The sequence below is a fragment of the Podarcis vaucheri genome, assembly GCF_965113315.1.
Source record: "Podarcis vaucheri genome assembly, chromosome: W".
Lineage (NCBI taxonomy): Eukaryota > Metazoa > Chordata > Lepidosauria > Squamata > Lacertidae > Podarcis > Podarcis vaucheri.
The window spans coordinates 697390-841568 of NC_138757.1; the positions used below are offsets into that span (position 1 = coordinate 697390).

At 47.8% G+C, this 144179-nt stretch overlaps 1 protein-coding gene across 1 annotated transcript; it reads left to right on the forward strand.

The window, feature by feature from the left end:
- Positions 1 to 18898: 18898 nt before the first annotated feature.
- On the forward strand, positions 18899 to 79252 carry LOC309523387 (putative helicase senataxin; the record flags this gene model as incomplete). The annotated part of the gene is made up of 6 exons (XM_082207161.1): positions 18899 to 19074; positions 51117 to 51321; positions 54250 to 54359; positions 70429 to 70648; positions 71539 to 71658; positions 79230 to 79252. Exons 2-6 carry the CDS (start codon positions 51168 to 51170, stop codon positions 79250 to 79252), a joined length of 627 nt encoding a protein of 208 aa, XP_082063287.1. The 5' UTR covers positions 18899 to 19074; positions 51117 to 51167.
- Between the last annotated feature and the right edge of the window lie 64927 nt (positions 79253 to 144179).

Here is a 144179-nt window from a genome sequence, read left to right on the forward strand (position 1 = left end):
TCCTGGGTTTCAGGTTTGGGTTATCTGGGCTGTCACATAACGTACCTCCCACTACTGACGATGTCCTGCAGTACCTGTCCCATCTGGATGATCTCGGACGTGCTACAAAAACTTTAAAGATTCACGTAGCAGCCATCAGCTTCTTTTCAAAGGCGACTTTTGTGCAAGACCCATGTAGCGATTTTTTGATCCGTAAAGCCATTGAGGGTTGGGGCAGGTTGCAACCGCCTAGGGCTGTTGGCCGTAAGCCGATCTCTTACGGTTTGCTATCCCAGATACGCGTAAAACTCAGGGCAATTTGCTGGTTGAAGTTTGAGGCACGGCTCTTCTCCGCAGCATACGCTATAGCCTTTTTTGGTGTGCTCAGAGTTGGTGAGGTGGTGTGTGAAGTTAGTGCGCGGGGTTTAACTCGCGGCCTCCTGTGCGAGGACGTGCAGCTGTCCGAGTCTTCTGTGTCAGTACTCGTACGTCAGTCCAAGACTGATCAGGCTGGCAAGGGTGTCCTGCTCAAGCTCACGGCGTCGGCGCAGCAGGGCCCTTGTCCGGTAAAGGACACTAGGCGGTATCTCTGCCTTAGACCAGCCGTCCCGGGACCGTTACTGATACACGAGGATGGGTCGCCCCTGTTGAGGTACCAATTCACCAGAGTTTTGCGCAAGGCTATTGAGGCTTGTGGCCTATCCTCCCAGGAGTACGCTGCGCATTCGTTTAGGATTGGTGCTGCTACCACGGCCGCGCACCTGGGGCTGCCGGCAGAAAGGATAAAAGAGTTGGGCCGGTGGAAATCCAATGTTTAAAAGTCTTATATCTGCTAGTTTGTGCCTACCCCTAATAATAATAATAATAATAATAATAATAATAATAATAATAATTTATTATTTATACCCCGCCCATCTGGCTGGGCCTCCCCAGCCACTCTGGGCGGCTTCCATAAAAACCAAAAATACAATAAAATATCACACGTTAAAAACTTCCCTGAACAGGGCTGCCTTAAGATGTCTCCTGAATGTCAGGTAGTTGTTTATCGCCTTGACATCTGCTGGAAGGGTGTTCCACAGGGCGGGCGCCACTACCGAGAAGGCCCTCTGCCTGGTTCCCTGTAGCTTTGCTTCTCGCAATGAGGGAACCGCCAGAAGGCCCTCGGCGCTGGACCTCAGCGTCCGGGCAGAATGATGGGGGTGGAGACGCTCCTTCAGGTATACTGGACCGAGGCCGTTTAGGGCTTTAAAGGTCAGCACCAACACTTTGAATTGTGCTCGGAAACGTACTGGGAGCCAATGCAGGTCTTTCAAGACCGGTGTTATATGGTCTCGGCGGCCGCTCCCAGTCACCAGTCTAGCTGCCGCATTCTGGATTAGTTGTAGTTTCCAAGTCACCTTCAAAGGTAGCCCCACGTAGAGTGCATTGCAGTAGTCCAAGCGGGAGATAACCAGAGCATGCACCACTCTGGCGAGACAGTCCGCAGGCAGATAGGGTCTCAGCCTACGTACCAGATGGAGCTGGTAAACAGCTGCCCTGGACACAGATTTGACCTGTGCCTCCATGGACAGCTGTGAGTCCAAAATGACTCCCAGGCTGCGCACCTGGTCCTTCAGGGGCACAGTTACCCCATTCAGGACCAGGGAATCCTCCACACCTGCCCGCCTCCTGTCCCCCAAAAACAGTACTTCTGTCTTGTCAGGATTCAACCTCAGTCTGTTAGCCGCCATCCATCCTCCAACCGCCTCCAGACACTCACACAGGACCTTCACCGCCTTCACTGGTTCTGATTTAAAAGAGAGGTAGAGCTGGGTATCATCCGCATACTGATGAACACCCAGCCCAAACCTCCTGATGATCTCTCCCAGCGGCCGCATGTAGATGTTGAAAAGCATGGGGGAGAGGACAGAACCCTGAGGCACCCCACAAGTGAGAGCCCAGGGGTCTGAACACTCATCCCCCACCACCACTTTCTGAACACGGCCCAGGAGGAAGGAGCGGAACCACTGTATAACAGTGCCCCCAGCTCCCAGCCCCCCAAGACGGTCCAGAAGGATGCTATGGTCGATGGTATCGAACGCCGCTGAGAGATCCAGCAGAACTAGGAAACAGCTCTCGCCTTTGTCCCTAGCCCGCCGGAGATCATCAACCAGTGCGACCAAGGCAGTTTCAGTCCCATGATGAGGCCTGAATCCCGACTGAAAGGGATCCAAATGGTCCGCTTCTTCCAGGCGTGCCTGGAGTTGTTCGGCAACCGCTCGCTCAATCACCTTGCCCAGGAATGGAAGATTTGAGACTGGGCGATAGTTGACCATCGTGGCCGCATCTAAAGATGGTTTTTTAAGAAGCGGTTTAATACCCTTCCTTTTGTTTCTATCTTTACCCCCAGCTATGCCCGGAAGAAGTGTGTGGATTTGTGGCCACAGCATAGTTCATTGGGCCCGCGTACGAGCGGTGAGATGCGGCCTGGCACCCAATCTCGGTCTGCCACGTAGTGTTCGAGTTTCCTGGTTTTCAAGAAGAGGCATGCGTTGGGAAGAACTGATGCCATTGCTGTGGGAGAAAGTAGCCAAGCTCGGCCCTCCCGACATCCTGGTGATTCATTTGGGGGAGAATGACCACGTCAACAAAAGGAGTGTGGACTTGTTGTCGAGCATAAAAAGAGACTTGAATGCATTCGCAGCCTTGTGTCCCAAAACAACGGTGTTCTGGTCCTCCTTCCTGAAAAGAACTGTGTGGCGCGGTGCGCAAAGCTGTATGGCCATTGAAAGAACCAGGAAACTCGTAAATCGGGCGGTAGCACGTTGGGTGCGCTTTATGGATGGCCGAGTGATTTATCATGACCGTATCCGGATTAGCGATCAAGCTTTATACTGGAATGACGGTGTCCACCTATCGGATCTGGGGAATGACTTTTGGTTAGCTAGTGTCATCAAAAGCATCTGGGATTGGTAGCAGCTTTGAGGGTATTGGCGGCGAGCCTTTGGCTCGGGTGGCGGTTAGGCATTGGAATAATGTGTTGCGGTGTGTGGAAGTGCTAGGTGTGGCCATCGCCTATGCCTTCAATTTTTAGGGGTATTCCGTTAAAGGAATCTGGGGGTCGTGTATTCCGTCCGATGCCTGCTTGGCGGGAGGCCTTGGCACGACCCTCGGTGACAGCAGGGGTGAGCCTATAGTTGGATTAGCATCAACAGGCTCCACCTACTGGTGAATGACCCACTTGTTTCGATCCAATGCCTAAGCCAATACCTTTTCAATTGCTGTAACCAATAAAGTTGTGGCCTTTTCTAGCCCATTAACCTTATATCACGTGTCCTTGTGTCTTTATTTCACTTCGCCTGGGTCGGGTCCTCGAACCACAACTTGTAGGTCCTTTTAGTTAGTTCTTATTTTTAATCCCATGGCCGTAGTCTTGTTTTCCAAATCGCAAATTCACAGGCAACTAAAGTTCCAGTTATCAAGCAGCTGAAGCTTTGATTAACAAATCTTATTTGGAGAACCCTCCCATTTCTTCTTTTTTCTTTTTACAGGGACGCGGGTGGCACTGTGGGTAAAACCTCAGTGCCTAGGACTTGCCGATCGTATGGTCGGCGGTTCGAATCCCCGCGGCGGGGTGAGCTCCCGTCTTTCGGTCCCAGCTCCTGCCCACCTAGCAGTTCGAAAGCACCCCTAAAAAGTGCAAATAGATAAATAGGTACCGCTATATAGCGGGAAGGTAAACGGCGTTTCTGTGTGCTCTGCTGGTGCTGGCTCGCCAGCTGCAGCTTTGTCACGCTGGCCACGTGACCCGGAAGTGTCTCCGGACAGCGCTGGCCCCCGGCATCCTAATTGAGATGGGCACACAACCCTAGAGTTGGACACGACTGGCCTGTACGGTACCTTTACCCATTTCTTTTTGGGGTACTTTAGAGTACTTGGGAAGCTGTTCCAGGCTCTTTTCTACTTTTATTTTGGAGGTTGCCCCCCAAATGTGCAAGAGTTCCCTGCAGGCTTCCTGTCTTTACTTCCCCCTTTCTTCTTTAGCTCTTCCAAAATTTTTTATAAAGTTGCTTAAACCTCCAGCTGTGTAGATTTTCACTTATATCTCACTGGGTAACTGGATACAGTTAAAGTTGCAAGCCATTAGAATGTAACCATCCTTCCAGTCAAAGTTAGCTGTAGCAATTCTCCACAGACGACACTCAGCACACCGACATTTTCCTCTGCAGCAGCCGGAACTGAAGTCTGTTTTCATATAATTTAGTTTATTGGATTTTTTACTTTGGTTTATTTTTGTTTAGTTAGAAATTATAAGAAAAGAGTACAGTGGTGCCCCGCAAGACGAATGCCTCGCAAGACGGAAAACTCACTAGACGAAAGAGTTTTCCGTTTTGGAGGTGCTTCGCAAAACGAATCTCCTATGGGCTTGCTTTGCAAGGCGAAAATGTCTTGCAAGTTCCTGTGTGGTTTTTTTCCTTCCCCCCCTTTTTCTAAGCCGCTAAGCCGCTTATCTGCTTATCCGCTAAGCCGATAAGCCGCTAAAAGCCGCTAAAAGCCGCTAAAAGCCGCTAATAGCGCTAATCCGCTAATCCGTCAATGGGCTTGCTTCGCAAGACGAAAAAACCGCTAGACGAAGAGACTCACAGAACGGATTCTTTTCCTTTTGCGAGACACCACTGTATGTACAAATACAAGGTTAAATCAATATTTAATGGTATAACTATTTAAGGCTGTACATGTACCTAAGATCGTGTATGGATGTAAATTAATTAAAAAAAGAGAGAGATCGGCCCTTGGGGAGGATTGCGGCACCAGCAAACTATTAAAATACAATAGTATTTCAGATAGTAAAACCTTCCCTAAACAGGGCTGCCTTCAGATGTCTTCTAAAAGTCTGGTAGTTGTTTTTCTCTTTGACATCTGCTGGGAGGGCGTTTCACAGGGCGGGCGCCACTACCGAGAAGGCCCTCTGCCTGGTTCCCTGTAACTTGGCTTCTTGCAGTGAGGGAACCACCAGAAGGCCCTCTGGGCTGGACCTCAGTGTCCGGGCAGAACAATGGCTTTGACAGGGGCGCCAGTCATATCAGCCGAAAAATCCCCCAGACCTGTTTGAAATCCCACTGGATCCATCAGCCTCCGAGGGCGGACCTTCCTAATAGATCCCCCTCTGCGGAGGGGGAAAGGTGCTGACATCCTAAATCTCATCAGGAAGTGATCTGACCACGACAAGGGACTGATGTCAATGTCCCCCACCTTCAAATCACCCTCTTCCTGTCCAGTCCAGAAAACAAGGTCCAGAGTGTGGCCTGCCTTGTGTGTTGGGCCGGTGACATGTTGGAACAGCCCCATGGTTGTCATGGCAGCCATTAAGTCCTGAGCCGCCCCAGAGCCAGCTGTCTCAACATGGATGTTGAAGTCTCCCAGAACCAGTAGTCTAGGAGTCCCCAACACTGCCTCCAAGACCAACTCTGTCATCTCAGGCAGGGAGACTGCTGGGCAGTGAGGCGGGTGGTAAACTAGCAGAATCCCTAATCTGTCCTGATTGCCCAACGCCAGGAACAAACACTCTAGGCCCCCCCCCAAAAAAAAAACTGGACAGAGAGCCTGGAGATAGAGAATCTCTATGTTATTGTTGTTTAGTCGTTCAGTCGTGTCCGACTCTTCGTGACCCCATGGACCAGAGCACACCAGGCACTCCTGGGAAAACCATGGCTTTAACTATACGGACCTTTGTTGGCAAGGTGATGTCTCTGCTTTTTAAGATGCTGTCTAGGTTTGCCATCGCCTTTCTCCCAAGGAGCAGGCGTCTTTTAATTTCGTGACTGCTGTCACCATCTGCAGTGATCATGGAGCCCAAGAAAGTGAAATCTCTCACTGCCTCCATTTCTTCCCCTTCTATTTGCCAGGAGGTGATGGGACCAGTGGCCATGATCTTCGTTTTTTTGATGTTGAGCTTCAGACCATATTTTGTGCTCTCCTCTTTCACCCTCATTAAAAGGTTCTTTAATTTCTCCTCACTTCTGCCATCAAGGTTGTGTCATCTGCATATCTGAGGTTGTTGAAAAAAACCCCACAATTTAAAAGGCTATCGAAACAGTTTAAAAACAGTTTTTTTAAAAAAAGAGGTCCTCTCTGCTGAGCAGCAGTCCTCATGGGCCTGTCAGGCCCCGCTCTAGGCCAGGTGGAGAGAGGCAGGAATGGGGCCCTCAGGCACTCAGCAGAGGAGTCCTCTAGTTGAAACCCAGATATCGCCCAGCCCTACTATTGCATATCTCTGTCCAGGTGCTAAGTACTTTTATGCTGCTTTACAAATGTGTCCACCACCTAGTTGATTTGTGCAGTATATTTGCCTGTAAAATAAATATAAAGAAAGTAGTGGGGGTTATTGGGAATGTTTGATGTTTTATTGTGTTCTTTATCTGCAGGAAGCTGCCTAGAGTGGCTGGGGAAACCGAGTCAGATGGGCAGAGTACAAATAATAAAATTATGATTACTATTATTTGGTTACAAAGAACAGGAAGTAAGTGACACAGGGTGGCGTCACTAGAAAGTTATCTGTGATTAAGCCAAGAGTAAATGCAAACATGGGAAAAGTGAGACCCACTAAAAACCACAGGCGGGAGAAGCCTGTGGACGTGGGATTCGGCTGGCACCTTTTGCGCCTCCCCTACTCGCGGGGAAACCCGGTTTCGGGGATCCGGAGCGACATGGGGTGAGCGGCGCGGTGCTTTGAATCGACTGCTTCTTTCACGGAGTGAAGCCGCATTGCTGTTGCCGGAGAGCGCTGACTTTTTCCTGTGGACAATTGGACTTTAAACTTTGGACTTTAAATCTGGGACGCAAGCAAAGCGGTAATGAGAGGGTTTCTGATACAACAGAATACGATTAAGAAAAAACTCTGGAATGGAAAAAAGGATAAGATATTAGAGAAGATAAGAGATGGAGAGAAAAAATTGAGATCTAAACCAAAATCAAAAGAGATTCTAAGAGAAATTAAATTCCACCAGTCACAATATACGAAATTGATAAACCAAGAAGTGGAATGGAAAATCAAACAAATGAAACAAAGATCTTTTGAATCAGCGAACAAATGTGGAAAACTGCTAGCATGGCAGTTGAAAAAAAGACAAAAATTAAACTATGTTACCAATCTAGAGGTGGAAGGGAAAAATATTCAGAAACCAGGTGAAATTAGAAAGTGTTTCCAGAAATATTTTTAAAAATTGTATACGCAAGGGCCCGAGGAAGTGTCTGAGATGGATCAGTTTTTAAAAGCTAACGGCCTACCAGAACTATCTCAGGAGAAGAGATCAATCTTGAACTACAAAATAACACAACAGGAAATTGAGGATGCCATTCAGAACATGCAGTTGGGCAAATCTCCAGGCCCAGATGGACTTACCTCCAAGTATTATAGGACGTTAAAAGACTATTTGATACAACCACTAATGGAGGTTTGCAACCAGATTATGGAGGGAGGAAGGGCACCGGAAACGTGGAAAGAAGCTTTCATCACACTGATACCTAAAGTGGAAACTGAAAAGACCCAACTTAAGAACTACCGTCCCATCTCACTCCTAAATGTGGATTACAAAATATTTGCAGACATTTTGGCAAGTAGACTTAAAAAGGTACTAAATGAAGTAATTCACAAGGACCAAGCAGGCTTTCTCCCAGGCAGGCACTTGTTTGACAACACTAGGAATATTATTGATATTCTGGAACTTTTGCAAACAAATATTAACACTAAAGCAGTGTTAATCTTTATTGATGCAGAGAAGGCCTTTGACAACATTTCTTGGAAGTTTATGAAGAAAAACTTGGAAGGGATGGGAGTGGGACGGGGGTTTGAAAATGGTATAGAAGCAATTTATTCAGAACAAAAAGCTAAGTTGATAGTGAACAATGTGGTGACAGAAGAGTTTCGTATTGAAAAAGGAACACGGCAGGGGTGCCCCCTTACCCCCCTATTATTTATCTCAGTCCTGGAGGTGCTGCTGAATATGATTAGGAAGGACCGGCAGGTACAAGGAATACGGGTCGGAGCGAAACAATACAAGCTGAAAGCTTTTGCAGATGACTTGGTTTTAACATTACAGGAGCCAGAATCTAGCACAAAAAGAGTTTTAGAATTGATTCAAGAATTTGGTCGGGTGGCGGGATTTAAGTTGAATAAACAAAAAACTAAGGTATTGGGAAAGAATTTGACATCTTTAGAAACAGATGGGTTTCAGAGGGAAACAGAATTAAATGTGGTTAAAAAAGTGAAATACCTGGGGGTCAACTTGTCTTCCAAAAATTTGAACTTATTTAAAGATAACTATGAAAAATGTTGGTTAGAAGTTAAAAAAGACCTAGAAACTTGGTCAAGACTGAAACTTTCCTTGTTGCGCCGAATCGCAGCTATAAAGATGAACGTATTGCCAAAGATGTTGTTTTTGTTTCAAACCTTGCAGATCGTGGACAGAGTGGAATGTTTTGGAAAGTGGCAGAGGGATATTTCAAAGTTTGTTTGGCAGGGCAAAAAGCCCCGAATAAAGTTTAAAATACTAACTGATGCAAAAGAAAGAGGGGGGTTTGCCCTGCCAGACTTAAGGTTATATTATGAAGCTGCAGCCTTCTGCTGGATGAAAGATTGGATTCTGCTAGAGAACACTGATGTCCTAGATCTGGAAGGTTTTAATAATTCGTTAGGATGGCATGCGTATTTGTGGTATGACAAGGTAAAAACACATAAAATGTTCAAAAACCATATTGTCAGAAAAGCAATATTTATGGTCTGGACAAAATACAAAGACTTACTAGAAAGCAAGACCCCGAGGTGGTTATCACCAGTGGAGGCCAAGGTCCGGAAAAAACCCAATATGGAGGCCGGTTGGCCAAAATATTGGGAAATAATAGAAAATATCGGAGATAATTGGAGGTTGCAGAGCTATGAAAAACTAAAGGATAAGGTGCAAGATTGGTTTCATTATGCCCAAATTAATGAGGTTTTTAAGTTGGATAAAAAAACAGGATTCCAGGTGGAAAAATCGAAACTAGAGACAGAGCTGTTAGAACCAAAGACCAAGGTATTATCGAGAATGTATAACTTGCTGCTTAAATGGAACACTCAGGATGAGACAGTTAAATCAGCCATGATAAAATGGGCTCAGGACATTGGGTACAATATTATGTTTGAAGACTGGGAAAGGTTATGGACCACCGGTATGAAGTTTACGGCATGTAATGCCTTGAAAGAAAACATTATGAAAATGATATACAGGTGGTACATGACCCCAGTCAAGCTTGCTAAGATATACCATTTGTCTGATAATAAATGTTGGAAATGCAAGGAGGCTGAAGGGACATTTTTTCACCTTTGGTGGACTTGTCCAAAAGTGAAGGCCTTCTGGGAAATGATCTACAATGAGTTAAAAAAGGTGTTTAAGTACACCTTCCCTAAGAAACCGGAGGCCTTTCTCTTGGGCATTGTCGGCCAAAAGGTGTTAAAGAAGGATAGAACGTTTTTTATGTATGCAACTACAGCAGCAAGAATTCTTATCGCCAAATATTGGAAGACTCAAGATTTGCCCACACTGGAAGAGTGGCAAACGCAATTGATGGACTATATGGAGTTGGCCGAGATGACTGCCAGGATCCGAGATTTGGGAGAAGAAGCAATGGAGGAGGACTGGAAAAAATTTAAAGATTATTTGCAAAAATTTTATAAGTTATATGAATTATAAGATTTCGCATGATTTGGAAAGGTTAGCTCCAGCAATGAAAGTGGAATATATATGAAATTAGACAATATTAATGAAAGGATCAATGTTTAAATGTTTAAAAAGGATAACATATTTGTTTACAGAGCAAATGTAATAAGTAATTTAAACTTAAAATGCAATTGAAAGTACAAAAGAAACACATGAAACAAGGTTATAATTTGCTGATAAATTTATTATCAAGATTGCACTGTGAGGGAGATGTGGGGAAGTTCGATGGAAGATCGAAACAAGCTTTTGAAGTAATCTGTCTTTTTTCTTTTCTTTTCTTGTTTTCTTTGTTTTCTTGTATTGAATATCTTTATCTGAAAAAAATGTAATAAAAATATTTATTAAAAAAAAATAAACTTTAAACAACTATCCGTGAGTAGAACGGAAAATTGGATCTTTAAACATCTTAATTTGGCACCGAAACGGGAAGGTTTCAAACAGGAAGTCCGCCTTCCTCTTTTGTAAATAGATTGAAGCAAAGACGTTGCAAGCTAAAGTCTTGGAAAGCCTTTTGTAAAGGATTAAATCTCCATCGGTTAAAATTACTAAACCCCCCTTGGAAGCAGGAGAAGGGGGGGGGGATTTTAGATCGTCTAAGCCTGCAGGAGAGAGAGTGAAGAAAGATAAATTACCACCGTTTTGAACCTGGGAACGGGCTGCCAGTAAGATAGACGTTTTGGGAAAGTTCATTGACTGTGAATAAAACGTATGTTGACAGATAGTTAAATAAGAGAAATACATTGTTTCCATTGTTTCCTTTTGCACTTAAAAAGGAGCAAAAGTAACTGAAAATCGAAACTAACTTTGTTGCTGGATCTGCGTTTAAAAGGACGGATAGAAATTGTTTCCTCTAGAGGGAGCTTTGGAAACTGTTGTAGGAGTGGAGCTGGGGAATTTTCCAGCTGCAGAGATTAAAGACCGTGAGAATCAGAGATTGACCTTGGACAAGAGTGTCGACAGAAGAAGCCTTAGTGATTGCATTTTGCAAGACAAGTGCTTTATTGGAACAGCTTCATGAGAAGATGGATGTGATGACTATTAAAATTGATAATTTGGGACAAAAAATGACTGATTTGGGACAAAAAGTGAATACCTATACAGAAACTACTCAGGAATCGATTCAGGAATCTACTTTGACACGGCAAGTTGTGGAGAAGACGAGGGAGAAAGCTGTTGTTAAATCTCAAGTAACACAAGTGGAGAGAGCCCCAGCCTTACAGAGGCAATTTGATGAATATAAGCTGTTGCCTTTTATGATTGAATTCAGAGAAAGCCAGATTTGGAGGGGTGGAGTCCCGCTTGGATTGAAGAAGGAAAGTTGGATAGATCCCCTTATGCAGGGATGTTCTGGCTTTTGGGATTTGGATTTGGGTCAGGGGGAGATTGGAGTTGTGGGGGCCTTTACCTTCGGAGGGATTTTGAAACACGCTCTGAAATATCTCTTGGACTTTAGTTCTGACTATGGAGAATGGGCTGACCTGTCAAGAAGGAATAAAGACATTGTTAGGTTGGAGTTTCCCCGAGATCTACTCCTCAGCGCCAAAGGAAGGAAATCAAGAACAAGATCAGCAGAAGATAAAGTTAAGTGCATGTATAAATATGAAGAAGATCTGCAGAAGGGACATGGAAAAGAGTTAAGAGCCTCGGACAGAAGATCACCAGGTTGATGGACCATATGGAATTGATAGAAAGGACTGACAGAATCCGAGACCAGGGAGAAGAGACGGTGGAAGAAGATTGGAGAAAAGTTTAAAATTTATTTAGAGAAATATTGTAAAATTAATGAGTGTTAGAAAAATGTTGGAATGAAATTACATGGCTTTAGTAGAAACGTTATAAGGAGTTAAGTATAAATAAGTTTTAGGGTTTTAATGGTAAGATAAGGTTAAAATAAATTAAGACAATTAAATGACAGAAAACAGTGAAAGATGGAAAGGATTTGCTGAAATAATTAATAACTAGAACACAAAAAGGGAGGTGTGAGGAGGTCGATGAAACAAGTTAATGAAGGACAAAGATATGGAAATATTGGATGTGTTTTTAATTGTTTTTGCTTTTGTTTTGATGTATTGTGACTTGTGTTTTTTTATGTATTTTTACTTTTTCTCTTTCTCTCTCTCTTTTTTTTACTTCTTTCGGTAATCCTTAAACTTTTAATAAATATTATTTTTTAAAAAAGTGAAAGTGAAAATTTCACTAGCCTTTATCTGCTTTAATGTGTATTTGAGGTAAATATTTACATTTTATTAGAGAGAAATATTGAATTGTCTTAAAACAAGCCTATCCAAGAAGCAGAGAACAGTTTGCGTATTAAGGATCCATAGCTGTCAGGGAACTGCCATCGGAGGGACAGGTGGTGGAAGGGCTCACGGAGGTTGGGAGAGACCCAGCAGCTGAAGCAGGAACCAGCAGGGGGAGAGGTGGGTCTCTGAGGGAAAGCGAGCAAGAGGGAGGGCTCAGGGAAACAGTGGGGAGGTTTCTGGACCTCCCATAGGGAGACCCACTCCTCGCCGGAAACTGTCACGCCGCGAGTCCAGAAGACGTGTTTCCGTTAAGGAGCTTTTATGTTGGAAGCGATTCCGAAAGCAACCACTGTCGGAATCTACCAGTGACTAGAGGAGCCATGTCTGAGGGGCTCCGTCACAGACAGAGGTTTGTGGACTTGAGCAAACTCTGAGGGACTACGATTTTACGCACAAGCAGCTCATCATCCCTTCACAGCATTCCGACAGTCCTTGTAAGCAGCTTGTGCAGGAGAAGGCATCATGAGCGACCCAGCCGGAACCGGAGAAGCAGGAGCTGGAGCGGGTCCAAGCCTGGAGGAAAGGTACCGGGTGTTGGAGGTCCAGCTAGCACTGCAGACGGCGAGGCTTGAGGAGAGGAGGGCTCAGGATGCAGACAAAAAGGGGAAAGCCACCCAGCTCGCCAGAAAGGTACCAGGATTGGTGCAGAAGTTTGGGGGGGAGCCCAAGGACTATCATGCCTTTCGGATAGAGATGCAATATGCCCTCAATCTGCAGTTTGATGATTTCCCTGACGAGGAATCGCGAGTGGCTTTCGTGATTGGGCATCTTGAAAAGGGGGCGAGGGACTGGGTTAGGCCCCTGATGGCAGCGAATAATGACATCCTAAAGGACACGAGGAAGTTCTTTCGCGCCATGGATCTGATGTTTTCCAGCGATATTGAGCAGGGAGTGGTGCGCAGACAGCTAATGGCTTGCAAACAGGGGAGCCGATCTGTCCGTGAGTACTGGACTGAGTTCACCATGCTGGTTCACAGATTGGGGTGGGACTTATCGGCGGAACCCATTCAAATGCTATTTGAAGAAGGGCTTGCTTCGGCTGTGAAAGACAAACTTTCCCAGGGTCCCAGGGCGGATTCTATGGACCAGCTGACCAAATCTGTGCTGACCATAGGAGCGCGCTAGGAGGCGAGAGCCTTGGAGAGGCGGGAAGGGAAGGGGGAACGTTGGAGGGAGTTCCGCATTCCAGACATTCCAGAGCCAACTTTCCCGCCGGCAGAGCCGATGGAAATCGGAACAGCGCGCGCGCGCGCAGTTTCAAAGCCCAGTAAGGGGGGAAAGAAGGAGGGAAAAGGCGCCCGGAAATGCTATCTCTGCCAACAGCCAGGTCACTTTGCCAGAGTCTGCCCCCAGAGGAAGGAATGGCAAGGGATGGTGGGAGCTGTTTAGGGAAGAGAGGAAGAAATACAGGAGCAAGTAAAAGCCAACGCCTGGCTGCCACCGTCGGGGCACAGCAGCCAGGCCAAAGAGCAGTGAAAGTGCCCACGGCAGAACCTCCGAAACCCGCCCTAGTGATAGAAGTGTCGCTAGAGCTGCCAAACGGACACCCTCTAAAGATAAAAGCGCTGTTGGACTCAGGCAGCTCCTGCAATTTCATGAGCAAGGAGTTTGCAGCTGAACACCAGATACAGACCATCCCTTTAAGCAACCCCCTGCAGGTGACCACGATCGATGGCAGGGAGCTGTTGGGAGGAGAAGTCAGCTTGCAGACCGTCCCAATGATAATGAAGGTGGCAAGGCACACCGAACTGATAGCGTTTAATGTGGCCACCTTGGGAGGTGCTCCCATTATTTTGGGGATGAGCTGGCTAGCGTTACATGATCCGCTGGTGGGCTGGCATCAGAGAGTGGTTTCCTTTGGTTCAGCACATTGCTTAGAACACTGCAAAGAGGGAAAGGGTTCAGCAGGGGCCCAAGCCACCCTAGCAGGGACTGAAGTAACGGAGAAAGTGAAGGTACCACGACAATACGCAGATCTCAGCGACGTTTTCAGCGAAAGGGAAGCTGACCAACTACCCCCGCATAGACCCTTTGACTGTCAAATCAATTTACTCCCTGGGGCACAGCTCCCAGTAGGCAAGTTGTATGCCATGTCAGACAGGGAGATGTTACAACTAAGGGAGTTCATTGACAAGAACCTGAAGAGGGGTTTCATCCGAGAGTCCAGAGCGGTGGGAGGCAGCCCAGTGTTTTTTGTGGATAAAAAAACCACGGACAAGCCGAGGCTGGTGTGTGACTTCAGGGCGTTAAATGCAGTGTCAGAACCAGTGGCCTTCCCTATGCCCAGAATTGACGACATTTTGACAAGGGTGCGGAAGGGAAAGATTTTTACAAAGCTGGACCTAAGGGGGGCGTACAACCTGATATGTATAAGGAAGGGGGATGAATGGAAAACCACCATGTTCACCCCTTTGGGGGCATTTGAATATTTAGTTATGCCCTTCGGCCTACAAGCAGGTTCTGCGTGCTTTCAATCGTTTATGAACCACGTACTGGGGCCTTTGCTTTACAAGAATTGTGTGGCCTTCCTAGATGACGTGTTGGTGTATTCTGAGAATGAGGAGCAGCATTTGAGAGACGTCAGAGAGGTGTTGAGCAGGCTGCAAGCCAACCAGCTGTGGGTGAAACTGGAGAAGTGTCAGTTTCATACCAAGGAGGTGGAATTCCTGGGGTATTGCCTGTCAGACAAGGGATTGGCCATGGATCCCGGCAAGGTCCAGGCAGTGCTGGAATGGAAAACACCCAAAACAAAGAAGGATGTGCAGAGGTTCCTAGGGTTTGGGAACTTCTATCGTAAGTTCATCCAAAACTTTGCCCACCTGACGGCGCCCATTACGGACTGTCTCAGCAGTAAGAAGAAATTCGTTTGGACTGAGGAGGCAGAGCGAGCTTTTGAGGAACTAAAAAGGGCCTTCGCCTCGGAAGAACAACTCCTGCATGTGGATTTACAAAAACCGATGAGAGTAGAAACTGACGCATCAGACAGAGCAATCGGGGCGGTGCTTCTGCAGCCAGGGAAGGAGGAGTCAGAGTGGAGACCGTGTGCCTTTTTTTCGCGAAAGCTGAACAAATCCGAGAGGAACTACACGGTGTATGACCGAGAACTACTCACCATTCATGAGGCTTTCCGGAGATGGAGGCACCTGCTAATTGGCGCACAACATAAGGTGCAAGTGTGCACTGACCACAAGAACCTAGAGTATTGGAGAACGGCACGAGTGCTCAACCAACGGCAAGTGAGATGGGCCCAGGAGTTCTCCAAATTTAACTTTGAGATTTGTTACGTGCCAGGCCCAGAGAACATTAGGGCGGACGCTCTCTCACGCAAACCTGAATATTTGGAGGGGGAGGGAGCACCCGAAGAGAGACATGTCATTCCAGAGGACCGCTGGGTGTGTGGGGCGGCATTGGTGGGGCAAAGAGAACTGGTAGAGGGAACGGAGAATGATGAATACGCCCAGGACAAACTCAGGGGTCTCAGGAGGGAGGGAGACAAACCCGGAGGTTTTGAGGAGAGAAACGGGTCGTTGTATTACAAGGGAGCGCTGTATATACCTGAAGGAGAGTTGAGGGGGAAGGTACTCAAGCAGCTGCACGATAGCCCCACAGCGGGGCATTTTGGGCAACACAAAACCATGTGGCTGGTTACCAGGGGATTTTGGTGGCCCAAGGTCAGGGAAGATGTGCGGGAGTATGTGAGAGGGTGTGACCAATGCCAGCGAGCCAAAGGGGAAAGGCGGGCGCCGGCAGGGTTATTAGAACCGCTACCCACACCTGAAAGACCATGGGGAGCAGTGTCAATAGATTTCATGACTGATCTGCCAAAGTCCAGAGGGAAAACAGCCATCATGGTTGTGGTAGACCTGTTAACCAAAATGGGCCACTTTATAGCCTGCTCACATGCTGTCACGGCAGAAGAAACAGCGAAATTGTTTGTAGAAAATGTGTTTAGGTTGCATGGCGCCCCCTTGAGGGTGGTTGCAGACCGAGGGAAACAATTTACTTCCAGGTTCTGGAGGAAGCTCATGAGCTTACTGCATGTAGAGGTCAATTTTTCGACTGCCCGGCATCCTGAAACCAACGGGCAGGCGGAAAGAGCCAATGGCATCCTCCAGCAATATCTGAGGTGTTATGTCAATGACAGAGAGAATGATTGGGTGGAGAAGCTGGCGTTGGCGGAATTTGCCTACAACAATGCGGAGAACGTGTCCACAGGGATGAGCCCCTTTTTGGCTAATTACGGGTGCCATCCCAGGGCTTTCCCAGGGGGGGAAGGGGAGAGATGGAGCGTCCCTGCTGCCGAACAGTTCGTAGAAGAAATGGAAGCGATCCATCGTCAGCTCCAACTCAACTTAGACAGGGCCAAGGAGGAGTATAAGAGGCAGGCAGACAAAAACACAAGGGAAGGTGAAACCATTAGGGTGGGGGACCAGGTGTGGCTGTCAACCCAAGGGTTACCATTCAAAGGGGGTTGTAAGAAGTTAAGACCCAAAAGATTGGGCCCATTTGAAGTCACGCAACAGGTCAACCCAGTGGCTTTCAGACTCCGGTTACCGAACCACATGAAGCTGCACCCAGTTTTCCACAGGTCGTTGCTGTCACCGTATAAAGGGGACAGAGAAGGGAGGTTCACACGGGGACCAGCAATGGAGGAAAGGGAACACAGCAACCATGTGGCGGAGATCCTTGATTCCAGGTGGAAGGGAGATAAAGTGGAGTATTTGGTAATGTGGGAAGGGGAACCGGAGTCAGAAAACACCTGGGTCATGGCAGAGGATGTCAATGACGAGGTCTTAATAGAAACTTTTCATCAGAGGTTCCCACGTAAACCTCAGCCTGTAGCAAGGTTCCGGAGGGAATACTTTGCAACCACAGATGAGGAAGAGGAGTTGGAGGGGTTCACAGATTCCGAGGAGGAGGAGGATTCAGCGACCCGGAACGGCAACCGATGGAGGGAAATGTTCGAGACGTCTGAAGATGAAGAGGATTCTTTTCGGGGTTTTACATCCTCACCGCCCAGAGGAGAGGGAACGGGAGGGGGTGAAGGGGGCCCTGGAGGGGAGGTGGATGTCAGGGAACTGCCATCGGAGGGACAGGTGGTGGAAGGGCTCAGGGAGGAAGGAAGAGACCCAGCAGCTGAAGCAGGAACCAGCAGGGGGAGAGGTGGGTCTCTGAGGGAAAGCGAGCAAGAGGGAGGACTCAGGGAAACATCCAGCGAGAACAGTGGGGAGGTTTCTGGACCTCCCATAGGGAGACCCACTCCTCGCCGGAAACTGTCACGCCGCGAGTCCAGAAGACGTGTTTCCGTTAAGGAGCTTTTATGTTGGAAGCGATTCCGAAAGCAACCACTGTCGGAATCTACCAGTGACTAGAGGAGCCATGTCTGAGGGGCTCCGTCACAGACAGAGGTTTGTGGACTTGAACAAACTCTGAGGGACTACGATTTTACGCACAAGCAGCTCATCATCCTTTCACAATAGCTAAAGCTGAAGTTTGCGCATCCCATTTCTTGTGATCTTGTGGAATTTATTTATCACTTCAAATTTCTAAACTGCTTCTCCTCTCCAAAAGGAAACCGGGAAGCTAACAACCATCAAACTGCTACATGTAAAAACCTGGAAGACATCAACTGAACTACAGGAAGCTATAGCTGTTAATGCATTCACTCTAAAACTTCCCTAAACTGCATTTCAAAGGCCTTGAGAAATAATAATAAAAAGTGTTAACAATCTTCCTGGGTGCAACTATAGTATGAGACTGCCCAATTTCCCCTGGGAACATAGGAGGGTTGTGCATATATTATCTTCAAGCATTGGCAGATTCCTTGTTCATTTTCTCGGTAGTGGTACCCGCCCTGTGGAACGCCCTCCCACAAGATGTTAACGGAAAAAACAACTACCAGACTTTTAGAAGACATCTGAAGGCAGCCCTCTTTAGGGAAGCTTTTGATGTTTAACAGACCACTGTCTTTTAATACTTTGTTGGAAGCCGCCCAGAGTGGCTGGGGAAACCCAGCCAGATGGGCGGGGTATAAATAATAAATAATAATAATAATAATAATAATAATAATAATAATAATAATAATAATAATTATTATTATTATTATTATTATTGCAACTGCTTTGGATTACAACCATTTTGGATTACAACCACGTCAAACCCGGAACCTGTTTTGGTTTACAACCAGACCTCCAGAACGGATTATGGTTGTAAACCAAGGTACCACTGTATTGGTAGCTCTTGTATGTACAAGTATGGGTTTGTGTATGGGAGCTTCTCCCTGAGATAACTTGGGAAGGGCTGTAGCTCAGTGGTGGACCATCTACTTTGAATTTAAACAGTCCCAGAGTCAGTTCTCAGTATCTCCAGGTAGGGCTGGGTGTTGTCCTCTGTAGGAAACCCTGGAGAGCTGGTGCCAGTCAGTGCAGACAATATTGTGTTAGATGGAACACAACGGTCCAACAGGAGGCAATGATGGCCACCAAATCAGATGGCTTTAAAAGAGGTTTGGGCAAATTCAAGGAGCATAATGCCGTCAATGACTACTAGCTATGACAGCTATGCTCTGCCTCCATGGTTGGAGGCAATAATACTTCTGAATGCCAGTTTCTGGAAACAGCAGGAGGGGAGAGTGCAGTTGTGCTTGGGTGTTGCTTGTCAGTCTCCCACAGGCATCTGGTTGGCAACTGAGAACAGGGTGCTGGACTAGATGGGTGATTGGCCTGATATGTCAGGCTCATCTGTGTTCTTTTGTGTGGCTCGATATAAAGCAGCTTTCTATGTTGTTGAACTTTACTCAGAACATTTCTGTGTTCGTGTTTTCAAATAATTACAAATAATTATTTCTCTTTCTCTTTTTTATTTTTGTGTTTATCTGCAGAATGGGTGCATGTCGTTGGTGCACCTCTGATGATTCAGTCGTCAACCTGCTAAAAAGTTATGCTTCCTCTACATTGCCTGCAAATGAATTTGCTTCAGCCAATAATGATCTCTGTTACTGCATAGAGTGTGTGGATGAGTACCATAAAGCAAAGGATGAGTTGCCATCCTTCCATGAGGTAATTTGCTTTGATTGATAGCCCACTATATCCTGGCTGTGTTGGGGCTGGCTGATGACAGAGACAGTCATAGCAGATTTGGGCAGGCAGAAGGCCAGTAGTTATTTGATAGCTTCAGGGGTGGGTAGCTTGATTCAGCTGGTGGTAGAGGTTGCTCACCTGAAGTCGCAGTGATGTCATCAGGTGTCTCATTCCCCCCTCCCCTATGTGATGTGCAGCACTTTGAAGCAGCAGCAGCAACAAAATATTGGGGGTGCCAAACAAATCTCTTCCTTACCTTCCTCCCGCCTGCTGAAATCTGCTTTGGGCTGTAAAGTGGGTGGTAGCCACCCTGGTGTATGATCCTAAGAACTGGCTTAAAATAAGATCTCCAATTAAAAAAAGACAGCCCACATGACTGCCCCCTGGAGAGCTGATGGTCAAGCAGAGCAGGCAATACTTGGATAAATGGGCCAGTGATACAAAGCTGGTTTATATGTAAGAAATAGGGGGAACTTCCGGAGGTGGCGCGAAACAGCAATGGCGGTCCTCTTCGGTCTCTGAAGAGGGGCTCCGCGGAAAAGGGACGTCCGCTGCGGCACAGCGACGACCCATCAAGAAAAACCACGGGTAGAGTGAGCCCGTGGCCGTGGGACTCGGCGGGCACCAGGAGCGACCCCAGAAGCTGGGAAGGAGCCTCGTAAGAGGTTCCGGAACGTGAAAGGGGAAGCGGTGCTGTGAGTTCATCGCTCTTTCTGCGGAAGCGAAGCCGCGCGGCTGCTGCTGATGAGCGCTGTCCTTTCTTCCTGGAACATTTGGCTACAGAACTTAACACTTGTGAGTAAGGATTTACAAGTACCCATTTGAGTTTAAATTTTAAAAGAAAATTCGGCTGAAAACGGGAGGTGAAAACAGGAAGTCCGCCTTCCGACTTTGCTAAGATCAAAGCAAAAGACCTTTGCAAGCTGAGAGCGCTGTGAAAAGGATGTTAAAAGGAAGCTGTTAGAACTGTGCAAATTGGAACTTATTTATTTGAAAGGGGAGAAAGATTAGGAGGCTGGGAAGTGACTGATTTGAACGGAAACTTTTCCTCTTCTTTACTAACTGGATTACAAAATAACCAAATGCTGGGGCTGCCAGGACAATAGGAACTGTCAAACTGCAGAAATTGTAACTAAAAGTGGACTTGCTACTGTTAAGCATGATTGGATATAAATAAGAAAGAAACTGTTTCTTGCACCTATTATTGAAACTTTGTTGGCACTTTGGGAAAGCTTTTCAAGCATAAAGGGACACTGAAGGTACCTCTTTAATTTCTTCATTTTGGGCTTCTGCTTAAGGGTGGAAAATTTTATTTTCTCACTGATCTACAGGGAAGCTCCCTCTAGTGGATCTAGGACTAACTAATCTCTGGGAACTGCTTTTTATTTGGACTATCTTCTCGGTATTTGTTTTCTTTTTCCTGGACTATTTTCCCATGGGACTTACAATTTGACCTTGACGCATAGACAGCTGTGGAATGAGTGGCACAAGGAAAAGGGCAGCTAAAACAAAAGCAGAACAGTTACTGCTACAAACAACATTGCCTGTACAGCCTGTACAGTCACGCAGATCATCTGTCCCTACGGTTTTAACACTGAAAGAAGGACAAGGTGCTCAACCAGCTCAAGAGCCAGCTTTAAAAGATATGGCTTCAGGAGGGGTTGACCCAGTTTCTCAGAAAATTTTGGACCAGCTTGCTGCTTTAAACACGAAGTTTGACCAAGTTACAACTACTATCAACAAGCTGACTGACCAAGTTTCCCAAAACACACAAGTAATTGGGAACCTCCAAACAACAACTCTAGAAAATCGGAAACTGGCTGAACAAGCAAATCAGAAAGCAGAGGAGGCCAATAAGAAGGTAGAGGAAGTAAGAAGGGAAGTAAGGCCACTTTGCAGGCAAATCAGTGAACAGCAGGCCTATCTGTCTATGGTGGAATTGAAAAATCGGGAAAATAATCTTAGGTTACGCTCAATTCCAGAACTTGAACAAGACAATTTGATTGGCTTTCTGACATCAGAATTATCAAAGTTCTGGGCTATAGAAGAAGATAAGGACTTTAAAATTGTCACCGCTTTCAGATTGGGAAGAGTGGTGAGGAAGGACAGAGCTAGAGATTGCCTGATCATTTTGAGATCTAGGCAAGAAAGTGACAAAATACTTGGCCTACACTTCAAAAAAGCACTGGTGATTCAAGGTAAAAAAGCAGAAATCTACAGAGACATCCCGAAACAACTACTGGACTTAAGAACTATATATAAGGATCTAGCAGGACTACTTAGAAACAACACAATCCCTTATAGGTGGGAATTCCCTCAAGGACTATCTTTTACCATCAAAGGGAAAAAGATAAAAATCAGAACAGCAGAAGACCAAACAAAATTTTTGAACGACTACGGAGAGGACCTTCGGAAGGGAGTAGCAGGAGCCGGGCCAGCACCTCTACCTGAACCAACACCTGTTCTACCATCGGGTTTGGACGAAGAAGACACACCTCAAGAGGACTCTTAAATTGATCCAGGATGTCTCTGCAACTTCTAAGCTGGAATATAAATGGCGGGAACTCTCCGGAAAAGAGAAGGAGGATCTTTCACATATTGAAAAAAGAAAAATTGGACATTATCTGTTTGCAGGAAACTCATGTGACTAGGCTCCACCGGAAAGTATTAATCAACAAAAGACTAGGCCAAGAATTTATTTCATCAGATAAAGTTAAGAAAAGAGGTGTTGTGATTTATGCAAAGGAGAACCTGTCACCGAAATTTTTATTTAAAGATGAGCAAGGAAGAATTTTGGCAATTGAGATACAAACACAAGGAGAAAAGTTTTTGATAGTAGGAATTTATGCACCAAATGAAGGGAAGTCAGAATTTTACAAGAAGTTGCATGAGATATTGCTGGATTATTTGGACTATTCTAACATCTTCTTGATGGGAGATATGAATGGGGTGGTCTCTACTTATATGGACAAGTCGCAAAACCAAAATCTAACCAAAGATGGCAGGCTACCTAAGACCTTTTTTGAACTGACTGACAGTATGGATTTGATTGACATCTGGAGGACAAAGAAGCCCCTAGGTAACGAAGGAACATTCTTTTCTGAAGCTCATTTGTCATGGACAAGAATAGACCAAATTTGGACATCTAGAGGACTGGCACCTAAGACTGTTAAAGTGGAAATCTGCCCAAAAACCTGCTCCGACCATAACGCTTTGAAAGTGGAATTGAGACTTACTTCAGCCGGTTCCTTCAGATGGAGAATGAATGACACTCTGCTAAGAGACCAAGAGATTGTTAAAAAGGCCCAAAAAACTTTAAAAGACTATTTTGAAATAAATTTGAACACTTCGGTGGAAAAGAGAATAATCTGGGACGCAAGTAAAGCTGTAATGAGAGGGTTTCTGATACAACAGAATACGATCAAGAAAAAACTCTGGAATGGAAAAAAGGATAAGATATTAGAGAAGATAAGAGATGGAGAGGAATAATTGAGATTAAAACCAAAATCTAAAGAGATTCTCAGAGAAATTAAGTTCTATCAAGCACAATATGCGAAATTAATAAATCAAGAAGTGGAATGGAAAATCAAACAAATGAAACAAAGATCTTTTGAATCGGCGAATAAATGTGGAAAACTGCTAGCATGGCAGTTGAAAAGGAGACAAAAATTGAACTTTGTTACCAATCTGGAAGTTGAGGGGAAAAATATACAGAAACCGGAAGAAATAAGAAAGTGTTTCCAGAAATATTTCAAAAAACTTTACACGCAAGGGCCTCAGGAAGTGACTGAGATAGACCAGTTTCTAAAAGCCAATGGATTACCAAAACTATCTCAAGAAAAGAGGACAATCTTAAATTATCGAATAACACAACAGGAAATTGAGAGTGCCATCCAGAATATGCAACTTGGTAAATCTCCAGGCCCAGATGGACTTACCTCCAAGTATTATAAGACTTTAAAAGACTAATTGACACAGCCACTAATGGAGGTTTGCAACCAGATTATGGAGGGGAAGAAGACAACGGAAACGTGGAAAGAAGCTTTCATCACTTTGATTCCTAAATTGGAAGCTGAAAAGACTCAATTAAAGAACTACCGTCCCATCTCACTCCTAAATGTGGATTATAAAATCTTTGCAGACATTTTGGCTAGCAGGCTTAAAAGAGTGCTAAATGAAGTAATTCACAAGGACCAGGCAGGCTTTCTCCCAGGCAGACATTTGTTTGATAACACTAGGAACATCATTGACATTTTGGAACTTTTGCAAACAAACATCAATACAAAAGCAGTGTTAATTTTTATTGACGCGGAGAAAGCCTTTGACAATATTTCCTGGAAGTTTATGAAGAAAAATTTGGAAGGGATGGGAGTGGGACAGGGGTTCGAAAATGGTATAGAAGCAATCTACTCAGAACAAAAAGCTAAATTGATAGTGAACAATGTGGTGACAGATGAGTTTAAAATTGAAAAAGGAACACGACAGGGGTGTCCCTTATCCCCTCTTTTATTTATTTCAGTCCTGGAGGTGCTTTTGAACATGATAAGGGAGGACCGGTTGATAAAAGGAATACATGTCGGAGAGAAACAATATAAACTGAAAGCTTTTGCAGATGACTTGGTTTTAACATTACAGGAGCCAGAATCTAGCACAAAATGAGTTTTAGAATTGATCCAAGAGTTTGGTCGGGTGGCGGGATTCAAGCTGAATAAGCAAAAAACCAAGGTTCTGGTTAAAAACTTGACACCTTTAGAAACAGATGAGTTTCAGAAGGAAACAGAATTAACTGTGGCTAAAAAAGTGAAATACCTGGGGATTAATTTGTCTTCCAGAAATTTGAATTTGTTTAAGGACAATTATGAAAAATGTTGGTTAGAAGTTAAAAAGGACTTAGAAATTTGGTCAAGACTGAAACTTTCCTTGTTGGGTAGAATTGCAGCAGTAAAAATGAATGTATTGCCAAAGATGCTGTTTTTGTTTCAAGCCCTTCAGATTGTGGACAGAGCTGAATGTTTTGGTAAATGGCAGAAGGATATTTCGAAGTTTGTTTGGCAGGGCAAAAAGCCCCGAATAAAATTTAAAATACTAACTGATGCAAAAGAAAGAGGGGGGTTTGCCCTGCCAGACTTAAGGTTATACTATGAAGCTGCAGCCTTCTGCTGGATGAAAGATTGGTTGTTACTAGAAAACACCGATGTCCTAGATCTAGAAGGGTTTGACAATGCTTTTGGGTGGCATGCATATTTGTGGTACGACAAGGTTAAGATCCATAAAACATTCAAAAACCATATTGTCAGAAAAGCAATATTTATGGTCTGGATAAAATACAAAGACTTATTAGAAAGTAAGACCCCGAGGTGGCTATCACCAGTGGAGGCCAAGGCCCGAAAAAAACCCAATATGGAGACCGCTTGGTTGAAATATGGGGAAATGTTAGAAAAAATAGGCGATAATTGGAGGCTACAGAGCTATGAAAAAGTAAAGCATAAGGTGCAAGACTGGTTTCATTATGCTCAAATTCAAGAGATTTTTAAGTTGGATAAAAAAACAGGATTCCAGGTGGAAAAATCGAAACTAGAGACAGAACTGTTAGAACCAAAGACAAAGGTACTTTCGAGAATGTATAACTTGCTGCTTAAATGGAACACTCAGGATGAGACAGTTAAATCCGCCATGATAAAATGGGCTCAAGACATTGGGTACAGCATTATGTTTGAAGACTGGGAAAGGTTATGGATCACCGGTATGAAATTCACGGCATGTAGTGCCCTGAAAGAAAATATTTTGAAAATGATATACAGGTGGTACATGACCCCAGTCAAACTTGCTAAAATATACCATTTGTCTGATAATAAATGTTGGAAATGTAAGGAGGCAGAAGGGACATTCTTTCACCTCTGGTGGACCTGTCCAAGGGTGAAGGCTTTCTGGGAAATGATTTACAATGAGTTAAAAAAGGTATTTAAGTATACCTTTCCCAAGAAACCAGAGGCCTTCCTTTTGGGCATTGTCGGCCAGAATGTGCCAAAGAAGGATAGAACCTTTTTTTTTGTATGCAACAACAGCAGCAAGAATACTTATCGCAAAGCACTGGAAGACACAAGATTTGCCCACACTGGAAGAGTGGCATATGCAATTGATGGACTATATGGAATTGGACGAAATGACTGGCAGAATCCGGGATTTGGGAGAAGAGACAACGGAGGAGAACTGGAAAAAATTCAAGGACTATCTACAAAAACATTATAAGTTATATGATTGTCAATAATTTGCATGAATTGAAAAATTAAGCTCTAGCAATAAGATTTTGTTTATTGGAAATTAAGATATGATTAGGAGAGGACTAAAGTTTAAAATAATATTGTGTTTAGTTTAAAGTAAAAGTAAATTGATAATAAGTATTTTGAACCCCAAAGTGAACTATTTGAAAGTATTAATAACACACGAAACAAGAGATTAATTTGCTAACATTTTATTGTTAAGAAAGCAGGGTGAGGAAGACGTGGGGAAGTCCAGTAGGTCATGGAAAAACGTAATTGAAAGTTAGATTTCATTTGTTTTTTCTTTTCTTCTTTTTCTTTTGTTGTTTGATATGATATCTGAAAAAAGCAATAAAAATATATTTAAAAAAAAATTATATATGTAAGAAATAGGACCTGTAAAGGTGCCCTTAGGAATGTAAGCACTGCGCAGTTCCAGCTCACTTAGAATAATAATAATAATTTATTATTTATACCCCGCCCATCTGGCTGAGTTTCCCCAGCCACTCGGGGCAGCTCCCAATCGGATATTAAAAACACAATACAGCATTAAACATTAAAAACTTCCCTAAACAGGGCTGCCTTCAGATGTCTTTTCCTTGACCTCTGAAGGGAGGGCGTTCCACAGGGCAGTCACCTCTACTGAGAAGGCCCTCTGCCTGGTTCCCTGTAACCTCACTTCTCACAGTGAGGGAACCGCCAGAAGGCCCTTGGCGTTGGATCTCAGTGTCCGGGCTGGAAACCCAGCCAGATGGGCGGGGTATAAATAATAAATTATTGTTATTATTATTATCGCCCAGTCCTTCCCGGCTAGCTTTTATAAGCCAGGATGGGCAAGGATCCAGGAGACAGGTGGTTGGTTTCACTTGTCCAAGCAGCCTGTCCACATCCTCGGAGGTAACAGATTGGAATTGATCCCATATAACATGACTAGACAGGACTCCAGCACTCTCCCGCCCTGGCCCTGCTCCCACGGTGGAGTCTACCTCCTTCCGAATCTGAGCGACTTTATCTGCAAAAAACTTAGCAAAAGCATTGCAAGAGACCTTGGGGTCCCTACCAGGCCCCGGTGACGAAGGTGGTTTCAATAGATTGCCAACCACCTGAAAGAGTCTCCTGCTGCTGTTTTCTGCAGATGCAATAGAGGCAGTGAAGAAGGTCCTTTTCGCTGTCGCCACTTGGTAGGCTTGACGTTGAGCTCTAACCTGTGTCCGATCCGATTCAGAATGAGTTTTCCGCCACCGGCGCTCTAGCCATCTCAACGATTGTTTCACTGCCCTCAGATCCGGGGAAAACCACAGGGCTGTCTGGGCTCGATGCAATCGGAGAGGGCGCTGTGGAGCCAGGCAGTCGATAGCCCTGGTTAACTCCGCATTCCAACGGGTCACCAGGGAATCAGCTGAAAGGCCATCAACATGGGATAAAACATCCCCTACCACTCACTGGAAGCCATTTGGCTCCATTAAGTGGTGGGAGCGGACCATCCCAATCGGTCCCACCTCCCTGCAGAGGGGAAGGGTCGTGGAGAAGTCCAGTTGCACCAGGAAGTGATCTGACCATTGGCACAGAATAAAAGTGTGGTGTAGCTTTTTCTGGGGGTGATGCACTTGCTCACTTAAACTTAATGGAGGGGAAACACAGGGATTTGGACCAGGGAACAGCAATGTGAAAGGAGGGCAGGGATCTGTGAGTGGACAGAAATCTGTTAATGTTAATACATAACATAGCATACATTTAATATTGTTTCAGTTGTGTGTCACAAGCACATTAGCTATATAGCTTGCTGGGTTCTAGCCAACAATGTTTTCCAGGTAGACCCATTGAAATATATATCTGCCTAAATTAGTCATGCCCATTAATCTAAATCGGACTTCAGTTCAAAGAACACTAGATACTGCATTTTTTTAAAGTTGCACTCATAAGCTGGCTGCAGCAATTATGAAAGTAAATTTTCTGCATTTAACTCACTTTGTAAATAAGTGTTTCCTTGTGTGAAAAATAAAATTGCCTGCAAGTCCTTTTCTTCCCCTTGCAACCCTAATGTTTCTCTGTCTCTGTCTGTCTGTTTGTCTGTCTCTCTCTTCCTCTCTCCCTCTCCTTAAAAAGAAACGCCTGAGTTCCTCTTTGCTCTGAAAACAGAGCTCAAATTAACTGTTGCTGTTTAGACTTTCAAGTGGGAGCAGCTGCTTAGTTTTGTTTTGTCCCAGTCACCCTTGGTGTAACTCAAAATCTGAATTGCACGAAGCATGATCTAACTAATTAAGTCTGCTATACACAAAGCTATTACCAGCTGCAAACTTTGGAGGAGTTTTTTCACCATGCCCAGCTTTTTCCTCTCCTCTGTCTCATTCTTCTGGCATACACATTTTAATACTTATCTAACCCTGAAAAAGAGTTCCGGGGAGTGCCAAGACTTGCTGACTACATTCTGACATTTCAGCTTCTTCTAACAACAAGACTAAACTAATGAATATAAGAAGAGCCTGATGAATCAAGCCAAAGGGGGCCCACCTAGTCCAACATCCTGTTCTCACAGTTAGTTGTGTGAAACCCATCAGCAGGGCCCGAGCACAAGAGCCCCCTACCAGTGGCGGAGCGGAGAGCAGGCGGGGGTGGGGCTGGCATGCGCCACCCGCAGCAGTGTGGTACGCCCAGTGCAGGCGGGGGGGCAGGTGCGATGGCACCCTGCCGGGATCGCGCTGCCGGGGGCAGGGCACTCCCCCCACACTCCTCTTCCTCCACCAGTGCCCCCTACCCTCCTGTAGTTTCCAGCAACTGGTATTCAGAAGCATTACTTCCTCCCAACTGTGGAGACAGATCATAGTCATCATGGCCAGGAGCCATTGATAGCCTTCTCCATGAATTTATCTAATCCTTCTTTTAAAGTCATCCAGGTTGGTGGCAACCACTGCCTCCTGTGAGAGCAAGTTCAATAGTTTAACTATGTGCTGGATGAAGAAGACCTTTCTTTTATTTGTCCTAAATCTTCAAGCATTCAGCTTCATTGGAAGTCCATGAATTCTAGTGTTATCAGAGAGGTAGGAAAACTTTTTTCCATGTCATGCAAACATTTATAAACTCCTACCATGTCACCCCTTACTCGCCTTTTCTTTAAACCAAGAAGTCCCAAACATTGCAACCTTTCTTCACAGGGGAGTCACTCTATTCTTTTCATCATTTTGGTGAAGGTTTCCAAACTTTACAATATCCTTTTTGAGGTGAAGCAACCAGAGCTGTGCACAGTACAGTGGTACCTTGGTTTAAGGTAAAGGTAAAGGTACCCCTGCCCGAACGGGCCAGTCTTGACAGACTCTGGGGTTTGTGCGCCCATCTCACATCTATTGGCCGGGGGCCAGCGCTGTCCGCAGACACTTCCGGGTCACGTGGCCAGCGTGACAAAGCTGCTCTGGCGAGCCAGAGCCGCACACGGTACCTTGGTTTAAGAACAGCTTAATTTATGAACAGCTTGATTAAGAACGCTGCAAACCCAGAAGTAGGTGTTTTGGTTTGTGAACTTTGCTTTGGAAGCAGAACATGTTCCGCTTCCTGTTGAGTGTAAATTGAGTCCCCTGCTGCTATGGGAAAGCACGCCTTGGTTTAAGAACGGACTTCCGGAACGGATTAAGTTCGTAAACCAGGGTACCACTGTATTCGGAATGTGGTTGCTCCATAGATTTGTATTGGTGTGCTTGGAATTTTTTTTCTCTTAATGGACTAACACTTAATGGACTGTGATTGAATTACAAGATGGCCAGGGATATGTTTGTGTGGCTGCTGAATAGACTCCATGTAAGTAAAGTACACAGCACCATTTGCCAGTGCTGAGCTCCATTCTGTCTTGACCCTTCCATTTGCAGCATTTTTGTGTTGGCACAGCTTTTAAATTTCATTTCTTATTTAAAAATGTCTTCTCTGCCTTTGAAATTGTTACAAAGGAAGCTGTCTTGTAGATAATTAGACCACTGGTCAATATAGCTTAGTATTGAGAGTCTCTCCCAGCCCTGCCTGGAGATGCCTGGGATTGAACCTGGGACCTTATGCATGCAAATCAGGTGCTCTGAGCTGCAGCCCTTCTCCTTACAGCCCCTGCTGGGAATCTGAGGTGAGAGACCCACATAGCCCATAGTTGCCCCCAGTTCCAGTCACCACCACACAGAGGCAGCTGAAAGTCCAAAAAGTTTACTGGTGCAGACGATATTACAGTTCTGGACAGTGCTATATACATACAGCTTGTAGGCTTTCCGGATACTATTGATGTCTGGCAACTTTAACCTGTTGCAGGATCTTAGCCAGACCCAGTTGAATATAGCAGAGCATATAGGTGGTATAGAGGTGAATTCTAAATACATTACTTCTAAATACATTACTTCTGGTAAATCAGCCACCATAGCCATTAGAGGGCCATGAAAATTTGTGTCCCAGGCTTTTTAGACTCATCTAAAAAGCCTTCATGGATCACTGCCTTGCCGTGGCGAAGGGGCTTGAATAACTCAGAGAAGCTATGAGCTATGCCGTGCAAGGCCACCCAAGATGGACAGGTCATAGTGGAGAGGTTTGACCAAACGTGATCCACCTGGAGCAGGAACCGGCAAGCCACTCCAGTATCCCTGCCAAGAAAACTTCATGGACAAAGACAACAGGCACATAAAAGTTATGATGCTGGAAGATGAGCCCCTCAGGTCGGAAGGCGTCCAAGGAAGAGGAATGCTACTGAGGAAGAGCGGAGGACAAGTACAAGTAGATTCAGAGCTGATGAAGCGGCTGGGCCAAAGCCGAAAGGACGCTCAGTTGCGGATATGCCTGGAAGCGAAAGGAAAGTCCAATGCTGTAAAGAAAAGTATTGCATAGGAACCTGGAACGTAAGAACCATGAACCTGGGTAAGTTGGATGTGGTCAAAATGAGATGGCAAGAATAAATAGTGACATCCTGGGCATCAGTGAACTAAAATGGACGGGAATGGGCAAATTCAGTTCGGATGACCATCATATCTACTACTGTGGGCAAGAATCCCGTAAAAGAAATGGAGTGGCCCTCATAGTCAACAAAAGAGTGGCGAAAGCTGTACTGGGATGCAATCTCAAAAATGATAGAATGATCTCGATACGAATCCAAAGCAGACCTTTTAACATCACAGTAATCCAAGTTTATGCACCAACTACTGGTGCTGAAGAAACTGAAATTGAGCAATTCTATGAAGACTTACAACACCTTATAGAAGTGACACCAAAGAAGGATGTTCTTCTCATTATAGGGGATTGGAATGCTAAAGTAGGGAATCAAGAGATAAAAGGAACAACTGGCAAGTTTGGCCTTGGAGATCAAAACGAAGCAGGGCAAAGGCTAATAGAGTTCTGTCAAGAGAACAAGCTGGTCATCACAAACACGCTTTTCCAACAACACAAGAGACGACTCTACACGTGGACATCACCAGATGGGCAGCATCGAAATCAGATTGATTATATTCTCTGCAGCCAAAGATGGAGAAGCTCTATACAGTCAGCAAAAACAAGACCTGGAGCTGACTGTGGCTCAGATCATCAGCTTCTTATAGCAAAATTCAAGCTTAAACTGAAGAAAGTAGGAAAAACCACTGGGCGGGTAAGATGCAATCTAAATCAAATCCCTTAAGAATACACAGTGGAAGTGAGGAACAGGTTTAAGGATTTAGATTTGGTGGACAGAGTGCCTGAAGAACTATGGATGGAGGCTCGTAACATTATACAGAAGGCAGCAACGAAAACCATCCCAATGAAAAGGAAATGCAAGAAAGCAAAGTGGCTGTCCAACAAGGCCTTACAAATAGCGGGGGAGAGAAGGCAAGCAAAATGCGAGGGAGATAGTGAAAGATACAGGAAATTGAATGCAGATTTCAAAAAAAATAACAAGGAGAGACAAGAACGCCTTCTTAAACGAGCAATGCAAAGAAATAGAGGGAAACGACAGAATGGGAAGAACCAGAGAGCTGTTCAAGAAAATTGGAGATATGAAAGGAACATTTTGTACAAAGATTACCATAATAAAAGACAAAAGTGGAAAGGACCTAACAGAAGCAGAAGACATCAAGAAGAGGTGGCAAGAATACACAGAGGAATTATACCAGAAAGATATGGATGTCTTGTACACCCCAGGTAGTGTGGTTGCTGACCTTGAGCCAGACAGCCTATGGCAAGTTCTTAAAGAACTGGGAGTGCCTCATCTGTCTCCTGAGAAATCTCTATGTGGGACAAGAAGCTACAGTTAGAACTGGATATGGAACAACTGATTGGTTCAAAATTGGGAAAGGAGTACGACAAGGCTGTGCATGGTCTCCCTGCTCATTTAACTTATATCCAGAATTCATCATGCGAAAGGCTGGGCTGGATGAGATTGCCGGAAGAAATATAGAATCATAGAATGTTTGCTCCATTTGGTCTATGACATTTGGATGATCATCTTCATCAGTTGATAGACTCCTATCTTCAGGGGCACTGTCTCCCTCCCCCACATTAGTCAGTTTAAAGCCCTCCTCATGAGGTTTCTGATATTTTTGGCAAAAACATTCTTCCCAACCGTTGTGAGGTGCAGCCCATCGCTTGCCAGAAGTCCATCTTCAAGAAACTGCAGTTCGTGATCTAAGAATCCAAACCGTTCCTGTTTACACCATTTGTGAAGCCAGCTGTTCACTTCCACTATTTTCCCCTCTCTCCCTGGGCCACGTCGTTCAACTGGGAGGACAGATGAGATGACAATTTGTGCATTTAATTGCTTCAATTTCCTGCCGAGAGCCTCGTAGTCTCTTTTGATCTTCTGGAGGCTATTGCTTGCAGTGTCATTGGTTCCCACATGAACCAAGAGGAAGGGGTATTTGTCAGTGGGTTTTATGATTCCTTGCAGTCGTTCAGTTACATCTTGGATCTTAGCCCCGGGGAGACAGCACACTTCCCGAGACATCTTGTCAGGCCCACAGATCACTGCTTCTGTTCCCCTCAGTAGGGAATCCCCTATCACCACTACACGCCTCCTCTTAGGTTTGGTCGGGGTTCTTCCGTGAGCTGTCCGTTCCAAGGTCGCCTGCACATTCCCTGAGGACTGACTTTGCTGCTCGTATTCATATACCTGATCGACTGTAATGAGGGAGAGATCCTCAAATGGAGTCTGCTCTTCGTCTTCCATGCTAGGGGAGAGGACCTCAAAGCGATTGTGTATTTCTAAACAATCAGAGCGAACCCTGGGCCTCCTACTTCTTTGAGTTTCTCCATATATCTGGCTCCTGTGTTGGTGAACTAGCCTCCTTCTCAGTGGTGTCCCCTGTCTCCTCCTTGGTGGAGACGGTGTTCTCTGTTGCTTCCAAGAAGAGCTCCAGCTCTCTAATTCTTTGGAGCGTAGCTACACGTTCCTCCAGTTGCTGGACTTTGTCTTTTAAGAGGGCAATCAACATGCAATTGCTGCAGGTAAAGCTGCCTGCAACCTTTGGCAAGATGGCAAACATTGCGCAGGAACCGCAGGCGACTGCAGCTGTTCCCTCCCCCTCCATCTTGAGAACGTGTCGTTGGGGGTGGCTACAGCGGTCCTCCATCATAAAAAGCGTGAAGACAGGACAAATAACTCCCCCCACAAAAAAACCTAGGTCTCCTCCAACAAACGTTTGAGACTAGCTCCCCTAAATCTAAAAGATGGATCAAACTACCCTGCAAGCTCTGATAAGCTCCTCCAACAGCTAATCACCTGCCTCAACAGAAATCCTGCCCCCTCTGACCTTTGCACAGGGAGAACAGCTAATCAGCCACAAAGAAACACACACACACACACACACGAAAACCCTTTTTGCTCCTTCTTCAACTGCTGCCCTGCAAGCTCAACTGCTGCCCTCAACAACCTCAGATATCAGGTTACGTACGCTTCAGGTTATTGACTCCGCTAACCCAGAAATAGTGCTTCAGGTTAAGAAGAAGAAGAAGAAGAGTTTGGATTTGATATCCCGCCTTTCACTCCCCTTCAGGAGTCTCAAAGCGGCTAACATTCTCGGACTTCCGGAGGCGGTGCGAAACGGCAATGGCGGTCCTCCTCAGTCTCTGAAGAGGGGCTCCGCGGAAAAGGGTCGTGCGCTGCGGCACAGCGACGACCCATCCAGAAAAACCACGGGTAGAGTGAGCCCGTGGCCGTGGGACTCGGCGGGCACCAGGAGCGACCCCAGAAACGGTGAAGGGGCCCCGGAACGTGGAAGGGGAAGCGGTGCTGTGAGTTCATCGCTCTTTCCGCGGAAGCGAAGCCGCGCGGCTGCTGCTGATGAGCGCTGTCCTTTCTTTCTGAAACATCAGGCTCCAAAACTACATACTCGTGAGTAAGGACTACAAGAATCTTTTTGGGACTAAAACTTTTAAATTCGGCTAAAAACGGGAGACGAGAAACAGGAAGTCCGTCTTCCGACTCTGCTTAAAGATCAAAGCAAAGACCTGACAAGCGAGAAGCGCTTTGAAAGGGAGTTTAAAAAGAAGTTGTTTTTCTTTGTACAAAGCTTGAACTGGCTATCTAGAAGGGCAAAGGATTAGTTTGGTGTAAATTGACTGGATCTGAACCGAAATCTCTCCTCTATTGAGGGGATTATAAAAGCTTAAAATCCGAATCGCTGGGCTGTCAGGATACAAAGAACTGTCAAACTGCAGAAATTGTATCAGATGGAACTGCTACTGTTGAGCGCTGGTGGATACAAGTAAGAAACTGTTACTTGCATCTCTATTGTAACTTTGTTTATTTTGGGGAAACTCTGCAACTTAGAATCATAGAATCATAGAATCGTAGAAACATAGAGTTGGAAGAGACCACAAGGGCCATCGAGTCCAACCCCCTGCCAAGCAGGAAACACCATCAGAGCACTCCTGACATATGGTTGTCAAGCCTCTGCTTAAAGACCTCCAAAGTAGGAGACTCCACCACACTCCTTGGCAGCAAATTCCACTGTCGAACAGCTCTTACTGTCAGGAAGTTCTTCCTAATGTTTAGGTGGAATCTTCTTTCTTGTAGTTTGGATCCATTTCTCCGTGTCCGCTTCTCCGGAGCAGCAGAAAACAACCTTTCTCCCTCCTCTATGTGACATCCTTTTATATATTTGAACATGGCTATCATATCACCCCTTAACCTCCTCTTCTCCAGGCTAAACATGCCCAGCTCCCTTAGCCGTTCCTCATAAGGCATCGTTTCCAGGCCTTTGACCATTTTGGTTGCCCTCCTCTGGACACGTTCCAGTTTGTCAGTGTCCTTCTTGAATTGTGGTGCCCAGAACTGGACACAGTACTCCAGGTGTGGTCTGACCAGAGCAGAATACAGTGGCACTATTACTTCCCTTGATCTAGATGCTATACTCCTATTGATGCAGCCCAGAATTGCATTGGCTTTTTTAGCTGCCGCGTCACACTGTTGGCTCATGTCAAGTTTGTGGTCTTTAAAGAGACCACAACTCTTTAAACTTTAAAGAGACAATGAAGGCTTCTCTGTGACTTTTTCTTTCGGACTGCTGGATTAATGGCGGAAAAAGTTCCTTCCTTCCTTTGAATTACAGGGAAGCTCCCTCTAGTGGATTTGGGACTAATAAGTCTCTGGGAACTGTATTTTATTTGGATTATCTCCTTGGTGGTTGTTTATATTTTGGACTGTCTTTCCCATGGGATCTACAATTTGACCTTGACACATAGACAGCTGTGGAATGAGTGGCACAGGGAAAACAAGGGCCGCGAAGACGAAAGCAAAACAAACTGTACAGCAATTGTTACAGTCAACGTTAACTGTTCAGCCACGTAGATCATCTGTCCCTACTGTTTTAGCATTGCAAGAAAGAGAAACTGCTCAGCCAGCCCAAGAGCCAACTTCAGAGGATATGGCTTCAGGAGGGACTGACCCAATTTCTAAACAAATTTTGGAACAGTTGGCAGCTTTAAATACAAAATTTGATCAAGTTACAACTACTATTAATAAACTGACTGATCAGGTTTCCCAAAATACACAAGTAATTGGGAACCTTCAAACAACAATTTCAGAAAATCGTAAATTGGCTGAGCAAGCGAACCAAAAAGCAGAACAAGCTAACAAGAAGGCCGAGGAAGTACAAAAGGAAGTAAGGCCACTATGCAGGCAAATTAATGAACAGCAGGCCTATCTGTCTATGGTGGAATTGAAAAATCGGGAAAATAATCTTAGATTGAGAGCAATTCCAGAACTTGGACAAGAAGATTTGATTGGTTATTTGACATCAGAAATATCAAAGTTCTGGGGTATAGAAGAAGATAAGGACTTTAAAATTGTCACCGCTTTCAGATTGGGAAGATTGGTGAGGAAGGACAGATCTAGAGATTGCCTGATCATTCTGAGATCCAGGCAAGAAAGAGATAAAATCCTAGGCTTACATTTTAAAAAATCACTGGTGATTCAGGATAAGAAAGCAGAAATCTACAGAGACATCCCGAAACAACTTTTGGATTTAAGAGCTACATATACAGATCTAGCAAGACTATTGAGAAACAACGCAATTCCCTATAGGTGGGAGTTCCCCCAAGGACTATCTTTTAACTTTAAAGGAAAGAAGGTTAAAGTTAGAACAGCAGAGGACCAACAAAAGTTTTTACACGACTACGGAGAGGACCTTCAGAAGGGAATAGCAGGAGTTTGGCCGCCACCTCCGCCTGATCCAACACCTGTGCCAGCTCCGGACGAAAAAGAAGACACATCCCTACAAGACTTATAGATTGAACCAGGATGTCTCTGCAGCTCCTTAGTTGGAACATAAATGGCGGGAATTCCCCGGAAAAAAGAAGAAGGATCTTTCATATATTGTAAAAAGAACAATTGGAGATTATCTGTTTGCAGGAAACACATGTGACTAGGCTCCACAGGAAAGTGTTAATTAATAAAAGATTAGGCCAAGAATTCATCTCATCAGACAAAGTCAAGAAAAGAGGCGTAGTGATCTATGCAAAGGAGAACTTGTCACCGAAATTTTTATTTAAAGATGAACAAGGAAGAATTTTGGCAATTGAGGTACAAACACAAGGAGAAAAAATTTTAATAGTTGGAATTTATGCACCAAATGAGGGGAAATCGGAATTTTACAGGAAGCTGCATGAGACAATGCTGGACTATCTGGACTATACTAACATTATTATGATGGGAGATATGAATGGGGTGGTCTCTACTTACATGGACAAGTCACAGAACCAAAATTTAACCAAGGATGGCAGACTACCTAAGACTTTCTTTGAACTAACTGACAATATGGATTTGATTGACATTTGGAGGACAAAGAACCCCTTAGGCAAAGAGGGAACATTCTTTTCTGAGGCCCATCTGTCATGGACACGAATCGACCAAATATGGACAACTAGAGGGCTGGCTCCGAAGACCAGAAAAGTGGAAATCTGCCCAAAAACCTGCTCCGACCACAACGCTATGAAAGTGGAATTGAGACTTACTCCAACCGGTTCCTTCAGATGGAGAATGAATGACGCCCTATTGAGAGACCAGGAGATTGTAAAGAAGGCCCAAAAAACTTTAAAAGACTACTTTGAAATCAACCTGAATACTGCGGTGGAAAAGAGAACAATCTGGGACGCAAGCAAAGCGGTAATGAGAGGGTTTCTGATACAACAGAATACGATCAAGAAAAAACTCTGGAATGGAAAAAGGGATAAGATATTAGAGAAGATAAGAGACGGTGAGAAAAATTTGAGACTAAAACCAAAATCTAAAGAGATTCTAAGAGAAATTAAGTTCTATCAAGCACAGTATGCGAAATTGATAAATCAAGAAGTGGAATGGAAAATTAAACAAATGAAACAAAGATCATTTGAATCGGCGAATAAATGTGGGAAACTGCTAGCATGGCAGTTGAAAAAAAGACAAAAATTGAACTTTGTTACCAATCTAGAGGTAGAAGGGAGAAACATTCAGAAACCAGACGAAATTAGAAAGTGTTTCCAGAGATATTTCAAAACTCTTTATACGCAAGGGCCTCAGGAAGCGACTGAGATAGACCAATTTTTAAAAGCTAACGGACTACCAAAACTATCTCAGGAAAAGACAACAATTTTGAATTGTAGAATAACTCAACAGGAAATCGAGGGTGCCATTCAGAATATGCAACTTGGCAAATCTCCAGGCCCAGATGGACTTACCTCCAAGTACTATAAGGTATTAAAAGACTATTTGATACAACCATTAATGGAGGTTTGCAACCAGATTATGGAGGGGAAGAAGACACCGGAAACGTGGAAAGAAGCTTTCATCACTTTGATACCCAAATCGGAAACTGAAAATACTCAACTTAAGAACTACCGTCCCATCTCACTCCTAAATGTGGATTACAAAATTTTTGCAGATATTTTGGCAAGTAGACTTAAAAAAGTGTTAAATGAAGTAATTCACAAAGACCAGGCAGGCTTTCTCCCAGGTAGACATTTGTTTGATAATACCAGGAACATTATTGATATTTTGGAACTTTTGCAAACTAACATTAATACTAAAGCAGTGTTAATTTTCATTGATGCGGAGAAGGCCTTTGACAATATCTCTTGGAAGTTTATGAAGAAAAATTTGGAAGGGATGGGAGTGGGACGGGGGTTTGAAAATGGTATAGAAGCAATTTACTCAGAGCAAAAAGCTAAACTGATAGTGAACAATGTGGTGACAGAAGAGTTTAAAATGGAAAAAGGAACACGACAGGGGTGCCCCCTATCCCCTCTTTTATTTATTTCAGTCCTGGAGGTGCTTTTGAACATGATTAGGGAGGACCGGTTGGTACGAGGAATACAGGTCGGAGTGAAACAATATAAACTGAAAGCCTTTGCAGATGATTTGGTTGTAACATTACAGGAGCCAGAATCTAGTACAAAAAGAGTTTTAGAACTGATTCATGAGTTTGGTTGGGTAGCGGGATTTAAGTTGAACAAGCAAAAAACCAAGGTTTTGGGGAAAAACTTGACACCTTCAGAAATAGATGGGTTTCAGAAGGAGACAGAACTAAGTGTGGTAAAAAAAGTGAAATACCTTGGGGTTCACTTGTCTGCTAAAAATTTGAACTTATTTAGAGACAATTATGAAAAATGTTGGTCGGAAATTTAAAAAGATTTGGAAATTTGGTCAAGATTGAAACTTTCCTTGTTGGGTCGAATTGCAGCTATAAAAATGAATGTATTGCCGAAAATGTTATTTTTATTTCAGGCCCTACAGATTGTGGACAGAGTGGAATGTTTTGGTAAGTGGCAGAAGGATATATCTAAGTTTGTTTGGCAGGGCAAAAAGCCCCGGATAAAGTTTAAAATTTTAACTGATGCGAAAGAAAGAGAGGGGTTTGCCCTGCCAGACTTGAGATTATATTATGAAGCAGCGGCCTTCTGCTGGATGAAGGATTGGTTACTCCTTGAGAACACTGATGTCCTAGATCTGGAAGGGTTTGACAATGCTTTTGGTTGGCATGCATATTTGTGGTACGACAAGGCAAAGGTTCATAAAATGTTCAAAAACCATATTGTCAGAAAAGCAATATTTATGGTCTGGACAAAATATAAAGACTTATTAGAAGGTAAGACTCCGAGGTGGCTATCACCAGCAGAGGCCAAGGCCTGGAAAAAACCCAATATGGAGGTTGGTTGGCTGAAATATGAGGAAATTATAGAAAAAATTGGAGAAAATTGGAGATTGCAGAGTTATAAAAAACTAAAGACTAGGGTGCAAAACTGGTTCCATTATGCTCAAATACAAGAGGTTTTTAAGTTGGACAAAAAAATAGGCTTCCAGGTGGAAAAATCGAAATTAGAGACAGAATTGTTAGAACCAAAGACTAAGGTACTTTCGAGAATGTATAACTTGCTGCTTAAATGGAACACTCAGGATGAGACAGTCAAATCAGCAATGATAAAATGGGCTCAAGACATTGGGTACAACATTATGTTTGAAGACTGGGAAAGGTTATGGACCACTGGTATGAAATTTACGGCATGTAATGCCTTGAAAGAGAATATTATGAAAATGATATACAGGTGGTACATGACCCCAGTCAAGCTTGCTAAGATATATCATTTGTCTGACAATAAATGTTGGAAATGTAAGGAGGCTGAAGGGACATTCTTTCACCTCTGGTGGACTTGCCCAAAAGTGAAGGTCTTCTGGGAAATGATTTATAATGAGTTAAAAAAGGTGTTTAAGTACACCTTCCCCAAGAAACCAGAGGCCTTTCTCCTGGGCATTGTTGACCAGAAGGTGTCAAAGAAGGACAGAACTTTTTTTATGTATGCAACAACAGCAGCAAGAATACTTATTGCAAAATATTGGAAGACACAAGATTTGCCCACACTGGAAGAGTGGCAGACGCAGTTGATGGACTATATGGAATTGGCGGAAATGACTGGCAGAATCCGGGACTTGGGAGAAGAAACAATGGAAGAGGACTGGAAAAAATTTAAAGACTATTTACAAAAATATTATAAGTTATATGAATGTTAAAAGTTCTGTACGATCTGAAGATTTTGCTTCAGCAATAAGATTCGGTATATGGGAAATTAAGTTACAAATATGAAAGGACTAATGTTTAAAGTAATATTATACTTATTTTAAAGTAAAGTAATTAGATAATAAGTATCTTAAACATAAAATATAACCACTTGAAAGTACAAAGGAATGCATGAAACAAGGAAATAATTTGCTGACATCTTTATTGTAAAGAATGCAGGGTGTGGGAGATGTGGGGAAGTCCAGTTGGTTATGAGAAAACATTCAGGAAAGATGGTTTTTTCTGTTTTTTCTTTTTTCTTTTCTTTTCCTTCTCTCTTATTGTTATTTCTTTATATTGACTGTACACTTGTATCTGAAAAAGCAATAAAAATTTTTTTAAAAAAACAAAAAAAACACAAAGCGGTTAACATTCTCCTTTCCCTTCCTCCCCCACAACAAACACTCTGTGAGGTGAGTGGGGCTGAGAGACTTCACAGAAGTGTGACTGGCCCAAGGTCACCCAGCAGGTTAAGAACTTTGCTTCAGGATGAGAACAGAAATTGTGCTTCGGCAGTGCGGCAGCAGCAGGAGGCCCCATTAGCTAAAGTGGTGCTTCAGGTTAAGACCAGTTTCAGGTTAAGAACGGACCTCTGGAACGAATTAAGTACTTAACCCGAGGTACCACTATACAGGGCTGAGATGCTTCCTTTCTCCCAACAGCTTCACGGGCCCAGAGTGTTCCTGATAAGCATCACCAGTCTCCTCCTCAAAATACCCAAACAGAGAGACAGTCTTTAGACAGTCAGGGATTTGAGGTTAGAGTAGGAAAAGGTTTTTGGTTGCTGCACTTCTGCATTGTTACTTGATTTAAGTTTTGGCCCAGTATTTAGTTCTAGTTTTTCTGGTATACTGCTGCATTATTTCCTCTTTCTAGTCCCAGCTTTTGCCTTCTCTTTGAGAGAAGATAGAATTTAATGATTTCAAACACCCATCCCTTCATTATTTTGTTGCTCAGTCTAACTTTTGAGCTGCCATCCTGTGTTGGGGATTGGCTTAGGAACAGTTGTATTTCATTTTTTTTCAGTCTCTCTTTTCTCATTACAGAAGTCAGGTTAATTTTGTTTTTTGATTTCATTTTGTTTCCTTTGTTCTCTGGTGATGCTCAGACAAAACTATTTTCACTTTTAAAGCTATTTTTTACTCTAATGTATTAACTGGATTAATTTTCCCTGGGCTTCCTTTGCTGGATTGATTTAAACTTCTGCTTTGAATAGTTAGCTGTTTTTCTTTTTCTCCCTTTGGAAACCTAATATACTTTTAGGGGGGTGGTGGAGGAGGAAGGCCAGGAGCAGAATTGTCTCAGCAATAACTAATTTTGCCTGCTCTAATCAATGCATGTCACCATATGCTTTAATACAGTTTTATTTCACATTTAATTCACAGGCTAATTATTGTACTCTTCTTTTCTGTGAAGATGCTGTTCCTTAATTTTTCTTACCCCTAAATTTCATTGGGCTGTAGCCAATGTTAGTCCCACTCAGAGTAAACCCATTGAACTTTATGAACATGACTGGTGTACATTAATTTAAATGTGTCTACTCTGAGTAGAGTGAAGTCAAGTGGGCCTTAGAAAGCACTGCAAATAACAAGGCCAGTGGAAGTGATGGTATTCCAGCTGAACTATTTAAAATTTTAAATGATGATGCTGTTAGGGTGCTACACTCAATATGCCAGCAAGTTTGGAAAACTCATCAGTGACCAGAGGATTGGAGAAGATCAGTCTACATCTGAATCCCAAAGAAGGGCAGTGCCAAAGAATAATAATAATAATAATAATATAATAATAATTTTTTATTTATACCCCGCCCATCTGGCTGAGGTTCCCCAGCCACTCTGGGCGGCTCCCAATCAGTGTTAAAAACAGTACAGCGTTACATATTAAAAACTTCCCTGAACAGGGCTGCCTTAAGATGTCTTCTGAATGTCAGGTAATTATTTATCTCTTTGACATCTGATGGGAGGCCGTTCCACAGGGCGGGCGCCAGTACCGAGAAGGCCCTCTGTCTGGTTCCCTGTAGCCTCACTTCTCGCAATGAGGGAACCGCCAGAAGGCCCTCGGCGCTGGATCTCAGTGTCCGGGCTGAACAATGGGGGTGGAGACGCTCCTTCAGGTATACTGGGCCGAGGCCATTTAGGGCTTTAAAGGTCAGCACCAACACTTTGAATTGTGCTCGGAAACGTACTGGGAGCCAATGCAGATCTTTCAGAACCGGTGTTATGTGGTCCCGGCGGCCACTCCCAGTCACCAGCCTAGCTGCCGCATTCTGGATTAATTGCAGTTTCCGGGTCACCTTCAAAGGTAGCCCCACGTAGAGCGCGTTGCAGTAGTCCAAGCGGGAGATAACTAGAGCATGCACCACTCTGGCGAGACAGTTCGCGGGCAGGTAGGGTCTTAGCCTGCGTACCAGGTGGAGCTGGTAGACAGCTGCCCTGGACACAGAGTTAACCTGCGCCTCCATGGACAGCTGTGAGTCCAAAATGACTCCCAGGCTGCGCACCTGGTCCTTCAGGGGCACAGTTACCCCATTCAAGACCAGGGAATCCCCCACACCAACCCTCTCCCTGTCCCCCAAAAACAGTACTTCTGTCTTGTCAGGATTCAACCTCAATCTGTTAGCCGCCATCCATCCTCCAACCGCCTCCAGGCACTCACACAGGACCTTCACCGCCTTCACTGGCTCTGATTTAAAGGAGAGGTAGAGCTGGGTGTCATCTGCATACTGATGAACACCCAGTCCAAACCCCCTGATGATCTCTCCCAGCGGCTTCATATAGATATAAAAAAGCATGGGGGAGAGGACAGAACCCTGAGGCACCCCACAAGTGAGAGCCCAGGGGTCTGAACACTCACCCCCCCCACCACTTTCTGGACACGGCCCAGGAGGAAGGAGCGGAACCACTGTATGACAGTGCCCCCAGCTCCCAGCCCCTCAAGACGGCCCAGAAGGATGTTATGGTCGATAGTGTCAAAGGCCGCTGAGAGATCCAGCAGAACTAGGAAACAGCTCTCACCTTTGTCCCTAGCCCGCCGGAGATCATCAACCAGCGCGACCAAGGCAGTTTCAGTCCCATGGTGAGGCCTGAATCCCGATTGGAAGGGATCCAAATGGTCCGTTTCCTCCAGGCGTGCTCCAAAGAATGCTCCAACTACCGCACAATTGCACTCATTTCACACGCTAGCAAGGTTATGCTTAAAAATCTACAAGGAAGGCTCAAGCAGTATGTGGACCAAGAACTCCCAGAAGTGCAAGCTGGATTTCGAAGGGGCAGAGGAACCAGAGACCAAATTGCAAACATGCGCTGGATTATGGAGAAAGCTAGAGAGTTCCAGAAAGACATCTACTTCTGCTTCATTGACTATGCAAAAGCCTTTGACTGTGTCAACCACAGCAAACTATGGCAAGTTCTTAAAGAAATGGGAGTGCCTGATCACCTCATCTGTCTCCTGCGAAATCTCTATGTGGGACAAGAAGCTACAGTTAGAACTGGATATGGAACAACTGATTGGTTCAAAATTGGGAAAGGAGTACGACAAGGCTGTATATTGTCTCCCTGCTTATTTAACTTATATGCAGAATTCATGCGAAAGGCTGGGCTGGATGAGATTGCCGGAAGAAATATCAACAACCTCAGATATGCAGATGACACAACCTTGATGGCAGAAAGTGAGGAGGAATTAAAGAACCTTTTATTGAGGGTAAAAGAGGAGAGCGCAAAATATGGTCTGAAACTCAACATCAAAAAACGAAGATCATGGCCACTGGTCCCATCACCTCCTGGCAAATAGAAGGGGAAGAAATGGAGGCAGTGAGAGATTTTACTTTCTTGGGCTCCATCACTGCAGATGGTGACAGCAGCCACAAAATTAAAAGACGCCTGGATACAACCTACCGTAATTTTCGCTCCAAAACACACACTTTTTTGCTGCTAGAAAGTAAAGGAAAATGCCTGTGCGTGTTACGGAGCAAATGCACGGATCGGAGCCATGGCTGCCGTCAGTCAAGCAAAGCGGGAGCCGCTTACACGCTCTACGAGGCTCTCACTTTGCTTGCTTTAAAGCGACCTGGAGCAGGGGAGGAGGGAGGGAAGGAGAGCCATGGCAGCAAAGCCGGCAGCAGCCGCTTACACGGGAGGAGGGACAGACGCTAAGCAAAAGTCCGCGCGCTCTCTAAACAGAGCAATGAGGCTGCAGAGGGACTGCAGGAAAGATAAAATTTAAGCAACCAGCAGCAAAATAAAACCAACCTTGAGCTCTGAGCCAGCGCAGTGAAAACCAGGAAGTAAAAAAAAAGGCTGGGGAGGGCATGAGGGAGAGGGGAAAACTTCGTCTCAGCTGATCGGCTGGGACGGAGCAGCTTGTTTTCAGGCAGGATAGATTTGAGCATTGTCTGGGTCCTAGTGCCCCTACCGCTTTTTTGTGCTCCATTCTATTGCTGCTGGTGGCTGCTTATTGTTCAGGCTGCAAGGAGGAGCGCTTTTACACAGCTAATGGCGAATCCCCTGCAATCCAAGTCCTCCTCACTTGCTCAAATCTATTCTGCCTCAAAACAAGGAGCGGAAGGAAAAGGCTGCAAACTGTTAAATGGAAAAAACCCCAGGCACAGGGCAAATACCTTAAGTATACCTTTAAAGCAACAGTGCTCTTTCCCTCCCTCCTCCCCACTCAGCTCCCCAAAAAGCTCCTTCTCCACACCCCCCATGCGTGCTCCTTGTCCCTTGAGTTCTTTTCCTTCCCTGCCCACTTAAAACGTGGTTACAAAGCACGGATCCACATGGATCCTCAGGATTTTTGCACTGGGTCACCCCAAATTCACCATCAGATCACATAGCATTTCCATGGCTACAGCCTGCACCAAAAAACACACACGCACCCACTGTTTCATGGGGCCGCAATGGCGCAAAAACGTGGTTACAAAGCATGGATCCACATGGATCCTCAGGATTTTTGCATTGGGCTACCCCAAACTCACTGTCAGATCACATGTCTGTGGCCACAGCATGAACCATAAAAATCATACATCCACTGTTTCGTTTAGAATATTTTTTCCTTGTTTTCCTCCTCTAAAAACTATGTGCGTGTTATGGTCAGATGCGTGTTATAGAGCGAAAAATGCGGTAATTATGCATAATGTACTTTTGCTTTCTTTTATCCTATATAATTCCTTGTGAGTTATACTTCTATAGCCAAGAAGCTTGAATGCAGTCAATTTTTATCTGTTGTGGTGTCTTTATATATATATATATAAAATAAATGATTCTGATTTATTCCTTCTTAAAACTGATGTGTTCTCTCTGGTTGTTGCCACTTGACCATTTAAGGCTTTTAAACAGAGATCTTCCTCAGTCTGCATCTCTATTGGAATAGCTTTTAGATCTTTTAATTATTTTATCACTTGTGTGTTTGGTGCCCTGGGTTCCTTTTGGGAGGAAGAGGGGGATATAAATTTAAAAAATAATAATCTACAGATTCATAGAATCATAGAATCATAGAATCATAGAGTTGGAAGAGACCACAAGGGCCATCGAGTCCAACCCCCTGCCAAGCAGGAAACACCATCAGAGCACTCCTGACATATGGTTGTCAAGCCTCTGCTTAAAGACCTCCAAAGTAGGAGACTCCACCACACTCCTTGGCAGCAAATTCCACTGTCGAACAGCTCTTACTGTCAGGAAGTTCTTCCTAATGTTTAGGTGGAATCTTCTTTCTTGTAGTTTGGATCCATTGCTCCGTGTCCGCTTCTCTGGAGCAGCAGAAAACAACCTTTCTCCCTCCTCTATGTGACATCCTTTTATATATTTGAACATGGCTATCATATCACCCCTTAACCTCCTCTTCTCCAGGCTAAACATGCCCAGCTCCCTTAGCCGTTCCTCATAAGGCATCGTTTCCAGGCCTTTGACCATTTTGGTTGCCCTCCTCTGGACACGTTCCAGTTTGTCAGTGTCCTTCTTGAATTGTGGTGCCCAGAACTGGACACAGTACTCCAGGTGTGGTCTGACCAGAGCAGAATACAGTGGCACTATTACTTCCCTTGATCTAGATGCTATACTCCTATTGATGCAGCCCAGAATTGCATTGGCTTTTTTAGCTGCCGCGTCACACTGTTGGCTCATGTCAAGTTTGTGGTCAACCAAGACTCCTAGATCCTTTTCACATGTACTGCTCTCAAGCCAGGTGTCCCCCATCTTGTATTTGTGCCTCTCATTTTTTTTGCCCAAGTGCAATACTTTACATTTCTCCCTGTTAAAATTCATCTTGTTTGTTTTTGCCCAGTTCTCTAATCTGTCAAGGTCGTTTTGAAGTGTGATCCTGTCCTCTGGGGTGTTAGCCACCCCTCCCAGTTTGGTGTCATCTGCAAATTTGATCAGGATGCCCTTGAGTCCATCATCCAAGTCGTTGATAAAGATGTTGAATAAGACCGGGCCCAAGACAGAACCCTGTGGCACCCCACTAGTCACTCTTCTCCAGGATGAAGAGGAACCATTGATGAGCACCCTTTGGGTTCGGTCAGTCAGCCAGTTACAAATCCACTGAGTGGTAGCATAGTCAAGACCGCATTTTACCAGCTTCTTTACAAGAATATCATGGGGCACCTTGTCAAATGCCTTGCTGAAATCAAGGTAGGCTACATCCACTGCGTTCCCTTCATCTACCAGGCTTGTAATTCTGTCAAAAAACGAGATCAGGTTAGTCTGACATGACTTATTTTTCAGAAATCCATGCTGACTATTGGTGATCACAGCATTCCTTTCTAGGTGCTCACAGACTGTTTGCTTAATGATCTGCTCCAGAATCTTCCCTGCTATTGATGTCAGACTGACTGGGCGGTAATTATTTGGGTCCTCTCTTTTCCCCTTTTTGAAAATAGGGACAACATTTGCCCTCCTCCAGTCTGCCGGGACTTCGCCTGTTCTCCAGGAATTCTCAAAGATGACTGCCAGTGGTTCTGAGATCACATCTGCCAGTTCTTTTAATACTCTTGGATGCAGTTCATCTGGCCCTGGAGACTTGAATACATCTAAACTAGCCAAATATTCTTGTACTATCTCCTTAGTTATTCTGGGCTGTGTTTCCTTTGCTGAATCATTTGCTCCAAATTCTTCAGGTCGGGCATTGTTTTCTTTATCGGAGAAGACTGAGGCAAAGAAGGCATTGAGTAGTTCAGCCCTTTCTGTGTCCCCTGTTTGCATTTCACCATCTTCTCCTCTGAGTGACCCCACAGTTTCTTTGTTCTTCCTTTTGCTACGAACATACCCATAAAAGCCTTTTTTGTTGCTTTTAACCTCTCTAGCAAGCCTGAGTTCATTCTGTGCTTTAGCTTTTCTGACTTTGTGTCTACATGTGCTGGCTATTTGTTTGAATTCCTCTTTGGTGGTTTCCCCCCTTTTCCATTTTTTGTACACATCCTTTTTTAATCTTAATTCAGTTAAAAGTTCTTTAGATAGCCACCCTGGCTTCTTTAGGCACCTTCCATGTTTCCGTCTCATTGGTATTGCCTGACGTTGTGCTTTTAGTATCTCCCTCTTAACAAACTCCCAGCCATCATGAACTCCCTTTCCTTTTAGTATTGTTGTCCATGGGATCTCACCCAGCACTTCCCTAAGTTTTATGAAGTCGGCTTTCTTAAAGTCAAGAAATTGAGTCCTAGTATGCTTGGCTGCTCCTTTCCGCTGTATAGTAAACTTCAGAAGAGCATGATCACTCGCGCCTAATGATCCTTCCACTTCTACCCCACTAACCAGGTCATCAACATTGGTTAGGACCAGATCTAAAATGGCTGTTCCTCTTGTTGCTTCTCCCACTTTCTGGACAATGAAGTTGTCTGCAAGGCCAGTGAGGAATCTGTTTGACCTTATGCTCTTGGCTGAGTTTGACGTCCAACAAATATCTGGGTAATTGAAGTCCCCCATTACTACTACCTCCCTTCCTTTTGCATGCTTGGCCATCTGTTCCAGGAAGGCATCATCTATGTCCTCCGTTTGGCTTGGGGATCTATAGTAAACTCCCACAATGAGGTCTCTGTTATTCTTCTCTCCCTTAATTTTGACCCAAATGCTCTCACTTTGGCTTTGAGGATCTAAATCTTGGATCTCTTCACAGGTATACACATCCCTGACATATAACGCCACTCCTCCTCCTTTCTTGTCTGGTCTGTTTCTCTGAAATAGATTGTATCCCCCCATTATTACATTCCAATCGTGGGACTTATCCCACCAGGTTTCAGTGATGCCTATTATGTCATATTTAGTTTGCTGTACCAAGAGCTCAAGCTCATCTTGTTTATTTCCCATGCTTTGCGCATTAGTGTACAGACATTGAAGTCCATTAATCATTCCCCCGTGTCTCTTATTTAAGGATTTTTTCCTCCCACCACTAGGTCCGTGTGCTGTTTTCTCCATTTGGTCTATGACATTTGGATGATCATCTTCATTAATTGATAGGCTCCTACCTTCAGGAGCACTGTCTCCCTCCCCCACATTAGTCAGTTTAAAGCCCTCCTGATGAGGTTTCTGAGATTTTTGGCAAAAACATTTCTCCCAACCGTTGTGAGGTGCAGCCCATCACTTGCCAGAAGTCCATCTTCAAGAAACTGCAGTCCGTGATCTAAGAATCCAAACCGTTCCTGTTTACACCATTTGCGAAGCCAGCTGTTCACTTCCACTATTTTCCCCTCTCTCCCTGGGCCACGTCGTTCAACTGGGAGGACAGATGAGATGACAATTTGTGCATTTAGTTGCTTCAATTTCCTGCCGAGAGCCTCGTAGTCTCTTTTGATCTTCTGGAGGCTATTGCTTGCAGTGTCGTTGGTTCCCACATGAACCAAGAGGAAGGGGTATTTGTCAGTGGGTTTTATGATTCCTTGCAGTCGTTCAGTTACATCTTGGATCTTAGCCCCGGGGAGACAGCACACTTCCCGAGACATCTTGTCAGGCCCACAGATCACTGCTTCTGTTCCCCTCAGTAGGGAATCCCCTATCACCACTACACGCCTCCTCTTGGGTTTGGTCGGGGTTCTTCCGTGAGCTGTCCGTTCCAAGGTCGCCTGCACATTCCCTGAGGACTGACTTTGCTGCTCGTCTTCATATACCTGATCGACTGTAATGAGGGAGAGATCCTCAAATGGAGTCTGCTCTTCGTCTTCCATGCTAGGGGAGAGGACCTCAAAGCGATTGTGTATTTCTAAGCAATCAGAGCGAACCCTGGGCCTCCTACGTCTTTGAGTCACGTTTCTCCATATATCTGGCTCCTGTGTTGGTGAACTAGACTCCTTCTCAGGGGAGTCCCCTGTCTCCTCCTTGGTGGAGACGGTGTGCTCTGTTGCTTCCAAGAAGAGCTCCAGCTCTCTAATTCTTTGGAGCGTAGCTACACGTTCCTCCAGTTGCTGGACTTTGTCTTTTAAGAGGGCAATCAACATGCAATTGCTGCAGGTAAAGCTGCCTGCAACCTTTGGCAAGATGGCAAACATTGCGCAGGAATCGCAGGCGACTGCAGCTGTTCCCTCCCCTTCCATCTTGAGATCGTGTCGTTGGGGTTGGCTACAGAGGTCCTCCATCATAAAAAGCTTGAAGACAGGACAAATAACTTCCCCCACACAAAAAAACACCTAGATCTCTCCCAACAAACGTTTGAGACTAGCTCCCCTAAATCTAAAAGATGGATCTAACTGCGCGCGTCGCTAGGCGCGCGCCGCTGCCCTGCAAACTCTGATAAGCTCCTCCCACAGCTAATCCCCTGCCTCAACAGAAACCCTGCCCCCTCTGACCTTTACACAGGGAAAACAGCTAATCAGCCACAAAGAAACACACACACACAAGAAAACCCTTTTTGCTCCTTCTTCAACTGCTGCCCTGCAAACTCTGATAAGCTCCTCCCACAGCTAATCCCCTGCCTCAACAGAAACCCTGCCCCCTCTGACCTTTACACAGGGAAAACAGCTAATCAGCCACAAAGAAACACACACACACAAGAAAACCCTTTTTGCTCCTTCTTCAACTGCTGCCCTGCAAACTCTGATAAGCTCCTCCCACAGCTAATCCCCTGCCTCAACAGAAACCCTGCCCCCTCTGACCTTTACACAGGGAAAACAGCTAATCAGCCACAAAGAAACACACACACACAAGAAAACCCTTTTTGCTCCTTCTTCAACTGATGCCCTGCAAACTCTGATAAGCTCCTCCCACAGCTAATCCCCTGCCTCAACAGAAACCCTGCCCCCTCTGACCTTTACACAGGGAAAACAGCTAATCAGCCTCAAAGAAACACACAGACACAAGAAAAACCCTTTTTGCTCCTTCTTCAACTGATGCCCTACAAACTCTGATAAGCTCCTCCCACAGCTAATCCCCTGCCTCAACAGAAACCCTGCCCCCTCTGACCTTTACACAGGGAAAACAGCTAATCAGCCTCAAAGAAACACACAGACACAAGAAAACCCTTTTTGCTCCTTCTTCAACTGATGCCCTACAAACTCTGATAAGCTCCTCCCACAGCTAATCCCCTGACTCAACAGAAACCCTGCCCCCTCTGACCTTTACACAGGGAAAACAGCTAATCAGCCAGAAAGAAACACACACACACAAGAAAACCCTTTTTGCTCCTTCTTCAACTGCTGCCCTGCAAACTCTGATAAGCTCCTCCCACAGCTAATCCCCTGCCTCAACAGAAACCCTGCCCCCTCTGACCTTTACACAGGGAAAACAGCTAATCAGCCACAAAGAAACACACACACACAAGAAAACCCTTTTTGCTCCTTCTTCAACTGATGCCCTGCAAACTCTGATAAGCTCCTCCCACAGCTAGCAGGGCAGCAGTTGAAGAAGGAGCAAAAAGGGTTTTTCTGCCTCAACAGAAACCCTGCCCCCTCTGACCTTTACACAGGGAAAACAGCTAATCAGCCACAAAGAAACACACACACACACACACACACAAGAAAACCCTTTTTGCTCCTTCTTCAACTGATGCCCTGCAAACTCTGATAAGCTCCTCCCACAGCTAATCCCCTGCCTCAACAGAAACCCTGCCCCCTCTGACCTTTACACAGGGAAAACAGCTAATCAGCCACAAAGAAACACACAGACACAAGAAAACCCTTTTTGCTCCTTCTTCAACTGATGCCCTGCAAACTCTGTTGTTTTCAGAGTTGTTTTCAGATTCTGTTGTTTTCAGCTGGTGTCTTCTTAGGACAGCAGAGTCAGTTGCTCTCTCTGTTCTAGAATTTTATAAGGTTCCCCCCCCCCAATTGCAGATCCTGTGCAAGCTTGAAATCACTCGCCTTATTACCCACTTTGAGAAATCAATGCAGGAGGAAGATGACAGTGACCTCTTCATTGTAGACAAAGATGGGGAAACGCAACTGTGCCATTATACGGATTCCAACTTTGAGGAGAACCTCAGAGTGCCATTGTTGGAAATGCTGAAGTACCCCTACCTGTTACTTCATGAACGTCTCAGTGAGTATCTGGTGGCACCTGAACATGATCCAGTTCTCCCCCTGCATTAGTAGTTCAATAAAAGCAGCTATGGAAAGTCTTCTCAGAATACAGCTGGAGGTGATATGTTGACTGGGATTTGTTTTTTTGTTTTACTATCCCCCCCCCAAAAAAAAACCTATTACAAAAGGAGTATTATTTTTATTTATAGAATATATGTTCTGCTGCTCATCTAGGGTTGTCACCTTTGGTTGGGCAAAATATGGGACTGGGGAGGGGGGCTAAAATTACTTTACCTGATGCAGAATGAAATGACTTCAAAGCAATCAATCAATGTTATTACGGCAAACAGGCAGCATACTAAACCAGAATTTCTGCATAATTCTCTACATAAGCAATAAAAATGATAAATATGGGGTTTAACAATCAATATACTAATTGAATGTACTTAAAAAGTGTGTTTAGAGGAATAAAATACCATAAAAGTTTAAAAGAATAGGAGTTTTAACTAAGAACTGTAGCGGTTTATAACATTTTATGCAGCTGTGTAATCTTTTGCTTTCTTTGACTTATGGCTGTTGCATAAAATCTAGTTACATTTCCAATGCTGGTCATACTCATAGGGAAGACCCAATGAAATTTATAGATCTAAGTTAGCAATGCACATTAATTTCAATGACTCATATCCTCCACACATGCTGAATTTCTGCCTGTCAGATGAATGGTAAATGTAGAACCCCAGCCAAAGAAAGAAAGAGAGCAACAAATTCTGTTTCTCTTCCTAACGGAGCTTTGCCTCCAACGTCCCTTTCTATATAGCTGCCAATGCCAATTCATTCACACACACACACACACACACACACACACACACACACACACATGCCTCATAGTCAGACAAGTTCATCCAACCACTAGGGTTACATCTTTTCTTGTCACATATTTGTTAAAAAGCTTTCATGTGTTATCTATAGGCATTCATAGAATCATAGAAATGTAGACCTGGAAGGGACCCCACTGTTCTTCCTCAGCTAGCAAAATGTACAGTGGTACCTCGGGTTAAGAACTTAATTCGTTCCGGAGGTCTGTTCTTAACCTGAAACTGTTCTTAACCTGAAGCACTACTTTAGCTACTTTACTGCCGCTGCGCCGCCGGCATGCGATTTCTGTTCTTATCCTGAAGTAAAGTTCTTAACCCGAGGTACTAATAATATTATAATAATAACTTATTATTTATACCCCGCCCATCTGGATGAGTTTCCCCAGCCACTCTGGGCAGCTTCCAATCAAGTGTTAAAAACAATACAGCATTAAATATTAAAAACTTCCCTAAACAAGGCTGCCTTCAGATGTCTTTTTTAAAGAGAAGATAGCTGCTTATTTCCTTCACATCTGAAGGGAAGGCGTTCCACAGGGCGGGCGCCAGTACCGAAAAGGCCCTCTATTTGGTTCCCTGTAACCTCACTTCTCGCAATGAGGGAACCACCAGAAGGCCCTCGGCGCTGGATCTCAGTGTCCGGGCTGAACGATGGGGGTGGAGACGCTCCTTCAGGTATACTGGACCAAGGCCGTTTAGGGCTTTAAAGGTCAGCAACAACTCTTTGAATTGTGCTCGGAAACGTACTGGGAGCCAATGCAGATCTCTCAAGACCGGTGTTATGTGGTCCCGGCGGCCACTCCCAGTCACCAGTCTAGCTGCCGCATTCTGGATTAATTGCAGTTTCCGGGTCACCTTCAAAGGTAGCCCCACGTAGAGCGCATTGCAGTAGTCCAAGCGGGAGATAAGCAGAGCATGCACCACTCTGGCGAGACAGTCTGTGGGCAGGGAGGGTCTCAGCCTGCGTACCAGGTGGAGCTGGTAGACAGCTGCCATGCATACAGAATTGACCTGTGCCTCCATCGACAGCTGTGAGGACTCCAAAATGACTCCCAGGCTGCGCATCTGGTCCTTCAGGGGCACAGTTACCCCATTCAGGACCAGGGAGTCCTCCACAATAGCCCGCCCCGTTCCCCAAAAACAGTACTTCTGTCTTGTCAGGATTCAACCTCAATTCATTAGCCACCATCCATCCTCCAACCGCCTCCAGGCACTCACACAGGACCTTCACCGCCTTCACTGGTTCTGATTTAAAAGAGAGGTAGAGCTCGGTATCAGTAGAGCTGGGCACTATTTCTGGGTTAGCGGAGTCTGTAACCTGAAGCTTCTGTAACCCGAGGTACCACTGTATTGGGCAAACCAAGTCCTGCCTATTTAAACAGACAGGAATAGCTTCCCTAAGCAGGTCACCATTTGGAGTTTCACCATTTGTCTAGAGGAAAGTAACTCAGTTATAGCGATTCTGCCAGTCTCTGCTTCCTCTTCCTCCATTTGTAATCTAAGGGGTAGCAAGGTTGGTCTGCAATACAGGGGTATAAGAAGTGCTGGAAAAAATGATGACTTTTAAAAAATCCCACAACCAGTTCTAACAATTGTAGGCGACATGTGCCATCATAAAATATGCATTTAGTTCTGTGTGTGAGAAGGGTGGGGGGAAGCATCTTTCAAAAACAATTAATTGGCAGGATTAATAGAGGACACCAGGATTAACAGAAGACATCAGTGATCACTTGTATTCACACAGACCAGAGCTGCTGCTTTTGGGACAAAACACTAATAATAAAAAGGTAGTGGATCAAAACAAAGAAAGCCCCCTTCCCCAAATGCCTGACCATGTGATTCATTTTGCAAACAAAACAAAGCGAAGCTAAACACACTCCTTTCTGAACTTCATGAAAAGGCGAGTCAGGTATCTCCCTTAAGACGCTTTATAGGATAAAACCATCTGCATAGTGACTGTTCCTGTTCTATGATTCTTTGAGGATGACTTTCATCTTATGCAGGGATCATTTGCCTTCATATTATGGTGGTTCCAACAGCCCTAACATTTGGCGTTCTCTTTTTTAAATTGTTAGGTGAGCTGTGTGTGGAGGCTCTTTGTAAAATGGAGGAAATCAACTGCTCCTACCAGGTGGCTGGGAAACACCCTGGGATCTATCTGCTCATGGTACATCCTAATGAAGTGGTGAGCTGCTTTAATTTCCTTTTTCCGGTTATTCTTTTCTTCCTTTTCAGTTTTGCTACGTAGGATTAAGCTGTCCTAAACAGATGACAGATGAAATAGATCCTCCTTGACACAGTGCACAGTTAAACTATGGAACTTGCTCCCACACAGTGGCATGTGGTCAATGGACATGGGGGACTAGGCTAGTCCCCTAAATCAGAGGTTTTCAACATGTGTGCCTTCATAGTCTGAAGCAGGTTTCTGAACACTCATCCCCCAACACCACTTTCTGGACACGGGCCAGGAGGAAGGAGCAGAACCACTGTATAACAGTGCCCCCAGCTCCCAGCCCCTCTAGACGGCCCAGAAGGATGTCTTGGTTGATGGTATCAAAGTTTGCCCTGCGCCTTTGGGGGAAGCAGCCAGCGCCTGCGCGCCCAGCCTGAACCCATCCCAGGGTGGTAGATTACTGCCAGTTTTTTATATTGGATCGTAGATCACAGCCTACTTGAAGATAGACATGCCTGCCCTAGGATAACCAAACTAGGTGTCTCCAGGAGAACATCTGCTACGACTTGAAGCAGCTTGGGCAGGGAATCCTTGGTGCAGTGGGGAAGTTGGTACACCAAAAGAAATCCTGTACTGCCCCTATTGCCCAACTTCCAGAACATGCACTCAGTAAACTGGGTCTTCCCAATAGGACGCCCGGTGTACGCTAATGACTTCCTAAAAATCACTGCAACCCCCCCTCCCCACCCATATGACCTGGGTGGCTGTGGGTAAGAGAAACCTGGTGGACAAGCAGCGGCAAGGACAGGCCCATCTGCTTCATCCAACCAAGTCAGGTTACACATGCCAGGTCAAGTCCTCCATACTGGAGTAGATAGATGGGCCTGTTAGAACACGCTTCCTGCAAAAGGATGGTTGCTTCAAGATTGCATTACTACAATGCACTCTGTGTGTGACATTCCTTGTGCTTGATCCAGAAGCTGCAGTTAGTGCAGAATGGTGCATCATGGTTGCTGACAGGAATGAGACCGTGTCAGCATATAACACCTATGCTCACATACCTGCACTGGTTGCCCATTTGGTATATAAAACACTGAACAGCTTGCAACCAGTTTACTTGAGAGATGGCCTTACCCCATATATGCCCATTTGACTGCTTCAGTCTGCAGAACTGACACCGATACAGGTGTCACATAATACTCGTTCTGCCGTTGAAGGAAATCAATCTTTTAGCATAGCAGCACCTACACTTTGGGGCTCCCTGCCTACTAGAATCCTAGAGTGGGAAGAGACCACAAGGGCCATCGAGTCCAACCCCCTGCCAAGCAGGAAACACCATCAGAGCACTCCTGACATATGGTTGTCAAGCCTCTGCTTAAAGACCTCCAAAGGAGGAGACTCCACCACACTCAAATCAAGACGTCGTCCAGGAAGGCCACAGTTCTTGTAAAGCAGAGACCCCAACACATGGTGCATGAAACCTTGAAAACAGGCGGAGCCTGATTGTAATCCAAAAGGCATAACTAAATATTCAAAGGCCCCTAGGGGGGTGAACATGGTGGTCTTCCATTCATCCCCCTCCCTCATCCTGATCAGGTTGTAAGCCCCCCTGAGGTCTAGTTTGGTAAAAATCTTTCCCTTCCTCACCCTCGTCAAAATGTCGTCAATTCTGGGCATTGGGAAAGTCACTGGTTCCGACACCGAATTTACGGCCCTAAAGTCCACTACAAGCCTGGGTTTGTCTGTGTCTTTTTTGTCCACAAAAAACACTGGACTGCCCCCCACTGCTTTCGACTCTCTTATGAATCCTCTCTTTAGGTTTTTGTTAATAAACTCCCGTAACTCCTTCATCTCCCTGTCCGACATGGCATACAGCTTACCCACCGGCAGCTGTGCACCCGGGAGCAAGTTGATTTGGCAGTCAAAGGGCCTGTGGGGTGGTAGCCTATCTGCCTCCTTCTCACTGAAGACCTCCTTCAGATCAGCATATTGTGGCGGCACCTCCCCCTTCCGTCCCACTGCCATTCCTGCCACTCGGGCGACACTCATCCTTGGTGTGTCCCCTCCTAGGCAGTGCTCCAGGCAGTAGGCTGACCCAAAGCTGACTGTCCTCTGATACCACGCCACCACAGGATCATGTTGTGCTAGCCAGCTCATTCCTAATATTATTGGGGGCCCCGCTAGTGAGGCAACGTGAAAGGCGATCGTCTCTGAGTGCCTAGACACCCTCATTCTCATTGGTGGGGTCTGGTGGGTCACTTCCCCTCCAATAAGCTCCCTCCCATCAATGGTGGTTACTTGCAAGGGAAGCGGGTGCAGAATGCTGCAGCGAGACTCCTTACGAGGTCTTCGCTGCGAGATCACATTCACCCGGTGCTACACCAGCTGCACTGGCTCCCGGTGGAGTACAGGATCAGATTTAAGGTGCTGGTTTTAACCTTTAAAGCCCTATACGGCCTAGGACCCTCGTACCTACGGGACCGCCTCTCCTGGTATGCCCCACAGAGAAACTTACGGTCTTGAAATAAAAACATCTTCAAGGTCCCAGGCCACAGAGAAGTTAGGCTGGCCTCAACTAGAGCCAGGGCTTTTTCGGCTGTGGCTCCGATCTGGTGGAACACTCTGTCACAAGAGACCAGGGCCCTGCGGGACTTGACATCTTTCCGCAGGGCCTGCAAGACAGAGCTGTTCCACCAGGCCTTTGGCCAGGGCACAGCCTGACTCCCTCCCTCGGCAATCTTCGCGGAGCTCTGGCCCAATGGTTGCCAGTGGCCTGAATTAATTAATTTTACAATGAATGATTTTAGAGTGTTGTTTATGTTATACTTTTATACTGTTTTATTGTTGTTAGCCGCCCTGAGCCCGGCTTCGGCTGGGGAGGGCAGGATATAAATAAAATTTATTATTATTATTATTATTAAAATCCGAAGGTAGCAAGTGAAGCTGGTGCTCTAATGCAAAGTCCTTGCTGAAGAAATTGCAGGAGCTCCCTGAGTCCAGCATCGCCTGAACCTTGACTGGGTGCCCATTCGGGAGTTCTAGCACCACCTCAATGGCTATCGCTGCCCTTGGGGAATCTGGTTTGGGCACTTTTACTGGTTGCTGGCCTGGCTGCTGTGCCCGCTGATTGGCAGCCAAGCGTTCCCGTTTCCCTGTTCCTGTGTCTGTTGCTCTTCCTCCTCACCTCCCACGGCCCCCACCATTCCTTGCCAGGCCTTTCTCTGCGGGCAGACTCTGGCAAAATGTCCTGGCCGCTGGCAGAGGAAACATTTCTTGGTCGTTTTAACGTCCTTTCCCTTCCTCTTGCGCCCTTCGCTGGAGTTTGAAACCTCCTGGGCGCGCGCGCCACCTATTTCCATTGGCTCCTCCTGCGGGGAAAGCTGCCTTGGTATTTCAGGAATGCGGTAGTCATGGCAACGCTGCTCTCTCCTTTCCCGCCTCTCCTGCGCCCATGCTTCCTGCCGTACACCAATCGCAAGTGCTGCTTTGGTCAGCTGGTCCATGGACTGTGGGCGGGGTGCGCGCGAAAGCTCATCCTTGACTGTTGGTGACAACCCCTCCTCAAACAACATTTGTATGGGTTCAGAGTCCAGCTGCCACCCGAGACGGTGAACTATCATTGCAAAACGTGACCAGTACTCTCTAACTGACTGGTCTCCCTGTTGGGAAACTGCCAGGGAGATATTGTCCATCATGGCCCCAAGCTGGCTGTCGGACGTCCATCGATCTCCCGTAGACAGGCAGATCCAGCAGTTAGCGACACGAAGCCGTTCTGGAAATAGATTGCCACATTCCAGGCTTGTGCACAATGTTTATCAGCAGAAACACAGCAGAAAGCTTGCACCGCAGAAGAGCATATTTAGCATATTTACAGACTTTATTTAGCGTAGAACAGAACAAAGAAAAACATGACCGTTCTTTGTCAGCGTCTCTGTCCCGACTGAAATCGAAAGGAATAGCAAACATAAACATCCTGTGAACAGGACATGCGCAGACTCTGTTACTTACAAAGCCTGCTCCCTTTTAAGGTGGAACGGAAATATCCTAACATCCTCCCCCTTTCCGTGTAACCTGTAGTACCTGTGGTTCAACCCAATTGCAACTTTTGTACATAAACCTTAAGTTGTTCTCTGTTAACAACCTTAGACAACAGATCAGCAGGAATTTCATTTCCTGCCATGTAGGACACCTGAATCAGTCCTTTCTGAATACACTCTCTTGCACGATGTAGCTTAATCTGCAAGTACTTGGTTCTTTGCTTGCAACTCTCTGAGTTCAGCAAAGCCAAACACGATCTATTGTCTTGATTCACTTGTACAGGACATTTCACAGACACCCTGATGTCCTTAAACAGTTGCATCAACCATTCACAATCCATGAGTGAAAATGACAGAGCATTGAGTTCTGCTTCACAGGAACTTAGGCTCACTGTTGTTTGCTTCTTGCACAACCAGTCAAACAGGCAGTGGTTGTACATGTAGCATACTCCAGAAGTGCTTGTACCATCCGTGGTGTCACTTCCAAAACTTGCATCAGCAAAGATTTCAAGACCTCCAGTCTTCTGACTGGTGAACCTCAGCCTGTAGTGCATAGTCCCTTTCAAATAGCGGGCTATGCGCTTCAGAGCTTTCCAATCCTGAATCGTAGGATTGTTGGCATGTCTGCTAAGCAGATTACAGCTTACAGCAATGCCAGGTCTTGAACATCTGGCAATGAAATTCAGCTTGCCTAGAATGCATCTGTACAGCGTTGTGTCAGAAAACGCTTCAGCAGTACTGTCTACCTGGTAACCTGTCACCATCGGTGTGTCTGCTGGGTTTGCATCAACCAAATTCAACCTGGTTAATACATCAGCAATTTTCTGTGTTTGGTGTACCAGAAAATTACCTGCTTGGTCCTTCTCCACCTGCAGAGAAAGATAGTTGGATACCTCACCAAGATCCTTCATGTCAAAGTGCTCCTTCAGTTGAGCTAGGGTGCTTTGGTAAAAAGCCTGATTCTTCCAAAACATCAGAAGATCATCAACAAAACATAAACAATACAGTTTGTTTTGCCCCTCCTCCTTGACAAACACACATGGATCAGCTTTGCCCTGGTGAAAACCTAGAGAAAGCAATGTCTCAGTGAGTTTTGTGTTCCAACACCTGGCACTCTGCTTAAGACCATATAAGGATTTCCGCAGTTTACAGACCATTCCCTTCTGTATCTCCATCCCATCAGGTGGAAGCATGAACAGCTCCTCGTTCAAAATCCCGTACAAAAAAGCTGTATTAATGTCATGATGGGTAACACGCAGTTTCTCCTCCGCAGCAATCTTGAGCATCAGCCGAATGCTCTCATATTTGACTGTGGGTGAGTAGGTCTCGTGGTAATCCTGTCCTGGTACCTGTGAAAAACCTCTGGCAACCAATCTGGCTTTGTGTCTGACTACCTTGCCATTCTGGTCTGTCTTGGCCTTGAAGACCCATTTGCTGCCAACCAGTCTCATTCCTGGGACTACCGGTACCAGTTCCCAAGTTTGGTTCCTGTTCAAGGAATCAACTTCAGCCTTCATGGCATTAAGCCAAGGCTCAGCATCTTTAGAGGTTAACTCCTGAACCTCTTTGAAGCTTGAAGGTTCCCACACCTTCTCTGAGCTACTAAGAACAGCAGTTGCTGTCTTAGCAAACTCATCAGCATACCTCTTTGGAGGTCTGCCTTTGGTCGCCCTTTCAGACCTACGTACTAGACGCAAGTCTTCTGGACTCATCTCCTCTTTCTTAGGAGAAAAATGACCAATGGTGAACAGTGGTTCTTCCAGTTCATTGTCAGACGCATCAGATGGTCTGACTGAGGCCTTTGCGCTCTGGTAGTCTGCTGTGTCATCACTGTCACTGACACCAGCAGCAGCACTGCCCACTGAACTGGAATCCGAACTCTGATCATCATCATCATCATCATCATCCTCATCATCTTCAGCAGCTTCCTCAGCTTTAGCTGCTTGCTTGACATCACCTTCATCCTCCTCTGGGTAACTCTGGAAAATTCCCACATTTTCCCCCCACTTAGGATTGTACTCAACACTCCTTGTGAACTTTATGGATTTAGAGTCAGTCATCCATACCCTGTATGCACCTTTTTCGTACCCCATGAACAAACCATGTGCCCCACGCTTCCCAAGCTTGTGGGTTTGTGGGGAGTGTACCCACATGTCAGAACCAAAAATTCTCATGTGCTTGATGTTGGGCTTCTTGCCAAACATCCTCTCATAGGGGGTACAGCCAATGGGTGATGACAATCTGCGGTTAAAGGAATAAACCAAATTCCCCAGAGCTTCCCCCCAAAACTTACCAGGGAGATTGGCATCATGCAACAAGGTTTTTATTCCTTGCAGCAATGTCTGATTTGCTCTCTCCGCAAGCCCATTCATCCATGGCGATCTGGGCGTTGACATGTCATGCTGGATTCCCTTCTCAGTCAGGAAAGCTTCAAACTGCTGAGAAGTAAACTCCCTGCCCCGATCGGTAAACAAACAGGAAATACGTTTACCGTGCACATTCTCCAACCAAGCACAGAATGCCTTAAACTTCGGAAACGCTTGCGATTTCTGTTCGAGCAAAAACACATGAATGAACCTGGAAAAAGAATCAATCAGAATCATGAAGTACCTTGCTCCTCCTAAAGAGGGCGCTAGTGGCCCAACCAGGTCCGCATGCACTAGCTGGTAGGGTTTGGAAGCCTGCCTGCTAGACTCCTTGCCTTTTGGAGCAACCTTCACCTTGTTCTCTGCACAAGATACACATTTCATTTGAAATTTACAGGGTTTGATGTTCAAACCTTCAACCACCTCTGGCATCTTGGCCAGTGCCTTCCAAGAGAGGTGACCAAACCTTCGATGCGCATCATGAATGCAACCTGCATGAAGAACTTTGTTAGTTTGTGCAACACAACAAGAATCAGCTTTAGACACAACAGGAGTGTCATCATAAGTTATATGGAACAAACCATCCATAAACTTTGCATGCAAATAGTCCTCTTTGCCTTTACTGATGACACAGACGCTCCTCTTGAAGGAAATCTGAAAACCACGCCCAGTAAGCTGTGGGACGCTAAGCAAGTTGCTTGCAGCTCCTGGAACAAAAAGTACATTACTGATGGTAGTGTGCAGACTTGCAAGTTTCACTGTCCCTTCTCCTGCAATTTGCAACGTCCTTCCATCAGCCAGGTGGATCTCACCTTCCTGAGGCTTGAAGGAGATAAAGAGATGGCGGTCCTTCGTGATGTGGCGGGTGGCACCTGAATCGACAATAAACCTGCCTTTGGCTGTTGGAGCAGTCTTTACAGCAAGCAAACCCTTGTTTTCCACTGGCGTGGGCTTTTGCAGCTTGCCCCCCTGCTGCTCCTGGCCAGCAGACATGCCTTTAGCCTTTGGTGAAGCTGTGCCAGCAAACATAGCCTTGTTTTCCACTGGCGTGGGCTTTTGCAGCTTGCCCCCCTGCTTCTGGTCAGCAGACGTGCCTTTAGCCTTTGGTGAAGCTGTGCCAGCAAACAACGCTTTGTTTTTCCCTGGCGCAGGCTCTTCACCCTCCCTCTGCTTCGGGCCATCTGCAGACGCCTGCCTGTGTTTACCTTTGCCTTTCCGGCCTCTGCAAAGGCGATGACCTTGGTTCTCACGAGAAACAGAGCTCTCAGCTGCTGACTCCTTGGCTCCCCCTGGAGGCTGGTATGCTGCCTGGGATGACGTGACGGTCAGCTCCCCCTGCAGCTTGCAACCGGTGCCCTCAGCATCCCTGCATTCACTCGCATTCTGGGAAACAGCTAGAACCTCCGATGCAGTCAAACTCTGGGCTGGGATTATTGGCTTGTGAGCTTTCATCAAAGCATTCCACATTCCACGTGCAGTGGTGTTGCCAGCCAGCATCTTAATTTCCTCAAGAGATACGGATAAGACTATTATGTCTATCGCCTTCGAATCATCGGCTTTCCATCTCTCTGTCAGAGGAACTGGGGGGGCCTCACTCACGGTATGCCACACCCGAAACTGACGCAGCAAAGATTCACACCACTTTGCCCAGGTTTCATAATTCTGCCCATCCAACTTCGGGCACACAGGGGCCTCAGAAGCTTCAAAAGCGTGGAAAAACTCCATTCCAGCTTTTTGCTTGAGCTGTGAGCCTTTTATGCCTTCAAAGACTCCTTATCTTGGCAGCCCATTAATCACGAACTCTCTGGCTCGGCTCCCAGGGCCATTAATCTGCCGGAGTTCCAAAGGCTCCTTGCAAGGTAAACAGAAAAGCGTCCCTTTCTTTCGCTTTTCCCACAACATACCTCTCTGACGCAGTCTGTTGCAGCTTTTACTCTCCTGTAGGTGCTGTGAATCTGGGCCCGAAACCTTGTTGTTGGGAAACTGCCAGGGAGATATTGTCCATCATGGCCCCAAGCTGGCTGTCGGACGTCCATCGATCTCCCGTAGACAGGCAGATCCAGCAGTTAGCGACACGAAGCCGTTCTGGAAATAGATTGCCACATTCCAGGCTTGTGCACAATGTTTATCAGCAGAAACACAGCAGAAAGCTTGCACCGCAGAAGAGCATATTTAGCATATTTACAGACTTTATTTAGCGTAGAACAGAACAAAGAAAAACATGACCGTTCTTTGTCAGCGTCTCTGTCCCGACTGAAATCGAAAGGAATAGCAAACATAAACATCCTGTGAACAGGACATGCGCAGACTCTGTTACTTACAAAGCCTGCTCCCTTTTAAGGTGGAACGGAAATATCCTACATGCTTACAGTTCATCAGTTCCCGTTTTGTCACACTTTGTTGCACATCACTGGAAAACATTGCGTCCATTGCCTGGAAAAATTTCCCCAGGTCCTGCATGGCAGCATTTTGCGTCGCCATAAGGGGCCTGATCCACTGTCTAGCCCCATCCTGCAGGTGCCCCACAATATAGGCAACCCGCGATGCGTCATCTTCAAAATCGCTCTGTTGCAGTTTCAAGGCATATTCTATTTCTGTTCTAAACGCCCCATAATCCTGAGGTCTCCCCCCAAACTTATGCACCAGTCCCGGTACCTTCCTTGCTATGGGGGTGGGCCTCTCCTGGGCATCCTGAGACCGTCGTTCGTCCAGCCTCGCTATCAAGAGGGCTATGTGCTGTTCCAAGTCGCGGTTTCTCTCCTCCAGCGATTGTCCTCCAGCAGCCCCCTCAGTGGCTCTGACTTCTCCCGTCTTACTCATGATGCCGCCTACTTGTTGCGCACGAGCAACTTTCGGTGACAGACAGACTGCTGTAATGGTTTGGAGTTACTCGTGCGTAAACTGTCCCCTTTTGGAGCTTGGCTGCCTGGGTTAAACCGTCCTGACTGCACAGCCCATCTCAGTGTGGCTGCCTCAGTCGCTCGCAGAGTCTGTCTGTGGGCGTTTCTTAAACCGTTGCCAGCATAAGAGTTGTTTGACTCCCAATCGTCTCCGCCTCTCATTGCGCGGGAGTCTCCTGCGCAAGGAGGGCGTGGGTAGTGGAGGACCAGGGCTCTCCTCACTGACTTCCAAGGAAGAATCCCGGAGCCCTTCCACCTCTTCTCCCATTTGCTCTCCTGGCTCCTTGGTGTTACGCTGATTTCCTTCCCCCTCCATCAAGCTGCGTCTCCCCCTAGTGCTTGTTCCTTCCCCTGCAGAATCAGAGAGCCTCTCCTTCGCCTGTTGCTCTGATGTCAGTTTCCTGACAGTCAAGGAGTAGGTTCACGCCTGCAAAAGCTGTCAGTGTGCCAAGCGGCCTCAAGAAGCCCTGGTGGGGCTACTGCAACCCCTGCCTACACCGCAGGGGCCCTGGGAGACCATAGCCATGGACTTCATTACTGAACTGCCGTCCTCGTGACAGCAGACTGTGATCTGGGTGGTGGTGGACCTGTTTACCAAGATGGCACATTTTGTGTCTTGCAAGGGGCTTCCAACAGCCTAAGAGACAGCCCAGTTCTTCGTAGATCATGTCTTCAAGCTGCACAGTCTGCCACAGCGAATTGTGTCTGAAAGAGGAACCCAATTCACCTCCCAGTTCTGTAAGAAGCTCATGCAACTTCTGGACATGGAACTGTGCCTCTCTTCAGCTCATCATCCGGAGACCAACAGAGAGGCAGAGAGAACCAGCAACACACTGCAGCAGTACCTGTGTTGGTACGTCAGTTACCAGCAGGATGACTGGGTGGCCTTGCTCCTCTTGGCCGAGTTTGCATATAAAGAAGTCTGACCCATCTTCTTTAACTTTCCATATGCTGGTGGAATCCCACCACTCCAAATGGTTGGCTCGCATTGAAAGCAGAATCAGAACATGTGGCCTATCACTCGAGTCGCTGCTTATGCTCCCATAATTGCAAGCATTCCAGACAATCAAGTGCAGAATCCTAGAGATTGAATTCCAAGCCCTTAGCAGTACAGCCAATAAAACCTGTTCCCCATTGGGGTTGGGAATTCTACCCTCATTTGGCCAGGGCCCTCCATATTTACATTACCTTTATGCTCCCCACCTAAGCAGAGCTATTTCCCTCTCAAGATTTCACATCTTGCCATCTAGTAAGATGTTAGATTCTTGAAAATCCCTTATTCTGAAAGGTACTGCCCTTGTGGCACAAAACAGGCTGTATCTATCACACACGTTTTGTTTCATTGCCCAGTTTATGCAAAAATAAATGATTAGTATTGAGAGTTTGCAGGGCATCAGTTGAAGAAGGAGCAAAAAGGGTTTTCTTTTGTGTGTGTGTGTTTCTTTGTGGCTCATTAGCTGTTTTCCCTGTGTAAAGCTCAGAGGGGGCAGGGTTTCTGTTGAGGCAGGGGATTAGCTGTGGGAGGAGCTTATCAGAGTTTGCAGGGCAGCGGCGCGCGCCTAGCGACGCGCGCAGTTAGATCCATCTTTTAGATTTAGGGGAGCTAGTCTCAAACGTTTGTGGGGGGAGATCTAGGTGTTTTTTTGTGTGGGGGAAGTTATTTGTCCTGTCTTCAAGCTTTTTATGATGGAGGACCTCTGTAGCCAACCCCAACGACACGATCTCAAGATGGAAGGGGAGGGAACAGCTGCAGTCGCCTGCGATTCCTGCGCAATGTTTGCCATCTTGCCAAAGGTTGCAGGCAGCTTTACCTGCAGCAATTGCATGTTGATTGCTCTCTTAAAAGACAAAGTCCAGCAACTGGAGGAACGTGTAGCTACGCTCCAAAGAATTAGAGAGCTGGAGCTCTTCTTGGAAGCAACAGAGCACACCGTCTCCACCAAGGAGGAGACAGGGGACTCCCCTGAGAAGGAGTCTAGTTCACCAACACAGGAGCCAGATATATGGAGAAACGTGACTCAAAGAAGTAGGAGGCCCAGGGTTCGCTCTGATTGCTTAGAAATACACAATCGCTTTGAGGTCCTCTCCCCTAGCATGGAAGACGAAGAGCAGACTCCATTTGAGGATCTCTCCCTCATTACAGTCGATCAGGTATATGAAGACGAGCAGCAAAGTCAGTCCTCAGGGAATGTGCAGGCGACCTTGGAACGGACAGCTCACGGAAGAACCCCGACCAAACCCAAGAGGAGGCGTGTAGTGGTGATAGGGGATTCCCTACTGAGGGGAACAGAAGCAGTGATCTGTGGGCCTGACAAGATGTCTCGGGAAGTGTGCTGTCTCCCCGGGGCTAAGATCCAAGATGTAACTGAACGACTGCAAGGAATCATAAAACCCACTGACAAATACCCCTTCCTCTTGGTTCATGTGGGAACCAATGACACTGCAAGCAATAGCCTCCAGAAGATCAAAAGAGACTACGAGGCTCTCGGCAGGAAATTGAAGCAACTAAATGCACAAATTGTCATCTCATCTGTCCTCCCAGTTGAACGACGTGGCCCAGGGAGAGAGGGGAAAATAGTGGAAGTGAACAGCTGGCTTCGCAAATGGTGTAAACAGGAACGGTTTGGATTCTTAGATCACGGACTGCAGTTTCTTGAAGATGGACTTCTGGCAAGTGATGGGCTGCACCTCACAACGGTTGGGAGAAATGTTTTTGCCAAAAATCTCAGAAACCTCATCAGGAGGGCTTTAAACTGATTAATGTGGGGGAGGGAGACAGTGCTCCTGAAGGTAGGAGCCTATCAATTAATGAAGATGATCATCCAAATGTCATAGACCAAATGGAGAAAACAGCACACGGACCTAGTGGTGGGAGGAAAAAATCCTTAAATAAGAGACACGGGGGAATGATTAATGGACTTCAATGTCTGTACACTAATGCGCAAAGCATGGGAAATAAACAAGATGAGCTTGAGCTCTTGGTACAGCAAACTAAATATGACATAATAGGCATCACTGAAACCTGGTGGGATAAGTCCCACGATTGGAATGTAATAATGGGGGGATACAATCTATTTCAGAGAAACAGACCAGACAAGAAAGGAGGAGGAGTGGCGTTATATGTCAGGGATGTGTATACCTGTGAAGAGATCCAAGATTTAGATCCTCAAAGCCAAAGTGAGAGCATTTGGGTCAAAATTAAGGGAGAGAAGAATAACAGAGACCTCATTGTGGGAGTTTACTATAGATCCCCAAGCCAAACGGAGGACATAGATGATGCCTTCCTGGAACAGATGGCCAAGCATGCAAAAGGAAGGGAGGTAGTAGTAATGGGGGACTTCAATTACCCAGATATTTGTTGGACGTCAAACTCAGCCAAGAGCATAAGGTCAAACAGATTCCTCACTGGCCTTGCAGACAACTTCATTGTCCAGAAAGTGGGAGAAGCAACAAGAGGAACAGCCATTTTAGATCTGGTCCTAACCAATGTTGATGACCTGGTTAGTGGGGTAGAAGTGGAAGGATCATTAGGCGCGAGTGATCATGCTCTTCTGAAGTTTACTATACAGCGGAAAGGAGCAGCCAAGCATACTAGGACTCAATTTCTTGACTTTAAGAAAGCCGACTTCATAAAACTTAGGGAAGTGCTGGGTGAGATCCCATGGACAACAATACTAAAAGGAAAGGGAGTTCATGATGGCTGGGAGTTTGTTAAGAGGGAGATACTAAAAGCACAACGTCAGGCAATACCAATGAGACGGAAACATGGAAGGTGCCTAAAGAAGCCAGGGTGGCTATCTAAAGAACTTTTAACTGAATTAAGATTAAAAAAGGATGTGTACAAAAAATGGAAAAGGGGGGAAACCACCAAAGAGGAATTCAAACAAATAGCCAGCACATGTAGACACAAAGTCAGAAAAGCTAAAGCACAGAATGAACTCAGGCTTGCTAGAGAGGTTAAAAGCAACAAAAAAGGCTTTTATGGGTATGTTCGTAGCAAAAGGAAGAACAAAGAAACTGTGGGGTCACTCAGAGGAGAAGATGGTGAAATGCAAACAGGGGACACAGAAAGGGCTGAACTACTCAATGCCTTCTTTGCCTCAGTCTTCTCCGATAAAGAAAACAATGCCCGACCTGAAGAATTTGGAGCAAATGATTCAGCAAAGGAAACACAGCCCAGAATAACTAAGGAGATAGTACAAGAATATTTGGCTAGTTTAGATGTATTCAAGTCTCCAGGGCCAGATGAACTGCATCCAAGAGTATTAAAAGAACTGGCAGATGTGATCTCAGAACCACTGGCAGTCATCTTTGAGAATTCCTGGAGAACAGGCGAAGTCCCGGCAGACTGGAGGAGGGCAAATGTTGTCCCTATTTTCAAAAAGGGGAAAAGAGAGGACCCAAATAATTACCGCCCAGTCAGTCTGACATCAATAGCAGGGAAGATTCTGGAGCAGATCATTAAGCAAACAGTCTGTGAGCACCTAGAAAGGAATGCTGTGATCACCAATAGTCAGCATGGATTTCTGAAAAATAAGTCATGTCAGACTAACCTGATCTCGTTTTTTGACAGAATTACAAGCCTGGTAGATGAAGGGAACGCAGTGGATGTAGCCTACCTTGATTTCAGCAAGGCATTTGACAAGGTGCCCCATGATATTCTTGTAAAGAAGCTGGTAAAATGCGGTCTTGACTATGCTACCACTCAGTGGATTTGTAACTGGCTGACTGACCGAACCCAAAGGGTGCTCATCAATGGTTCCTCTTCATCCTGGAGAAGAGTGACTAGTGGGGTGCCACAGGGTTCTGTCTTGGGCCCGGTCTTATTCAACATCTTTATCAACGACTTGGATGATGGACTCAAGGGCATCCTGATCAAATTTGCAGATGACACCAAACTGGGAGGGGTGGCTAACACCCCAGAGGACAGGATCACACTTCAAAACGACCTTGACAGATTAGAGAACTGGGCAAAAACAAACAAGATGAATTTTAACAGGGAGAAATGTAAAGTATTGCACTTGGGCAAAAAAAATGAGAGGCACAAATACAAGATGGGGGACACCTGGCTTGAGAGCAGTACATGTGAAAAGGATCTAGGAGTCTTGGTTGACCACAAACTTGACATGAGCCAACAGTGTGACGCGGCAGCTAAAAAAGCCAATGCAATTCTGGGCTGCATCAATAGGAGTATAGCATCTAGATCAAGGGAAGTAATAGTGCCACTGTATTCTGCTCTGGTCAGACCACACCTGGAGTACTGTGTCCAGTTCTGGGCACCACAATTCAAGAAGGACACTGACAAACTGGAACGTGTCCAGAGGAGGGCAACCAAAATGGTCAAAGGCCTGGAAACGATGCCTTATGAGGAACGGCTAAGGGAGCTGGGCATGTTTAGCCTGGAGAAGAGGAGGGTAAGGGGTGATATGATAGCCATGTTCAAATATATAAAAGGATGTCACATAGAGGAGGGAGAAAGGTTGTTTTCTGCTGCTCCGGAGAAGCGGACACGGAGCAATGGATCCAAACTACAAGAAAGAAGATTCCACCTAAACATTAGGAAGAACTTCCTGACAGTAAGAGCTGTTCGACAGTGGAATTTGCTGCCCAGGAGTGTGGTGGAGTCTCCTCCTTTGGAGGTCTTTAAGCAGAGGCTTGACAACCATATGTCAGGAGTGCTCTGATGGTGTTTCCTGCTTGGCAGGGGGTTGGACTCGATGGCCCTTGTGGTCTCTTCCAACTCTATGATTCTATGATTCTATGATTCTATTTGGCCCCCTTATTGAAGGAGGGGATCTTTCAGGGTGACCTATCTGTTGAATAACTGTAGGAATGACTTGGAGAATGCGGCAAGATTTTGGAGTGACGCCATGAAATTACGTCACCATAGGTCCTAAGAGCCACCTTTGTATCTCACAACGTCTGGACAGTTTTATCCTAAAGTGCCTCCTACTATGTTTTGTTACCTGTGTTGTTTTCCAATCCATGTATACGACATACTCTTACTATGCCAATAAAGGAGATTGATTGAGAACTAACTTATGCTTAAGAGTACACCCATTGAAGTTAACAAACCTAAGTTGATCGTGCCTGTCAGGGGACTGCCATCAAAAGGGGGGAGGGAGGCAGGAACGATAGGGAAACAGACATGCAGCTTCCGCCGCCTAGTTTTCGCAAGGAAAAGAGGAGGAGATTGGGAGTGTCCAGCTTCTTATGATGGGGGGGGGGCGCGGAAGAACCCACTCTTGGAATCTGCTACTGACTGAGGCAGACATGAACTTTGGACTTCTGCACTGTACATAGTTTGCACCAAATAAAACCTATAAAAAGGCAGGTCGGAGTCCTGGCTGTTTACTCGTGAGCAACCATGCGCATCCTTGACAGCGCCCATCAATTTCAGTGGGCCTGCTCTGCATAGGACTGACACAGGATACAACCCAAAGTAACATCCAAACTGTTCTACATTGTTATTAACACAGTTCTATTTTTAGTAATTCTGCCCAGAATCTTTTTTTAAAAAGGTTGTTGTTAAAAGGTGGTCTCTTGTCCCTCAGTTTCTAGGGTGGTTGGGAAGTGAGGAGGCTAGGAAGTTCACAACCTTCAAATAAGCATTTCTAGAAATAGATATCTAGGCTGTCTGGTTTGGAATTTGAACCTTTATCTTACGCTTTATAATAGTTGCTTTTCATGCCAACTTGCTTCCTGCCCCAATTTGTCTTAACAATTACTGTTGTGATTCCTTACTGTAGTAATTCCTAGTGTCCCCCCAAACCCACAGATTCGTCAGTGGGCCATCCTGAAAGCCAGGAGCCTGGGGAAGGTGGACAGGGACGACTATTACAACATCCAGGAAGTGTTGACGTGCTTGTTCAGAGTCATAGAGCTGGACCACTTTGAAAACTCTGATACTTATAACCTTGCAATAGTTGAGAAGGGGAATCTTATCTTGTTGCCTCGCCATCTGTATGATACCACCAGTTACGAAAACTACTGGCTAGGTGAGTAGAAGCAAGCTGAGATGTTAGGCTTGAACCATTCTATAGAGAGTGGTAGCATTGTAGTACAGCAGAGATGGCTAAACCTTTTTGTCTTTTGGCGCATGGGCAACATTGGCTCATAACAAAACCTCTGAGGGCTTCATGCCAGCACTGTGTGTGCCCCCAAAATGGGCATGGGGTGAGCCTGGGTACAACCACCCCACACTCAGTCTGTGTGTCTTCCCCTCCAGTGCATGCATGCATGCATGCGCGCGCGCGCACACACACACACACACACACACACACACACACGCACACGGAAAGCTACCTTACACTGAATTTGACCATTGGTCCATATAGCTAAAAGCTTACTAACCTGTGGTCTTAGCTGTTGCTGGAATATGTTTCTCATAATCTTGGACTATTAGCTTGCCAGTTGGGGCTGATGGGAATCGTAGTCTAATAGAATTTAGAGGGCTGCAGGCTTGCGCCCTGAGGCTCCTTTTCTCCTGTTCCTTGTAGAATGAAAACTTTCCTTCCTTTACCTGTATCAGACATTTTTTGTGGCATTTAACTGTTGCATATATCATTTTTAAAAATTACACCATCTCAACTATGTTTGTGCAACCTGTTCAAAGAAATGTGTAGTGAAAAACAGGGGAAGCTAACATGATGCCCTCCAGATGTTGTTGGACTCCCAACTCCCATCAGCCCTAGTCAATATGGTCTGCTGCCAGGGATGATGGGAGTTGTATTCCCAAGCTCTAGAGGGCTCCAGAGATTAAAAGTTTGAGTGGCATGCTAGCAGGTGCAATTACAAAAGTAGGTTTTGTTTTGGTTGTGGATTAAGATCGGGAGTTAAGCCAACACCCAGTGATAGCTTCTGAACTTTCTCATTTTCATTGTTGTAGGTATCTGTATGTTGTTGATGGTGCTGGAAGAACAAGCCATGGATTTGTTGTTGTTTGGCCCAGACAAGCAGATTGACTTCATGCCATGCATAATGAAGGCCATGAAGAAACCAACGGAGGGTAAGTAACTAATAATCATTTTTTTTATATATAAATTTTTTTAATTAGTTTTACAAAGTTTTTTAAACAAACACACACATAAAAAGACATACAAACACGTATAGTTTCATAACCATTTTTCGTAAACTTCTTTTCTCGAACTTCCCCATACCTCCCCTTTCTGCATCCCAATGTTCATAATTTTTTAACAACTTCCAAATATTTCTTTCCAACCTCTGTCATGTTAATCTTTTCTTTAGTCTAATCTTATATTGCTGTAACCCCTTCTTTCTGAAAACCTCAACATTCTAGCATTCATCAAGTTTATAATAGTCCTTAAGATATATTTTAAATTTCTTCCATTCTTCTTCCGTCGTCTCTTTTCCCTGATCACGGATTCTGCCAGTCATCTCAGCCAATGTCATGTAGTCCATCACTTTGATCTGCCATTCTTCCAGGGTGGGTAAATCTTGTGTCTTCCAATACTTTGCGATGAGTATTCTCGCTGCTGTTGTGGCGTACATAAAGAAAATTCTATCTTTCTTTGACACCAATTGGCCGACAATGCCCAGGAGAAAGGCCTCTGGTTTCTTAGGAAAAGTACATTTAAGTACCTTTTTCATTTCATTATATATCATTTCCCAGAAAGCCTTAATCTTCAGGCATGTCCACCAAAGATGGTAGAAAGTGCCTTCAGTTTCTTTACATTTCCAACACTTGTTATCAGGCAAATGGTAAATTTTTGCTAGCTTGACTGGGGTCATGTACCACCTATAGACCATTTTCATAATATTTTCCTTTAAGGCATTACATGCCGTAAATTTTATTCCGGTGTTCCACAACCATTCCCAGTCAGCAAACATAATGTTATGACCAACATCCTGTGCCCACTTAATCATAGCTGATTTAACTGTTTCATCTTGTGTGTTCCATTTCAGCAGCAAATTATACATTCTTGACAAATTCTTAGTATTGGGTTCTAATAGTTCAGTCTCTAATTTTGATTTTTCCACCTGGAAGCCAATTTTCCTGTCTTGTTTATAGAAGTAACTAATAATCATTGGGGGCAGCGATACAAGCAAATTAAAAACAGTCTGAGTGTCCACTCTCTTAAGGTAAAATCATTCCTTTCACAGAACTTGTACGCCAAGTAACTTACTTAATGTGGAAATGTTATGGTATAGTATATGATGGCTGACAGCTAGTTTCTTTTTTAAAAAAACTTTTTTATTTATTCAAAATGAAAAATAAAAGAAAAATCATTATTCCATTTTGCATATCATACTTTGGGGAAAAACAAAACAAAACCCATATACACAAAAATAAAGAAATACTAAAACTTTCACCCGTGTAGCTTCCCTCCACCACAACTTGACATCCTTTGTACTATAAATAGTTTAACATTGTGTCTTGTATTATCCAATATATATCCATTATTAATTTTACCTTAGTTTGATTCATCTTTACATACTTATTCTACGCATAGCAATATATTATTCTTAGAGCAGTGTTTTTTCATATAGTCCTCAAAACATTGCCATTCCTTCCTTACATTTTGGTTGGACTGATTTCTTATGGCTGCCGTTAATTTGGCCAATCTTATAAATTCACATAATTTAATTATCCAGTCTTCTTTAGTGGGAATGATGTCTCCTTTCCAATTTCTAGCAGGTAGCAATCTGGCTGTGACTGTGGCATATAAAAACATCCTTTTCTTATCCTGTGGGATGTCATTTCCTAAAATACCCAATAGGAACGCCTCCAGTTTCTTCTCTCTAGAAATTTCGAACTTTTTTTTCTTTAATTCTTTATGGATACATCCCCAGAAGTTCTTAACTTTCTCACATCCCCACCATACATGGAACATTGTCCCCTCAATTTTATTACATTTCCAACACAGGTTGGATTTTAGTTTATATACCTTGACTAATTTAGAGGGTGTCATATACCACCTATATAACATTTTTACCAGATTTTCCATAATGGTGTAACAGGCAGTAAATCTGATGTCTGGTCTCCAAAGTTTTTCCCACTGCTCCATCTGCATTGTGTGGCTGATGTCCTGGGCCCATTTTACCATAACATCTTTTACTTGCTCATCTTTCAGGTCCCATTCAAGTAATAGATCTTAAATTTTAGATAATAATAATTTCTTATTGTTCTTTAATAATATAATTTGTAATTTGGATTCTTCTTTTCCGAAACCTATTTTTTTATCTGAATTAAATACATTATTTAACTGGTGGTATTGTAGCCAATCGGTGAGATAATGCCTTATCTCTTCAAATGATTTCAATTTCATTTGCCCTTGATCTTCTTTTAGTAGTTGGCTGTAAGTTCCCCAATTGCTATTCATATTTATATTTTTAACTGTGAAGGCCTCTAATGGGGACAGCCACCATGGCGTTTGAGGTTCAAGTAATGGTTGGTGTCAGAGCTGCTTCCAGATCCCAGCTCACAGAGGACCACGCTAGCCGGCAACACTGTACAAAAGTCTTTATTGAGTTACAGTTTCCATTTTCAAGCCGCAGCGCGCAGCTCTACGTCTTAGAAGCTAGAACGGCGAAGCTCCGTCTGAGTCTCCGCCTCCTGTACACCAACTTAATACTCTAGCCTTACTCCACCTCTTCCGTCTTTCCTTCCTTCTCTGGGTCCCTCTGCCCCCCGTGGTCTCTTCCTTCCTGGACTCTTCTGACGCTGACCCCCCGGACTCTTCTCCCTCCTTGCGGCGGGCTTTAGGACCTGGCTCCCTATCCGGGCTGCTTACTGTGCCGCCTTCCTGTGCATTTGAACTTGGCGCGCGCGCCCAACCTTCAACCTTCCTCTTGACCGTTTCCTCGCTCCCCGATGGAGGTGTGGCCAATCCTGACTCATGCCCTCCCGCTTGCGGCGAGCCGCCTGATCCCGATACCTGGGACCCCTCCTCCCTACTGCGCTCTGGTGGGGAAGCTGGCCCCGATTTCCAACTGCTGCTCTCTGAGTCCCCTCTGGTCCCTTCTTCCTGGGGTGTCCCCCTAGGCGCCCCCCTTGCTCTGACCACTGACGCTCCTTTCTGTGAATCTTCCGATTCACTGGAAAGACTCAGAGATCTCGGGCCGCTGTCATCGCTCATATTTCCTTCGGATTCCTCCCCCTCGCTCTCTGTTTCCTCCCTTTCCTGTGCCTCTGCTTCTGAACCCCTGACATCCATCCCCCCCTCGAAGCCCCCCCTTCCCCCCTCCCCTCCTTCAGGTGTGGGTGCTGGGTGCTCCATTGTTATGGGGGTGAGTGCCGGATACAGTTCGTTTCCCGCGGCGTACATCCAACTGGATAAGTCCGGCTCTTCCTCCTTGCGCTCGCCGACGTCGATCACCTCTGCTTCCATCTCTGTGCCGCCGTGCTCGAACCCAAGGTCCTCCCCGAACACGTCCAAGTCTGTCTCTCCCTCGGTCTCTTCTGGGTACGTTGCTCGCCCGGGACCCTCCAGCCACTTCCTGCGCCACTGCTCCTCTGGTCGATCATCCCACCAATACGAGGGTTCTGAGGCAGATCCCGAGGGTGACCCCTCCGGGGAACGTGTGCTCAGTGTCGGTTCCTCGTCTGAGTCGAACCCCTGGAACGTGCTGGCTGAAAGCGTGGGTGTGAAAAGCCAGTCGTCGAAAAACTCGGCTGGCATGGGCCTGTGTGGGAAGAGGGCATGAAACTCGTCTTTGAGCAGAGGTTCCTCCAAAGCGTAGCCCTGCACTCAGCTGTTGGCACTGGCTGGGGTGCCCTCTCTGGCGAGAAGGTATTCTACTCCCTCTTCCCCCCACCTGGAGTCTAAAATCTCTGTGACCTCGTTGATGGGCTCCCCCTCTGGCGACCCCCCCTGCATGGTCCTTTCCCCGAGCGGGCTCGGTGCCATCCCTGGCTCCTGAAATCTGTGAGGTGCCTTGTAGGGAGTGAGCACTGATCTATGGAATACCGGATGCATCCTGGATCCCTCCAGAAGTGTCAGCCGGAAAGCCACCGGATTGACCTGTGCCTCGACTTGGTAGGGCCCTAGCTGCTTATGCCCGAGCTTCTTCTTAGCTAACGATCTGGCCGGCACTGCTTGGGCTGCCAACCAAACCCAGTCTCCCACCTGTATTTCTTCACCAACCCTCCTGTGTCTGTCAGCCTGTACTTTGTATGCGTGCTTAGCTAGCTCTAACTGCCTTCGAAGCTGTTCGTGGACCTCCTGCAACTCTGACGCGAATGCGTCCGCTGCCTGTGGCTCCCCCTCCCCCACCCTCTCTAATCCCGGGAAGGTTCTGGGATGCCTCCCATTGTTGGCGAAGAACGGCGTCACCCCCGTGGACACGTGCTTCGTGTTGTTGTAGGCGAACTCGGCGAGTGGCAGGTAGTCCACCCACGTTGCAGGCTGCTGATTTGCGTAACATCTCAGGTACTGCTGCATGATGGCATTGACCCGCTCCGCTTGTCCGTTGGTCTGCGGGTGTCTCGCCGACGCTAGGTTGATCTTGACGTTCAGGATGCCCATCAGCTTCTGCCAGAAGTTCGAGATGAACTGTCGCCCTCGGTCGGACAGTATGGACCGTGGCAGACCGTGAACTTTGAACACGTGATCTATGAACAGTTTGGCGGTCTGTTCCGCCGTGGCCACCTTCGCACATGGAATGAAATGTGCCATTTTGGTTAACAAGTCCACTACCACTAGCACTGCTGTCTTGCCCCTCGAGCTGGGCAGATCCGTGACAAAGTCCAGGGCCACCCTCTCCCACGGTTCGAACGGAGTTTGCAGCGGTTCCAGCAGTCCCGCCGGCGGTTTATGCACCGGCTTAGCCCTCTGGCAGGTGTCGCACCTCGCAACGTAGTCCGCGACTTCCCCCTGCATCTTGGGCCACCAGAAGTCTCTAGCGACTAATTTTATCGTCTTCTCTGTGCCAAAGTGCCCGGCTGTGGGTGCGTCGTGCAACTGCTGCAGTACCTTAGCGCGAAGTTCGTCTCCCGGCACGTAGATGGCCCCTTTGCGGATGAGCAACCCGTCGCGCACTTGGAACTCGTCTCTCTTCGCCGTGCCCCTGTGCACCTCTTCCATCTTTGCTCGTGCGAAGGAGTCGTCCTGCAACGCGCGACGTACAGCATCCAGGTCTACGGTTGCCGAAGCGCACGCCCACGCTTCTGGTGCGAAAATGTGCTTGGCTGCCGCTGGCGTCGCCTCCTCGAGGTATTGCGGCTTCCTGGACAGTGCATCCGCCATGACGTTGTTGTCACCTGGGACGTACTCTATCCTGAAGTTGAAGTCCACAAAGAACTCCGCCCAACGTATGTGCCTCTGGTTCAGGAACCTCGCCGTGCGCCAGTACTCCAGATTCTTATGGTCCGTGCGGACCTGCACTGTGTGTTTGGCTCCGATCAGGAAGTGCCTCCACGCCTTGAATGCTGCATGAATGGCAAGCAACTCCCTGTCCCAGATGGTGTAGTTCTGCTCCGACTTGCTGAGCTTCCTGGAGTAGAAGGCGCACGGCCTCCAATCCCCATGCGGGTCTTGCTGCAACAGGACTGCTCCCACGGCCCTGTCTGAGGCGTCCGTTTCAACCCTCATCAGTTTGCTGGGATTTACATGCAGTAGTTGCTCTTCGGACGAGAAGAGACGCTTGAGTTTCTGAAAGGACTGCTCCGCCTGCTCCGTCCAGATGAACTTCTTCTTCTTGGAGCTGAGTGTGTCGGTAATGGCCGCCGTCTGCATCGCGAACCCCTTGATGAACTTGCGATAGAAGTTAGCAAAGCCGACAAACCGCTGGACCTCCTTCCGGTTGCGTGGGCTCTTCCAGTCAAACACTGCGCGAACCTTGGCGCTGTCCATGGCGAGCCCCTTGTCCGACAATTTGTATCCCAGGAAATCCACCTCCGTCATGTCGAACTGGCACTTCTCCAGCTTGGCGTACAGTCTATGCTCCTGTAGTCTTCGCAGAACTTCCTTGACGTCTCTGTCGTGAACCTGCTGCGATTCAGAAAATATCAGGATGTCGTCCAGGAAGCAGACACACTTCTTGTAGAGGAGCCCCGCTAACACGTGATGCATGAAAGCTTGAAAACAGTGGGAGCCATTTTGTAATCCAAATGGCATAACTCTGTATTCGTAGGTGCCCAGGGGCATGAACATGGCCGTCTTCCACTCGTCGCCCTCCCGTATGCGAATAAGGTTGTACGCCCCTCGCAGGTCCAACTTGGTGAACTTGCGTCCTTTGCGCACCGTCGCGAGGAGGTCGTCTTCGCTGCGAGAGCACATTCATCTGGTACTATACCAGCTGCACTGGCTCCCGGTGGAGTACAGGATCAGGGTTAAGGTGCTGGTTTTAACTTTTAAAGCCCTATACGGCCTAGGACCCTCGTACCTACGGGACCGCCTCTCCTGGTATGCCCCACAGAGAAACCTACGGTCTGCAAATAGTAACATCCTCAAGGTCCCAGGCCTCAGAGAGGTTAGGCTGGCCTCAACTAGAGCCAGGGCCTTCTCGGCTGCGGCTCCAAACTGGTGGAATGCTCTGTCACAAGAGACTAGGGCCCTGCGGGACCTGACATCTTTCCGCAGGGCCTGCAAGACAGAGTTGTTCCGCCAGGCCTTTGGTCAGGGCGCAGCCTGACTCCCTCCTCTGGCAACCTGCACAGAATTTTGCTTAATTGGTTGCCATCAATTTGATTTAATTAATTTTTATAATGAAATATTTTTAGATTGTGTGATTATTTGACTGATTATTTGATTGTTGTTAGCCGCCCTGAGCCCGGCTTCGGCTGGGGAGGGCGGGATATAAATAAAATTTATTATTATTATTATTATTACCCTCTCCCTTCCGGGATAACTGAACCTTTGTACCTTTGCCCTTCTGCATGCCCTACAAACCAGGGATTTACCACATGCTTTCAGTTTGCAACCTTTCGTGCATTGGGGCAACTTCTGGACATTTTCCAAACTGCTGTGCGACATTCTCCTGTGCCACAAGTGAACACAAGAATCATGAATGGGAACATTAGCACACTTCGCCTGTGCTGTCTCGGCATCTCCCTTACCCTCCAGAGGTGTCTCCAGAACAAAGAGGTTGTTCTGACATGCAACACTGACCAGTTGTCTCCCACCCCTGGAAATGGAACAAGCATCATTTTCAAAGCAAACCTTATAACCCTCCTTTACAAGAGCAGGTACAGATAAAAGACAACAATGCATCTCTGGCACAACGTAGACTTCCAGCTCCGCCTGTAAAAAAGAAACAAACACATTTCCCACGTTAGATAAAGGCCTCTGTGATCCATCAGCAAAAACAACAGTTTTCCCAGCTGAAACAGCTCTGCAGTTCAGCATTTCGCCACTAGGTGGCGCTGGCATCAGGTGATGTCTGGCTCCTGAGTCGATGACCCAACGCATCATTCTGTCCTCACTGGAGTTGTCCCGTAGCGTTGCCATGGAGGCAGCTAGGTGATAAGAATCTTCTTCACTCCCTGAGTCACGTCCTCCCTTCGCTTTCCCATGCTGGCCTCCTCTCCTGGACTGGCTGCCATGGGAACCTGGCTGACTGCCATGGGAAGCGACCTTGGCGTCATCCTGCCCGGCCTCTCTCGCTCTCTGCGGACAGGATCGACGCAGATGGTTGACTGACCCACAGACAAAACATTGACGAGTGGAAAAAGCCTGAACTGTGTCTTCTGCTGGCCTGCCCCCCCCCTCTTCTCACGAGGCTCCCAGGACGCTTTCCTGCACCCCCTCTGGTGGGTAAAGGGCTACCAGCACTTGGCCTCTTTCCAGGCTCCTCACACAGACACGTTGCAGCATCCACACAGTCCTCAGACTCAGCAACAGCAACAGTCGCAGCAGCAGCAGCAACAGTAACAGTAACAGTCCCTTCGCCCCCCTGTGGGGGCTCCCAGCTCCTCCCAGCTGTGTATCGGCTCTCAAGAATGTGGCCGGCGCCATCTTGCCTCTCCCCTTCGGATGCAGCCACCTCTCGGCCCTTGCTTCCCAGCTCCACAAGCTTCTTGGAGTGCTAGCCAAGCGGCCTCTGGCCTTCTTGCACCCAGGACAACAGGCACCAGATGAGCATCCACATTTTCTGCCAAAAAAAACAAGCACACGCTTCTCAACTTCACTTTGCTCTGCAGCTCTCTTAGCCTCTGCTTTCCCAGCTGCCTTCGGTGGTGGCTCGACAACGTCCCACAGCTGCTCCCCCACCAATAACAGCTCTGCTTGAAAGCTCCACTGCAGCCAATTTTGGCTATCCAGTTTCTGACATGGCAGCTTAAGCTCAAAGCCATGTTCTTGGGGCTGAGCCATTTGCCTTCCTCCCCGGGGCTGAGCCTACTCACGTAACAGCCGCTCCTCCTGGCACCCGGTCCTGGAGATGAGATCCTCCCCAGCGAGCTCCACTGCCTCAAACATTAGGCAGGACTCCAGCTGGCTCCCACACACACCAGCACGACTTGGCAACAGCTTCCAAAGCTTGGCTGGCCTCCCATAACCTGTGGCTTTATGATGGCGTCCGGCACATTCTGCTGCGCCACTGCGCTCCCGTGCCTAGCCCTCTCGTAGCTTGGTCTCAGCAGAGTCTCCGCAGCGGTAGAAACTGTTGCAGTGTGTGGGTAATAAATCAGACTGTACGCAGGCTTGTTGCTTATCTCCAACAGTCTTTAATCGTGTAGCAAAACATCTTAAATCATCCTGGCGAAATAGCACAAATCTTTCGCCTCTCGGTCAAACCGAAAAAAGACTCACACACAGAGAAACCACTCCCGTATGTGAACATAACCACGCCTCAGAATGTGAGACGTCACTCAGAACTGTTTAACCCTGTAAGTTCTGATTCTCTTCACAGCTTTCTCTAAATTCAATCGTAAAAGGCAACAGCTTATATTCATCAAATTGCCTCTGTAAGGCTGGGGCTCTCTCCACTTGTGTTACTTGAGATTTAACAACAGCTTTCTCCCTCGTCTTCTCCACAGCTTGCCATGTCAAAGTAGATTCCTGAATCGATTCCTGAGTAGTTTCTGTATAGGTATTCACTTTTTGTCCCAAATCAGTCATTTTTTGTCCCAAATTATCAATTTTAATAGTCATCACATCCATCTTCTCATGAAGCTGTTCCAATAAAGCACTTGTCTTGCAAAATGCAATCACTAAGGCCGCTCACCCCATGTCGCTCCGGATCCCCAAAACCGGGTTTCCCCGCGAGTAGGGGAGGCGCAAAAGGTGCCAGCCGAATCCCACGTCCACAGGCTTCTCCCGCCTGTGGTTTTTAGTGGGTCTCACTTTTCCCATGTTTGCATTTACTCTTGGCTTAATCACAGATAACTTTCTAGTGACGCCACCCTGTGTCACTTACTTCCTGTTCTTTGTAACCAAATAATAGTAATCATAATTTTATTATTTGTACTCTGCCCATCTGACTCGGTTTCCCCAGCCACTCTAGGCAGCTTCCTGCAGATAAAGAACACAATAAAACATCAAACATTCCCAATAACCCCCACTACTTTCTTTATATTTATTTTACAGGCAAATATACTGCACAAATCAACTAGGTGGTGGACACATTTGTAAAGCAGCATAAAAGTACTTAGCACCTGGACAGAGATATGCAATAGTAGGGCTGGGCGATATCTGGGTTTCAACTAGAGGACTCCTCTGCTGAGTGCCTGAGGGCCCCATTCCTGCCTCTCTCCACCTGGCCTAGAGCGGGGCCTGACAGGCCCATGAGGACTGCTGCTCAGCAGAGAGGACCTCTTTTTTTAAAAAAACTGTTTTTAAACTGTTTCGATAGCCTTTTAAATTGTGGGGTTTTTTTCAACAACCTCAGATATGCAGATGACACAACCTTGATGGCAGAAGTGAGGAGAAATTAAAGAACCTTTTAATGAGGGTGAAAGAGGAGAGCACAAAATATGGTCTGAAGCTCAACATCAAAAAAACGAAGATCATGGCCACTGGTCCCATCACCTCCTGGCAAATAGAAGGGGAAGAAATGGAGGCAGTGAGAGATTTCACTTTCTTGGGCTCCATGATCACTGCAGATGGTGACAGCAGTCACGAAATTAAAAGACGCCTGCTCCTTCGGAGAAAGGCGATGGCAAACCTAGACAGCATCTTAAAAAGCAGAGACATCGCCTTGCCAACAAAGGTCCGTATAGTTAAAGCCATGGTTTTCCCAGTAGTGATGTATGGAAGTGAGAGCTGGACCATAAAGAAGGCTGGTCGCCAAAGAATTGATGCTTTTAAATTCTGGTGCTGGAGGAGACTCTTGAGAGTCCCATGGACTGCAAGAAGATCAAACCTATTCTTCATTCTGAAGGAAATCAGCCCTGAGTGCTCACTGGAAGGACAGATCCTGAAGCTGAGGCTCCAATACTTTGGCCACCTCATGAGAAGAGAAGACTCCCTGGAAAAGACCCTGATGTTGGGAAAGATGGAGGGCACAAGGAGAAGGGGACGACAGAGGACAAGATGGTTGGACAGTGTTCTCGAAGCTACAAACATGAGTCTGACCAAACTGTGGGAGGCAGTGGAAGATAGGAGTGCCTGGTGTGCTCTGGTCCATGGGGTCACGAAGAGTCGGACACGACTGAACGACTAAACAACAATAACATAGAGATTCTCTATCTCCAGGCTCTCTGTCCAGTTTTTTTTGGGGGGGCCTAGAGTGTTTGTTCCTGGCGTTGGGCAATCAGGACAGATTAGGGATTCTGCTAGTTTACCACCCGCCTCACTGCCCAGCAGTCTCCCTGCCTGAGATGACAGAGTTGGTCTTGGAGGCAGTGTTGGGGACTCCTAGACTACTGGTTCTGGGAGACTTCAACATCCATGTTGAGACAGCTGGCTCTGGGGCGGCTCAGGACTTAATGGCTGCCATGACAACCATGGGGCTGTTCCAACATGTCACCGGCCCAACACACAAGGCAGGCCACACTCTGGACCTTGTTTTCTGGACTGGACAGGAAGAGGGTGATTTGAAGGTGGGGGACATTGACATCAGTCCCTTGTCGTGGTCAGATCACTTCCTGATGAGATTTAGGATGTCAGCACCTTTCCCCCTCCGCAGAGGGGGATCTATTAGGAAGGTCCGCCCTCGGAGGCTGATGGATCCAGTGGGATTTCAAACAGGTCTGGGGGATTTTTCGGCTGATATGACTGGCGCCCCTGTCAAAGCCATTGTTCAGCCCGGACACTGAGGTCCAGCCCAGAGGGCCTTCTGGTGGTTCCCTCACTGCAAGAAGCCAAGTTACAGGGAACCAGGCAGAGGGCCTTCTCGGTAGTGGCGCCCGCCCTGTGGAATGCCCTCCCAGCAGATGTCAAAGAGAAAAACAACTACCAGACTTTTAGAAGACATCTGAAGGCAGCCCTGTTTTGGGAAGCTTTTACTATCTGAAAGACTATTGTATTTTAATAGTTTGCTGGTGCCGCAATCCTCCCCAAGGGCCGATCTCTCTCTTTTTTTAATTAATTTACATCCATACACGATCTTAGGTACATGTACAGCCTTAAATAGTTATACCATTAAATATTGATTTAACCTTGTATTTGTACATACAGTGGTGTCTCGCAAAAGGAAAAGAATCCGTTCTGTGAGTCTCTTCGTCTAGCGGTTTTTTCGTCTTGCGAAGCAAGCCCATTGACGGATTAGCGGATTAGCGCTATTAGCGGCTTTTAGCGGCTTATCGGCTTAGCGGATAAGCAGATAAGCGGCTTAGCGGCTTAGAAAAAGGGGGGGAAGGGGGAAAAAACACAGGAACTTGCAAGACATTTTCGCCTTGCGAAGCAAGCCCATAGGAGATTCGTTTTGCGAAGCACCTCCAAAACGGAAAACTCTTTCGTCTAGTGAGTTTTCCGTCTTGCGAGGCATTCGTCTTGCGGGGCACCACTGTACTCTTTTCTTATAATTTCTAACTAAACAAAAATAAACCAAAGTAAAAAATCCAATAAACTAAATTATATGAAAACAGACTTCAGTTCCGGCTGCTGCAGAGGAAAATGTCGGTGTGCTGAGTGTCGTCTGTGACACGGAGCCGGCAGAGAGGCTTTGAGGGCAGCGCCAGAGCTCAGCGCACCCCCCAAAAAAACCCCACAGGAGTGTGGGGACCCAAGGGTTCCTGCAGAGCAAGAATTCTCCCCCCCCCCAAGCACCCCCTGGCTGCTGTTTAGCACACGGGAGAAAAGAGGAAGAGGCTTGAGAACGCTCCAGGCAACAACGCAACCTCCTGCTGAAGCTACGATCCGTCACCAGAAGCAGCAGACCTTCCTAATTAGAGGTAAAAGCCAATAAAACAATTGAAAGGCGCAGTTAGACCATAAAACTTCAATTTGGCGAAACGGAAACAAAATAGGAAGCCAGTTTCCGATCTTTGCGGACAGGCTCTGCAAGGGAACTTTTTTGTGAATGGGACTCAGACCTTGTTTATTGCTATGGATAATTGCTACAGCTAACTTTGACTGGAAGGATGGTTACATTCTAATGGCTTGCAACTTTAACTGTATCCAGTTACCCAGTGAGATATAAGTGAAAATCTACACAGCTGGAGGTTTAAGCAACTTTATAAAAAAATTTGGAAGAGCTAAAGAAGAAAGGGGGAAGTAAAGACAGGAAGCCTGCAGGGAACTCTTGCACATTTGGGGGGCAACCTCCAAAATAAAAGTAGAAAAGAGCCTGGAACAGCTTCCCAAGTACTCTAAAGTACCCCAAAAAGAAATGGGTAAAGGTACCGTACAGGCCAGTCGTGTCCAACTCTAGGGTTGTGTGCCCATCTCAATTAGGATGCCGGGGGCCAGCACTGTCCGGAGACACTTCCGGGTCACGTGGCCAGCGTGACAAAGCTGCAGCTGGCGAGCCAGCACCAGCAGAGCACACAGAAACGCCGTTTACCTTCCCGCTATATAGCGGTACCTATTTATCTATTTGCACTTTTTAGGGGTGCTTTCGAACTGCTAGGTGGGCAGGAGCTGGGACCGAAAGACGGGAGCTCACCCCGCCGCGGGGATTCGAACCGCCGACCATACGATCGGCAAGTCCTAGGCACTGAGGTTTTACCCACAGTGCCACCCGCGTCCCTTTAAAAAGAAAAAAGAAGAAATGGGAGAGTTCTCCAAATAAGATTTGTTAATCAAAGCTTCAGCTGCTTGATAACTGGAACTTTAGTTGCCTGTGAATTTGCGATTTGGAAAACAAGACTACGGCCATGGGATTAAAAATAAGAACTAACTAAAAGGACCTACAAGTTATGGAAATATTGCAAACCACCACCATTTGAGAGACTATAAGTAGATAAGTATAATTTAAAGAATAATTTCTTCTCTGCTGGTTTTTTATTTGTTTTGTGCATGCCTTTTGTTCCAAGACAATATTGGAAATTGGACTGGCCTAATATATCTTTTAATTTACCTCCCTTGTTCTTGGAATATTAACTGGTCCCCCCCTTATTGTTAAATATTGTATTTACATATTCTATGTTACATGTTTTATTGAACGTTTCCCCTTTTTTTATCTTCCTTTGCTTCGGGGATAAAAGTGAATGTGAAAGTGTGACGGGGAGAGAGATAGCTGACAAAAGGGAAAGGGAAACCGGGAGAAAGCTGGGAGGGGGTGAGAGCTGTACAGCCGAACAGATTCAGAGCTGGCAGGTGTGACCTTGAACAACTCATACAATACTTGGAACCAACAGATAAGGAATGTCGGGGCCAGACAGAATAACAACACGTAAAACAGCAGCTTCGGTTGCTGCTGCAGCTGCAAGATGGGCCAGTGTACAGGGCGATAATGGGGAAAAAGGCGACAAAGAACAGACAGACCCTTTTGCACTGCAGCTTTTAGAATTTAGGAAAGAGATGATGAAATCAATGCAAGAATTTACATAACAGGTCCGTAGTGACATGGAAAAATCTAATTTATCATTGAAGGAACAAGTACATAGAGATGTTGAGAACTCAAACAAAGTTCTAAAAGAACAGTTTGGGATATTGGGAGATAAGGTTAGCAATTTGGAGACAAAAGTACCGTAATTTTCGCTCCCTAACACGCAGATTTTTCCTCCTAAAAAGTAAGGGGAAATGTCTGTGCGTGTTATGGAGCGAATGCCTACAGATGGCGGGGGAATCTGCTGCAGTCGTGAGCAGTCCGTGGCTCACTTTGAAACAGCAAAGCGGGTGTAAGCGGCTCCTGTCAGCTAGCGGAGCCGGGGAGGAGGGAGAGAAGCAGAGCGGGAGTTGGCTGCTTTAAAACAACCCCTGCTCTCTGTCCCTGCCTGCAGTTTTTTGCTGTCCGATTTTGGATTAGGCACTGTAGGGGCTGTGTGTGTGTGTGTGTGCTTGAGCTATCGTTATCCTCCTCCTGCTTCCCCTTCACTCTCCCTGCGCCCCTGCGACTTTAGAATCCACACTCTGTGTGTCTGTGTGTGCGTGAGGGCTGCTTCTCCCCTTGCTTCCCGTTCACTCTCCCTGCGACTTTAGAATCCACACTCTGTGTGTCTGTGTGTGCGTGAGGGCTGCTTCTCCCCTTGCTTTCCATTCACTCTCCCTGCGACTTTAGAATCCACACTCTGTGTGTCTGTGTGTGCGTGAGGGCTGCTTCTCCCCTTGCTTCCCATTCACTCTCCCTGCGACTTTAGAATCGACACTCTGTGTGCCTCTGTGTGTGTGAGGGCTCCTTCTCCCCTTGCTTCCCGTTCACTCTCCCTGCGCCCCTGCGACTTTAGAATTGACACTCTGTGTGTGTGTCTGTGTGTGTGTGAGGGCTCCTTCTCCTTCTCTTGCTTCCCGTTCACTCTCCCTGCGCCCCTGCGCCCTTAGAATTGACACTCTGTGTGTCTGTGAGGGCTCCTTCTCCGTCTCTTGCTTCCCGTTCACTCTCCCTGCGACTTTAGAATTGGCACTCTGTGTGTCTGTGTGTGTGAGGGATCGTTCTCTGCTTCCCGTTCACTCCCCCAGCGACCCTGCGACTTCCAGCGCCCTGCGACTTTAGGGCCAGTTCTCTGTGTGTGTGTGTGTTTGTGTGTGTTGACCTCACTGCGCTTGTTGGGGGAGAGTGTTGGTAGCAATTTTTCTTGATTTGTCTCAGAGTGGTTACTATCGTGGTTTCCTTGCTGGGGAGGAGGGAGAGACGCAGAGCCTGCTTGTTCTAAAGGAGCAAAGCCGGAGAGGAGCCTCTTCTGCATTATTAGCAGCATCCTTCTCCACACCCCCCACGTGTGCTCCTTGTCCCTTGAGTGCTTTTCCTTCCCTCCCCACTTAAAACGTGGTTTCAAAGCACGGATCCACATGGATCCTCAGGATTTTTGCACTGGGTCACCCCAAATTCACCATCAGATCACATAGCATGTCCATGGCTACAGCTTGCACCAAAAAACACACACACCCACTGTTTCATGGGGCCGCAATGGCGCAAAAACGTGGTTACAAAGCATGGATCCACATGGATCCTCAGGATTTTTGCATTGGGCTACCCCAAACCCACCGTCAGATCACATGTCTGTGGCCACAGCATGAACCACAAAAATCATACATCCACTGTTTCGTTTAGAATATTTTTTTTCTTGTTTTCCTCCTCTAAAAACTATGTGCGTGTTATGGTCAGGTGAATGTTATAGAGCGAAAAATACGGTAGATAAATTAGAAAAATTAAGAGAGGAAGTCACAGAAGTAAGGGAGGAACAAAAAGGGATGTCAGGATCAGGAGGGCTTTAAATTGACTAATGTGGGGGAGGGAGACAGTGCTCCTGAAGGTAGGAGTCTATCAATTGATGAAGATGATCATCCAAATGTCATAGACCAAATGGAGCAAACAGCACGCAGACCTAGTGGTGGGAGGAAAAAATCCTTAAATAAGAGACACGGGGGAATGATTAATGGACTTCAATGTCTGTACACTAATGAGCAAAGCATGGGAAATAAACAAGATGAGATTGAGCTCTTGGTACAGCAAACTAAATATGACATAATAGGCATCACTGAAACCTAGTGGGATAAGTCCCACGATTGGAATGTAATAATAGGGGGATACAATCTATTTCAGAGAAACAGAACAGACAAGAAAGGAGGAGGAGTGGCGTTATATGTCAGGGATGTGTATACCTGTGAAGAGATCCAAGATTTAGAACCTCAAAGCCAAAGTGAGAGCATTTGGGTCAAAATCAAGGGAGAGAAGAATAACAGAGACCTCATTGTGGGAGTTTACTATAGATCCCCAAGCCAAACAGAGGACATAGATGATGCCTTCCTGGAACAGATGGCCAAGCATGCAAAAGGAAGGGAGATAGTAGTAATGGGGGACTTCAATTACCCGGATATTTCTTGGATGTCAAACTCAGCCAAGAGCATAAGGTCAAACAGATTCCTCACTGGCCTTGCAGACAACATCATTGTCCAGAAAGTGGGAGAAGCAACAAGAGGAACAGCCATTTTAGATCTGGTTCTAACCAATGTTGATGACCTGGTTAGTGGGGTAGAAGTGGAAGGATCATTAGGCGTGAGTGATCATGCTCTTCTGAAGTTTACTATACAGCTGAAAGGAGCAGCCAAGCATACTAGGACTCAATTTCTTGACTTTAAGAAAGCCGACTTCATAAAACTTAGGGAAGTGCTGGGTGAGATCCCATGGACAGTAATACTAAAAGGAAAGGGAGTTCAAAGAGGGAGATAGTAAAAGCACAACGTCAGGCAATACCAATGAGACGGAAACATGGAAGGTGCCTAAAGAAGCCAGGGTGGCTATCTAAAGAACTTTTAACTGAGTTAAGATTAAAAAAGGATGTGTACAAAAAATGGAAAAGGGGGGAAACCACCAAAGAGGAATTCAAACAAATAGCAAGCACGTGTACTCAGAGGAGAAGATGGTGAAATGCAAACAGGGGACACAGAAAGGGCTGAACTACTCAATGCCTTCTTTGCCTCAGTCTTCTCCGATAAAGAAAACAATGCCCGACCTGAAGAATTTGGAGCAAATGATTCAGCAAAGGAAACACAGCCCAGAATAACTAAGGAGATAGTACAAGAATATTTGGCTAGTTTAGATGTATTCAAGTCTCCAGGGCCAGATGAACTGCATCCAAGAGTATTAAAAGAACTGGCAGATGTGATCTCAGAACCACTGGCAGTCATCTTTGAGAATTCCTAGAGAACAGGTGAAGTCCCGGCAGACTGGAGGAGGGCAAATGTTGTCCCTATTTTCAAAAAGGGGGAAAGAGAGGACCCAAATAATTATCGCCCATGTCAGACTAACCTGATCTCGTTTTTTGACAGAATTACAAGCCTGGTAGATGAAGGGAACGCAGTGGATGTAGTCTACCTTGATTTCAGCAAGGCATTTGACAAGGTGCCCCATGATATTCTTGTTAAGAAGCTGGTAAAATGCGGTCTTGACTATGCTACCACTCAGTGGATTTGTAACTGGCTGACTGACCGAACCCAAATGATTCCTCTTCATCCTGGAGAAGAGTGACTAGTGGGGTGCCACAGGGTTCTGTCTTGGGCCCGGTCTTATTCAACATCTTTATCAACGACTTGGATGAGGGACTCAAGGGCATCCTGATCAAATTTGCAGATGACACCAAACTGGGAGGGGTGGCTAACACCCCAGAGGACAGGATCACACTTCAAAACGACCTTGACAGATTAGAGAACTGGGCCAAAACAAACAAGATGAACATTAACAGGGAGAAATGTAAAGTATTGCACTTGGGCAAAAAAAATGAGAGGCACAAATACAAGATGGGTGACACCTGGCTTGAGAGCAGTACATGTGAAAAGGATCTAGGAGTCTTGGTTGACCACAAACTTGACATGAGCCAACAGTGTGAAGCGGCAGCTAAAAAAGCCAATGCAATTCTGGGCTGCATCAATAGGAGTATAGCATCTAGATCAAGGGAAGTAATAGTGCCACTGTATTCTGCTCTGGTCAGACCTCACCTGGAGTACTGTGTCCAGTTCTGGGCACCACAGTTCAAGAAGGACACTGACAAACTGGAACGTGTCCAGAGAAGGGCAACCAAAATGGTCAAAGGCCTGGAAACGATGCCTTATGAGGAACGACTAAGGGAGCTGGGCATGTTTAGCCTGGAGAAGAGGAGGGTAAGGGGTGATATGATAGCCATGTTCAAATATATAAAAGGGTGTCATATAGAGGAGGGAGAAAGGTTGTTTTCTGCTGCTCCAGAGAAGGGGACATGGAGCAATGGATCCAAACTACAAGAAAGAAGATTCCACCTAAACATTAGGAAGAACTTCCTGACAGTAAGAGCTGTTTGACAGTGGAATTTGCTGCCAAGGAGTGTGGTGGAGTCTCCTGCTTTGGAGGTCTTTAAGCAGAGGCTTGACAACCATATGTCAGGAGTGCTCTGATGGTGTTTCCTGCTTGGCAGGGGGTTGGACTCGATGGCCCTTGTGGTCTATTCCAACTCTATGATTCTATGATTCTATGATTCTATGATTCTATGAAATAAAGAGGCAGTAAAACAGGCAATCAAAACATTACAAACCCAATATTCAATGATTATAAACGAGGAGATCAGCTGGAAAATAAAAAAGTAAAACAAAAATATTTTGAGCATGCAAATAAACCGGGGAAGTTGTTAGCCTGGAAGTGAATAAAAATGAACAAAGAAACTCCATAAATAAAATCAACATAAATGGCAGAATTACAGACAAGCTGAAGGAAATACGAGAAGGATTTCTTAAATATTTTTCTGAGCTGTATAGACAAGGGGAAAAAAAAATTTAGATAGAAGAGTACATCAGAAATAGCAATATGCCATATTTAAAACAAGAACAAAGGAATATCCTTAACTCCCAGATAACAATGCAAGAACTACTTGAGGCAATATAAAGCTCTAAAAATGGCAAGTCCCCAGGCCCAGATGGCTTTACGGCAAAATATTATAAGAAATTAAAAGAACAATTAGCGAACCCATTGAAAGATGTCATGAATGAAATATTGAACACAGCTGAAATCCCAGAAACATGGAAACAGGCCTATATAACAGTAATTCCAAAACAAGACGCAGATTTACTGCAAATTAAAAACTATAGGGCTATCTCCTTGTTAAATAACGATTACAAATTGTTTGCAAATATTCTAGCTAACAGATTTTAAAAAAAAATATGAATATATACATCAAGATCAAGCCGGGTTCTTAGCAGGAAAACAAATGAAGGAGAATATAAGGAATATTTTGAATATAATAGAATATTTGGAGGCTAAAAATGAAAAGAAAGTGGCAATGATGTATATAGACGCTGAAAAAGCCTTCGATAATGTTTCTTGGAAGTTCATTATATTTTATTTTTTTTAAAAAAATAATATTTATTACTTTTTCAACAATTTAAACACTACACAAAAAAGAACAATAAAAAAGAACAATACAATACAATACACAAACACTACATAACACTAACACATTAAACTGACAAAACAAAACAAAAACAATTTAAAACACTTCAAACAATTTCAGTATCTTATCTTTCATTCACTTATTTCGACGACCTCCTCACACCTCCCTTTTTGTATTCCACTTCTGTTAATTGTCTCAGCAATTCCTTTCCATCTTCCTCTGTTTTCTATCCTATAATTATCTTAACACATTCTAACCTTATTTTTTCCTTTAATATTCTATTAATCTATTTATACTTAATTCCTTATAACATTTCTACTAAAGCCATATACCGTATTTTTCACCCTATAGGACGCACTTTTCCCCTCCAAAAATGAAGGGGAAATGTGTGTGCATCCTATGGGGCGAATGCAGGCTTTCGCTGAAGCCTGGAAAGCGAGAGGGGTCGGTGCGCACCAACCCCTCTCACTCTCCAGGCTTCAGGAATCTCTGCGCAACCCTCGGGAGACCGGCTCCGAGGCTTGCGCAGAGCTGCCTGCAGTCCCGGGATCAGCGCAGCTCTGCACGGCCACCGGGAGCCGGGCGCAAAGTCCCGCCCCACTCCCGATGGCCGTGCAGAGCTGCCTGCAGTCCCCGGCTCTGCGCGGCTCTGCGCAGCTCTGCGTGGCCACCGGGAGCCGGGCGCGAAGTCCCGCCCTGCTCCCGGTGGCCGCGCAGAGCTGCCTGCAGTCCCGGGATCAGCACACTTCTCCCCGTAGCCAGCCCCACAAGCTCAGGGGACAGTGGGGAGGCAGAGCGCACCTTCCCGCTGTTCCCCGACCTGGTTCTTCCAGCCCCGCACCTGGGGGGGAAATAAATTTTTTTTCTTTATTTCCCCCCAAAAAAACTAGGTGCGTCCTATGGGCCGGAGCGTCCTATGGGGCGCAAAATACGGTAACTTCCAACATTCCTCTAACATTCATTAATTTTACAGTATTTCTATAAATAGCCTTTAAACTTTTTCCAGTCTTCTTACACCGACTCTTCTCCCTGGTTTCGGATTTCTGCCAGTCATTTCCGTCAGTTCCATATAGTCCATCAACTTCATCTGCCATTCTTCCCGGGTGGGTAAATCTTGTGTCTTCCAATACTTCGTGATGAGTATTCTTGCTGCTATTGTTGCATACGTAAAAAAAGTTCTATCCTTCTTTAACACCAATTGGCCGACCATGCCCAGGAGAAAGGCCTCTGGTTTCTTCAAAAGGGTATATTTAAATACCTTTTTCATTTCGTTATATATCATCTCCCAGAGTGTCTTAATCCTTGGGCATGTCCACCAAAGGTGAACTCTAATCCTCAGATTCGTCTGTTTTTCTTTAAGTTCAATCATAGCAAGCATCAACTTATGTTCATCAAATTGCCTCTGTAGGGCTAGGACTCTCTCTCTCTCCAGTTGTGTTACTTTACATTCAGCAGCAACGGCTTTCTCCCTGCCTTCCTTTGCCGTATCAAAGTAGATTCCTGTATCAATTTCTGGGTGGTTTCTGTATTGGTATTATTTATACTTTCTGTATTTAAGTTGATTTTAGCAGTTGGAACATCCACTTTCGCATTTATCACGTCTATTTTCTTAACAAAAAAATTCCTTCCAGTAGCACCTTAAAGACCAACTAAGTTAGTTCTTGGTATGAGCTTTCGTGTGCATGCACACTTCTTCAGATACACTGAAACAGAAGTTGCCAGATCCTTCTATATAGTGAGAAGGTGGGGAGGGGTATTACTCAGAAGGGTGGTGGGAATGGGGGATTGGCAGATAGCTGAGATGAGCCTGTTGACGACTCTTAACGACTGCAATAGGTCTTACAGGAAAAGGCAAGGGGTGAGAAGGTGAAGAATGGCTTAGTCATGTATAATGAGATAAGAATCCAATGTCTCTGTTCAGACCAGGTCTCTCCATGGTTTTAAGTTTGGTAATGAGTTGCAATTCAGCAGCTTCTCTTTCCAGTCTATTTCTGAAATTCCTTTGTAGTAAAACAGCTACTTTGAGATCTTGTATAGAATGTCCTGGGAGATTGAAGTGTTCTCCTACTGGTTTCTCTGTTTTGTGATTCTTGATGTCAGATTTATGTCCGTTTATTCTTTGGCATAAGGTTTGGCCTGTTTGTCCAATATAGAGAGCTGAAGGACACTGTTGGCATTTGAGGGCATACACAATGTTAGACGATGAGCAATTAAATAGTCCCGAGATGGTCTATTTTCTTCTTAAGCTGTTCCAGTGAATCATTTATCTTATATAATGCAGCCACTAAGGCCTCTTCTGTCGACATTCCTCTTGGTTATGAATGTACTGGTGCAAAGGCAGCAGCAGAAGAAGCAGGGGGGGCTGATGTTGAACCTCTCCTGGGTTGTTGCCAAGTCCTCCCAGACCTTAATGTTTTGTCAGCAGTTGACTGGTCTGTTTTTCCCTTTCCATTTGCCATAGCACTTAAAAGATTCAAGGTCAGTCCCAGAGTCTCACGGTTTTTTGTCTTGCAGCTGGAAATTCCCCTAGCCCAGCTCTTGTAAAGCAACCAGTTTCAAAGGCTTCCACTAGGGGGAAACAGTTTCTATTTGTAATAGTCAATAATGTCCTCTTTTAAACACAATTCAAACAATCCAAAGTTAGTTTCAATTTTCAGTTACTTTTACTCTTTTTTAAAAGCAGCCGGAGACAGTAGAAACAATGTATTTCTCTTATTTAGCTAGCTGTCAATGAACGTTCTAAACGCTGTCAATGAACATTCCAAAAGACGTCAGTCCTGCTAGCAGCCCGTTTCCAGGGTCAGAGCGGCGGTATTTTAGCTCTCTTCACTCTCTCCCACAGGCATACTCAGCCCGCAACTTCCCCCCCCCCTCTTCTCCTGCCTCCAAGGGGGGGTTTAATGTTCTTTGCCGATGGAAATTTAGTCTTTTACAAAAGGCTTTCCAAGACTCCACCTTGCAGCCTCATTGCCTCAGTCTATTTACAAAAGGGGAAGGCGGACTTCCTGTATTGAACCTCCCCGTTACGATACCAAATTAAACGTTTAAAAATCCAATTCTCCCGCTTCAGCTCTACTCACGGGTAATTACTTTAAAGTCAAATTGTCCACAGGAAAAGGTCAGCGCTCTCCAACAACAGCTATGCGGCTTCGCTCCGTGGAAGAAGCAGACGATTCGAAGCACTGCGCCGCTCACCCCACGTCGCTCCGGACCCCCGAAACCGGGTTTCCCCGCGAGTAGGGGAGGCGCAAAAGGTGCCCGCCGAATCCCACGCTCACAGGCTTCTCCCGCCTGTGATTTTTTGCGGGTCTCCGCCTTCGCCGTGGCGGCCAGACCCAGATTCCCACGGGGCAAATTCCTCCCGATCAGAGGAATTCCGCCATTGCCGGAGGCACCTCCCCGGAAGTCTATCTTGGAAGTTCATGATAAAGCTGTTAGAAGAAATCAGAAGCGGTCCTAAGTTTTTAAAAGCAATAGCAGCAATCTATTCAGAACAAAAAGCCAAACTAATTATAAATCAGGTGATAACGGATGATTGTAAGATCCAAAAAGGAACAAGACAAGGATGCCCATTGTCACTATTATTGTTTATCCTGGTTTTGGAAGATCTTGCCAAAAACGTAAGAGCAAATGAAGAGATTACAGGTGTAAAAACTGGGAAAAGTGAATTCAAGTTAAAAGCGTATGCAGATGACCTAGTGATAACAGTGGAAGAACCTAAAACTTTACTCCCTAAAGTAATAGAAAAAATTCAGAATTTTGGGGAAGTGGCAGGATTTAAGCTAAATAGGAATAAAGAAGAAGAAGAAGAAGAAGAGTTTGGATTTGATATCCCGCCTTTCACTCCCTTTAAGGAGTCTCAAAGCGGCTAACAATCTCCTTTCCCTTCCTCCCCCACAACAAACACTCTGTGAGGTGAGTGGGGCTGAGACTTCAGAGAAGTGTGACTGGCCCAAGGTCACCCAGCAGCTGCATGTGGAGGAGCGGAGACACGAACCCGGTTACCCAGATTACGAGACTACCGCTCTTAACCACTACACCATACTGGCTCTAAATTATGGCTCTAAACCTAAATTATTAGTTAAAAACATGAAAGAAGAAGAAAGAACTGAATTAGAACAAAACATTGAGATTGAAGTCCATAAAAAGGTTAAATGTTTAGGGATTTGGTTAACATCAAGAAATAAAAACCTATCTAAAAGTAACTATGAAAAAAGAAATTTAGAAATATGGAGCAGAATGAATCTCTCAATGTTAGGAAAAATATTGGCGATTAAAATGAATGTGTTGCCAAAAATGCTATTTCTTTTTCAATCAATACCAGTCATCCTGAAAGATCAATGTTTTAAAAAATGGCAGAAAGAGATTTCAAGATTTATCTGGGGGGACAAAAGGCCAAGGATAAAACATAAAATACTTACAGATGTAAAAGATAGAGGCGGGTTTGCCCTCCCAGACCTTAAATTGTATTATGAATCTGCTTGTTTGGTATGGATCAGGGACTGGATGAGATTGGACAAGCAAGAGGCACTAGAACTAGAAGGACATGACAACAGATTCGGCTGGCACGCATACTTATGGTATGGGAAAGGGAAGGTTCATAGAAGTTTTTACAACCATATAATCAGGAAATCACTAATGAGAGTATGGGAGAGATACAAAGACTTATTGGAACAAAAGACCCCATGGTGGCTTTCACCACATGAAGCATTACTGCTCAAACCACTTGGAAAGAAAGGAAAATGGCTCACATATGCTGATTTATTAAAGGAACATGATGGAAAATGGAAATTAAGAGATTATGATGAGATCAAATACCACTTTCAGAGTTGGTTGCATTATCGACAACTACATGAAACATATAAAGAAGACAGCAAGAAAGGATTTAGTTATACTAGATCTAGGTTTCAAACAGAAGTGATTGAAAGAAAATGAAACTACTGAAGGCCGCATACAGCATACTATTAGAATGGGAGACAAAAGATGAAGAGGTAGAATCAGTTATGATTAAATGGGCACAAGATGTAGGTCACAACATTATGATGGAAGATTGGGAAAAATTATGGAAAACTGACTTAAAATTTACAGTCTGTTCCCTATTGAAGGAGAATTACATGAAGATGATGTACAGATGGTACACAACACCAGTGCAGTTAGGGGTAATGTACAAAACTAGTTCAAATAGATGTTGGAAGTGTAAGGAAAAGGAGGGGACATTTTATCATATGTGGTGGGATTGTAAGGTAATTAAAATTTTTTGGGAAACGACATACAACAAATTGAAGAAAATGTTCCCTTTAACATTTGTTAAAAAACCCGAGGCATTTTTGTTGAGGATTGTAGGGAAAGACCTGCCAAAAAAGTTGAAAAACATCTTCATGTATGCGACAACGGCAGGAAGAGTTCTAATAGCACAAGGATGGAAGACTGAAGAAACCCCAACTAAAGAATCATGGCCAGAAAAATGGATGGACTAGGCAGAACTGGCCAAACTGACATACAAGCTACGGGACAAGGATAACTGTGACTTTAAAGATGAATGGGAACCCTCTACAAAATATGTGAAGACACAACAAAGTGAACTAGACTCCTTGGCTGGTTTTGAATAAACATTCACAAACTTTTTATTGATAATAATCAGCTAAATAGTTTGAGGATTCATACAACTGTGTAACATGCAGAAAACAGCATTTTTAGAGAAATCAAAGACTGGAACTGAGGGAAGTCGGGGGGGTGGGGGTGGGTGAGTTCTGTGGGGGGAGGTAGGGGAGGGAGAAAAATGGGGGGAAATAAGGATGATATGTTTCTGGATAATATGTTTTGTTTTAATTTTAAATAAAAGTTATTAAAAAAAACAAAACCCAGACTTCCTGTCATTTCCCGATGTAAGTTACATTTACGACACTGAATGTACTTATACTTCTTACCTTACTCTTACTATAGTTTCTAGTACTTTCTTATAACATATACCGTATTTTTCGCTCGATAACACGCACCCGACCATAACAGGCATGTAGTTTTTAAGAGTAGGAAAACAAGAAAAAAAATATTCTAAACGAAACAGTGGATGTATGATTTTTGTGGTTCATGCTGTGGCCACAGACATGTGATCTGACGGTGAGTTTGGGGTAGCCCAATGCAAAAATCCTGAGGATCCATGTGGATCCATGTTTGTAACCAGGTTTTTGCAACAGTGGGTGCGTGATTTTTTTGGTGCAAACTGTAGCCATGGACATGCTGTGATCTGATGGTGAATTTGGGGTGCCCCAGTGCAAAAATCCTGAGGATCCATGTGGATCTGTGCTTTGTAACCATGTTTTAAGTGGGGAGGGAAGGAAAAGCACTCAAGGGACAAGGAGCACATGTGGAGTGTGTGGAGAAGGATGCTGCTAATAATGCAGAAGAGGGGTCTAAGGGGAGAAGGCTCCTCCCCTCTCCCGCTTTGCTCCTTTAAAGCAAGCAGGCTCTGCTTCTCTCCCTCCTCCCCGGCTCATCCCCCCCCCGGCTTAGCGAGCTGAAAAACTTTGCTGCTATTTAGCGAGCTGAGTGGGTAGGAGGGACAGAGAGCCTGCTTTCTTTAAAGGAGACAACCTCTCCTCTCCCGCTTTGCTCCTTTAAAGAAGCAGGCTCTCTGTCCCTCTCTCCTCCCCATTCAGCAGCTCTTCTCCCGCTTTGCTGTTTCAAAGCGAGCCACGGAGGAGGGAAGCATTCGCTCCGTAACACGCACAGACATTTCCCCTTACTTTCTAGGGGGGACAAAATGTGGGTTATGGAGCGAAAACTACGGTAGTGCCGTTTTCCCTTGCTTAGTAATATTTAATTTACACAAACGCTGCCATAGATGTTATGTTGCTGTTATATATTTTTGCAGGTATTTCTTGAACATATCCCATTTTTGAGTGAATGATTGTTTTGTATTTCCCCTTAATCTCTCTGTCAACTGAGCCAATTCTGCATAGTCTAATAACTTATTCTGTCATTCCCTTAGGTAAAGGGACCCCTGACCATTAGGTCCAGTCGTGACCGACTCTGGGGTTGCGGCGCTCATCTCGCTCTACTGGCAAACTGTGGATCCCATGATAGCAGATGCCAGCAGCGCAGTTAATTAAGGATAATCTGGGAGTAATTATCCTTGCAAGCCCCCCCCCCCAGGTTGGAGAGGGGAGAGCTTTCACTCGTGGAACGTCCAATAACTGCCTCTCGCTCCGATGGAATGGGGGGGCAGGGACGCAGAGTGCATAGCACTGCACATATTGGAAAATCCCCAATGCAGTCACCATGAGCGGAGGTACCGTATTTTTCGCTCCATAAGACACACTTTTTTACTCTTAAAAAGTAAGGGGAAATGTCTGTGCGTCCTATGGAGCGAATGTGTGGTCCCTGGAGTCAAATTGCCAGAGTGCGGCACTCTCTTGGGCTGCTCTTTGGTGGGGGGGGGGGGGAGCCGCGCTCCTCTGCCAGCAGCCTCGGCTTCCCCCTGCAGCCCCGGGAAGCTTTGGAGCAGCAGGAGGGCTGTGCGCCCATGCCCCAAGCTCCTGGGCTGCTGAATGTGGGTGGGGGGTGCTGCTCTGCCAGCAGCCTGCCCTTTCCCCTCAAGGTTTGGAGCAGCGGGCAGGCTGTGCGCTGAGAGAGGGGAGGAAGAGGATGGAGAGAAGGGGGACCAAGAAGCTGGGTGAAGGGAGAGGAGGTACCATAGGTTGCCGTGAGTGGAGAGTCATGGTAGAGGGCAAAGGAGAGGGAGCAGCAAAGGGTAGAGATTGCAGACGTCACCTGAGGAGTTTGGGTGAAAGGGATGGAAAGGAGGAGGCTGGTAAAGGCGACTGTGCTGCTTGGGGAGGGGGAGAAAAAAGTGGGGAGAAGGAAAGCCTCCCAAGCCTGCCGCTGAGAAGCTCTGCTCAGCTGTTTCTTGACTGTAATTCAAGTAAAGGGAATGTTTGCGAGCAGCTGGCAGGCTGTTCGCTGAGAGCGGAGGAAGAGGACTGAGAGGAAAAATGTGGCATTAGCAATGCTTTGGATGGAAACGAAGATGGTACCGTATTTTTCGCCCCATAGGACGCACTGGCCCATAGGACGCATCACGTTTTTTGGGGGGGAAATAAAGAAGAAAAAATTTTATTTCCCCCCCAGGCCGCCCGCCTTACGATCAGGTCCGGGGACAGCGGGGAGACGAGCTGCGTCTCCCTGCTGTCCCCGGAGTGGTGGGGCAGGCAGCGGGGAGAAGCGCTCTTCTCCCCGCCGTCAGCCTCCAAACCACTTCGGGAGACAGCGGGATGGCGGCGTTCCGCCTCCCTCTGTCCCCCGACCTTGTGGGGCTGGCGCTGGGGCTCTCCTGAAGCCTGGAGAGCGAGAGGGGGCGGTGCGCACCAACCCCTCTCGCTCTCCAGGCTTCAGTGAAAGCCTGCATTCGCCCCATAGGACGCACCCACATTTCCCCTTCATTTTTGGAGGGGAAAAAGTGCATCCTATAGGGCGAAAAATACGGTATTTTACATGAAGATAGCGAAGAAAGTGATGTCAGTGATTGTGAGCAACTGAGCTTCATAAATTCTGACTTTAGCAGTGATGAGTTCTTGGGGTTCACAGAAGACTAGAAGAGTACTCAAACCTTAAAGTCTCTCTTCATTTGTTAATGACAGTGATGATGGTTCTTAATGCCATTGTTGACTGCTGTTCACTTTACATGGCTGTAATATGTTTCTGATATACCGGTTGTTTATTAAATACAGTAGTTTAAGGAACATTTGATTCAGAATATTTTTTTCTTGTTTTCCTCCTCTAAAACTAGGTGCACCCTATGGTCGGGTGCATCCTATAGAGCGAAAAATATGGTACTTCTGTTTCTTTTAAGACGGATCTCAATTTGGATTTAAGAAACAGATGTGTTCTGGATGAAGGAGAAAGATAACCTGCTAAATGAATCAGCCACTGAATGCCAAGGTTTTGATCTGGAGAGGACTCTCGCTATCGTAACTGTAATGCTATGTAAGTGAAGAGGAGCCTTTGTTCTCTTTTTACATTATATTTACATTATATTTGCTGTGCTATGATTCGGCAAGCCTACACTGAATGGACTACAACTATATATGGAATGCAAGAGGGATTCAACAAAAACCTATAATTTTATTTACAGAGTACTTGAAAGAATACCGTATTTTTCGCTCTATAACACGCACCTGACCATAACACGCACATAGTTTTTAGAGGAGGAAAACAAGAAAAAAAATTCTAAACGAAACAGTGGATGTATGATTTTTGTGGTTCATGCTGTGGCCACAGACATGTGATCTGACGGTGAGTTTGGGGTAGCCCAATGCAAAAATCCTGAGGATCCATGTGGATCCATGCTTTGTAACCACGTGAATGAAGGAACTGTCAGTAATGTATGGGATCCCCAATACAGTGATGAAGGAATAGGAGGGGGGGCGCTCACACTTGTCCTAGGCAAAGCAGCCAACTCCTATAGGCCTAGGTGCCTTCACCCCCCATTAAATATTTGAGGGAGTCATCCCCCACCCCCCATTGTGGTATGTGAGTGGGGCTTACCTGGCTGTCCCCCAATATTTTTTGAAGCTGGAAGAGGGAGGGAGGGAGGGAGGGAAGGAAGAGAGAGGGGGAACTCACATTTGTGCAGCTGCCTTGCCTCGAACCGGAGCAAAAAGAGGAGGAGACTCAGGGACATGAGCCTTGTAAGCTGCTTTGTTTGAATTTACCTGTGAGGTGCTGGGGGAGGGACGGAAGGGGATGCCCTCTTTGTCCCTCCTTCCAGCTCATTGTAAAGAAAGCAGAGTAAGAGCCGCTTACATTTGTGTAAGGGAGAGCCATAGAGCAGGCAGACACTGAGAAAGAGAGGCTGTCTCCCTTTCCCCACCTTGGCTTTTACACGTGCAGCTCTTGCCGGCTTCCGAGCGCCCACCTCTCCAAAAAGCCATAGAGCAGGCAGACAGGAGGAAGAGAGGCTGTCTCCCTTTCCCCACCTTGGCTTTTACACGCTGTGCGCAGCTCTTGCCGGCTTCCGAGCTGCCTCCCTTCTACCACCTCGCCAAAAAGCCATAGAGCAGGCAGACAGAAGGAAGAGAGTTAAACTCCCGAACCACTATCTCATTCAATGCATGTGGCGGGATGACTTCACAAATTTGTGGACAGGAAAAATCCATGCCAAATTGCTGTCCTATGAGATCTCGCCCACTGAATTGCTCAAACTGGATCTAAATGTGGCAAAAAGGTGTATAAATCAAAGGCTGGATGATACGGAGCTATACCAAAATTTCTTAGCTGGTGGTGGTGTCTGCTCGCCGTTAAATTTCGGCATAATCCCTATCTACCGTGTTCCGTCCTACTTAACATCGCTTATGGCTGCGTCTCACCGATATGCCTTCATTAGAGCTAGGTTCAATGTTTTTCCAACAAATGTCCTGAGACATAGATTCACTAAGGGCCAAGTCCCTTCAATGTGTGCTTGTGAAATGAAAACATCTGAATCTCTACATCATGTTATGTTTATCTGCCCTATGTACAGTTCAGTTCGTGCTAGAATACTAAACTCCATAATCCAGCACATGGCTGACAAACCAGTAGACCTTCAGCTTGCCTGGGTTCTTCAAGATGTGGATCCCTATATTACCTTACAGGTTGCTAAATTCCTAACAGCCGTCCTCTCGTACAAGAGACGGAATGGAATGTTAGCCGATTATTGATAGTTATAAGAATTTTCTACAATGACATCAGATATTGATTTTAGCGTAGTGCCTGAATCTTAACCTTATATTTTTCTTTTGAATTGTTAATATCTGTCCTTGTGAGCTGTGAATTGTGTTATATTACCGGTGGCTTGTACAAGTCCACGGTTTTATTTGATTTGTTTTGTTTTGTTGTGTTTTATGATGGGCGTAAAGCCGAATAAACATTTTCTCTCTCTCTCTCTCTCTCTCTCTAGGAAGAGAGGCTGTCTCCCGACACTCAGCTGTTGCTCAGCTGTTGCCGGCTTCTCAGCAAGCCAAGCGGAGGAAGAGAGGCTGCCGAATAGCCAGCAAGAGTGGCTCCTCCTGCCTGCATTCGCTCCATAACACGCAGACACATTTCCCTTTACCTTTTTTTGGGGGGGGGGGACTGAGTGTTATGGTGCGAAAAGTACGGCAGACTGTGTGAAGTACTGTGGTGATTTGTGACATTGCCTACCAAAGAGAGCTCTAATTCTGATTTATTATGGTTTTGGCGAGACACCAGATCGTTACAAAGTTTGAAAGTATCAGAGGAGATAAACGCTGGAAGTAAGCCAGGAGCCGTGGCCAGACCCTGGGGGGCTTTCGGTTTTGGAGAGACAAAATGGAGAAGTTGTGGCGTACTTATAAAGGAGTTTTCAAAGGCAGAGCAATGTTGAAGAAAATGGACTGATTACAACATTAAAGAAAAGTAGGTAAACAAATATTTCAAACAGAAATTACAGGATATAAATTCCCTCTGCAAGCTAATGGATATGGATTTATTAAATACCTGCCTCCGGGTCTGGTCCTGACCGGACGGATACTAGAATCAGCAAGAGATACCCACATGACCTGAAGGTGCTGCTGTGCAATGCCAGGTCAATGATTCATAAGACCACTGCCATCCCTGTCTTGATCGTGGATGGAGGACTTGACCTGGCATTTGTAACAGAGACTTGGTTGGATGAAGCAGATGGGCCTGTCCTTGCCGCTGCTTGTCCACCAGGTTTCTCTTACGCACAGCAACCCAGGTCATGTGGGCGGGGGGGGGGGTTGCAGTGATTTTTAGGAAGTCATTAGTCTGCATCAGGCGTCCTGTTGGGAAGACCCAGTTCTCTGAGTGCATGTTCGGGAAGTTGGGCAATAGAAGCAGTACAGTATCCTTTTGGTGTACCGACCTCCCCGCTGCACCAAGGATTCCCTGCCCGAGCTGCTTCAGGTCATGGCGGATGTTCTCCTGGAGACACCTACTTTGATTGTCCTAGGGGATTTTAACATCCATGCCAACAGGACCTTACAAGGGGCCGCTCGGGACTTCCTGGAAAGCATGGCCTCCATGGGGCTGCCCCTGAATAAGTCTGGCCCAACCCATAGCCACAGACATGCCTTGGACCTGGTATTTACCTCTATGGATGTTGGTGATCTGACACTAAGTAAAAGCAAAATGAAAGAAGTGCCATGGTCAGATCACTTCCTGGTGCAACTGGACTTCTCCGCGACCCTTCCCCTCTGCAGGGAGGTGGGACCGATTCGGATGGTCCGCCCCCACCACTTAATGGATCCAAATGGTTTCCAGAGAGTGGTAGGGGATGCTTTATCCCATGTTGATGGCCTTTCAGCTGATTCCCTGGTGGCCCGCTGGAATGCGAAGTTAACCAGGGCTATTGACTGTCTGGCTCCAAAGCACCCTCTCCAATTGCATGAAGCCTGGACAGCCCCGTGGTTTTCCACGGATCTGAGGGCAATGAAACAATTGTTGAGACAGCTAGAGCGCCGATGGCGGATAAATCATTCTGAATCGGATCAGACACAGGTTAGAGCTCAATGTCGAGCCTATCAAGTGGCGGTAGCGACGGCGAAAAAGACTTTCTTCACCTTCTCTATTGCATCTGCAGAAAACAGCAGCAGGAGACTTTTTCACGTGGTTCGCAATTTAGCAGAACCAGCTGCTACATCGCGGCCCAGTACGGGACACATGATCTCCTGCAATGATTTTGCAAAGTTCTTTGCAGATAAAGTCGCTCAGATTCGGGAAGAGGTAGACTCCACTGTGGGAGCAGGGCCAGGGCAGGAGAGTGCTAGAGTTCTGTCTAGTCAAGTTGCGTGGGTTCAAGTCCAATCTGTTACCTCCGAGGATGTGGACAGGCTGCTTGGACGAGTGAAACCACCACCTGTCTCCTTGATCCTTGCCCATCCTGGCTAATAAAAGCTAGCCGGGAAGGGCTGGGCGATGGGCTCTGCGGGGTGGTGAATGCTTCTCTCTGTGAGGGAGCCTTCCCAGACCCGTTGAAAGAGGCGGTTATCAAACCACTTCTTAAAAAAACATACCGGATGTCAGGGGTACAGGGACAGAGGCACAGGGAAGGCAGGAAATGGAGAGCGATGGAGAGGAATCCCAGGAGAGCGAGGAAGAGGATAGCAATGACGCAGGGGATTCCATGAGTCTCTCCAGCGAATCAGAGGATTCTCAGAAGGGGGCGCCTGTGGTAAGGGCAAGGGGAGCCCCAGGGGGAAAGTGTCAGGAGCGGGGGGCCAGCAGGGGACCCCAAAGCGGCAGCTGGGAATCAGGGCCAGCCTCCCCACCAGAGCGCAGCGAGGGAGGGGGAGGTTCCAGTGTGTCAGAGGGAGCAGCTCCGGCGACAGAGAAAGGGGAGGGATCAGAGCAAGCCGTTCTCCCGGAAGGGGAGGAAGGCAGTGAGGGGAGTAGCATAACTGTCAAAAGGAAGGTCAGAAGTTGGGCGCGCGCGCCAAGTTCAAATGAGGAGGCGCGCGGGAGAACAGGGAGCCCGGAGGAGGAGGAGCCAGGTCCCAAAGCCCGCAGGAGGGGGCAGGAGCAGTCTGGAGACTCCGCTTCAGGAGAAAGCAGGAGGGGGGGAACCCCGGCGGGCAGAAAGACCCTGCGGAAAAGGAAAGAGAGAAAAAGGTGGAGCAGCGTTAGCTTATTAAACTGGTGTAGGGGAGGGACCGATTCAGAGGGGACTTCTAATGTCTAAGCTTAAGAGACGCGGGGCTGCGCGCCTCGGTTGTGGAACCTATAATGAACTGCAATAAACAGCTTTGTATATAAGAAGAACTTGGCGTTGGTCTTTTGTGAGCTGAGACCTGAGGCAGCCCTGACAGTAAGTCCCCTCCCAAAAGAACGTAAATTTTTTTTTTGCGAAGCTCACGAAGTTTGGCGGCCATGAGTATGGAGGAGCAGATAGCAGCTCTACGCAACGCAGTCTCCGAGCTTTCCACTGTGGTAGTGGTCTCCCAGAAGAAGGGGGAAGAGGCGGAAAAGCGATGCCAGGATCTGCAAGCCAGGTGGGATCATGCATGCCAAGTGGGGTTCCCGGGGTCCAGATCTGCAGGAGTAGGACTGGGCAGAAGGGGAGGCAACTTGGTAGCCCACTTCGATGGGAACCTGAAGCAGTACCCCAGTTTTCGAGTAGACGTCGAATATGCGTTGCATTTGCTTCGCGACGACTTTAAGGATGAGGAGGAGAAAGTGGGTTTCATTGTGTCCCACTTGCATGGGGAAGCGAGGGCTTGGCTGCGCAATCTGTGGCGCGAAGATTGTCCTGCTCGAAGGGACTCCGATGAATTTATCAAAGCCATGGACGCTTGCTTCCAGTCTACCGTGGATGTGGATGTAGCACGCAAAGAGATGCATGGTTTAAGGCAAGGCAAGGCTGCAGTACGTCAGTACCATGCTCGGTTTTTCGCCTTGCTGAATGTGCTGAGATGGGAGAAAGACTCCCTGGCAGTAAGAGACTTATTTTGGGAGGGGTTGTCTGGCCCTGTAAAAGATGAATTGGCAAGGGGGGACAGACCTCAAACCCTAGCAGAAGTTGTGCAGCGGGCGCTCGCCATTGGAGTACGCCACGAAGAACGCCCTTGGTGCAATGAGGAGGGTCGCCAGATTCACACACCGTCTAGAGCGCCTCCTTTCTTTCCCAAGGATCTAGGACGTACGCGTCCCTCACCTCAGCTGCAGGCAGGGGAGGAACCAATGGAACTTGGGAGTGCAAAGGCTCAGTCAGCTGCCGGAGCCCCAGCGTCCGGAGCAGTCAAGATGAAGCCTCCTAGAGGGAACAGGAAGTGTTACATCTGTGACAGTGCGATGCACATGGCCAAAGAGTGTCCCCAGAGGCTCCAAAAGCACACTGCAGCCTTAGCAACAGTAACTGCAGCAGCACAACATGGAGAGCACTTTCAGGGAAACGGCAATGCCTGGCTGGAAGCAGAAATGCTGGGGCACAGCCAGGCGAGTCAGTAGGACAGTCCCCAGCGCTTTTGCAGCATACAGACCCCCTGCCACCCAAGCCTGTGGTGCAGCTCACTGCAACTCTCCAGCTACCTGATGGACGCACCCTGGAAGTCCCCATTACAATTGACAGTGGGAGCAACGCAGACTTCGTGGGGGTGCACTTCGTCAAGCAGCATCGCATAGAGCTCCTACCAGCCACACTGCCATTGAACGTCGTCACAGTGGATGGCAGGAAGCTGCTGGGTGGGCAGGTGGTACAACAGACGCCACCCATGGTAATGCAGATTGGCAATCACCGAGAAGTCATCAGTTTCAACATCACCCGCCTGTCAGACACGCCTATAGTGTTAGGCATGAGTTGGCTGGATAGGCACAGCCCAACCATGGCGTGGTACCAGCGGCAGCTCACTTTCGGCTCGTCCTATTGCGCGCAGCATTGCATCCAGACCGGTCAGGAGGAGGAGGGTCAAGAGGAGGGGCAGCAGCTAAGTCTCAGCATGGCGCAAGCAGTACCCCTCAAGTACAAGGGGTTTTTGGAGGTCTTCTGCGAAAAGGAGGCTGAACAGTTGCCACCCCACCGGCCCTACGATTGCGCAATTGACCTCTTGCCAGGGACAACGCTGCCGCCTGTGAAGCTGTATTCCATGAGGATGAGCTGCAGGAGCTCAGGGAGTTCATAGATCACAACCTGCAGCGGGGGTTCATCCGAGAATCAAAGGCTGTAGGGGGCAGTCCTGTGTTTTTTGTGAAGAAGGACACGCCCCAAAAGAGGCTGATCGTAGACTTTAGATTCATAAACTCCAAGACAAAGCCCGCGGCCTTTCCCATGCCCAAGATTGACGACCTGCTCGCGACGGTGCGGAAAGGGAAGATCTTCACCAAGATGGATCTCCGCGGAGCTTACAATCTCATACGCGTGCGAGAGGGTGATGAGTGGAAGACGGCCATGTTCACGCCGTTGGGCACCTACGAATACAGAGTTATGCCGTTTGGTCTCCAAAATGGCTCCCACTATTTCCAAGCTTTTATGCACCACGTGCTAGCGGGACTCCTCTACAAGAAGTGCGTGTGTTTCCTCGACGACATTCTGATCTTCTCGGAATCGCCGGAGGCTCACGAGAGCGACGTTAAGGAGGTCCTGCAGAGGCTACGGGAGCACAGGCTCTACGCCAAGCTAGAGAAGTGCCAATTCGACGTGACGGAGGTGGATTTTCTGGGCTATAGGCTGTCCGACAGGGGACTAGCCATGGACAGCGCCAAGGTCCGCGCGGTGTTGGACTGGAAAAGCCCGCGAAATCGGAAGGAGGTCCAGAGGTTCGTCGGCTTCGCCAACTTTTACCGCAAGTTCATCAGGGGTTTCGCCAGGGAGACGGCAGCTATCACGGACACTCTCAGCTCCAAGAAGAAGAAGTTCACCTGGACGGACCAGGCGGAGCAGTCCTTCAGGAGACTTAAGAGTCTCTTCGCGTCCGAAGAACAGCTGCTACACGTGAATCCCGGCAGGACCATGAGGGTTGAGACTGACGCATCTGACAGAGCAGTGGGGGCCGTCCTTTTACAGGAAGACCCGCAGGGGAACTGGAGGCCCTGCGCTTTCTACTCCCGGAAGCTCAGCAGGTCGGAACAGAACTACACCATCTGGGACAAGGAGTTGCTGGCCATCCACGCGGCTTTCAAGGCGTGGAGGCACTTCCTCATCAGAGCCAAGCACACCGTGCAGGTCTGCACAGACCACAAGAACCTAGAGTACTGGCGCACGGCGAAGCTACAGAGCCAGGGGCACATACGCTGGGCAGAGTTCTTTGCGGACTTCGATTTCAGGATTGAGTACATCCCAGGCGACAACAATGTCATAGCAGATGCGCTCTCCAGGAAACCGCAGTATCTCGAGGAAGCGGCACCTGTGGCAGCCAAGCACATTTTTGCACCGCAGGCGTGGGCGTGCGCTTCAGCCGCCGTGGACCTGGAGGCGGTGCGTCGCGCGCTGCAGACGGATCCGTTCGCACAGTCCAAGATGGAAGAGGTGCGGAGAGGCACAGCGAAGGACGACGAGTTCCAGATACGCGACGGCCTGCTAACCCGTAAAGGTGCTCTCTACGGTCCGGGAGACGATCTCCGCGCGAAGGTTCTGCAGCAGTTGCACGACGCACCCAGCGCTGGCCACTTCGGCAAGGAAAAGACGGCGGAATTAGTGGCCAGAGACTTTTGGTGGCCCCAGATGCGAGGGGAGGTCACGGACTACGTCGCCAGGTGTGACACTTGCCAAAGGTCCAGAAGCCAGAGGGACCACCAGAAGCCAGAGGGACTGCTGGAACCGTTGGAGACGCCACTGCAACCGTGGGAGAGGGTGGCGCTGGACTTTGTCACTGATCTGCCCAGTTCGCGAGGCAAGACGGCGGTGCTTGTGGTTGTAGACCTGTTCACCAAGATGGCGCATTTCATTCCTTGCGCGAAGGTGGCGACAGCGGAGCAGACCGCCAAACTGTTCATAGACCACCTGTTCAGGGTGCACGGCTTGCCGCGATCCATCCTGTCCGACCGCGGTCGCCAGTTCGTTTCCAATTTTTGGCAGAAGCTCCTGGGTATCCTGAACGTCAAGATCAACTTAGCGTCGGCGAGACACCCGCAGACCAACGGCCAAGCGGAGAGGGTCAACGCCATCATGCAGCAGTACCTGCGCTGTTACGCCAATCAAAAGCCTGCGACTTGGGTGGACTACTTGCCGATGGCAGAGTTTGCCTACAACAACACGAAGCACGCGTCCACGGGGGTGACGCCGTTCTTCGCCAACAATGGGCGGCATCCCAGAACCTTTCCGGGAGTGGAGACGACGGTGCAGGGAGAGACGCAGGGAGCTGAGCATTTGGCCGCAGAATTGCAGGAGGTCCACAAGGAGCTCCGACGGCACTTAGAGCTGGCTAAACACGCCTACAAGGTGCAGGCAGACAGGCACAGGAGGGCAGGGGAAGACATACAGGTGGGGGACTGGGTATGGTTAGCAGCCCAGGCGGCGCCTACCAAGTCATTAGCCAAGAAGAAGCTAGGACACAAACAGCTGGGGCCATACCAAGTTGAGGCCAAGATCAACCCCGTAGCCTATCGGTTGATCCTCCCAGAAGGTTCCCAAATGCACCCGGTCTTTCATAGGTCGGTGCTTACGCCCTACAAAGCCCCACACAGGTTTCAGGAGCCAGGGACGGCACCGGACCCACGCAGGGAGTCCCCAAGGGGGGGGGAAGTCACCGAAGGCCGAGACACTCAACGAGGTCACAGAAATTCTGGACTCGAGATGGGGGGAGGAGGGAGTAGAATACCTCCTCGCCAGGGAGGGTACCCTGGCCAGTGCCAATAGTTGGGTGCCGGGCTATGCTCTGGAGGAACCCCTTCTTAAGGACGAGTTCCATGCACTCTTCCCACACAGGCCCATGCCAGCGGAATTTTTCGACGACTGGCTTTTTACGCCCACACTTTCAGGCAGCACCTTCCGGGGGTTCTCCTTGGCAGAGGAGAACACACCAGAATCGAGTCCTCCAAGGGGATCGTGCTCGGGGGTGGACACGGATCGCTCTTACTGGTGGGACGACCAACCAGAGGAGGAGTGGCGCAGGAGGTTGCTGAGGGGGCCCTGGCAAACAGCATCGTCCAAGGAAACAGGGGGAGGGGAGGACATGGACGTGTTGGGAGAGGACCTTGGTTTCGAGCACACATACAATGAGCTGGAAGCAGAGAAGATTGACGTCGACGAACTGTATCCAAGATCTACCCCAGCGACTGAGGAGCTTCCGGAACCTGCACCCGAGCAGCGGGAGGGGGGAAGGGGGGGCTTCAAGGGGGGGATGGATGTCAGGGGTACAGGGACAGAGGCACAGAGAAGGCAGGAAATGGAGAGCGATGGAGAGGAATCCCAGGAGAGCGAGGAAGAGGATAGCAATGACGCAGGGGATTCCATGAGTCTCTCCAGCGAATCAGAGGATTCTCAGAAGGGGGCGCCTGTGGTAAGGGCAAGGGGAGCCCCAGGGGGAAAGTGTCAGGAGCGGGGGGCCAGCAGGGGACCCCAAAGCGGCAGCTGGGAATCAGGGCCAGCCTCCCCACCAGAGCGCAGCGAGGGAGGGGGAGGTTCCAGTGTGTCAGAGGGAGCAGCTCCGGCGACAGAGAAAGGGGAGGGATCAGAGCAAGCCGTTCTCCCGGAAGGGGAGGAAGGCAGTGAGGGGAGTAGCATAACTGTCAAAAGGAAGGTCAGAAGTTGGGCGCGCGCGCCAAGTTCAAATGAGGAGGCGCGCGGGAGAACAGGGAGCCCGGAGGAGGAGGAGCCAGGTCCCAAAGCCCGCAGGAGGGGGCAGGAGCAGTCTGGAGACTCCGCTTCAGGAGAAAGCAGGAGGGGGGGAACCCCGGCGGGCAGAAAGACCCTGCGGAAAAGGAAAGAGAGAAAAAGGTGGAGCAGCGTTAGCTTATTAAACTGGTGTAGGGGAGGGACCGATTCAGAGGGGACTTCTAATGTCTAAGCTTAAGAGACGCGGGGCTGCGCGCCTCGGTTGTGGAACCTATAATGAACTGCAATAAACAGCTTTGTATATAAGAAGAACTTGGCGTTGGTCATTTGTGAGCTGAGACCTGAGGCAGCCCTGACACCGTATTTTTTGCTCTATTACACGCACCTGACCATAACACGCAAATCGTTTTTAGAGGAGGAAAACAAGGGGGAAAACATTCTGAATGAAACAGTGGATGTATCATTTTTGTGCTTCATGCTGTGGCCACAGGCATGTGATCTGATGGTGAATTTGCGGTGACCCAATGCAAAGATCCTGAGGATCCATGTGGATCCATGCTTTGTAACCACGTTTTTGCACCATTGCAGCCCCAGGCAACAGTGGGTGCGTGATTTTTTTGGTGCAGGCTGTAGCCATGGACATGCTATGTGATCTGATGGTGAATTTGGGGTGACCCAATGCAAAGATCCTGAGGATCCATGCTTTGTAACCACATTTTAAGTGGGGAGGGAAGGAAAAACACAGACGAGACAAGGAGCACAAGAGGGGTGTGCAGAGAAGCAGCTGGCTAAGAATGCAGGAGAGGGCTATAACGTGAGGAAAGGAAGGCAAAAGTTTCCACCCACACAAGCCAGACAGCTCTCTCTCTCTCTCTCTCTCTCTCTCTCTCTCTCCCACCTGCATGTTTCCCGGCTGCCTGCGAGTCCCTAGACGCAGCAGCAGCAGCACCGGAGCAAGGAGAGGAATTAGAAGGAAGGACGCTCTGCTTTCCCCTCTGCTTGCCTGGAGGGGAGGGGCTTTCCCTGCTCTTTGTTCCGTTTGAGGAAACACAGCAATGAAACAGAGGAGGGTGGGCAGTAAGACCCTGAGGCAGAATGCAGGAAAGCAGCCGCTTCCTCTTTTCAGGTTTCCCTTCTCCGAGACGCGATTTGATTTTTGCCTGATTTTTGCCTCCACTCGCACCCATCGGCTCCAGGGACCACACATTCGCTCAATAACACGCACAGACATTTCCCCTTCCTTTTTCGGAGAAAAAATCTGCGTGTTATAGAGAGAAAAATACGGTATTTAGATTCTGCCAATATGGCCAACTATCGCCCAGTCTCAAATCTTCCATTCTTCGGCAAGGTGATTGAGCGAGTGGTTGCTGAACAACTCCAGGCACGCCTGGAAGAAGCGGACCATTTGGATCCCTTCCAGTCGGGATTCAGGCCTCATCATGGGACTGAAACTGCCTTGGTCACAGTGGCCGATGATCTCCGGAGGGCTAGGGACAAAGGTAATAGCTGTTTCCTAGTTCTGCTGGATCTCTCAGGGGCTTTTGACACTATCGACCATAACATCCTTCTGGACCGTCTAGAGGGGCTGGGAGCTGGGGGCACTGTTATACAGTGGTTCCGCTCCTTCCTCCTGGGTCGAGTTCCGAAAGTGGTGGTGGGGGATGAGTGTTCAGAAACCTGGGCTCTCACTTGTGGGGTGCCTCAGGGTTCTGTCCTCTCCCCAATGCTTTTCAACATCTACATGCAGCTGCTGGGAGATATCATCAGGAGGTTTGGGCTGGGTGTTCATCAGTATGCGGATGATACCCAGCTCTACCTCTCTTTCAAATCGGAACCAGTGAAGGTGGTGAAGGTCCTGTGTGAGTGTCTGGAGGCGGTTGGAGGATGGATGGCAGCTAACAGATTGAGGTTGAATCCTGACAAGACAGGAGTATTGTTTTTGGGGGACAGGAGACGGGCAGGTGTGGAAGACTCCCTGGTCCTGAATGGGGTAACTGTGCCCCTGAAGGACCAGGTGCGCAGCCTGGGAGTCATTCTGGAATCACAGCTGTCCATGGAGGCACAGGTCAATTCTGTGACCAGGGCAGGTGTTTATCAGCTCTATCTGGTACGCAGGCTGAGACCCTACCTGCCCGCGGACTGTCTCACCAGAGTGGTGCATGCTCTGGTTATCTTCTGCTTGGACTGCTGCAAGGCGCTCTATGTGGGGCTACCTTTGAAGCTGACCCAGAAACTACAATTAATCCAGAATGCAGCAGCTAGACTGGTGACTGAGAGCGGCCGCTGAGACCATATAACACCGGTCTTTAAAGACCTACATTGGCTCCCAGTACGTTTCCGAGCACAATTCAAAGTGTTGGTGCTGACCTTGAAAGCCCTAAACGGCCTCGGTCCAGGATACCTGAAGGAGAGTCTCCACCTCCATCGTTCTGCCCGGACACTGAGGTTCAGCGCCGAGGGCCATCTAGCGGTTCCCTCACTGCAAGATGCCAAGTTACAGGGAACCCGGCAGAGGGCCTTCTCGGTAGTGGCGCCCGCCCTATGGAATGCCCTCCCACCAGATGTCAAAGAGAAAAATTACTACCAAACTTTTAGAAGACATTTAAAGGCAGCCCTGTTCAGGGAAGCTTTTCATAGAATAGAATCATAGAATCATAGAGTTGGAAGAGACCACAAGGGCCATCGAGTCCAACCCCCTGCCAAGCAGGAAACACCATCAGAGCACTCCTGACATATGGTTGTCAAGCCTCTGCTTAAAGACCTCCAAAGTAGGAGACTCCACCACACTCCTTGGCAGCAAATTCCACTGTCGAACAGCTCTTACTGTCAGGAAGTTCTTCCTAATGTTTAGGTGGAATCTTCTTTCTTGTAGTTTGGATCCATTGCTCCGTGTCCGCTTCTCCGGAGCAGCAGAAAACAACCTTTCTCCCTCCTCTATGTGACATCCTTTTATATATTTGAACATGGCTATCATATCACCCCTTAACCTCCTCTTCTCCAGGCTAAACATGCCCAGCTCCAGGCCTTTGACCATTTTGGTTGCCCTGCTCTGGACACGTTCCAGTTTGTCAGTGTCCTTCTTGAATTGTGGTGCCCAGAACTGGACACAGTACTCCAGGTGTGGTCTGACCAGAGCAGAATACAGTGGCACTATTACTTCCCTTGATCTAGATGCTATACTCCTATTGATGCAGCCCAGAATTGCATTGGCTTTTTTAGCTGCCGCGTCACACTGTTGGCTCATGTCAAGTTTGTGGTCAACCAAGACTCCTAGATCCTTTTCACATGTACTGCTCTCAAGCCAGGTGTCACCCATCTTGTATTTGTGCCTCTCATTTTTTTTGTCCAAGTGCAATATTTTACATTTCTCCCTGTTAAAATTCATCTTGTTTGTTTTTGCCCAGTTCTCTAATCTGTCAAGGTCGTTTTGAAGTGTGATCCTGTCCTCTGGGGTGTTAGCCACCCCTCCCAGTTTGGTGTCATCTGCAAATTTGATCAGGATGCCCTTGAGTCCATCATCCAAGTCGTTGATAAAGATGTTGAATAAGACCGGGCCCAAGACAGAACCCTGTGGCACCCCACTAGTCACTCTTCTCCAGGATGAAGAGGAACCATTGATGAGCACCCTTTGGGTTCGGTCAGTCAGCCAGTTACAAATCCACTGAGTGGTAGCATAGTCAAGACCGCATTTTACCAGCTTCTTTACAAGAATATCATGGGGCACCTTGTCAAATGCCTTGCTGAAATCAAGGTAGGCTACATCCACTGCGTTCCCTTCATCTACCAGGCTTGTAATTCTGTCAAAAAACGAGATCAGGTTAGTCTGACATGACTTATTTTTCAGAAATCCATGCTGATCACAGCATTCCTTTCTAGGTGCTCACAGACTGTTTGCTTAATGATCTGCTCCAGAATCTTCCCTGGTATTGATGTCAGACTGACTGGGCGGTAATTATTTGGGTCCTCTCTTTTCCCCTTTTTGAAAATAGGGACAACATTTGCCCTCCTCCAGTCTGCCAGGACTTCGCCTGTTCTCCAGGAATTCTCAAAGATGACTGCCAGTGGTTCTGAGATCACATCTGCCAGTTCTTTTAATACTCTTGGATGCAGTTCATCTGGCCCTGGAGACTTGAATACATCTAAACTAGCCAAGTATTCTTGTACTATCTCCTTAGTTATTCTGGGCTGTGTTTCCTTTGCTGAATCATTTGCTCCAAATTCTTCAGGTCGCGCATTGTTTTCTTTATCAGAGAAGACTGAGGCAAAGAAGGCATTGAGGAGTTCAGCCCTTTCTGTGTCCCCTGTTTGCATTTCACCATCTTCTCCTCTGAGTGACCCCACTGTTTCTTTGTTCTTCCTTTTGCTACGGACATACCCATAAAAGCCTTTTTTGTTGCTTTTAACCTCTCTAGGAAGCCTGAGTTCATTCTGTGCTTTAGCTTTTCTGACTTTGTGTCTACACGTGCTGGCTATTTGCTTGAATTCCTCTTTGGTGGTTTCCCCCCTTTTCCATTTTTTGTACACATCCTTTTTTAATCTTAACTCAGTTAAAAGTTCTTTAGATAGCCACCGTCGCTTCTTTAGGCACCTTCCATGTTTCCGTCTCATTGGTATTGCCTGACCTTGTGCTTTTACTATCTCCCTCTTAACAAACTCCCAGCCATCATGAACTCCCTTTCCTTTTAGTATTACTGTCCATGGGATCTCACCCAGCACTTCCCTAAGTTTTATGAAGTCGGCTTTCTTAAAGTCAAGAAATGGAGTCCTAGTATGCTTGGCTGCTCCTTTCCGCTGTATAGTAAACTTCAGAAGAGCATGATCACTCGCGCCTAATGATCCTTCCACTTCTACCCCACTAACCAGGTCATCAACATTGGTTAGGGGACCTCCGGGGTGGCGCCTCCGGCGATGGCGGACTCCCTCTGAAACGGAGGGACAAGCTCCGCGCGAAACGGGTCTTTCCCGCTACGGCGAAGCGGGGACCCTTTAGAAATCACAGGCGGATGAAGCCTGTGACCCTGGGACTCAGTGGGCACCCTTAGTGCCCCCCCAACCCGCAAAGGATCCCAATAACGGGCCCCGAAGCGAAGAGGGGGAAGTGGCGCGGTGCTGAGAGTCTACCGCTATTTCCGTGGAGTGAAGCCGCACAGCCGTTGCCGGAGAGCGCTGCCTTCTTCTTGGACAATTTGGATTTTAAAAATAACCACCGTGAGTACCTAAACTCGGGAAAATTGAACCACAATTTAAGGAACTGGGAAAAGAATGGAATTGGATTCAAAAAGGCATTACAATTTGGTACTGAAACGGAAAGGTCTAACAGGAAGTCAACCTTCCGTTTTTTGTAGTTTGAACAAAGCAAAGACAAAGTAAACTAGAGTTTTGAAAACTATTTTAAAGGAGTGGATTTCATCATCTAAAATAGCTGAACCCCCCCCCTTCGGCAGCAGGAGGAGAAGGGGGTGCTTTCTTTGGACTGTTTTATCCTGCAGAAGTAAGTTTAAAATAAAATAATTTTCCGCCGTCCTGACCCAGGGAGCGGGGTGTCAGGACTGACGTTTGAAGCTCATTGACCACGACAGAAGCTGTTTGACAGATAGCTAAAAGAAGAAGAAAAAAGCTGCGATTCCACTGTTTCATTTTGCAACTTTAAACTAACAACGATTGACAAAGTATCTAGAAGTAAAAGAAACTTTGGGGCTGGATTTGTAACAGAAGTTTTCCCTCTAGGGGGAGATAGTGAAACTGTAACTATGGATTTTCCAGCCGTTACAGTATAACCTGTGGGAATTGAATGCTGACCTTGAAGGACAATGTACTCAGAAATGTTGTTGTGTGCTTTTCTCAAAACAAATGCTCTACTGGAAGAATTTCATGAGGGAATGAATTTGATGACTGACTTGGTTGGGAACCTTAAGCAGACTGTGGGAAATCTTGGACAGGCAGTAGAAAAAAGTATGGAGTTTACCCAGGATTTATACCAAGATTGTGCCTTGTTAGAACAGAAGAAAGAAGAGGATTCTGCTGAACCTTGGGAGTCAGAAATGGAGCCACAGACGGAGGTTGCGGCCCTGCAGGAACATGAATCTTTGGAATTGGCAACTGGCTTTCAAAAAAATCAGACTCGGAAAGAAGTTTGGATCGAACTGGAAATGGGGGGTTGGATTGACCCCCCTGAGCAAGGACATATGGACTTTCCGAGTCTGGTAGTGGACTGTGAGAGGCTTGGAGAAATGGGGATTCTAAAGTCTGGAGGGGCTTTGAAACATGCTTTTAAGTACTACATGGAGCTCAGTTTGGACTGTGGAAAAGGGACCTTTTGGTTGGAAGGAGCATTATTAAATTGGAGATCACACGAGTGAAAAGAAAATATGAAGAAAAACAGTGGAAGGGACGTGGAAGAGATTTAAGAGCCTCGGATATAAGATCACCAGGTTAATGTGCCAGTTTAATGGGATAAATGGACTGACAAACCCGGGACCTGGGGGATGGGACGTTGGATGAAGATTTTCTTTATCTTTATTTTTTATTTTTTGTTATTAGGATTATTCTACATAATTGATGAATACTAGATGGATGGATGAAATGAAATTGCTTGGCTCTGGTATAAAAGTTTAAGGGATTAGGAAAGAATATAATGGTTAAGAGAAGTTACTAAAAATAAGATTTAGGTTAAGGTTTTTATAGGACAATGAGGAGAATAGAGTAAGGCAATGTAATGAAAGATTAGAATAGGGTAAAAACTTGATGGTAAGGATTTGCTGAACTAACAAATTGAACTGGAATACAAAAAAGGGAGGTTTGAGGAGGTCTGGGAAAATAAGTGTATGGAAGATATGTTATGAAAATTAATGTGCTTTTAATTGTTTTTATTTTGTATGTTTTTCTTTTTTGTATTTTCTTTTTTGTGCAGTTTTTACTTTTCTTGTTATAACTTGGAAAACTCTAATAAAATATCTTTTTTAAAAAACAAAACATTGGTTAGGACCAGATCTAAAATGGCTGTTCCTCTTGTTGCTTCTCCCACTTTCTGGACAATGAAGTTGTCTGCAAGGCCAGTGAGGAATCTGTTTGACCTTATGCTCTTGGCTGAGTTTGACATCCAAGAAATATCCGGGTAATTGAAGTCCCCCATTACTACTATCTCCCTTCCTTTTGCATGCTTGGCCATCTGTTCCAGGAAGGCATCATCTATGTCCTCCGTTTGGCTTCGGGATCTATAGTAAACTCCCACAATGAGGTCTCTGTTATTCTTCTCTCCCTTAATTTTGACCCAAATGCTCTCACTTTGGCTTTGAGGTTCTAAATCTTGGATCTCTTCACAGGTATACACATCCCTGACATATAACGCCACTCCTCCTCCTTTCTTGTCTGGTCTGTTTCTCTGAAATAGATTGTATCCCCCCATTATTACATTCCAATCGTGGGACTTATCCCACCAGGTTTCAGTGATGCCTATTATGTCATATTTAGTTTGCTGTACCAAGAGCTCAAGCTCATCTTGTTTATTTCCCATGCTTTGCGCATTAGTGTACAGACATTGAAGTCCATTAATCATTCCCCCGTGTCTCTTATTTAAGGATTTTTTCCTCCCACCACTAGGTCTGCGTGCTGTTTGCTCCATTTGGTCTATGACATTTGGATGATCATCTTCATCAATTGATAGACTCCTACCTTCAGGAGCACTGTCTCCTTCCCCCACATTAGTCAGTTTAAAGCCCTCCTGATGAGGTTTCTGAGATTTTTGGCAAAAACATTTCTCCCAACCGTTGTGAGATGCAGCCCATCGCTTGCCAGAAGTCCATCTTCAAGAAACTGCAGTCCGTGATCTAAGAATCCAAACCGTTCCTGTTTACACCATTTGCGAAGCCAGCTGTTTACTTCCACTATTTTTCCCTCTCTCCCTGGGCCACATCGTTCAACTGGGAGGACAGATGAGATGACAATTTGTGCATTTAGTTGCTTCAATTTCCTGCCCAGAGCCTCGTAGTCTCTTTCATAGAATCATAGAATTGGAAGAGACCACAAGGGCCATCGAGTCCAACCCCCTGCCAAGCAGGAAACACCATCAGAGCACTCCTGACATATGGTTGTCAAGCCTCTGCTTAAAGACCTCCAAAGTAGGAGACTCCACCACACTCCTTGGCAGCAAATTCCACTGTCGAACAGCTCTTACTGTCAGGAAGTTCTTCCTAATGTTTAGGTGGAATCTTCTTTCTTGTAGTTTGGATCCATTGCTCCGTGTCCGCTTCTCCGGAGCAGCAGAAAACAACCTTTCTCCCTCCTCTATGTGACATCCTTTTATATATTTGAACATGGCTATCATATCACCCCTTAACCTCCTCTTCTCCAGGCTAAACATGCCCAGCTCCAGGCCTTTGACCATTTTGGTTGCCCTGCTCTGGACACGTTCCAGTTTGTCAGTGTCCTTCTTGAATTGTGGTGCCCAGAACTGGACACAGTACTCCAGGTGTGGTCTGACCAGAGCAGAATACAGTGGCACTATTACTTCCCTTGATCTAGATGCTATACTCCTATTGATGCAGCCCAGAATTGCATTGGCTTTTTTAGCTGCCGCGTCACACTGTTGGCTCATGTCAAGTTTGTGGTCAACCAAGACTCCTAGATCCTTTTCACATGTACTGCTCTCAAGCCAGGTGTCACCCATCTTGTATTTGTGCCTTTCTTTTTTTTTGCCCAAGTGCAATACTTTACATTTCTCCCTGTTAAAATTCATCTTGTTTATTTTTGCCCAGTTCTCTAATCTGTCAAGGTCGTTTTGAAGTGTGATCCTGTCCTCTGGGGTGTTAGCCACCCCTCCCAGTTTGGTGTCATCTGCAAATTTGATCAGGATGCCCTTGAGTCCATCATCCAAGTCGTTGATAAAGATGTTGAATAAGACCGGGCCCAAGACAGAACCCTGTGGCACCCCACTAGTCACTCTTCTCCAGGATGAAGAGGAACCGTTGATGAGCACCCTTTGGGTTCGGTCAGTCAGCCAGTTACAAATCCACTGAGTGGTAGCATAGTCAAGACCGCATTTTACCAGCTTCTTTACAAGAATATCATGGGGCACCTTGTCAAATGCCTTGCTGAAATCAAGGTAGGCTACATCCACTGTGTTCCCTTCATCTACCAGGCTTGTAATTCTGTCAAAAAACGAGATCAGGTTAGTCTGACATGACTTATTTTTCAGAAATCCATGCTGACTATTGGTGATCACAGCATTCCTTTCTAGGTGCTCACAGACTGTTTGCTTAATGATCTGCTCCAGAATCTTCCCTGCTATTGATGTCAGACTGACTGGGCGGTAATTATTTGGGTCCTCTCTTTTCCCCTTTTTGAAAATAGGGACAACATTTGCCCTCCTCCAGTCTGCCGGGACTTCGCCTGTTCTCCAGGAATTCTCAAAGATGACTGCCAGTGGTTCTGAGATCACATCTGCCAGTTCTTTTAATACTCTTGGATGCAGTTCATCTGGCCCTGGAGACTTGAATACATCTAAACTAGCCAAATATCTTTGGGTCTTCTGGAGGCTATTGCTTGCAGTGTCATTGGTTCCCACATGAACCAAGAGGAAGGGGTATTTGTCAGTGGGTTTTATGATTCCTTGCAGTCGTTCAGTTACATCTTGGATCTTAGCCCCGGGGAGACAGCACACTTCCCGAGACATCTTGTCAGGCCCACAGATGTTAATGTTTAATAGGTTATTGTATTTTAATGTTTTGTTGGAACCCACCCAGAGTGGCTGTGGGGACCCAGCCAGATGGGCGGGGTATAAATAATAAATTATTATTATTATTATTATTACAAATGAAAGTCAGCACACCAGTGGCTGCTAAAACCAAGGATTAAGATCGGAATTGTGGAATTTGGACTAATTAAAAGAATTGTAGCAGGACCAAGGATTAACATCAACTCCAGATAACCAGAACACGGGAAGTCATCCAAAAACATTGAATTCGTAATTGATTAATTGGCTTTTTTGAGTGTATGTGATTTGGCATGATTTGGTATTGTATTGATGTGGCCTCCATTGGATTGTTATTAATGATTTTTTTTAAAAAAAAAAATATAGGTACATTTACTGGGGAGGAAGCCCTCCTGAACACAGTGTGAAAACATATATAGAAATGATCTGCGAGGTGGTATAAGGGGAGAAAAACTGAGGCATGTGTGAGGCAGGAGCGCAGGAAATGGAGGCAGCAATGAGAAGCAGGTGGGGCGAGGGAGGGACTTCATCCAGGCACGATGAGGAGCCGCATCTCTGCCAAGGGAAGGCAGGATCAGGACCAGAAACAGCATCAGCTGCACGGCTCCCTTTGACAGGGAGGAAGGGAATGGACCTTGCGAGATACATACAGGCACCTCAAAAGTGGTGGGTTTCTGAGTCCTCTGCCAAGTGGGTCTTAGTTCATTCATCTTCACAAACAATACTGAGCTGCAAATGTCTTGGAGGAGGAAGGGAAGGAGCCCTGCCTGCAAGGAGCCCACCACATGTAAAAACAAAATAGTGCTTTCTTTGGCAAGTGTCAGAAAAAGGTGAAGAATTTCATCAGGCCACAGAAGTTTGGGTCTCTCAGACTTGCAAATGTCTTTATTTAATGCACTCACGGCAACCTTTGTAGCTTGTGCACTTCTGCCTTAAGGCAGCCTTCCTCCAGGCAGGACACTGGCTGGTGAGTATTGTGCTCCCAAGCAGCTGGGTGGCAGCAGGCTGGGGATTCTGCCTCAAGGCATGGCACACTTCCTGGCAGAAGTGAAGCATACCTTTGCTCCTGCTATCTCAGGGCACTGATAGGTAATGGGCAACCAAGGAGTTATCTTAATATCATTCAGGAACTAGTATTACATCTCAGCTTTTACTCCTCTCTTTTCAGTGTTTTTAAAATCCTTCAAGTTATCTTGGTGCTATAGGAGCTGGCCAGAGAAGGTCACCTCCCCCCACAGCAAGCCTAAACCTCAGGAAAGTGGGTCAAACTGTGGCACAGTGGGAAGCCACAGCATGGGCTCTTCCCTGGCCTTTCTGGGGTGAAGTGGGAAGGAGCATTGCTGCTGTGTCTCTCACACCTCCAAGGTAATGATGTTTGAACCCAGCCTAAGTGGTGGAGAAAATAGAACATAAGAAGAGCCTGTTGGCTCAGGCTAAGTACCCACCGAGTCCAGCATCCTGTTCTCACAGTTGAAGAATGCCAATGGAAGAGTGTGGTAGATCAATGCCAGTTTTTGATAATGGATGGTAGATGTAGATCACAGGCTACTTGAAGTTGGACATGCCTGCCATATATCAACAAGCACCATAATAGCAGCGTTCAAAATTAGCCGGGCGCCAGTCGCATTTTGCAACTGGCAACCGGCCTTTTGTGACTGGATGGAGATGTCCGGGTGCCACCCTTGGGGCCTAGTATCTCCACCTGCCTGGCTACAGTCAGCTGGTTTGCCGGGCACCACAGCAGCAAAATACGCAAGATGCCTCTTTTCTCTGATGCAGCGCCTCTGGGAGAATCAGGTGTTTTGTGGGTTAGCGTGGCTGCACAAGACTCTGCAGACCACCTGATTCTATGTCTTGGTTAATTAACAGAGTATTGTGTTTGTAATATTTTTATCTCTTGTTCTAACTCTATTACCTGATTTCTTACTAATCTCTTTCTTTCTTTTTGTTAGTTCCTTTAAAATACCTTGAATAATTGCCTCTCTTATTTTTTGGTATGCATTCTGTTGGATCATATAACCCCTTCATGACCACCGTGCTTGTGTCCCACACCACACTTGCATCTACAGTGGTGCCCCGCAAGACGAAATTAATTTGTTCCGCAATTTTTGTCGTCTAGCGAATTTTTCGTCTTGCGAAGCACGAAATCCCATAGGAATGCATTGAAAATCAATTAATGCGTTCCTATGGTCAAAAAAAGTCCAAACAAAGCCAAATTTGGTACAACAACAGTTTATTAACTGCTCTTTAAAGTCACACATACTGTAAAGAGCAGTTCAAAAATTTAAGGGAAAATAAATTAACTTTATAAACAAAACATGTCTTTGTTTTTAGTCAAAGAAAAAAAGTCGCGGGACGTTTTCGTCTTGCGAAGCAAGCCCATAGGGGAAATTCGTCTTGCGAGGCAAATCACGAACGGAAAAAACTTTCGTCTAGCGAGTTTTTTGTATTGCGAGGCATTCGTCTTGCGGGGCACCACTGTACGTCTTTGTTGAGATTAAGTTCAAATTGTTATCTTAGAATCGCCTTCCCTTTGGTTACTACTTCTGAATTATTTAATACAGCCTCATTTATTCACCATCTGTAACCTTTTTGCTTCTCCCCCAATATTCCTGAAACCAAATCAGGTGTTCTGCGGGGTGGCACGGCAGTAAAAATAAAAAAAAAAAATGGCACCTAGACATTTTGTTTTGGCACCCACAACCTAGGTCCCAGAAGCCACATGGCTCCTAGCTTTCCTATCCCAGTTTCTAACACTGTTGCTGGGACTCCAGTATCCATTAGCCCCAGTCAGCATGGCCAATGGTAGGAAAGGGCTGTATCTCAGTGGTTAGAGCACATGCTTTGCATGCAGAAGGTCCCAGGTTCAATCTCCAACATCTCCAGGTAAAACTGCCAGGTAACCCTGCCTGAAACCCTGGAGGGCTGCTGCCAGTCAGTGTAGACAATACTTGGCTAGATGGACCAAAGGTCTGATTCAGTATAAGACAGCTTCCTAGGTTTCCTATGGTGGGAGTTGTAGTCCAGGAAGGGTTATGGGTTAGTGAACCCTGCACTATGACGACCACAGGATGTTTATTTTTTACAAGCACATATATATATATAATTATATATCAATGGAAAGATAATTTTATGAAGAATGTAATACAAGAAACTTTGTTCAATTATCTGTATTCTATCAAAGGTTATAGCCAAATAACCAGAAAAAGGAAGCACAACTTGCTTAGGTTGATATGCTGTAGCTTTCCTTCATTGGAAGGTAGCCAATGAGCACGGGTGTTTAGATAGCATCAACAGTGTCTCCGAAAAATTTTACACATCACTTGGGAAGACAGGAGAACTAATATACTGGAATATACTAATGTACTGGAAGAAGCAAAGATCACCAGTCTTGAAGCAATGATTCTTCAACATCAACTTCGTTGGACTGGTCATGTTGTGTGGATGCTTGATTATCGTCTTCCAAAGCAACTACTCTATTCTGAACTTAAAAATGGAAAGTGTAATGCTGGTGGTCAACAAAAGACGTTTGAAGACTGTCTCAAGGCAAATCTTTAAAAAGTAGTATAAACGCAGACATCTGGGAAATACTGGCCTGCAAGCGCTCCAATTGGAGAACAGCCTTTACCAAAGGTGTCCTGGGCTTTGAAGACACTCGAACTCAGGACGCAAGGGAGAAACGTGCTAAGAGGAAGGCACACTTGGCAAATCCACACTGTGATCAACTCCCGCCCAGAAACCAATGTCCCCACTGTGGAAGGACTTATGGGTCCAGAATTGGCTTCCATAGTCACTTACGGACTCATTGTTAAATCCGTGTTTATGGAAGATAATCTTACTCGGCTACGAGTGATTGCCAAAGAAGGAGGAGGAGGATTCAGCTATTGATGTTATGTACTGGAACTGAGAGGAGGACATTTGTCAGTGTTTTTATGTGATTGCTATCAAGTTGATTATTTTTTTGTGTGTTCTTTCATTTAGTGAGCTTGTAAAATGTAGTAAAATTAAAGGAATGGCACAAAGAGTTGACTGGTCAGCCAGAAAGTGATGTAAAATAGTACTATCAAGTGAACAGTTATGAAGAAATTAGAATAAAAAATGGTGAAAACTTAACCAAAGGTGGCATTCCTACATTTTTGATGAGGTGTAAGGAGACTTAGACAAGGAGAAGGGGACGACAGAGGACGAGATGGTTGGATGGTGTTCTCGAAGCTACCAGCATGAGTTTGACCAAACTGCGGGAGGCAGTGGAGGACAGAAGTGCCTGGGGTGCTCTGGTCCATGGGGTCACGAAGAGGCGGACACGACTAAACGACTAAACAACAACAAGGAGACTTAGTCACTACAAAATCAGACTGGTAAAGGCAGGAAAAGGTGCACAACAGCAAGTGACGATAGAAGAACTGAGAGACTGTACCTACGTGACAGAAGAAAATCATCTGGGTGTATACAAGATGACATGGAGCAACGTAATGTGAAGTTGACTGCTAGCACTGTTCAGCGCAGATTGAAGGAATATGGTCTAAATGCTAGAATTCCATGGAATAATAATAATAATTTATTATTTCTACCCCGCCCATCTGGCTGGGTTTCCCCAGACACTCAGGGAGGCTTCCAACAAAAGATTAAAAATACAGTAAAACATCAGTCATTAAAAACTTCCCTAAACAGGGCTGCCTTCAGGTGTCTTCTAAATGTCAGATAGTTGTTTATTTCTTTGACATCTGATGGGAGGGCGTTCCACAGGGCGGGCGCCACTACCGAGAAGGCCCTCTGCCTAGTTCCCTGTAACGTGGCTTCTCACACTGAGGGAACCGCCAGAAGGCCCTCTGGGCTGGACCTCAGTGTCTGGGCAGAACGATGGGGATGGAGACGCTCCTTCAGGTATCCTGGACCGAGGCCATTTAGGGCTTTCAAGGTCAGCACCAAGACTTTGAATTGTGCTTGGAAACGTACTGGGAGCCAATGTAGGTCTTTCAAGACTGGTGTTATGTGGTCTCGGCAGCCGCTCCCTGTCACCATTGTTTTTTAAAAAGGCATTGTTCTCTCTCAAACAAAGGTTGAAAAGATTAAACTGGGCTAAAACCCATGTTAACTGGACAGCGGAACAATGGGACAGTGCTATTTGGAGTGATGAAACCCAAATCTCTTTGCTTAGTAGTGATGGCATGAAATATGTGAGAAGAATCAGAGGAGATTTACATCCTACTTGCATTACACCTACCATGATCTGGGGTTGTGTGACAGCAAAAGGTGTGAGCAGAATTTGCATCATTAATGGGAATGTAAATGCCCCAAAATACATAGCCCAGAGACCTTAACCCAGGGCTCAGCAAACTTTTTCAGCAGGTGGCCGGTCCACTGTCCCTCAGACCTTGTGGGGGGCCGGACTATATTTTGAAAAAAAGGAATTAATGCATTCCTATGCCCCACAAATAACCCAGAGATGCATTTAAAATAAAAGCACACATTCTACTCATGTAAAAACATGCTGATTCCCGGACCACCCGCGGGCCAGATTTAGAAGGTGATTGGGCCGGATCTGGCCCCCGGGCCTTAGTTTGCCTACCCATGCCTTAACCCAATCCAAAATCTATGGAGCCGACTAAACAACCTTGTCAGTCAGAAGCAACTCAGCAATAAAACCCAATTAATAGAGGCAATAATTCAATCTGGGTTTCACATTATTACAACTGCAGAACTAAAGAAACTTGGTTCACTCCATGGGAAGGCGTTGTAAGACCGTAATTAAAGCTAAAGGTTACCCAACTAAGTATTAACTGACATGGTGAGAATTTTTGTATATCTCATTTTTTCTATGTGTTTCATGTTTCTTCTTGATGACTGCTGTTGTAATAAATAATCCTTCATAAAATTTATTGCATTACATTCTTCATTAAATTATCTTTCCATTGATATATAATTTTATGGTATTACTCCAAAAACTAGTGGTGTTATGAGCCATCAAACCTCGGAGATACACTTTTCCCAAAAGGTTTCCACAATTTTGGCCACTAGTGTATACAGAGTGCCTCCTACATTCCTCACAGAAAGTAAACTTTTCATTCAAGAGCCAGTGTGGTGTAGTGGTTAAGAGCGGTAGTCTCGTAATCTGGGGAACCGGGTTCGCTTCCCTGCTCCTCCACATGCAGCTGCTGGGTGACCTTGGGCCAGTCACACTTCTCTGAAGTCTCCCAGCCCCACTCACCTCACAGAGTGTTTGTTGTGGGGGAGGAAGGGAGAGGAGATTGTTAGCCGCTTTGAGACTCCTGAAGGGGAGTGAAAGGCGGGATATCAAATCCAAACTCCTCCTCTTCTTCTTCTTCTTCTTCTTCTTCTTCTTCTTCTTCTTCTACTATGAATTTCACATTGGGCAGCATGGGCACCACAGAGTGCAGACATCATATGGGGACAGATAAAGGGAGAGCAGCATTAAAGAAAAGAAGACCAGATTCTGTAAGTGAGAGCAAGTAACATAACGGGGAGACTTGTTTGGAACAAACAGTGACTGATTCCCTACACCGGCAAGCAAGCACCATCTTGTAGCAAAGTGATTGGAAGACCCAGCCCCAGAAATCTTTTTGTCTTTGCAGACAAGTTATTTATGATTTACTGTACAGAGAACACAGACAGGCAAAGCAGCAAAAGCTTCCCACAAAGGATTTGCCCATCTGCCACACACCTTTGCTTTGGGCAGTGTACAGAGAAGAGGCAACATGCAGAGCATCCCAGAATGGCTTCCCAGAGCCCATCACCAAGAGTATCCTGCTACTGCTGCCACTGTCCACTCCACACCTGCTCTTTCAATCTTCCAGGGGTCATCCAGATGGTGAACACAGGAGCAGCCACCTCACTGCTTCACCGGAATTTTATAGGTGCTACAGTAACACTCACTTGCCTTGTATGGAGGCAGTGGCCCCCTTTTTCTCCCAGAGTCCCACACCAACATTTGGAAGGCATTCTGCTTCCCACGTAGGGGACTTGAGAGGGTGGTGAAGGGGAGGGGGAGAGACATGCTCTGCTGCTATGGGGGTAGTTAGGAGGGTCAGAGGCTGGTGGGAATGCAGTAGCAGAGGAAGATACTCAGAGGCAGCGGGGAGCAACCTAGAAACCAAGTCAGGACTGGGGCTCAATTTCATATACTTGTCTGTTTGGAAGTATAAGTGACAGAGAGGACATAGGAAGTTGCTTTGTGGTGCTGAGGACCATTGGCCCAACTTTCTCAGTATTGCATACCCTTGCACCCCCTTCAAGTATCCCTATTTTCCAGGGAGAGTCCCAGAATTACGAAAGCCATCCTGGCTTCTGATTTGAACTGGGAATGTCCCTGTTTCCCCATGTCAGTGCTGCCGCCACCAAATTCAGGGAGGAGCCGGCACTTGTCCTGAGCTGCGGCGGTGAGGGAGCATCCTGTGGACTCTCCATGGCCATTGCCGCCGCCACCAACCCCCTCCCCTGGGTAGCTCATAGCGGCTGCTGGAGAACGGGTGAGGATGTGGAATGTTGGAGGGCAGAGTATTAGCTACACTGAACCACTTCCCTGAGGGCACCACTGAAAACTACAAAGGCTTACATCTCCAGAAGCACTGATGTCCATATCACATTCACTTGGGTATCACTCATTGGAGCCAACTCCTTGGGGTCGAGGTACATTCGGCCCAGGATTCAAAACGAACACGTGCTTTTTGCAATTCAATAGCGCCACCTTGCAACCAAGTTTAGATTTCCTGTTGCAATGTTGCGACCAAAATCTCCAGCAAGGGCAACATCCCTAAGAGCAAGCACAAAAGCTGAAAACCTGTTACCAGGTTGTTGAGCTTAAGGCACTCTGCAAGAAGCCTTTAGATACGCAGGAAGAAGAAATCTGATTCCATTGTGCTACTGTTTGCAAGAGCTGCAAAGCAAATTGTCTGCTGGTCTGCTGTAGAAAAAACAGCAGAGCAGCTGGTTTTTTCAGCCCACCCCCACACCTCCCCTCCAGAGCTACTTGTGTTTAAGCAATGACCTTGGTGAGATAAAGAGCTCAGCCAAGAACAGCAAAGCCAGAGGAACAGAGGCTCCCTCTCCATAGCAACAAGACCAGATTTACATACCTCACAGAAAAAGGGGACTATGACTCAGTTGAGGGAGTCAGTAAGTAGACTTACAAGACTCTCCCCAGACTTCAAAAAAGAGCCAGAATAAACGGTCCTTAGAACAGAAGATGGACCAACAAAACAAAGATGCTGCAGATAGTGTGGAAGCTATGGGACTTAGGGAAAACTTCCCACTGACAGGCACAAAGGCTCATAACGTAGTATCATGCTGCTCCTTTGCCTCTATGCTGACCTTGGAATCCTCACACATGTTCATCAGTGGATGAACCATCAGAAAGACTTGATCCACTAATTCAACTTGGCTCAGATAGAGAGCATTTATTAAGAGAGACTCTGAATACAGTCCTGGATGAACATCAGACAGACCATAATGGTGACATGAAAGAACTTACACCACATATGCATACAGGCTGTGTGGACTATGAAGTAGACCTGCGCACGTTATACAAATCACACCACAGCAGCGAGCATCAGGAATCTGCAAACCTTAAATATCTGGCACAAGAACCTCTAGAGAATGGTGAGCAAGAAACTGCTGTGCAAATATTTCCTGCTCGGCAAGAACAGCTACATGGCCAAAAGAATAACTTGCATCTACCTGATGTTTCTTATCAGGAGACTCTTCAAGAGTTCGACCTTCCAATATTATTAAAAGAGTCAGAGCAATTAAATAAAGATGTTCCAATTGAAGGATTTTACAAAAGCCAATCATTTTGTCAAAATGAGATAACCTGCATAGAGACCCCAATGGAATGACTATTATTGTTATTCATTCATCCAAGGTCCATGGACTGTTACAACAGTTAAAACACAATTATTTAAAAGCAATTTGAAACAATTTACTGTCAAAGAAATAAGGTGGCTTCTAAAAATATGCCCAAGCAGGCAAATGCATAATTTTGCAGCCAGCCAACCCTTGTTGATTTTTTTCTTTTTGGGGGGGTGGAGGCAACCAGATGGGGAGAAATGGATTCAAGTCCCTTTGACTAGTACTGAATAGTATGTTGCACTACGGCTTAAACTCTGAAAGGAAAAGGCGCATATGTGGTTTTTTTATTGAATTTGTTATTATATATTATAAACCGGATGCGGGTGGCACTGTGGGTTAAACCACAGAGCCTAGAACTTGCCGATCAGAAGGTCGGTGGTTCAAATCCCCGCGACGGGGTGAGCTCCCGTTGCTCGGCCCCTGCTCCTGCCCACCTAGCAGTTCGAAAGAACGTCAAAGTGCAAGTACAGTGGTACCTTGGGTTAAGTACTTAATTTGTTCCAGAGGTCTGTTCTTAACCTGAAACTGTTCTTAACCTGAAGCACCACTTTAGCTAATGGGGCCTCCTGCTGCTGCTGCTGCTGCACCGCCGGAGCACGATTTCTGTTCTCATCCCACTCAGCAAAGTTCTTGACCCGAGGTACTATTTCTGGGTTAGCAGAGTCTGTAACCTGAAGCGTATGTAACCCAAGGTACCACTGTAGATCAATAGGTACCGCTCCGGCGGGAAGGTAAATGGCATTTCCGTGCGCTGCTCTGGTTCGCCAGAAGCGGCTTACTCATGCTGGCCACATGTCCCGGAAGCTGTAAAGCGAGATGAGCGCCACAACCCTAATGGTCAGGGGTCCCTTTACCTTTATTATAAACTGCATGATGGTAAGAGAGCTTTCTAAACAGTTTACAAAAATATACAACGGAATATTAAAATGATTGATAAAACACAGTTAAAAGCAGGTATTTAAGAGTATTCAAAAGATCTTTAAAGTCAGCAGTGGTAAATCACATGCAGCTTCTACGTGTTCAGATGGACTGGCCCTAACGAAAATGTTTTGAGCAGCACCCAGAAAGAGTACAGTGAGAGCACCTGCCTGGTGTCAGTTGGCACGGGGCACCAAAGTGTGGGTGCTGGAAGGCCTGGGGGGTGGGAAAATTGGGGGGAGGGAACAGTTTTTTTCAGTCCCCCCCCCAGCCATTTTTTTCCAGGAAAAAATTGGGGGGGAAGAGTGTGTGGAATATTCAACCTATATCAAACTTTTTTCCCCATTTTTCCGGAAAAAAGCGGCTTTGGAAAAAAACAGAAAATACCTGGGGTTTTTCCCCATTCCCCCCCCCCCAGGCCTTCCCATCTCTAGTCAGGAGAGAAACAGCCATATATAAGGAGAGCACCCCTCTCCTGGCATGGGGGAGAGGAGGAGAAGCAAAGGCACCTTCTGGGATGTGATAGAAATGACGGGGGAGGAATAAAAAAAAAAGTTGTGAGGAGTAGCTGAGAGAGAAGGAGAATAGAAGCACCAGCACCCCATAACAATAATTCATGATAATTAACTGTTGTTATGATGATGATTTTTTTGTACTCCCCCTTCACCACCGCCCCTTACCTGCTTCTCCGGGCAGGAGTCTCCGAGGCAGTCAGCTGCGCTCTCTCACTCCTTCCCAACCCTCACACCAACAGAAAATACTCATCCTAGGAGGTGGCCTCGCTCTCCTTCTGTCCCGCCTCTGACCGGAAAGAGTAAATTTTAGACCAGTATTAGGAAGAACCCCGGAGCCACTTCCGGCTCTGCTTCCCGCTTCTCGGTCTCCTTACGGACTCTGCATAGACTTAGAAATCTATGATTGTTCTCATTCTAGAGACGAGACTTCCGAGTTATCTAGGAAATGCCTTGCTCACACACTGCGGCTGCGCGATATGATTAGACTGAGGCAGAAGTAAAGCGAGGCGGGAATACGGGACTTGAGCACGGCGGTGATTGGGCGGCAGAGTCCTCACAGGAAAAGGGTAAAAGGCGGATCCAGCTGATTTTAAACGGATCCTCATGAATTCATGAGATTTTTTCATTCAAATTAAATAAAAACACCATGATACTGTAGGCCATGTCTTACTCTGTAGGGGGACTGGGTTAAAGGCGGATCTACACGGATCCTCATGGATCCTCCAGTTTTTAAAAAATAACTCCAACAAATCCAGTGTCAAATCACACCTGGATACAGACCGGACTATAAAAAACGTGGATCCAACACTTTGCAGCACCACAAAAACATGGATCCACAGCATGGATCCTCATGAATTCATATGATTTTTATATTGAAACAAAATAAAAACACCATGATACTCCAGACCACATCTTAGTCTGTAGGCAGAACCAAACAAATCACGCATCCACTGTTTCATGGTGCCGCAATGGCGCAAAAACATGGTTAAAAAACACGGATCCTCATGGATCCTCATGGTTTTTGCACTAGATCAGCTCGAAGTCACCATCAGATCAAACATCATGGCCATGGGCACATCCTGCACCAGAAAAAACTCAGATCCACAACTTCCTCGCCACTCCATAGCCCAAAAACGTGGTTTCGAAGCATAGATCCTCATGGATCCTCACGCTTTTTGCACTGGGCCACCCATAACTCACTGTAAAAATCACACGTCATAGCCAGGGGCACAGCCTGTACCACAAAAAACTAGGATCCACCACTTCCTTGTCATACTGTGGGCCAAAAACATGTTTTTGAAGCACGTATCCCCATGGATCCTCACGCTTTTTACATTGGGCCAACCCAAACTCACCGTCAAATCACACATCATAGCCAGGGGCACAGCCTGCACCACAAAAAACAAGAATCTACGGCTTCCTGGCCAAACCATGGCCCAAAAAACGTGGTTTCGAAGCATGGATCCTCATACATCCTCATGTTTTTTGCATTGGGGCAACCCAAACTCAACGTCAAATTACACATCATAGCTAGGGGCACAGCCTGCACCAGAAAAAACACAGATCCATGGCTTCTTGGCCCTTCTAGACCCAAAAAGGGGGTTTCGAAGCACGGCTCCTCATGGATCCTCACGCTTTTGGCATTGGGCCACCCATAACTCAACGTAAAAATCACACGTCATAGCCAGGGGCACAGCCTGTATGACAAACAAAATGGATCCACGGCTTCCTGGCCATACCATGGCCCAAAAACATGTTTTTGAAGCACGTATCCTTATGGATCATCTTGCTCTTTGCTGCTGCTGCTGCTGCTCTAGTGAGTGCTGGGTCAGCCGCTCCCTTTCCTGCCAACTCCATCTGGCCTAGGGGGCGGAGCCTTCACTCACCGCCACAGCTTAAGAGGCCTGAGGGAGGCCTCCAGGACACTGCTACTGCTCTAGTGAGTGATGGGTGGGCCACTCCCCTTCCTGTCAACTCCATTTGGCCTAGGGGGCAGAGCCTGTACTCACCGCCACAGCTTAAGAGGCCTGAGGGAGGCCTCCGGGACACTGCTGCTGCTCTAGTGAGTGCTGGGTGGTCCGCTCCCTTTCCTGCCAACTCCATCTGGCCTAGGGGGCGGAGCCTGCACTCACCGCCACAGCTTAAGAGGCCCGAGGGAGGCTTCTGGGACACTGCTGCTGCTCTAGTGAGTGCTGGGGGGGCCGCTCCCTTTCCTGCCAACTCCATCTGGCCTAGGGGGCGGAGCCTGCACTCACCGCCACAGCTTAAGAGGCCTGAGGGAGGCTTCCGGGACACTGCTGCTGCTCTAGTGAGTGCTGGGTGGTCCGCTCCCTTTCCTGCCAACTCCATCTGGCCTAGGGGGCGGAGCCTGCACTCACCACCATGTTTAAGAGGCCTGAGGGAGACTTCCGGGACACTGCTGCTGCTCTAGTGAGTGCTGGGTGGGCCGCTCCCTTTCCTGCCAACTCCATCTGGCCTAGGGGGCGGAACCTGCACTCACCGCCACAGCTTAAGAGGGCTGAGGGAGGCTTCCGGGACACTGCTGCTGATGCTACTCTAGTGAGTGCTGGGTGGGCCGCTCCCTTTCCTGCCAACTCCATCTGGCCTAGGGGGCGGAGCCTGCACTCACCACCATGTTTAAGAGGCCTGAGGGAGACTTCCGGGACACTGCTGCTGCTCTAGTGAGTGCTGGGTGGGCCGCTCCCTTTCCTGCCAACTCCATCTGGCCTAGGGGGCGGAACCTGCACTGACCCCCACAGCTTAAGAGGCCTGAGGGAGGCTTCCGGGACTCTACTGCTTCTGCTGCTGCTCTAGTGAGTGCTGGGTGGGCCGCTCACTTTCCTGCCAACTCCATCTGACCTAGGGGGCGGAACCTGCACTCACCGCCACAGCTTAAGAGGGCTGAGGGAGGCTTCCGGGACACTGCTGCTGATGCTACTCTAGTGAGTGCTGGGTGGGCCGCTCCCTTTCCAGCCAACTCCATCTGGCCTAGGGGGCGGAGCCTGCACTCACCGCCACAGCTTAAGAGGCCTGAGGGAGGCTTCTGGGACACTGCTGCTGCTGCTGCACTAGTGAGTGTTGGGTGGGCCGCTCCCTTTCCTGCCAACTCCATCTGGCCTAGGGGGCGGAGCCTGAACTCACCGCTACAGCTTAAGAGGCCTGAGGGAGGCTTCCAGAACACTGCTGCTGCTGCTGCACTAGTGAGTGTTGGGTGGGCCGCTCCCTTTCCTGCCAACTCCATCTGGCCTAGGGGGCAGAGCCTGCACTCAACGCCACAGCTTAAGAGGCCTGAGGGAGGCTTCCGGGACACTGCTGCTGCTGCTGCTCTAGTGAGTGCTGGGTGGGCCGCTCCCTTTCCAGCCAACTCCATCTGGCCTAGGGGGCGGAGCCTGCACTCACCGCCACAGCTTCAGATGCCTGAGGGAGGTGTCCGTGATACTGCTGCTGCTCTAGTGAGTGCTGGGTGGGCCGCTCCCTTTCCTGCCAACTCCATCTGGCCTAGGGGGCAGAGCCTGCACTCAACGCCACAGCTTAAGAGGCCTGAGGGAGGCTTCCAGGACACTGCTGCTGCTGCTGCTCTAGTGAGTGCTGGGTGGGCCGCTCCCTTTCCTGCCAACTCCATCTGGCCTAGGGGGCAGAGCCTGCACTCACCCGCACAGCTTAAGAGGCCTGAGGGAGGCTTCCGGGACACTGCTGCTGCTGCTGCTGCTGCTCTAGTGAGTGCTGGGTGGACCGCCCCCTTTCCTGCCAACTCCATCTGGCCTAGGGGGCAGAACCTGCACTCACCCGCACAGCTTAAGAGGCCTGAGGGAGGCTTCCGGGACACTGCTGCTGCTGCTCTAGTGAGTGCTGGGTGGGCCGCTCCCTTTCCTGCCAACTCCATCTGGCCTAGGGGGCAGAGCCTGCACTCACCGCCACAGCTTAAAAGGCCTGAGGGAGGCTTCTGGGACACTGCTGCTACTGCTCTAGTGAGGGCTAGGTGGGCCGTTCCCTTTCCCGCCAACTCCATCTGGCCTAGGGGGCGGAGCCTGCACTCACCGCCACAGCTTAAGAGGCCTGAGGGAGGCTTCTGGGACACTGCTGCTACTGCTCTAGTGAGTGCTGGGTGGGCCGCTCCCTTTCCTGCCAACTACATCTGGCCTAGGGGCGGAGCCTGCACTCACCGCCACAGCTTAAGAGGCCTGAGGGAGGCTTCCGGGACACTGATGCTGCTGCTCCTCTAGTGAGTGCTGGGTGGGCCGCTCCCTTTCCTGCCAACTCCATCTGGCCTAGGGGGCGGAGCCTGCACTCACCGCCACAGCTTAAGAGGCCTGAGGGAGGCTTCTGGGACACTGCTGCTGCTGCTCTAGTGAGTGCTGGGTGGGCCGCTCCCTTTCCTGCCAACTACATCTGGCCTAGGGGGCGGAGCCTGCACTCACCGCCACAGCTTAAGAGGCCTGAGGGAGGCTTCCGGGACACTGATGCTGCTGCTACTGCTCTAGTGAGGGCTAGGTGGGCCGTTCCCTTTCCCGCCAACTCCATCTGGCCTAGGGGGCGGAGCCTGCACTCACCGCCACAGCTTAAGAGGCCTGAGGGAGGCTTCCGGGACACTGATGCTGCTGCTCCTCTAGTGAGTGCTGGGTGGGCCGCTCCCTTTCCTGCCAACTACATCTGGCATAGGGGCGGAGCCTGCACTCACCGCCACAGCTTAAGAGGCCTGAGGGAGGCTTCCGGGACACTGATGCTGCTGCTCCTCTAGTGAGTGCTGGGTGGGCCGCTCCCTTTCCTGCCAACTCCATCTGGCCTAGGGGGCGGAGCCTGCACTCACCGCCATAGCTTAAGAGGCCTGAGGGAGGCTTCTGGGACACTGCTGCTGCTGCTCTAGTGAGTGCTGGGTGGGCCGCTCCCTTTCCTGCCAACTACATCTGGCCTAGGGGGCGGAGCCTGCACTCACTGCCACAGCTTAAGAGGCCTGAGGGAGGCTTCCGGGACACTGATGCTGCTGCTCCTCTAGTGAGTGCTGGGTGGGCCGCTCCCTTTCCTGCCAACTCCATCTGGCCTAGGGGGCGGAGCCTGAACTCACCGCTACAGCTTAAGAGGCCTGAGGGAGGCTTCCGGAACACTGCTGCTGCTGCTGCACTAGTGAGTGTTGGGTGGGCCGCTCCCTTTCCTGCCAACTCCATCTGGCACAGGGGGCGGAGCCTGCACTCACCGCCACAGCTTAAGAGGCCGGAGGGAGGCTTCCGGGACACTGATGCTGCTCTAGTGAGTGCTGGGTGGGCCGCTCCCTTTCCTGCCAACTCCATCTGGCCTAGGGGGCGGAGCCTGCACTCACCACCACAGCTTAAGAGGCCTGAGGGAGGCTTCCGGAACACTGCTGCTACTGCTCTAGTGAGTGCTGGGTGGGCCGCTCCCTTTCCTGCCAACTCCATCTGGCCTAGGGGGCGGAGCCTGCACTCACCGCCACAGCTTAAGAGGCCTGAGGGAGGCTTCCGGGACACTGCTGCTACTGCTCTAGTGAGTGCTGGGTGGGCCACTCCCTTTCCTGCCAACTCCATCTGGCCTAGGGGGCGGAGCCTGCACTCACCACCACAGCTTAAGAGGCCTGAGGGAGGCTTCCGGAACACTGCTGCTACTGCTCTAGTGAGTGCTGGGTGGGCCGCTCCCTTTCCTGCCAACTACATCTGGCCTAGGGGGCGGAGCCTGCACTCACCGCCACAGCTTAAGAGGCCTGAGGGAGGCTTCCGGGACACTGATGCTGCTGCTCCTCTAGTGAGTGCTGGGTGGGCCGCTCCCTTTCCTGCCAACTCCATCTGGCCTAGGGGGCGGAGCCTGCACTCACCGCCACAGCTTAATAGGCCTGAGGGAGACTTCCGGGACACTGCTGCTGCTGTTCTAGTGAGTGCTGGGTGGGCCGCTCCCTTTCCTGCCAACTCCATCTGGCCTAGGGGGCGGAGCCTGTACTCACCGCCACAGCTTAAGAGGACTGAGGGAGGCCTCCGGGACACTGCTGCTGCTCTAGTGAGTGCTGGGTGGTCCGCTCCCTTTCCTGCCAACTCCATCTGGCCTAGGGGGCGGAGCCTGCACTCACCGCCACAGCTTAAGAGGCCCGAGGGAGGCTTCTGGGACACTGCTGCTGCTCTAGTGAGTGCTGGGGGGGCCGCTCCCTTTCCTGCCAACTCCATCTGGCCTAGGGGGCGGAGCCTGCACTCACCGCCACAGCTTAAGAGGCCTGAGGGAGGCTTCCGGGACACTGCTGCTGCTCTAGTGAGTGCTGGGTGGTCCGCTCCCTTTCCTGCCAACTCCATCTGGCCTAGGGGGCGGAGCCTGCACTCACCACCATGTTTAAGAGGCCTGAGGGAGACTTCCGGGACACTGCTGCTGCTCTAGTGAGTGCTGGGTGGGCCGCTCCCTTTCCTGCCAACTCCATCTGGCCTAGGGGGCGGAACCTGCACTCACCGCCACAGCTTAAGAGGGCTGAGGGAGGCTTCCGGGACACTGCTGCTGATGCTACTCTAGTGAGTGCTGGGTGGGCCGCTCCCTTTCCTGCCAACTCCATCTGGCCTAGGGGGCGGAGCCTGTACTCACCGCCACAGCTTAAGAGGCCTGAGGGAGGCCTCCGGGACACTGCTGCTGCTCTAGTGAGTGCTGGGTGGTCCGCTCCCTTTCCTGCCAACTCCATCTGGCCTAGGGGGCGGAGCCTGCACTCACCGCCACAGCTTAAGAGGCCCGAGGGAGGCTTCTGGGACACTGCTGCTGCTCTAGTGAGTGCTGGGGGGGCCGCTCCCTTTCCTGCCAACTCCATCTGGCCTAGGGGGCGGAGCCTGCACTCACCGCCACAGCTTAAGAGGCCTGAGGGAGGCTTCCGGGACACTGCTGCTGCTCTAGTGAGTGCTGGGTGGTCCGCTCCCTTTCCTGCCAACTCCATCTGGCCTAGGGGGCGGAGCCTGCACTCACCACCATGTTTAAGAGGCCTGAGGGAGACTTCCGGGACACTGCTGCTGCTCTAGTGAGTGCTGGGTGGGCCGCTCCCTTTCCTGCCAACTCCATCTGGCCTAGGGGGCGGAACCTGCACTCACCGCCACAGCTTAAGAGGGCTGAGGGAGGCTTCTGGGACACTGCTGCTGCTCTAGTGAGTGCTGGGTGGGCCGCTCCCTTTCCTGCCAACTCCATCTGGCCTAGGGGGCGGAACCTGCACTGACCCCCACAGCTTAAGAGGCCTGAGGGAGGCTTCCGGGACTCTACTGCTTCTGCTGCTGCTCTAGTGAGTGCTGGGTGGGCCGCTCACTTTCCTGCCAACTCCATCTGACCTAGGGGGCGGAACCTGCACTCACCGCCACAGCTTAAGAGGGCTGAGGGAGGCTTCCGGGACACTGCTGCTACTGCTCTAGTGAGTGCTGGGTGGGCCGCTCCCTTTCCTGCCAACTCCATCTGGCCTAGGGGGCGGAGCCTGCACTCACCGCCACAGCTTAAGAGGCCTGAGGGAGGCTTCTGGGACACTGCTGCTGCTGCTGCACTAGTGAGTGTTGGGTGGGCCGCTCCCTTTCCTGCCAACTCCATCTGGCCTAGGGGGCGGAGCCTGAACTCACCGCTACAGCTTAAGAGGCCTGAGGGAGGCTTCCAGAACACTGCTGCTGCTGCTGCACTAGTGAGTGTTGGGTGGGCCGCTCCCTTTCCTGCCAACTCCATCTGGCCTAGGGGGCAGAGCCTGCACTCAACGCCACAGCTTAAGAGGCCTGAGGGAGGCTTCCGGGACACTGCTGCTGCTGCTGCTCTAGTGAGTGCTGGGTGGCCGCTCCCTTTCCAGCCAACTCCATCTGGCCTAGGGGGCGGAGCCTGCACTCACCGCCACAGCTTCAGATGCCTGAGGGAGGTGTCCGTGATACTGCTGCTGCTCTAGTGAGTGCTGGGTGGGCCGCTCCCTTTCCTGCCAACTCCATCTGGCCTAGGGGGCGGAGCCTGAACTCACCGCTACAGCTTAAGAGGCCTGAGGGAGGCTTCCGGAACACTGCTGCTCCTGCTGCACTAGTGAGTGTTGGGTGGGCCGCTCCCTTTCCTGCCAACTCCATCTGGCCTAGGGGGCAGAGCCTGCACTCAACGCCACAGCTTAAGAGGCCTGAGGGAGGCTTCCAGGACACTGCTGCTGCTGCTGCTCTAGTGAGTGCTGGGTGGGCCGCTCCCTTTCCTGCCAACTCCATCTGGCCTAGGGGGCAGAGCCTGCACTCACCCGCACAGCTTAAGAGGCCTGAGGGAGGCTTCCGGGACACTGCTGCTGCTGCTGCTGCTGCTCTAGTGAGTGCTGGGTGGACCGCCCCCTTTCCTGCCAACTCCATCTGGCCTAGGGGGCAGAACCTGCACTCACCCGCACAGCTTAAGAGGCCTGAGGGAGGCTTCCGGGACACTGCTGCTGCTGCTCTAGTGAGTGCTGGGTGGGCCGCTCCCTTTCCTGCCAACTCCATCTGGCCTAGGGGGCAGAGCCTGCACTCACCGCCACAGCTTAAAAGGCCTGAGGGAGGCTTCTGGGACACTGCTGCTACTGCTCTAGTGAGGGCTAGGTGGGCCGTTCCCTTTCCCGCCAACTCCATCTGGCCTAGGGGGCGGAGCCTGCACTCACCGCCACAGCTTAAGAGGCCTGAGGGAGGCTTCTGGGACACTGCTGCTACTGCTCTAGTGAGTGCTGGGTGGGCCGCTCCCTTTCCTGCCAACTCCATCTGGCCTAGGGGGCGGAGCCTGCACTCACCGCCACAGCTTAAGAGGCCTGAGGGAGGCTTCTGGGACACTGCTGCTGCTGCTCTAGTGAGTGCTGGGTGGGCCGCTCCCTTTCCTGCCAACTACATCTGGCCTAGGGGGCGGAGCCTGCACTCACCGCCACAGCTTAAGAGGCCTGAGGGAGGCTTCCGGGACACTGATGCTGCTGCTACTGCTCTAGTGAGGGCTAGGTGGGCCGTTCCCTTTCCCGCCAACTCCATCTGGCCTAGGGGGCGGAGCCTGCACTCACCGCCACAGCTTAAGAGGCCTGAGGGAGGCTTCTGGGACACTGATGCTACTGCTCTAGTGAGTGCTGGGTGGGCCGCTCCCTTTCCTGCCAACTACATCTGGCCTAGGGGCGGAGCCTGCACTCACCGCCACAGCTTAAGAGGCCTGAGGGAGGCTTCCGGGACACTGATGCTGCTGCTCCTCTAGTGAGTGCTGGGTGGGCCGCTCCCTTTCCTGCCAACTCCATCTGGCCTAGGGGGCGGAGCCTGCACTCACCGCCACAGCTTAAGAGGCCTGAGGGAGGCTTCTGGGACACTGCTGCTGCTGCTCTAGTGAGTGCTGGGTGGGCCGCTCCCTTTCCTGCCAACTACATCTGGCCTAGGGGGCGGAGCCTGCACTCACCGCCACAGCTTAAGAGGCCTGAGGGAGGCTTCCGGGACACTGATGCTGCTGCTCCTCTAGTGAGTACTGGGTGGGCCGCTCCCTTTCCTGCCAACTCCATCTGGCCTAGGGGGCGGAGCCTGAACTCACCGCTACAGCTTAAGAGGCCTGAGGGAGGCTTCCGGAACACTGCTGCTGCTGCTGCACTAGTGAGTGTTGGGTGGGCCGCTCCCTTTCTTGCCAACTCCATCTGGCACAGGGGGCGGAGCCTGCACTCACCGCCACAGCTTAAGAGGCCGGAGGGAGGCTTCCGGGACACTGATGCTGCTCTAGTGAGTGCTGGGTGGGCCGCTCCCTTTCCTGCCAACTCCATCTGGCCTAGGGGGCGGAGCCTGCACTCACCACCACAGCTTAAGAGGCCTGAGGGAGGCTTCCGGGACACTGCTGCTACTGCTCTAGTGAGTGCTGGGTGGGCCGCTCCCTTTCCTGCCAACTCCATCTGGCCTAGGGGGCGGAGCCTGCACTCACCACCACAGCTTAAGAGGCCTGAGGGAGGCTTCCGGAACACTGCTGCTACTGCTCCTCTAGTGAGTGCTGGGTGGGCCGCTCCCTTTCCTGCCAACTCCATCTGGCCTAGGGGGCAGAGCCTGCACTCACCGCCACAGCTTAAGAGGCCTGAGGGAGGCTTCCGGGACACTGATGCTGCTGCTCCTCTAGTGAGTGCTGGGTGGGCCGCTCCCTTTCCTGCCAACTCCATCTGGCCTAGGGGGCGGAGCCTGCACTCACCGCCACAGCTTAAGAGGCCTGAGGGAGGCTTCCGGGACACTGATGCTGCTGCTCCTCTAGTGAGTGCTGGGTGGGCCGCTCCCTTTCCTGCCAACTCCATCTGGCCTAGGGGGCGGAGCCTGCACTCACCGCTACAGCTTAAGAGGCCTGAGGGAGGCTTCCGGAACACTGCTGCTGCTGCTGCACTAGTGAGTGTTGGGTGGGCCGCTCCCTTTCCTGCCAACTCCATCTGGCCTAGGGGGCAGAGCCTGCACTCAACGCCACAGCTTAAGAGGCCTGAGGGAGGCTTCCGGGACACTGCTGCTGCTGCTCTAGTGAGTGCTGGGTGGGCCGCTCCCTTTCCTGCCAACTCCATCTGGCCTAGGGGGCAGAGCCTGCACTCACCCGCACAGCTTAAGAGGCCTGAGGGAGGCTTCCGGGACACTGCTGCTGCTGCTGCTGCTGCTCTAGTGAGTGCTGGGTGGACCGCCCCCTTTCCTGCCAACTCCATCTGGCCTAGGGGGCGGAGCCTGCACTCACCGCCACAGCTTAAGAGGCCTGAGGGAGGCTTCTGGGACACTGCTGCTACTGCTCTAGTGAGGGCTAGGTGGGCCGCTCCCTTTCCTGCCAACTCCATCTGGCCTAGGGGGCGGAGCCTGAACTCACCGCTACAGCTTAAGAGGCCTGAGGGAGGCTTCCGGAACACTGCTGCTGCTGCACTAGTGAGTGTTGGGTGGGCCGCTCCCTTTCCTGCCAACTCCATCTGGCACAGGGGGCGGAGCCTGCACTCACCGCCACAGCTTAAGAGGCCGGAGGGAGGCTTCCGGGACACTGATGCTGCTCTAGTGAGTGCTGGGTGGGCCGCTCCCTTTCCTGCCAACTCCATCTGGCCTAGGGGGCGGAGCCTGCACTCACCACCACAGCTTAAGAGGCCTGAGGGAGGCTTCCGGAACACTGCTGCTACTGCTCCTCTAGTGAGTGCTGGGTGGGCCGCTCCCTTTCCTGCCAACTCCATCTGGCCTAGGGGGCGGAGCCTGCACTCACCGCCACAGCTTAAGAGGCCTGAGGGAGGCTTCTGGGACACTGCTGCTGCTGCTCTAGTGAGTGCTGGGTGGACCGCCCCCTTTCCTGCCAACTCCATCTGGCCTAGGGGGCGGAGCCTGCACTCACCGCCACAGCTTAAGAGGCCTGAGGGAGGCTTCTGGGACACTGCTGCTACTGCTCTAGTGAGGGCTAGGTGGGCCGCTCCCTTTCCTGCCAACTCCATCTGGCCTAGGGGGCGGAGCCTGAACTCACCGATACAGCTTAAGAGGCCTGAGGGAGGCTTCCGGAACACTGCTGCTGCTGCTGCACTAGTGAGTGTTGGGTGGGCCGCTCCCTTTCCTGCCAACTCCATCTGGCACAGGGGGCGGAGCCTGCACTCACCGCCACAGCTTAAGAGGCCGGAGGGAGGCTTCCGGGACACTGATGCTGCTCTAGTGAGTGCTGGGTGGGCCGCTCCCTTTCCTGCCAACTCCATCTGGCCTAGGGGGCGGAGCCTGCACTCACCACCACAGCTTAAGAGGCCTGAGGGAGGCTTCCGGAACACTGCTGCTACTGCTCTAGTGAGTGCTGGGTGGGCCGCTCCCTTTCCTGCCAACTCCATCTGGCCTAGGGGGCGGAGCCTGCACTCACCGCCACAGCTTAAGAGGCCTGAGGGAGGCTTCCGGGACACTGCTGCTACTGCTCTAGTGAGTGCTGGGTGGGCCGCTCCCTTTCCTGCCAACTCCATCTGGCCTAGGGGGCGGAGCCTGCACTCACCACCACAGCTTAAGAGGCCTGAGGGAGGCTTCCGGAACACTGCTGCTACTGCTCTAGTGAGTGCTGGGTGGGCCGCTCCCTTTCCTGCCAACTACATCTGGCCTAGGGGGCGGAGCCTGCACTCACCGCCACAGCTTAAGAGGCCTGAGGGAGGCTTCCGGGACACTGATGCTGCTGCTCCTCTAGTGAGTGCTGGGTGGGCCGCTCCCTTTCCTGCCAACTCCATCTGGCCTAGGGGGCGGAGCCTGCACTCACCGCCACAGCTTAATAGGCCTGAGGGAGACTTCCGGGACACTGCTGCTGCTGTTCTAGTGAGTGCTGGGTGGGCCGCTCCCTTTCCCACCAACTCCATCTGGCCTAGGGGGCGGAGCCTGAACTCACCGCTACAGCTTAAGAGGCCTGAGGGAGGCTTCCGGAACACTGCTGCTGCTGCTGCACTAGTGAGTGTTGGGTGGGCCGCTCCCTTTCCTGCCAACTCCATCTGGCCTAGGGGGCAGAGCCTGCACTCAACGCCACAGCTTAAGAGGCCTGAGGGAGGCTTCCGGGACACTGCTGCTGCTGCTCTAGTGAGTGCTGGGTGGGCCGCTCCCTTTCCTGCCAACTCCATCTGGCCTAGGGGGCAGAGCCTGCACTCACCCGCACAGCTTAAGAGGCCTGAGGGAGGCTTCCGGGACACTGCTGCTGCTGCTGCTCTAGTGAGTGCTGGGTGGACCGCCCCCTTTCCTGCCAACTCCATCTGGCCTAGGGGGCGGAGCCTGCACTCACCGCCACAGCTTAAGAGGCCTGAGGGAGGCTTCTGGGACACTGCTGCTACTGCTCTAGTGAGGGCTAGGTGGGCCGTTCCCTTTCCCGCCAACTCCATCTGGCCTAGGGGGCGGAGCCTGCACTCACCGCCACAGCTTAAGAGGCCTGAGGGAGGCTTCTGGGACACTGCTGCTACTGCTCTAGTGAGTGCTGGGTGGGCCGTTCCCTTTCCTGCCAACTCCATCTGGCCTAGGGGGCGGAGCCTGCACTCACCGCCACAGCTTAAGAGGCCTGAGGGAGGCTTCCGGGACACTGCTGCTGCTGCTCTAGTGAGGGCTAGGTGGGCCGTTCCCTTTCCCGCCAACTCTATCTGGCTTAGGGGGCGGAGCCTGCACTCACCGCCACAGCTTAAGAGGCCTGAGGGAGGCTTCTGGGACACTGATGCTACTGCTCTAGTGAGTGCTGGGTGGGCCGCTCCCTTTCCTGCCAACTACATCTGGCCTAGGGGCGGAGCCTGCACTCACCGCCACAGCTTAAGAGGCCTGAGGGAGGCTTCCGGGACACTGCTGCTGCTGCTCCTCTAGTGAGTGCTGGGTGGGCCGCTCCCTTTCCTGCCAACTCCATCTGGCCTAGGGGGCGGAGCCTGCACTCACCGCCACAGCTTAAGAGGCCTGAGGGAGGCTTCTGGGACACTGCTGCTGCTGCTCTAGTGAGTGCTGGGTGGGCCGCTCCCTTTCCTGCCAACTCCATCTGGCCTAGGGGGCGGAGCCTGAACTCACCGCTACAGCTTAAGAGGCCTGAGGGAGGCTTCCGGAACACTGCTGCTGCTGCTGCACTAGTGAGTGTTGGGTGGGCCGCTCCCTTTCCTGCCAACTCCATCTGGCACAGGGGGCGGAGCCTGCACACACCGCCACAGCTTAAGAGGACTGAGGGAGGCTTCCGGGACACTGATGCTGCTCTAGTGAGTGCTGGGTGGACCGCCCCCTTTCCTGCCAACTCCATCTGGCCTAGGGGGCGGAGCCTGCACTCACCCCCACAGCTTAAGAGGCCTGAGGGAGGCTTCCGGGACACTGATGCTGCTCTAGTGAGTGCTGGGTGGGCCGCTCCCTTTCCTGCCAACTCCATCTGGCCTAGGGGGCAGAGCCTGCACTCAACGCCACAGCTTAAGAGGCCTGAGGGAGGCTTCCGGGACACTGCTGCTGCTGCTCTAGTGAGTGCTGGGTGGACCTCCCCCTTTCCTGCCAACTCCATCTGGCCTAGGGGGCGGAGCCTGCACTCACCGCCACAGCTTAAGAGGCCTGAGGGAGGCTTCCGGGACACTGCTGCTGCTGCTCTAGTGAGTGCTGGGTGGGCCGCT